The 117563-nt window shown below is 39.6% G+C and overlaps 1 protein-coding gene across 43 annotated transcripts; it reads left to right on the top strand.

The window, feature by feature from the left end:
- The first annotated feature begins 5146 nt into the window (after positions 1-5146).
- SLMAP (sarcolemma associated protein) lies at positions 5147-88625 on the top strand. 43 transcript variants are annotated; one of them, XM_061455916.1, is made up of 24 exons: positions 5147-5229; positions 5360-6764; positions 38874-39027; positions 44264-44336; positions 45642-45678; positions 46739-46801; positions 48251-48346; positions 48634-48705; positions 49588-49728; positions 51269-51406; positions 51824-51992; positions 52078-52128; positions 52685-52735; positions 56971-57033; positions 63259-63315; positions 66641-66721; positions 66988-67047; positions 72267-72389; positions 73143-73217; positions 76964-77284; positions 78620-78737; positions 80327-80498; positions 81962-82096; positions 86682-88625. In XM_061455916.1, the coding sequence occupies exons 2-24, from the start codon at positions 6567-6569 to the stop codon at positions 86769-86771; spliced, it is 2538 nt and encodes an 845-aa protein (XP_061311900.1). In that variant the 5' UTR covers positions 5147-5229; positions 5360-6566; the 3' UTR covers positions 86772-88625. The 43 variants fall into 43 exon arrangements, with proteins under 43 accessions (XP_061311900.1, XP_061311902.1, XP_061311926.1 ...); XM_061455918.1 differs by lacking the exon at positions 5147-5229 and adding an exon at positions 85559-85648 and having other exon boundaries at positions 5316-6764; XM_061455919.1 differs by lacking the exon at positions 5147-5229 and adding an exon at positions 85559-85648 and having other exon boundaries at positions 5317-6764; positions 38874-39021.
- The last annotated feature ends 28938 nt before the right edge of the window (positions 88626-117563 follow it).

Below are 117563 nucleotides of genomic sequence, written 5' to 3' on the forward strand. Positions count from 1 at the left end.
ACATGTTCTACTAAAATGATAAAGCAGTGAAAATACCAGATATACAAACTCACCTGATTTCCTTAGAAATGAAGAAACATTGCATGTAAAATTATTTATACATTGGCATAATACTGCATTAATAGTATGCAAGTTACATTATACTCATTTATATATACCGTATATTATCAACATATATACAATGTATATGATATATAGTGTATATATCTATAAATATTTTACATAATTGCATAAACATATGCATGTATTTAATATAATGCAAATTAAATAACATATTCAACATACACTTACTATGTATATTACATTAATATAATTGTTAGTAAGATACTCATTTGTATACTGTGTAGAAATATCTTTTAATAAGCAGGGAAGTATCTGAAGGAAAATGAGAAATGGAGAATTGACTGACAAGAGATGATTAAACCAGCAGAGTTGCTTATTCTTTAATGCTTGAAGATAATGCAATTGTTCTTTATATTGAGAGACTTAAAAGATCAGGAACAGAAAATAAGTCTGAAACTAAAGAACGATGATAGTGCTACAATTAAAGAAGTATAACCACCCTTCAATAAATCAGGGCTGATAATTAAAAGAAATTTTCTAATCACTGGAGAAATCAGGTTTTGAATTAAGTTTTCTGACAAGAGTAGCGAGGACTAAAGTCCTAAATTTTAAGGAGGGGCTTGGCGATCTTATAATCTATGATCACTGCCACTGGGAGTGGTCAGACACATACATACCGATGGCTGTACCTGTAGAGAATTTATGAAGTGGTTAACATGCACTGGTTCAAATGCTGTGTAACAAAGTTCATAGTTAAACCTGAAGTGGAAATCCGTTCTTAGATGTATTACAGTCTTCATGTTATCTGTCTTTATTAACCCAGGATAATTTGCTCTTTTCCAGTGCTATCATGAAACCAGCAAATAACCTAATACCAAATACCTGGTGCTGTTTTCCAGTAATGATCATCATTCTGAGGACACAATCTTGCTCCATTTACTTCTTGTAATACACCAACATGGACAGAAACATGCTGCTTGAGAAACCCATTTGTACTGTATGTGTGCTTATCCAGCAGCTCCTAAAACAAACGTATCCAAAAATTCAAATGGAATCGTTGCTGTCTTGACATACACTTTAATTGCATCATTTATTCCTGCGACTGCCCAGTGACACCCACTATCATGCATACACAGAATAGTATGAATTTTATCAAGAATTGCAAGCAGAGTATTTCAACAAATTGTAGAATCACCACAATGTCACAATAACCTTGCCACTCCTTGTTTAACTTACTTTGTAAGACCACTTTTCCTACTTAAGAAAAAGGTGATTCCATTTTCAGTCACTGCATTTCAAAACCAACTTTAGATCACCAAATGGTAATAATCAGTAAATGATGATGATCAACAAACTGGTCTGAGCTAGTCCGACATATGGGGCAGCCAGTCTTCTCCCCCACCTTTGAGTGGACACAAACACATTACCGTAAGCTGCATTTCCGTAATGTTAACATTCAAACTGACACACCTATAGGTGTAGGAAAATAAACCTATTGCTCTGAAACAGTTCCTTACTTTCTGACTGTTCAGCTTGATTCTGAGTGTCTCAGAAGGTACTTCCAAGACAAGTTTGCTTTGCAAAAGATACATTAGGATGTAACAGTTCAAACTTTGCTCTATATTTCCACATTGCTCTACATAGCAGTAATGCCTTTATAGACTCTCATATTTTAAACTTTGGCGTGGCTTAAATATGTGAAATTATACATACAATTTGTTGTATTATGGAAAACCAATGCAAAACTTATTTAGTAAATTACTGATGAACGAGTTTTAGGGATGAGAACTCAGTAGAAAACTGCAGCACCAACTTTCCCCTTACCTGCTTAGTCTTTTTTATCAGTTTGCATCTTAATTTTTATACTAGCAACTGAACTTCTGCTATACAACATGCCCATTCATTCCAAATGTAATAGCCTCGCTTGAGTCAAGATTTCCCACTCAGCAACTGGTTCACAACACCTCTCAATTGACAATCTTAATCTGATGCATATTAATATTCTGGTAGCCTTTCGGATCATCAGTGTACAATACTCAAAACTGGGCCTGAGTTGCCTGTAATGATGGTCAGTGTTTTTCCTCTCTAGTCAATTACAGTGAACTTAGAATCCATATCAGACTTCTGGGCTTCCTTCAGCAAAATACATATTTTTCATAAAGTCATTAAGACCAAAGAATCTGTCCCTCACTCTGACACACTCAACCCAAGACCCAGATATTTAGTACGTATTCACATAAACTATCTCTGCTGCATTTCACCACCCTGAAATAGGCACCAGCTCTTTAGGGGACGAATGTGACAGTCACCTCCCTTCCATTTCCCTTATCCAAGATGGCTATAGAGAGGGCTGTGTCTGCCCTCAGCTATGATGGTTATCAAAACACTTCCATGGACTTCCTGCCCGGAAAAAGGATGGCCACCGCGGTAGCAGCTTGCTGCCCTTACCTAACATGGATGCTAAAGCGCACTGCCTCCTGTGGTTGTGTGGCAAGTGTTTTGCAGAAATGAAGCATGATCTCACATCTCCTCCTTACTCCTGCTGAGCACCTTACAGCACGAAACATTGAACTCTACAGTTGCTCTCCACAGTTCTAAGATGGGCACTTTCTGGCAAGCATCAAATACCTCACAAAATACCCATACAAGAACTGTATCCTCATGTCAGAACGCAACCACTTTCTGTATTTTTAACTTAGTCTGCGAGTCCACCCCTGGTAACTTCTGAACTCATGCAATTTAAAACGGGAGTGACAAAGTCAGAGATAAATAAAACCCCTACAGCTTCTCGGAAAGGTGGCACTCATGCAGAAAAGGAAGGCTCAAATTAATGACCTCGCTGAAAAGTAGGTAGTGCTGTTGTTACATGAGCCACTTGGCAGCGCCAAATAGTATTAGAAAGGCAGCTGGCACATACCATCACTTCTCCCCCGAGACTGTCAAAGTGGGATTTCTCCAGGGGATGCAGAAGGGTTCAGGATACTGTAATACGGCAGTAGCTTACATTTTAAAGGACACAGATGCTTTAGAGTATTAGTTTGTTCTGCAGAAGGACTTGAGAAAGATACCGTGCAGACAATACATCATGAAATGTATCTGAATCTTGACATCTAAAAATTATAAATGCTCACGGAGAACATAAGAAAAAGGTATTACTACTCAATTTATCTGTTTTACTTCATTCTCTTAGGCTTTATAGATGGTAATGGTTTACTTAATTCTCTTAAGTTCCACAGATGGTAATGGTTCTTAATCTTTAATGTGTCTTTCAGACTCCTTTTTCCTTTGGACGTGCACAAAAATAATATAGAAAATACTCTCAAAAACCTTATTTTCATCTCAACACATACAGCATGCTTTTCTTCTTTGCAGTTCCAAAATAGTCTTATTTCTATTTTTGCAAGTCTTTCCCTCAAATCCAACTCCTGATAGACTTATTCATTTTCCACACCCTCTTTTTATAGACCTTTTCTTCCATCTTTTGACTACTTATGGCACCTTGCGTGCTCCAAGCAACATCCATTTGTTGAATTTCCATTTATTTTAAAAAATTAGTAAATTAGGAATATTATTTGTTACAATAGTATAATGTCATAAACAAGCTGATGAAAGCCATGAAGTGGTGTGACAGGTATTTGGTTTTTTTTTTAATCTCCTCCTGTCAGGGAAATTGAAAATTACACATTTACAGTCCTAAAGCTTCCACCTGTTAGTCTTTCTTTTCTTGTTTTAATCAGACTTGTCTCTCTGTTTGATTTCTTTTTTTTTTTTTTCCAAAATGGATGTTACAGCCTGGTTTTGCTGTCTTTCTCACTGGATCATTGGAAGAAAACAAGGAAAGTAGGCTGAAATACCACCCCACCACAATCACAATGCAGTCATAACAAGGAAAAAAAAATGAAGACAGCCCTGAGATTTTTACTGTGCTGTAACTACTAAGACAGCAATACATCGCACTGCCTTACCTCGATTGTTGTGCATTTCCCTTATCTTTTGCTGGCTAAACTGCCTGGCTCAGCTCCACTTCTCCCCTCCACAGCTGCCTGGCCTTTCTAGCATCAGAGAATCCTCCCATATCCCTAAATCCTGACACCTTGTCACAGGGTAATTATAGCACTGGCACAACTCCAGCATCTATCTAATATCAAACAATCGCCACTTGTTTGCTTTATAGCAAGTGACTGACGTAAAAATGAATTCAGACCGGAGGGACCTGTTTGGCACTAGCCTATCCTATGACCTTGAAAAAGTAACCACCTTTCCTTGGCTTCTAGAAGATAGGAATAAACGTGCCCTTGGATGATGCTCCTGCACCTACCTACTGAAAACCCTGCACCAGGGACACCACTTCGGTCCCATCACCCAGCTTTGTACCTGCAGCCACGACTCCAAGGGTACCCCTCGCTCCAGCTGCCAACCTGGCAACTAGACAGCAAAACACGTCCAGCATTCCTTTCTCCCTTCCCAGCACACATCGAATGACAGTGCAGCTTCCAAGGATTTCAACCTGGGGTCATAAAACGACGAGAAGAGCATAGGGAAAGCAGAAGAATGTTGAGAAACCTCGGCCCTCCTTCATGAGAGCTCTGCTGATAACGTGCCACCCCAGTTTCGCCATAAGTAACCTTAACAGCAAAGGAGCCCCGCTGGCTTCTTTTCTTCCTTTCATCCTCCATAGGGGAACAGGGGAGGGGAAAGAGATGCGCCGAGGCCTCACTCACCTCAGAGACCTGTCCCCGCTCCCACCTCCTAACACATTCTAGCTGTGGCCTCCCGCCGCAGCCCCTCTCCCAGCTCCACAGGAAACCACCACCGCCGCCGGCACCCCCGCCGGCACCCCCATCCCCATCCCCATCCCCTCAAACAGACCCCTCCCCGCTGCTCCCCCTCCCGGCCCGCGCACCCGGAAGAGAGCAATCACAATCACCACAACCCCACCCTGCTGCCGCGGCCACTGTCGCAGCTTCATCAGGCGCAGTGCGCAGGTGCAGTGTCCCTTTCCGCGCCTGCGCAGCCGCCAGCGCCTTCCCTTTGGTCAGGCCCCGCGGAGGGCAGCTCCTCCCTCTGCCGCCGCCTGCCCTCCCCCCGACCCCCGCCCCTCCCGGCAGCGCTGCCGCTGCTAAACCGGGTAGGTTTCCAGTCACTATGGCGGCCGTTGCGCTGGAGGTAAGGGAGGGAGCGGTGCTTCGCTGCGCCCCGTGCATCTCTTGGGGCCGGACAGCGCTAGGCCGGGGGGAGGCGTGGGGCCGCGCCGGGCGAGGGACGCGTCTGACCCGGCTTGTTTTCTGCTCTGCAGGTCGGAGGAAAGTTTTCGTGGTCGGCGGCTGCCTGAGAGGCAGAGCTCCCGAGCGGGGCGCGCCCGGGCCCGGCCGCCAGGCCTCTCCTGCTGCCGCCGGGCTAGCGGAGCCGCGCTCGGCGGGCGGAGAGCGCGGGGGGCCGAGGAGCGGGGCCTCCTCATGCGCAGCCACCTGCGGAGGAGTTGAGCGCTGCCGAGCGGACGTCGCCTCTTCCAGGCCGCCGCTCCCCGCGCCGGGGGCTTCTTGCGGAGACTTCCTGGAGCAGACCCCACTTGCCTGCCTCCGCCGCCGGCAGCAGAACTGCCGCCGAGGGACGCTTGCGTGCTGCTGCCAGCCAGAGCCACCGCGGGCACCTCCTGGGAGCAACCTGTCAGCGCACCTCGTAGGCTGTCCCCGAAGGACCCTTCCTACGCGTTAGCTTATCCCTGAAAGGAGAGTTTGAAGCTCTCTCCATGCCTTATCAAGTTCTTCATCTGAGTGGCTGCCTGAAGCTGTAGACCAGTTCAGCTTTATCTGGTTTAAGGGGGGCAAACAGTCTAGCTCTTACACCCCATGCTAAATCGAGGACCACCTGTTCTGCTTTGGTTTAATAGACGAAGATGATGAAATGCGGATTGCTGTGTGAAGCGACTAGATCTCTGTTGTGGAGTGAGGGCTTTGTATTCACCTTCCAACTCCTGATCTGTGCGCTTTGAGAGGGGACGTTAATCCTTCTCACTCATCCCCCTTCCCTAAACCTTTCCTTGCTTCCATGTTGCATTGGTAAGAATTGTAGTCAATGTTGTTTATGAAAGGGGGTGGAAAAGAAGGCAGTTGAGGTTACAAACAAAAGTACTTGTATGACTCATCTACTTGGATTTGAGATATTCTACCCTTCTTTCAAGGAGCCTTTGCTTCTCTTTGAAGGAATCAGATGCTTGTTCCTATTCTTCCAGAGGAGGATGGATTGAAAGTTGTACATTTTAGACTTTTTTTGAGCCACTGCTGAAAGTATTAAAGGACATAATGGGGCTTTTTCACTGGATTATTGCCAGGATTAGTTTACACACTGAAACAATGCGTTGTTAGGCCTCTGATATGATAATATTTGTCTTGCTTTAATATAAAGTTACTGTGGAGGTTTTGGTTAAAAATTGTGGAGGACAGTCTGCATCAGAAGAGGCTCTCTTCATCTCTGGTTGGTGTGGCAACCCCAATCTGTCCTCGATGCCTTCAGCCTTGGCCATCTTCACTTGCCGCCCGAACTCTCATCCGTTTCAGGAGCGTCATGTCTACCTGGACGAGCCCGTCAAGATCGGCCGCTCAGTGGCTCGCTGCCGGCCAGCGCAGAACAACGCAACTTTTGACTGCAAGGTGCTGTCCAGGAACCATGCTCTTGTCTGGTTTGATCACAAGACAGGCAAGGTAAGATGTTTTCTGTATTTAAGAGTAATGAATTGCATGTTTGTTTTAGCAAGTCACTGTGGATTGCAGGTCATGTTGTTTTCCCTGTAATAAATGTGGTTACATGTGGAAGGAGTGATATTTGTGTTATAGTTAAAACAATTAATTTTCAGGTAAGTTGGTAATTTCTGACTAATTAGAAAGTGTATTATTAAAAGCACATAAAACAGTTGAAAATGGTGTACGGATATGGTGGTATAATAGTATTTTTCAAATGCTGAGAAGTGTTACCTGAGTGTGTAAATCTCGTTGTGAGGAAGGTCAAAAAACAGATTAAAAAACTGGATTTGTTTGGCACTCTTCCTGCTTGCCCTTTTGAAATTTTATAAAGAGTATTTTATCTTTTGAGTCTGATAGAGGGTTTATTACTGGCAGTAGGCGTGTAACGAATGGCAGACAAGACATTTTCTTATTGATAGTGAAAATGGTTTTAAAATATATCCTGCATTGACTTAAGGTCTTAATTATTTCTCTCAAAAGGCTGGTGATGTTAAGTGAGATTTAGGGGTTCTGTAGTGCATGTTTTGTCCACTAGGGATTGAACTGGGACAACTAAAGTTGCTTTACTTAATGACTATCAACTTAATTTTAAATATCCATCAAGAAATGAACAAAGATTTCAGTTGCTCAGCACGGTATTTTATTTTTTTTCCAAATACATTTGTCTTGTGCCCTAGAACTAAATGCTGTAAATCAGCTGGTTTTCAGCTTCACAGTGTGCCCTTCTGTGAAATACAGTGTTGCTCCTGATTTTAACAGTAATATGGTCTGTAATTAACACAGTGTTTTTTAGTAGTATGACACGGCATGAGGAACAGTATAATGCAGTCAAAGCTCTTAAACCTTCCATTGTTAGCTCTCCTATGTTATGCAATGCTTGGGCATGATGGGACAAGACAAGCATCTGATTTCTTAAGGCTGGGTTATGGCATGGCTTTCAAGTTACCTGCACGTAATTGTGCAAACTGCTATCTGTATTAATGTTTCATGAAGCATGTTGCTTTGGCTCTGTTGTGTATGTGGTGTGTGTTCTTGAACACTTTAGAAAACTTAATGCTTGAAATATTTTAAGTTTTAGCTTAGTTTCTAATATTTCTTGTTTAACTCTACAAGGTAAAATGTCTCTATTGTGCTATTGTTAAATTAAAAAGCTTTATATGTATAGCTGTTTATCAACATTCCTTATGATCCATAAAGATTTTAAGACCCCCATGTGCTTTACTATTGTTACAAATAGTCTAGCCATATTAAAGATGGTTAATTTGACAAAGCACTGAGTGTTTAGCAAGTCTGTTAACTAATAGACAAGCTTAACAGACAGTCAGCTGTGGGGACTTTGGTTTGTTTTTAAGTATTAGTTAGCTTTGGCTTTTCAGTATAGGTCAAAAAAATTATATGCTTACTCATTTTACCTAGCTGATCCAAAATAGCAACTTGGTAAGAGGATACTGTCATGTGAAGATTTGGTGAGGGTCTTGCTGAAAATTGCCCAGGTGTGGGTATCTGGATGAGTAGCCATAGTGATCAACTACAGAGTGGGTTTAAGTGCATAGGAATACACTACTATGAAGTTTGCATGTTAGATGTTGTGGTACTGTAACAGGTATAAGGCCTCTAATTCTCCATACAGCAGTATAGAGGATTATGGATTTGTTTGTAGTATCTGAATTTACCATTCAGTTTGTTTGTACTGTCTAGTTTTTCATCTGGTTGAGTATCTGAATGGTAAATTAGGAGATGGTTGAAGGAGAGGGAAAAATGCATCCTTACAGATAATAGATATAAAATGCTGTTGTGAAAAGGGGGGTAGAAGATGTTGGTAAATACAGGCTTAACTGTAAATTGTGAAAGCTACTTTAAAGAGGCTTGTGGTGTTTTCAAAGTACAAACAAAAATGTAAAACTGTGCCAAGACATTTGCATGCAGGAACATTTATTATTATTGTTTACAGAACTTCTGATACATGCATCTCATTTAGGAGTATGTCATTATCCTATCAATGATCTATACTTAAACCTGCATAAATTCTTAATACCACAGTGTTTCTGAGCATTTCTTAGGAGCTCATATACAGGACTCATTAATTCTGGGTTTTATGAAAGATAACAGTCCTTGAAATGTTAATTTAGTAACAGAGAGAAACCTTGAAGTAATTCAAAATAGTTCTTGAATGATCTTGGACTGTGGTTTCATGAGTTGTGGACTTTGCTGGCAATTCCAGTTTCTGGCATTCCCAGTCACTCAGTCCAGTGCTCTGTGCTGCCTCTTGAGCTGCCTTCGGTTACACTCTTTTATTTTTCTTGAGGGTTTGGAGTTTTGTTTGTTTTAGAGAATCAGGTGAGTGATCCTGTTTACTACATAGTCTGTAAACATGTTTGTCAGCATAATCTGTAAAGAAGGGCAGACACTGAAGAGAGGGAGCATCAGTAAGCAGTGGCAAGGAAACTAGTATGCAGGGGTTTTTTTGAGGCAGAGGTAGGCTTAAGCTGAATTAATGTCACGTAAATAGACGAAGTGGAAGATGACATGTTGCTTACAGTTGAAAGATGTTAATGTTTACTTTACATAAAGGCACTTCAATTATGCATGGAAAAAGTTATATGCCCAAAGGAGATAATGTCTATGTAACACCAACATTATTAAGGATAAAAGTAGGTTGAGTCTTGAAGATCACCAGTAAATAGCAATTAAAAGCAGATATTTAAAATTGGATTTGCTTATTAAAACATTTTTAATATTATATGCAAGCCTAAAAATATGTAAGATAAAGGTGGAAGGAGATGGTGGGGGGAGGATCTGTACTCTACTTTTTTTTTTTGTGTGCTTAGTAATACTTTTATAACCAGTGCAGTGCCTCTCTTTGCTTCTGTTTGTAGAAACTGTAATATATCCTTGTGGATTTTTAATACAACAATAACATTAAAAGCATATGCTTAGAATTGATTTGATTTGAGTAATTAGAAGTTAATCAATCTTCTTAAGAGATGCCTGAAAAAGTGAGTCACTAAATATGTAGGAAGTGGATGTTGTGCTGAGCATGGAGTGTTCCAAGAAGTGCTAATCAAAGCAAAAGAAAAAGTGGGCTATAGTTCATAAAATCTAAATGTGTTTGTTAGCTTCTATCACTGCAGAAGCTCTGTAAAAGCTGCTTAATTGAAATCTTGAAGGTTTGCTTGTTTGGTTTGGTTTTGTTTTTAAAAATAAGCAAGTCAAAAACCCTTGAGAATTTGTATGTGACTTCCCAGGCTGAAATGCTTCTGGCAGATGTGAAAGCTTTTAGTAGAAACCTGAAGTTTCCGACAGATATCCAGGCTTTCAAAAATAGGAATTATTCAGTGCCTTAGGTTGTTGTGAGTGGCTAATTTTAAGTACCTTTTATAGAGGATGTGTTGCTATAGTTTACTGAAGCTGCTGAGAAACTGTGTGAGAAATAAAGTATTTTCGTAGACCAAAAGGAATCCAAATAACTGGTCATTTTTAGTATCTGGAAAAAGTGTAGGCACAAGTCTTTGTGTTAAGATGGTATCTAATACTATTGCTTTCATTTAATTCAAAGTGGGTATGAATTGAGTTGAGCACATTTGTAGTATCTTGGTTACAGAAATGCTGACTCGTAAACTGAAAGCCAAATAGTCCACATCATAGTAAATGAAGTTTATTAAGGCTGTGCTTTATGGCTTTTAGGCTTAAAATATGTGAGATAGAAATGTGACAGAATACTTTCTGCAGGGAGCACCACCCCTCTTTAAAGAAGACAATCCCTCTTTAAAGAAACCAACCAACCAACCAAAACCCAACACCTCAAAACAGCACCACCGAAGGTGTACGGCCAGGAAATTATGGACTGACTAGCTTTGTTTGAATCCCTAGGAAAATCATGGAACAAGTCTTGGAACATTTTTCTGAGCACATGAAGAAAATTATTTGGTAATGGCCAGTATGGATTTAGCAGGGATAAATCATGTCTGATGAGTCTGATTGCTTTGTATGATAAAATAAATAGATTTAAGGGCAAGGAAGAGCAGTACATGCTATTTACCCTGCCTTTAGCAGGGTTTTGACTGCTTTCCATGCTGGGCACTGCAGTCAGGATGTGCGGACAACTAGATGAGTAAAACAAAACTGGTTTGAGGATCACGCTCATTGGTAGAATTTCTTTACCTGGGTGCTGGCTTCAAGCAGAATACTACAAGAATCTGTATTATAACTTGCAACAGTAAACATTTTTATCAGTGACTTGAAGGACATGAAGTATGCTTTAGTCAAGTTTGAAGATGGGACTGTTGTCGTGGTGGGGAACAAGTTGATATGCTCAAGGGCAGGGCTGCCATCCCAGAGGGACCTGGCCTTGCTGAATGACCGGGGCAGGCAGGAACCTCAGGAGTCTGAACAAGGGCAGATGTGAAGTTCTGCACTTGGAAAGGAAGGACTTCTTGCAGCTTATTTGTTCGTGTCTGTGATACTGTATCCAATTTTGGACCATCAGTGCAAGAATTACATTGATAAACAGGAGTTGAAAGATCATGTGCTTTTTTTTCTTGCTTGTATTATACTAGGCATAAAAGTGTATTGACCATGAAAGGAAGAATGAAGAGAAAGAATTTGTGAATAGGGAATATGTTGTTCACTTACTATTACATGGAATGTTTTGTGCCGATCAAGAATTTGGCAAGATTAGAGAACTACAGGACATCTTCTCTGGACATCCTGTTTGTTCAGAGGTACTTAGTAAATCTATCTTGCAAAATTTAATGAGAAATGGTATTTGGAGTTTCAGGATTTTAATGGGAGATTTTTTCCTGCTGTTCCTTATAGAAATTCTTGCACTATTTGGCACTGATCTATGCAAAAGATATTTAATTTCTCATGCATCAGTAGCATTCTTTAGGTACATACTACATCTGTTATTTCTTTTTGTTATATCTTTTCACCTTTCTGTTTGGACTGTTGCCTTTGAGAGTTGAACAAATGTTTTACTTTTTAGTATTTCTGGTGTCATTGTACGCTTACAGTCTGCAGTTTAAGTGTAGAGGAAACACTTTATCTTCCAAATGTTGAATGTCTATTCCAAGTGCCCTGGGAGACTGACCTGGGATCTGTTATAATGCGGGAAGGTGAAATTTCAGGGCTTAGATGCTTTTGGTAAGAGAGTGATGTCAGCCAGCCCTTATATACATACAACTGTTAATATTTTTATGTAAGTGCTTTTCACCCTGGATGAACTATCCAACCTTATGCTGATACGATCATAAAAGTAGTATAGGGTAGGGAGCTCTTGCTTTCAGCAGACTTCATCGCCATGCTTTTAGGACCCAGTGCAGGAGTGCTGGTAGCCATTTATCGTAGAGGTAAGTTACTGCTGACAAGGATTTCCCCGCAGATACCAGCTAGAGCCACTGCTGCAGAGCTAATACTGTAATTCTTGGAGCTGACCCATTGCAATCATGATGCATCTGTCTTGAGCCAGGAACACCAACGCATTGATTGGGCTTTAAAAACAAGCAAAAATCCCTTTTGTATTTGCAATAAATTTTTACAAACCTCAGATGAATTGGGTTACTTAGCAGCAATGAAGCCAGTATATGTGTTTTCCTTACGTCTCTAAAGGGATGGTTTGGGTTTGCTCCTGGTCCTGTGCTTATAAATGTAAAACCTTGCTTTCCTGATGAACTTTCATTCCATAAGGTACTTTCTTACTTTATTTCATATGTTGGTTGTGGCTATCTGCTGATTTATTTTTTTTTTTTGTAGGTGGATTTATATTTCATTGGAGAAATACTTTTGATTTGGCTTTGCCCCCCTCTGCTATTTTAATTTGAACAGTTTTGGTTGTTGATTTATTTAATAAAAATAATCAAATTTATGCTGCAGTAGGCCATGTGGGTTAGTAATGTCCTAACTCTGTCAGTGTTCTCCTTGGTTGTGTCGATCTAAATCGGATCTAGCTAAAACTGCAAAATGTGTAGACAAAAGCGATTTGGTGCACTTTGGTTTTTTTTGTAATTTCTTTCAATAGCTCAGATAAAGTGAAAATTATTATTTTGTGGAACCTGGCAAGTGAAAGGGGAGGAAAAATGCCATCTCCTTCCCTAAAGCTAGCAATTTCACAGGCTATTGCTGTGAAATTATATGATTGTTTGTTGTCTCTGGATTTCCTTTTGAATCACATCAGTAATTGCTTCCTGTTAATGTTGCTCACTTGCTGAGAGTTTGGATTATCTAAGAGCTCTGAGTTTTGTTAAATCTTGCTGTGCCAATGCATTAATGTTCCCAGCTTGTCTTCCCTTCCAGAAACAGGAGTGGGAACTTAAGGCAGAGAGATGGATTGAACTGAATCATCTTATGCAAGAAGATGTATCTGTCTGCCAGAGGCCCAGAGCAGTTTCCTTTTTGAAAAGGAAAAGCGTTGTCCTGGAGCCAGACGCTTAGTTGGATACAATTTTTGTGTTATTTTGTACCAGAGACACATGTATGTAATTGAGCAATGTCTTAAAAGTTTATTTCAGTCTTGAAAGTATAAATAAATGATGAACCTCCAGAAGACTTACAATAGAAAGTCCAAAATTTTGTAGTAACACTGTGGTTGAGTAGAAAACCAAAGAAGATGCTAGTAGTTGTTTTTTTTACTTTTCTAAAAATGTAAAAAGTACTGGGATTAGCCAGAGGTTGTTAAGGGCATGAGGAATTTGTAGTATCTTTGCAAAACTATGGAGTATTTCAGTATTAATAGTTGAAATATACTGTATACTGGAGGGTAATACGTGCTGTTCTTAGACCTTTTTAGGTTATAAAATAACACTAACCAACCACTGAAGGCTGAAAAATTGATGATAAGATGGGCTCAGTCACAAATAGTCTAATAGGGTAAAACAGCGAGAATTTGTAACCAAATACGAAAATATTGATAGTGTTGTGCTGCTGTTAAGTAGGCTTGTCTCCGATGGAACATCTTGTTCAGTTTTGTTTTTTATACGGTAATTCAAATGTGTTGAAAATATTTATTGACAAAAATACTTCCATTTATTGACAGAAATACTTCAGTGTAGGGAACATGCAAAGTCTGAGATATGAGAAGAGGCAAGTGACCTTTTGTTCTCATATTAAGAGGCTATTGAAAAGAAGACTAAGAACAAGGTGTTAATGCTGTATATTCTCATAGTTACAGTTGTAATGGTTCTTCCATAAAAATAGACCTTAAGATACAAGAGTTGTGGATGTTTGTAACTGTGTATTGAGTAATAAACTTTTTAAAGGCAGGTATAAAAATTCTTAAGTTTCAAATCAAAGAACTAGCACACTGTTATGGGCCAAGTAAGTATGTGTATGGCAAGTTCTTTTGAAGACACTTGGTGCTAGCTGCTGCTATTTGCGTGTGCCATTAGTCTTATCTGATATGGCAGGTTTTGCTCTTAACTGGCACTTTTTCAGAGTTCCTTTTCTGGGTGTTGAGCAAGAGTAAGTTTAAACATAGAATTTTCTAGAACTTTGATGTCTCTGATGCAATATTATTAATGTTCTGTAAGAGTTTTTTTCCTTGTTTAACTTGCCCTTTCTCCCCCCACTCCACCAGCAGATTTTGATGATTCTGCCTTGCTTTCTATTTTTTAATTGTTTTTCTTGAAGCCAGGTCTCTTGGTTTTGCAGAGCTGGGCTTTTAGCTTCCACTTACTGTTCCCAGGTGTTTGAAGAATCTGAAAGCTTTTAGGAGGTATAGTGAATTATTTGTAATCCTTCATGTTTTAGTTTTATTATTAGAAAAAAAGCTTTGTATTTTATATCTGGTGGTGAAAGAATCCTTTCTGCAGCCAAAACTATTTTTTCAGATCTTTGATCTCTGTAGGTAATTGCAACTCCTTGTTTTCTTGCTATCATTACAGGGATTCCTCTTGGTGAATGTCAGAGGATTTTTAAGACTATGTGGAGTCAATATAATCATATATTATTACAGGTCAAAAAGAAAGTTTGATGAAGTTTCTTTTGTTTCTATGGATTCCAGAACTGTTAAGTTATTATGTAGAGTTAGGGTGGTATCTACTTCGAGGGATGTTGCAATACTATGAATGAGGACAGCCACATTCTATGACATGGGCGTACTGTCAGAGGATAAATTAGGTTACTTTGGACCTCTGCACATCATCCAGTTCAGTCGCCTGCACCACAGCAGGTCTGTTTATGTTGTCTATGGATTTGGAATAGAATTTTGGGTACAGAATTAATCTCTACCAACAGATAAGCTTCTGAGGACAGGATCAGGTGTATTAGCTAGGAAGGCTAGCTTGTGTCGCTATTTGTTTTAAGTTATGTTCTTAACTTCCAGTATGTGTGTGATGTGTGTATGATTTAGTTTTACAAAACACCTGGAGTACTTTTTATAGCATAACTTAAAATTACCACCAAAATGTGGCCTGTAGAAATGCTTTTAAAATTTACCTGGGGGACGAGAAGCAGCAGATGAAACACATAAGAATGTTCCTAGTTCCACCCCTAATTCCGTAGGAGTGGAAATAATACAGCGCTTTCACTTACAGCTCTCAACCACTACTTCCTTTTTAAGAACTGAAAGGGGAAATTATGTATTTTTTTCTATCTTCCTCTTTGAGGACTTTTCCTAGACTGCACATTCCAACAGCTGTACGAGAAAGCCGGGACTACAAATTGTCATAGAAGGGGAGTGTTTTTATTTGCAATTTGTGTAACTAGTTGAGATTAGGTAAAGCTACTGGTTGTGGTTTAAGCTGGGCTTTTGGTAGGTGTATAAATATTGCCTGTGACATTGAAGGCTAATGATTTGATTTATGAACAGTCCTTCCTGTGCAATTAAAGAACTGATAGGCTGCCATTATATTAATAATATGTTATCTATAACATAGGCATGTAAATATTTCAAAGCCTACTTCAATGCCCTTTACCCATGGTGTCATCCTGATTTTTAGTTAAACTTGCACATCTGTTAATTAGAAAGTTAAAACAATGTGTGCTGTGTTTGGATAATTTTTAACTTTCATGTAAACAGAAGGGAAAATGCTTTTGGTGTTTTTTGTACTTGAACAAACGCACTGCACTGACACACATGGACAGCTTTATCTCGGAACTCGTTTTTTGTTTTGGAATCTGTGTACATGTGCTGCCTTGCCTATTGAAATCAGTACGGATTATACATACATTCTGTTGCAGAATATTGCCTCCTGATAAATTTAATGCAGATCTACGCTTCAGCTGCATGTTAACTTGCTCTGATGCCCTTGTTCTGGAAGCGGGCTTGGGAAGGTCAAGTTTGGCAGAACACTGCACCAACACAGCTGTCCTGCTTTCTTTAAATTGCTCTGAGACATCCAAATGGCATTCCTGTAGGCTCTTTAGGTCATCCTGTTCTGGGATTTTGTCTACTTCACAGCCTGGGTAAATGTGCCTGTAGTTGAACGGTTTTGTGTGCAGATGTGCGTATAGGTGAGGTTTTGTTTTGTCTCCCCTGGTTGATCAAATGAAAACATGCTCAATTTTCTTCTTCCCTTTCCCACATAGCTTTGTGTTGAACCTACCTAGGGTAGGTGTTGCTGGATGAATTTTAGATGATGATGTAAGTTTTATAAACTAATATTAAAGGATCTGGATGACTAGTCTTTGTATTGAGATCTGTAACGTGTACTCTCTTTGATGTGTATGGCAAGTTTAAACTATAAAACACATCTTCTTTTATAATTGCTGTTTTGTATTTCCTGAGATTTACCAAAGTAATTGCACTGTAGTATCATTAAAACCTTTTCTGAAGATGTGGTTTTGAGTCTAATGCTAGGGTACCTGTAATCCTCTAACATTACGTCTGGCTGGATCTGCTTGCTAGTGTTGTGCTTCAAATTAAATCTGGAGAGTATGTTACATAGTTCTGCTTTAAATACTGCTTTAGACAGTCTTGATGCAGGTGAGCAAACCTGAGCGGAAACATTCTGTCCTGTCCAGCCCAAAAGTTTTCAGACAATAGAAGAATTTAAGAACTAGTGAATAAGTCAATGCTTGCTTATACTTGTGGACGTTTGGAAAAGGGATAATTTTATTTGGCTGCCGCGCTTATGCTCAAGGTGTCCCAAGTATTATTATTTTTTTCACGGGACTGTTGTATCTGTGGGCCAAGTCCCAGCTGTGCTACATAAAAGTGCCTTTTAATTGCTGCCAGTGCGCAAAGTTGATTGTTCATGTAATGTTTTAGTGATCTGAAATTGAGAAGTCCATTATCTGCATCCAAAAGGAAGCTCTTGCCTGGTGATGTTTAATGAGGTCATTGCTGCTAGTAATAAGAATACTTTGTTGATACCATCAGGGTTAAAGCTGTTTGCTGAGACATGATGCAACCATGACTTCTCATTGGTGCTAAAACTACAAGTTACTTTGCAAGTATGGAATAAATACCGGGTGATCTGAATCTCTTTTGCCTTAAACTAGAATAAAATCTGAGAAATTGTATCATGACCATCTGCTTGATGGCATATTAAGAAGAAGGAAAGGAACAGCTGACCTTCCAGAATTGAGGCATTTTCATCTTACCATATTTTTGACATTTCTGTTACTGGATTGTGCTAGAACTAAACATTCTTACAGCTGATAAAGGTTCAGTGGCTTAACAAGTGACCTGGTGCAACAGTAACTGCCTGAGTGTGAATGTCCCAATCTAAGGACTTTGGTTTAGTCTGTAGCTAAAAGCTAAGTCTACACATACATATAGCTATTATCTGAGTTCCAGGCTGTTCATTAGAATTAGTAATATGTCAGCACAACCTGTTTGGGGGCTGTATTAACAAATCTGTAAATGCTGTTTCAGTGAGAAACTGCATTGGGGTAAAGAGCTTTTACAGCAGGATCCATTTTAGAATGAGAATCTGTGTTTATATATGGACAGAAAATGGTTTTTATCTTGGGACTTAACTATTACATTTACAGGCACAGCTGACTAAAACTGGATATATTTAATGGAGGAGAGTGGAAGCATGAGTAAGAATCCACCCAGAAAGAGGTAATCTGCTTTCTATGAGTAGACTCTTCAATCTGAAGAGAAGTTGCAACTCCTGGAAAGTTCTAGTTGAAGTCTGAACTAACATGTTGAAATGAACACACAAGTGAAACAAATATTTGGAACCTAGGAAGGGGCCACCTTTTTGCAATCTGAATAATACCAGTGGCTGTGTAATTACTAGGAAAATAGAAAGTATTTCAGTGACTACTGAGTTGAGTATGAAAAATGGGCCAACTCAGTTTTTCCTCTTAAGGGTTTTGACCCTTTTAATTCATGCTCTGGGGTTTCCTTCCCAAAAGCTAGAGATGCTGCAGTGGATGTGTGGGGCCAACCTGCTACTGATATTTTGGTTTTTTTCCCTGTTGTTCCTTTAATGGTCTTCTTTTAAGTTCACTGTGCCTGTGAAATTCTAGGGTAGTTATTCACAGAACTTCTGATTGCACTAGAATTTCTCACTGATTGTATAATTCTTAATAAAATGTTCAATGCCAGTGGAAGAAAGAGCACCAGTAACACACTCTCGCAAATCAGACAGGTGTCAGACGCACTGCATTTGCTCATACAACTGGCCAGGAGTGCAGATTTTTTGGTTGTGTCCATGAGTAGCTCTGAGGACCTTTTTAACAACTTGGCAAGGGTTTTTTTTTCTTGGTTTATGTGTATGCTGTGTGAATTTAGGCTTGTGGAGATTAGTTCCCTGTTTTCCTGATGTGATGTATTGAATTTGTGAGCATTTGAAAGAGCTGTACTAGAGGTTACCTTTTTAGTGTAGCCTTTGAAGTATGAGCATTGTTTACTGGCGTCTTAGGGAGGAGAAAGTTTATCTGCTTTGATAAACAAGCCTTTAGAAAGAACTTTATGACCTTGCTTGAAGGATTATTGTGATGGGAGGACTATGTTGTATATTTGTTTTATATAATCAGAAGTAAATTCAGTTAAATGCAGCTTTTTAAAGTGTAAAACACTTAAATACCTGCCTACACTTGAGACATATTAAGGGTATTATCATTTAAATGTCTGAGTTATGATAATTAAAATGTTGTTTAACATGCTAATAGTGTCTTAAGCTAAACTTACACATTTTGAAAGCATTCTAATTTAAATACTTGAGTTGTTTTTCTCAAGTGTTACAACTTCAAGTTCTGGAAAATAGAGCATGGATGACTGTTCTTTATAAAATAAAGTGTTAACAGGTTTTTTCAGGCATGTTGAAAGTCATTGTTGTTCTGGTTTCCACCTTTGTCTTACTACTGCCCCTTCTGCAAAGTAAGAAAGACAAGATTCCCAGCCTTCTTTAGTAGCACCTGTGACTCCTGATCTTCTGTCCAAGTGGGTCATGTGGGCAAGTGTCATGGGGCAGCCACACATAAGTGATTTTAGGGGCTGGAGAGAAGAAAATTAGGGGAAAGAGGTGTAAGATGGAAGGCTGGAGTAAACTTTTCTGATTGTGTGTCTCATTCCTTCTCAGTACAGGCAATCAGTTCTTGAGCAACCTTTCTCCGATTTGAGCCTGCTGTCCATATTTAAAGGTTGTCTGCATGTGCTTAGGTACTATGTAGGGCTTGAAGCAGATCTGTATGATCAGGAGAACAGTGGAGCTGAGCTTCATATCAGCACTGAGGCATAAATTTTACAGTACTGGGGATAAAAAATCAAGTGAGAAGAGCACTGAGCAGTAAAGATACCATGGAGTGTGATTGCATTGGAAATTCTCTGAGGAAAGGATAGGAACAGGACAAGTGATGTCTCCGGTGGATGAACTGATGCAAAAGAGAATATTAAGAGATTATTAGAAACTTAGGAACAATTGAAGTCAGTTACACACTTTAGATTGCAAGTTGCTCTTTAAAAAAAAATAGAAGAACCAACAGGAAACATGTATTAACCACTTCTCCTTTTTAAGTTTATTTGTACCATTAAGCATAGGTGCTTGAAGAGCTGTTGAAAAAGTCATCGTAAAGGTTAAAATTATCATTTGAGGTAACAAAGCTTTGCCTTGAAAATTTTCTGTGTTGCCTGCTGTGTGAATGTTCCATTTTTTAAAATGCATGCTTCTCTCAGCTTAATTTGTTAAGTTCTGTCAAAATATCCTTGGTGTTAAAAAGAGCCATCGGTATGAGCAATGCAGAAATGGCAGTTGTAATGAGCTTCAATTATAGCAAAATAACTATTTCTTGATCAGACAGGCTTTTTTTTTTTTCATGGAACTGCTCATATAATTGGAAGACACGTCATCTTCAGTGAAACATTTTAGGGAAAATAGTTTTATGTCTTTGTAGAAGACTGTTGTAGTGAGGAGTATCCTGTCTCTCTGCCATATTTGAGACTGAATTGTTTACCACTTCACCTGTTTTGAAATAGGGTTCTTTTAAGGGTTATTTTGTGACTTGCTGATGAGAGCGTGGGATGTTAGTTTGCTGCTGTGGTTTTGGTTTACGATTTTAAATATCAGCATGGAACTACTTATGTTCATTTACATGATTCCATCACAGCTAAAATAGCTTACTGTGTACGTAATCTAGTTTTGAGTGTGGTGCTTCATGAGGAAATCTAAGAATTCAGTTTGCATTGTAGTTGATACCAAGTAGAGATGAATGTTTGTGTCCTTGAACTGACACAGTGATTACTCCTTATAGCTGTGGAATGTAAAAGTTCTACTAATTTTCTTTAAAAATCAATGGTAGTTCTTTTTATTTTCTTTATTAAATTATTTAGTTGAATCAAGTTGGTGTTTTTTTTCTTATGGTCTTTGTTATTTTTTTTGGGGGGGTTATTTTGTTTTTAAAGGTTGGTTGGTGTGGTTTTTTTCTTTGTTTTGAACCAATTGTTGCAATATGCATTGAATTTTCAGTTGAATTTGAACTGCACATAAAACTGAGAGAAGATAAGCAGGAATCTATTGCATGTTAAGTGGTATTGAGGTTCCAGCTGATTGATTGTGCGTATGCTTCATTCCGGGTTGCAGAGCAAAATGTTTGTAAGTCATGCACAGTTGGTAAACCTTTAGAAAAAGGGGAATGAAAGAACAGAAGGTGATAGTTGTTCCTGAGTAAAGTTTTAGAATTACTATTGTCTAACTGGCAAAGAAGTAGATGTATTGCATCCTATCATAAGAAACTATGCAAGAATACTTCTGTTGTAACTTATCATGGCATATTACTGTTGAGTGACTTGCTTTGTGTCAGTGATTGTTTTCTCTTAAAGTAATAAATGAACATTGAATTAATAATTTGCACATTTGCTATTGTTTATATGAGTGACTGATAAAATCCAGATGGACTTTCTGACATGGTAACAGTTTATATTTGTAAATTATTTTATGCAGTATAATTTAGATATCAGTAGTTAGTAATAAAGGGTTAAGTTCAATTGGTTTGAAATGCCTACTGTTTTTCTGTCAGAGTAATATTGGTGTTTGTTATCTTGGGATTTTTCTGCTGTACTTTGTTACTCAACTATTGATGTGGTTTACACATTTCTGTTTACTAATTTACTGTTTCTGCTATTTCAATTTTCAAGCTAAACCTTTCAAAGGGAAGTGAAGAAAACATCAGTGTTTGTGCTTGTGAAGAAACACTGAGGTTATAAAACTGTTGAGAAAAAGAGAAGGCGAACGTTGCTGGGTGGTGGTTGATGATAAAGTGTGTCATGCTTTGAATTAATTCTTGTTGACACTGGTTCAGTGGATGTATTGGAGGTCTAGAGACTCCAACTGCTGAGTCTGGAAGTTGTCAGCCCACCCTATTTGTGCAGTCAGTACATAAACTGCTCAAGTTGTCAACTTTGAATTAAGTATGAAAAGTGCAGTTTAACAAAGTAAGTGAGGGGCTGTGGTTAACAGAACATATTTATTTTATCTGACTTGAACCTCATTTTAAGAAACACAAAAACAAGCCATGGAATAAGCAAATATAATAAAAATACAGCTTTTGTCCCATGAGAATTTATTAACAAATTATGTATTTGTGTGTGTCTGGAAATGCAGCACCCCTTTGATTTTAAGGTACTCTTTCTTGAAACTAGACTACAGGATATTCTATGGTGTGCTTCTAGTCCTAGCCATTTATGATTTATGTGCTTTGCACATGTTGCAGTTGCGTGATGGAAGGGAACCGGTCTATACTCCATTCTTCCACGTGTACAGTTTTGTTTTTTTCTTTTCCAGAAGAAACCAGAGCATATAAACAGGGAAGAAACTCTTAAAGCAGATGTTTGAGAGAGTAGCACAGCTGCGTGCACTTCACAGTGCCTTTGCTGCAGTTGGGTGCACTGTGAAACACTATTGCTCCACAGCATAGACCTGATGCAAAAGAAGGAAATCATTAGGATGAAAAATAGTTGAAATGCTTGGAAAAGAAAGCGAGCAGACTCCTGATACTTCCCAAAACTTCGATGGGAGAAACTGAGTGCTATTAAGGAATATGCTATTCAGTAAAGCCAAGAGAGTGTAAAGACTGAGGTCGTGCATACTTACTTTCCGCTAACTGCTGCAGTCTGCCATTTAGAGAATATCTAACCCACAGCTGCTTCTTCAGCCCCTAGGAACTGCTGTCAGGTGTCAACCGGGGAAAGAGGTAATTTTAAGATCGAATAGTAGGAGGACTTGCTTCCTTCTTTTGAAGTCTGTGGTAGGCAGACTTAATTCCTACCTGCTAACAGGAGCAGTATGCAAAGGTGCTTTCATGTAAGAAGGTCTTACCCTTTTCTTGTTACCTGTATCTGCTAGGTTATGTATTTTCAGTGAATATTCACATGGATCTGTGTATAAGCCATCAGGAGAGCTGTTAACTGATATATGTTTCTGTTAGAATACAAAATTTATACATCCTAATTGTTTTAAGACTGACTGGGCAGACTTTGCAGGGTTTTTCCTGGTTTTGAGTGGAAAATACTGCTTTAAAATAATTTTAACCAAAGTGTCACAAATTTGGGTGTATGGGTTGTTTTTTTGTTTTTTTGTTTTTTTTTTTAGTTACAACAGGGTTGAAATAAGGCGCAAAGCTGTAATAATACAATGAAACATTCTGCTAACCTGCATCACCTGTAGGGTTTGATATGCCTGGTATTTGCATTGGACCCCAGTATACCTCTTTGCTGCAGAAGAAAACTATTTTCCAAAACGTTTAGAAGAAAAAAGGAATGGGACACATACTTCTCTTGAGTTTGTGTTTAACCATGTTGCTCTTAATGCTGCCAATTCCCGGTGGCCCAACCCATTTTCCTTTGAAACAAGCTATGGATAGCATCTAATCCTAATTCAAAGTTATTAAAACTTCGTACTCATACTAGACAATTACAGGTAGCTCAAAAGTCTTGCTGATTTTTCTTTAATCAAAGTATAGTCTTGTCTACAGGCATATTAAATTTAAGCTTGGATGACAAACCTCTTGGTATGTCAGAGCTTATTACTTACCAGCAAACATGTTTTTTTGTGGGAAGGCTGTGTTTGTACTGGGAGTGCAGTTTGAATTTTATGTGAGCTTAATTTGAGGGTTCATCCGTTTCGGTGATATGCAATACAGATTTTGTTTTTTTTTTTGTGGAGTAGAAGGGCCAGTGTAGATGGGAGTGATTGGATGTGCAGTACCAGTACATTGCCCTATTATTAAAAGTCATTATCATTTTTAATGACTGGAGAAACAAAGCTTGCTGAGCTTTCTTCCGTATTCTGTCAGGGCTGTAGATTTTAACATAATTCTTTAAATGTCTTTGCTTTAAGTTATAGGTCATATCCTTCTGCCAGTGGTTTTTGTCCTTTTTCTTTTAGCAAATTACTTATTCTTCTGGATTGCTTTAGTTTCTGGACTTTCTCTTCTTTTTAAAGCCAAGGTAATGAATTGTAACAGAACTTAATATGTTAAAAATCAAGAATACATTTCAAGAAAGTGTTACCTTTGTAAGGAAAAAAACAAACTGTTCTCAAAACACTGTTTTATTTGCAAAGCAGTATTTTTGAACTGCTGATTAGGCAAGGAAAAAGATTTGCATGTAATTCCAGTTCGTTTGCAGCATATGGCCCGTTTTTAGCTAGATGTTTTTTACCATTGATTAGGAAATTCAATTTCTAAATTTAATGTAAAAAGGCTTTGACAGCATTCTGATTTTTCCATGTACTTGTTCTGGGAGGAATTTCAGTAACCCGTGTAATTTCTGTAGCAGGAACACTCAAGCTGAGAAACCTTATTTTAAAATCTGAGAAGTAGAATTGCTAATGTGGATTTGTAGCTTAAAAGTAGCTTATGTTTGAGGATCTAGACTATAGATAGAATTAATAGTTTAGGCAACCCATGGCATACATGCTATAATTAATGGAAATTTCATTATAAAAATATCCCCATTCATGATACAAAGAGTCTTCAACTTTAGCTTCTGATGCGTACTTTTCATTGAATTGGTTTGCGTTACCAAATCTGGGCAGGAGTTTGTATAATTCCGTTGCCCTCTAGTGGTTGTAACTTAGGTTTAAATAGTAAAAAAGCAAAGGCATTTTCATGCTTAAGGAAGGATTTTGATGATTCTTGCTTGCAAATGGTTGGATATGTTGTGTTTTTTACAGTAGCAATGTCTTCACTGGTCTGTGGAGCAGCTACTCCCGTGAATACTGTGTAATGCTAGGACTGTATAGAGAAAACCCAATATGCTAATATGTAATTTGACAGCAGGGAATGCTGTTCATATTTATTATGACAGAATAAAAAAATCTTGATGGTTTTATCGTATAATTTAACTTTTTTCTAATCTTATGAGATGATCATTAGTGCCTTACTGGTGTGCTGGTTGCAGTCTTTGGGGATGTGCCTTTGGCTGCCTCATGGGAAGGGTAGAGTGGCACTTTAATCTTTTGAAGAGGCTTTGGAACCAACTTTCAGGTGAGTGGATATTTAAGAAAAAGTGTCCAAGTCTTTCAGGTCACATGAATTTGTTCTTTTGTGATTCTTGATAGGCAGAATGATTTTTTTTTTTGGTTCATATTTTCTCTGCAATTGCCCCTCTTTTGTTTAATACTAAGCATCACAACAGAGTTAATGAGAGAAATCACTTGATAGCCATTCATCTGTGGGCAAACAATAGACCAGTTTCTACATTGAGCAGGACAAGTTTCTTGCATGGAAAACCTTGCTAGTCAGAGGAACTAGTAATATTTCTGTAACTTTGCCTGTGCTTTTCAGGATTCAGACTGTACTTTTTCTGATGATGGTGCTGAACTACAAAGAATGGCTTAAGTGGTTCAGTGGAGATAGTATCAGCAGCTTAGTATCACTGCTTTTAGGAGGTGCGCTGTGAAAAATTTCTCTGTATGTTTCTAGTCATTAAAAATGTATATCATCTTGGTAAAAAAGATGTGATGTCGTGTTGTGTTTTGTCAGTTGGACACTGTGACCTGAAATCTGCATATAGGTGGTTGGAGGTGTTTTTGTATGTGTAAGGCTCTGCCATTTGGGAAGCGACCTGATGGCTGTTTCAAGAATGAAAACATAGATGAAAGATATTTCTGACTGACAATCTAGAGCCACTGTTGCTAGAAAGGAGTTCTGTTTGTACTTTGAGAGATGTTTTCCATGTTATAGAGGGGAATATGACACAGTCCAAAATAAAAAGTGCAAGGCTTGATAATGTATTTGTGAGGTGCAGATGAATACTCTAGAGCTTTGCAGCTGAAAGAGTGTAAGATTGCCAGCAGTACTTTGCAATTCCATTGCCCTGCTCCTCATGCTCACTGGGAAATTGGTCCTGGGCACTTAACGTGTGTTCTAAGTACTTTTTATTGACAAAGACTTTTAAAAGGCACTCAGGTTGGTTTTGTTTTTTTTTTTTAAGCTTGTCTGAAGAATGAAATTCATGGGCAGATGTTAACAATGTACTGTAGTGTCCTTGATGACTTTGTGAATATGATGGAAAATAGCTAGAAAAAGAAGATGTCAAAATGCTTCGTAGAAAGCTTCACTGAAATAATTACCTGGTTTGCTAACATGGCAACACTTGCCTGTTTACTCTGTAAATCCAAGGTACCATGTATGTGTTTTTTGCCCTTGTCCAAGACCAGTAGGAATCATGTGTTTGAAATTGCGATTACCATATCGTTGAACACCTTATCTGCACTCTGCCCATTCCTCTGCATCTGCTGGGGCTGTTCTGGTGTTGTGAACTGCTGAGAATGCTGCAGCACCTGCCCTTTGTTCCGAAGCCAGTAGCATGCAGATAGGGATATGGCTGACTAATATTCTGTAAGATCCCGTGTCAAAAAATGAGCTCATGCAATCTCCTGTGTTGCTGGCAGACCCCTCTCAGTATGTGGATGTGTGCTATGGGTATTTCTTAAGCTTAAAAAAAAAAAAAAGATTATTTTATTAGAATCTGAAACCTGAAAATACAATAAAATAATCGTGGTGTTTTTTTTTAATTGTAAAATTTTTGGTCTTAAAGGAACACCAGAATAATCTGCCTTTGTTCATGAATACCAGCACTCAGTTACTGCTTGCTTTCAAAGTCTTGACCCAGGAATCAGTTGCACATAGCTGCAGCCTCCTCCCAGCCTGTTCTCGCTCTCACTTTGTTGGAGGTATGGCTTGGCAGTGCCTTGAGTACAAATATTAAACTCTCAATTGTCAGATTTCTCCTCTGTGCTGGAAAATGAATTTTCCATCTTTGGATGGAGCCGCACCCTTCTCTGTCAGTGTTTGGTTTCCAGTTAACTGCATTTGCTCTGGGTATGGAATGCTGAAGTTCAAAACACGGAATGAAAATAAACTTTTATTTAAGAAAAAGGTTTCGTCCTTACTTGATGCAGACAAATCTTCAGAAGAACATAAAGGAGCCTATTGCTCTGGTGAGCCCTTGGTTTTGGTATGAGGAAGTGTGCCGTGAACTCTCACTATACTGTATTTTGATAGTATTTGTGGTTTGGATCTGTTACAATAACTTGAGTTTGACGTGATTCAAGTTAGTACAGTGTCATCTGTACTCAGGCAGTTCTCTGGAGTCAGGACTTTTACTTCTGCATCTTTATTGGCTGCACGGAATTTATATCACCATGACATTAGGCTTATCTTCAGTATGGTCATTTTAACTGTAGTTCAGAAATGTACTGAACATTATTTTTCCTGGTGACATCTGTCATGCGTTAATAAATAGTTCAGGAACAGATGATACAGAAAGCAAGACATCTTTGTGCAAAGTATTGATGAATTAACTAGGTCTGTTTAAAGAAACCAACTGTAGTTGCAATAGAAAAGTCAAGTGGATTATGTCCCTTATTAAAAGGGAGGGAGAAAACTTCTTAATACATTTTTTTTTCCCAGGGTATTTTTAGTTTTTACGAAGTGTTAATGTGACGGTACCAAACCACTACTGCATTTGAAGGGGTTTGTGAAATCTGATGTGTTTTTTTTTCTCTATCTGAATGTGTGATCCCTGGGAGTTTTCTCTGTCATAAAACAGCAGTATGGAATTAATGGTAGTAGGTAAACGCAGAACCCAGTGTGGAAGGAGGAGAAATGAGGAAAGGTTAGAATAGTTTCAACAACTTCTCCCTTCATTCTCTACACAGTTGAAAAGTGAACATGTGAGAAGAGATCCTTCTTTGCATGGAGTAGAGGAGCTTTGGTGTAATGATTAACTAATTGGAGAACTCAGCAGAGTGTAGCAGCTTTTGCAGTATTGCACCTGCCTCAAAATGTCTGGGGTTAGGGTTGAGAGTTTGAGTTTCTTGATAAACTAATGAGCTGCCTTATACTTTTCCTTTCTCATAAGTAGATCTTCTCTTCCGGCTCTTAGTCTGGTGGAGTATCTGGTAATCTTGGCTTCTCTTGTGGTTTTTCTTCTATTTGCTTGTGAGTGAAAAACGTAATTGTTCACTGATAGAAGTTTAATAATGCAAATTTCTTAAGGAAAATGTCAATTTCAGTTAATATTTTGCTAATCGCTTATTAATTCAAGATTTTAGGGGAAGGAGAAATAATGCATAGTGTTAGTATTGGATTGCTTGGTCTAAATATTTACTGTGCCAGATCCTGACAGTATTTTGAGATTTCCATTTTGAAAAAAACATTTGGGTTTCATTTGTCTTTAGCTTTTTCTGTCAATTCTGCCTATTCTCAGATGTTTTTCCATTAAAACATTTTACTGTTTATCTTAGTAGATGTTGTAGACATTTGATTTTAGTTTTTACTTATGCTAGATTTTAATAAGATCAGTCTCTTGAAATTTAAAGACCAGGAGAGATTTATGCCTTACCTCTGGTCTTAAATTAGGGCAAAGCTGTGTTGAAATATGACAAATATCCCTTTTTATGTCATACTTTTCATTGCAGTAGTTGGAGACAAGACCACAGTTCATTTTGATCCCGCACTTTATAAAGTTGGCCAAAGAATGTTACTATCAAGTTTAACCACTTCTTCATCATGAATTTAAAAATTTTAGTCTTCTTAATAGTCTTAGTGTTTTTTCCTACTGGAGAATATTAGTACAGGTGCTTTTGCCACTGGAAGGTAAGAGAAAATTGCAATGATAACTTGCAGACCTTTAGGAACATACATTTGAAAAATAAAAAATAAAAAGGTAATTAAAAAAAATCAGAGTTCTGTATGGAAATGTGCTCGTTGAAGAGCTTCTCATTCTGTGTCTGGATACATGTATCCTGCAAATAGAGTCTTTAGGACTTTGTACAAGATAATGTTTACTTTTGTTACTGCAGAGTTTGAGTATGCCATGTTGCCAAACACTCACTGGATTTATTACAGTAAACAACAGTGTTTAGCTTTTATTCTAGTTTTGGAGGAAGGTATTCATGTAAGGGCATCAGGATTGATGAGTATTTCAATACTATTTCGCTGAGGTTATCTGAAGTGGTTATCCTGAAGAAGCCTGAATTTCTGGGTAACGGCCTATTAAGGCATTTTTGTTTCTTTATTTGAAAGCCATATAATGTTGCAGTACATTTCTGTAATTGATTAATATTAAGAACATTAAGCTAAACCTCAGGAAGTCACCTTCTCCATATGTTTTCCCCAGGGTAAATGTTTGATGTGGTGATAGAAGTTGATGTAAATTATATCAAGTAATCACTGGTATTGCAGTGATACATGATCCATAGCTGTATAAATGTCTTGCATAACAAGAGACTGAGCTTCCTTAATAAAATAATGCAGAACAGCCTCTTTGCAACAGGTCCAGTATCCTTCTAGAAACCTGTTTGGGTTTTTTTATCTAGTATTTCCTGGTTTTATGAGTCCATTACACTAGTCAGGTTTTTAATATGAAGCAGGGAAGTTGTTTCAAAGCCTCTGTATGTTGTGTAGGATATTGTCATCTATGACAGCAGTAATACAAAGTAAGTCTCTTTGTTATATTGCTTATTCTAATAAGTCAACTTAAGCAGCTTGGGACCATGTGTGAGTAATAATTTCTTGGGAATCTTTCCCTTGATCGCACTTTATTGTAAATATAATTTAGTTTGGCAGTTAAAGCAGTAGTATACCTTAAAAATCTGTCAGCATCTTCACGATGAGAATTTCACACAGAATTAAAATTATACTTGAGCATTTTCATGTAGGCTGAAAATTCAAATAATTTTTTGTTTTCCTTGAGAAAATTGTATAGAACTAGTACTGAGTTGTGGAATATATTTGTAGGAAACTTTTCTGCTTTGTCTATATTCAGAATGGAGTTGCATTTCCTTTTTGGAGGCTGTTAATGTCCTTCATCTGTTTTGTGATTTACTTAGAAACGGGGGTTTTAAAGCATGACATATGTGAAGGGACAGACTGATTCAGCTGGGAAGAGCATAAATATAAAATTGTTCTACTTGTCCTGAAACCATCCAGCATTCTTAGCAGAAGGCTGATTTCCAGGAATTTGTGAGGACAAAAGTTAAGTAAAAGAGGTGTTCCAAAGAGTAGTAATTAGTAACTATGGTGACAGATGTCTCACTGTAGCAAGTCAGTCAGCTATATATAAAGTAAATTACTTGTAAATTAGACCTCTTCCTCTAGATTTCTTTTTAAAAATAGCCTTTTGCATCAAAAGTACTGACATTGATGTGGAGAGAGACCTATTCTTGTATGGTGGTGTCATGCTTTGTGGTAAAACATTTTATCTTGAGGTTTTTGGAAAGTGTCTTGTCATCTTTCTCGTTTTGACAGTAAATGCATTTCTGGATTATTTGAATAATCTACAGATAGATCGGTGCTCCTGAGTAACTTTTACCCTTTTGAACTACTTTATTTTATACCTTCTGTTTACCACAGAAAACTTTATTCGGTGAGGGGAATGAATATTGTGTACCATGCCTTCTATTACTTCAGGTCTCACCATTCAGAATGGATCTTCCATTCAAGTGTACTTATTCCAGAAGTTGGAGGAATGAGGTGGTACTGCGCAATCGAGGGTGGGTCAGGACTTGTTTTTCTGTGACTGGGTGTTTTACTGCATTTTGCAGTTATGGAATGTGATTATTGGGAGCAGTTAACTTCACAGCTGTCTGGTTAGGTTACAGATTGTTTTTTCTAGAAAAGAGAGTGTGAGGTTACTTGAATGACACCAGTTCAGCCCGAAGAGGGTGAGAGTAAAGGGGTTAGCAAGGGGAACAGTCCTTTCTAACAATGTTTCTATTAATGTTGGTTGAATTCCAGCTTTGTTACTGTTTGTATTTTTTTGGGAGAAGGAAGGGAAGGGGAGGGGGGAGGTGCAGATTTGGGCATCCAAGCTTTGGATGAGTGTGCAATCAGAGAGTAAAAGCACTGTATAAGCTATTACTTTGATATTGGCATCCTGCTATGATCATCTTATGAAAGAATTTTTTCCATGTAAGTTACCATCACCATAGTATTGCTGTATTTTATCCAGAAGTTTTGTTGTTGTAGGTGTTTGGAATGTTGATAGTTCCTTTTAGAACTAATGTAAATAAAAGAAATCTGAAAGTGGGTTGGGATGTCCATACAGTTCTGTATTGGCCATTGTTGGGAGGTTCCGGGAATTGTAATGCAGTTTGTTTACTTACATTTTATGAAAGCAAAGGTGATGCAGGTTGTCGTGGTGGGTTTTTGTTTTTAATTTAGACAGCTATCTCCTAATACAGAGAACTCCAAATTCTGGTTGTGAAATGTACTTTAAGGTCTTAAGATTCTGACGTGCAGCATTTGATTGAAATCAGATGGTTGACAGTGTAAGTACAGCTTGCTCTCTGCCATTCTCTTCTTGAATGATGATGCTGCAGTGGGAGGTGTGAGTATATGGCTTAGGAACCAGCTTCTAAAGTATGCTCATTTTTAGCTCAGGTCATTGTTATATACCACCCAAATTAAGCAAACTGAAGTCATAGGAATTCTGCAACCATGCTGAGGTGTTCATCTGTCCCTGCCTTCGAGCCAACTGGAGCAGATAACTAGGATGGTGGTGGGTTCAGCTGCCTTTATTTCTTTCATCCATTGCCATGTGTGAGTTGAAGATGTCAGTCTTGAATGGCACTGTGATTGTGAAAGATATGTGGGACTATGGTTTGAAGCTGAGGGCAGCAGTGAATAATTACAGCAAACTTTGGAGACATGCAGTAGAGATCTTCATCCTCATTCTTTTATATGTATATATAAGCTTTAAATTGTGAACTTCAGGTTTTGCTTCTGCTTAAAACTGAAGAACCTGGGTTGTGATGTAGTTTGATGTCCAAAACTTATAGCCATCTTCTGCCAATTTCTTTAATATTAGTTTGAAAAAAATTCAGCAACACTGTTCAAGAATTTTATTTGATGATAAATAGCCTGAACCATTTAAATAAAGTGGTTTTAACTCCATGTAGCTAGTTCTAAAACTTAATAATTAAAAAGTATTGCTTAGTCTTTTTAGTAGCCTTCCTGTTAATAATGATCACTTCCTAATACAAATCAATAAATCCTTTTAAAGTAAATGCCTGACATCCTGTTTCTGAATTTTCCTGGCGTGAAGCAAATTATGTGCATTGCTGAAAATACTGAAGAATATTATGGGGCTATTGACTAATAATAACCTTGAATCCTGAGCGTTTCACCTTCAGACTGATAAGATTAATTACAACTACTAGCAAATATGGGGTTTGAATAGTGGTTTAGAAAGTAATGGGCACAACAGGTAGGAGATGGTATTAGCTCTGCAAACATGTTTTCATGGTGTTTTTTTTTTTTGTGAATGCTTTTAATATGCCATAATTTAAAACTCTGATAGGTGTAACTGTATCTGTAGAACTCGCCAGTTAAAATAAGCAGTGCAGTGTTGTATGTCAAAAGAAAGATCTGTGTTGAAATGTTTGCAGGTACAACACACCTGGAAATGTTTGCTCTGTTTTGTTGAGGAAGGTGGCATTTTGCTACTGAGCAGCCCAGAGTTGAAGACAAACGTGTTTTGTGCAGAGCTTAAGCTCTTAGAGCCTCTTGGTGTTTGGCATTGCCCCTCTGTGTAAAAGCGATTTCTCGTCCCACAAATTCAACATGTTTTCACCTCCGTTTCATAGCTCCAGTGTCCTTTTCAGGTAAACCTTGCTGACTTTAGCTCAGAGGGAAGTTAAGCTGAATGACAGGGCCTGTAGTGAACTTCAGAGCACTTGAGCTATCGGGATATGGCAAGCAGCAGAGGGTTTAATACTTCCGAGCGGTTCAGATACATCCAGAAAAAGGCTGAACTCTGTTTGTACCCAGACTCAGTTATGCTGGCACAAAACTGCTTTTACTGCCACAGTTTATTTTGCTTGACGACAGGTATGAACAACCAGCAGGGTTGTCCTGGCAGTACAGTCAACAAAACTTCAAGGTGTAAGTGGACACAGAACAACTTGGTCAGCAGAAGAGCATATTCCCTGCTGTCCCCTTCCTCCTGCTCCTTGGAGATGCTGGCAAGTTGGGAAGGATAGTACTGAATTCCTATTGAAAACTGAGAATTTTAACCTTTTTCATTAGAATGGCTGGATTTATGTTAGGCTTACAGTTTCAGTTGAAAACTTAGGGTGAATATCTTTTGTCCGTTGCTATATCAAAGAAGGGTGGGGTTTTTTTTTCCCTCTTTTTACTGCATAGGAAGAATGGTTTATTATTTTGCAAAGAAGTTACTGAAAAACACTAGTAAGTTGTGCTTCTCTGGGGTCTTCAATACTTACAGCCCTAAATAACCATTGAATAGCTGCCACTCCTTCAGTCTGTTCAATCAGACTGGAAAATCCATGTCTCACAGCTGGGCAGTTTTAGTTTCATAGTGTGTGCCTGCTGCAGGTAGCTAAAATAATCTTAAAAAGGAGATTTGCTAAGAGCTCAGAAGTTAATGCACTGGTTTTGTTGGCAAGTTGAAGGAGCTGGAATTTAGTAAGCAAAGAGCTATTAGATCCATGTGTTGAAGAAATATAAAAGTAAATAGAAAAGCAATTTTGCTTGATGCACCCCACCCTGTGAATTATGCTTGCTCATGGAGACAAATACTTCTACTTCCTTGACAGGTGGGTGGAGTTAGGCAACTGAGAAGAAAGGAATTTAGGATGTGTCTAAGCAGACCAGAATGAGAAACTCAATCAATTGGATCTGGAGATAATTTAGCATTTAAACTTCTCTATCTTGCAGCCAAAGGACTGATGTGGAATTCAGTATGGTTTGCACAGTGTACTCTGCTAGCAGAAGTGCTGCTCCCAAAATGAGAAAGTACTCTGTGTTAATACTTCAAGGAAGATACGATCTTTTAATAGTATGGGAGAAGAAGCTTTACAGATATAGTGTGATAAATGTGGGCCACTTTGCTTGACCCCCTTACTTATTGTTTTAAATTCTTTGTGCACAATTCAGATTGTGCAGAGCCAGTGTACTTAGAATTCCTAGCAGAATACTTGGCATCAAACAAGTAGATGAACCTAGATCACTGTACAAGTCTGCAGTCCTATTTTGCACTGAAGTATTGCTTTAGGGCAGGTATTGCAGTTTCTAGATCTGTATTTACTTGCTGCATTTGACTGTTAGCTTTAGTACTTGGGCTGCATTTGTAATGCCAGCATTAGCTGTTCAATGACTGATCGTGTAGTTTGTAGCATGAGTAGGGGAAGAATTTGTCATCGTGACTGCTGCGTTTTATGGCTGAACTACTCTAGCTGACAGCCTTGCTCCCCCTTTGTGGCAGTAAACAAGGCAAAAATGCAGCTGGCATCCCCTTAGTGGCTGTAATTCAGAATTTGACAAATATAAATCTTTCTGGTTTAAACTAATGACTCAAAGGCTGTAAGACAGGGCTCTGAAGCACATGGCAGTTGTGTACACATTAATGATTGACTTTCTCTAAAAATCAGTGGTCTAGATTTTGGTGCTTATTTACTTCATTATGAATTCAGCTATGGAATAAGGCTGAAATATGTTTCATTATTGTATTATATATTTTGTTTTTAGAAGTAGACTTTTTCATGGAGTGAATGTCACATCTCTGCAGACAAACTCAGTTCTCCAGTAATTCTCCTCACTGTAATTTTCAGCATATTTGTCCTGAACTGCAGTTTCAAGCTGGGTTAGATGGAGTAGAAGAAATGTGCTCTTAAAATGGAACAGGATGGCTATAGATAGTGATAGCAAATGTTATGTGAGTCTGTCTTGATCACCATTCTTGATTTACTGCCTTCCTGCAGTACTGGTACAGCTCTGCTGTGGAAGGGACTTGATGTTCTTTTGTCCTTTTTGTTGTACTTGGGGTAGTTAGCTCATAAGAGTTTTTGAAAAAACACTGTTTTAGTGATCAAGCATAGAATATTTATTCTTTAAACACTGATTTTTCTGTTGCCCTGTGCGTGGAGCACTTATTCTCCATCTTTACCTTGTATCCTGTAATGAACAGTTACACAACAGAAAGATCTTTGGTATCTTTGGCTTTTGAGTGTGTGTGTATGACTGATTATTATGTACTGCAGTTATTTGGAGATAAACGCTTTGGCTTTCTCAGAACAAAATTACAAACCAAAATGTCAATCACGAGTGCATTTGTCTACACTTTAGGCTAATTCTAGAACTTCATGTTAAATCTCTAGTTTGGTCCTCAGTGAATAATGCAGCATATTGAGAGAAACACCATATATCATGAAATTGAAAAAGGTAGGGCTAAAAGCAAGTCTTGTAGTAAAGTATTAAAGTAAGAGCTTGTCAGTTGTTTGTTCTACCATTGTGTTGTACTGTCATTAAATCTCAGGTAAATCACTGAAAAAGTGTGTTACTTTCTTTTCAAGTTTTTCTGTGTATCTGTGAACTCATCCTTTGTTTTCTCCGAGATCCTTCAGAAGTGTCTTATGCTATATCAGGACTGCGTATGGCTTGAAAAGCAAAACACTGCATGTCTTGTCAGGCTAAGTAAGGAGTTCTCTTTAGTCTGCCTCGTGGAAGATGTGATGATAGTAATCATTAAGCAGAATGGTTTTTGTTGTCTTCAAGGAAATACAACAACATAACAATAACAATATAACAACAGTCTACCTACATTCCATAGGCCATCTGTCCTCTGGAGAACAGTAATTTTGCAGCTTCCTAATAGCAGGTGGGATTCATGTGTTGTATGTGCATATATCTAATGTACTATAGTCTAGAATGTCTGTGGAAGAATTTTTCTATTCACTAACCAGGAAATATTAGGAATTTGTTGCAGAGGGGAAAATTGTAGTGGTAGCTAACTGCATAAAAATAAATGTGATTTAGCAATTGGTTGGTGGTGCTCTGAATCATCGACCTAGAAAGCAATGGAACTTAAATGGAATGAGATTTTTTTTTTATACACCACAGGTCAGAGCAGAGCTTATTCAGCAAAACTGAATAGTAACTTGAAATAAGATAAATACTAAATTTGTAAAATTAATTCGTAATTTCTTGCAAATCGTGGAAATAAAAAATTGTAGGGTTTTTTTGCAACTTCTTTAATACTGTTTTAAAGAAGATGGACTGTACTGGAAGAGTTTGAGTGTACTGATGAACCACAGGTTTTACTTTAGCATAACATCTCCATAAATTTTATGGAAGCAGCATGGTAGGATGACTGCAGTTAACAGAGTTTATTAATGGTGAATAAGTGAGAGAGAACATAAATTACTAAGGAAGAAGTATGGGCTAGGATTTTTTGTCTTCTGTGTGTGAAGGTGGTGTGATACTGGAAAGGAAGCTTCTTAAATAGTTGTATGGTAATAGTTGTAATTTCAGAAAGAGGGGAAACTACCACTTGAACCATACATATAGTTACCTGAGTTAAGGATGTGATAACTCCTTAACAGTCCTCAAAAGCTGAGTTGCTTTGAATGTGCATGAGCTACCATTTCTGCTCAAACGGGACTAATTGTTAATACAAGGCACAAAAGGTTGGGAGTTGAGTTTGATCTGAAGAGGTGTGTGAATCAAGTATAATTAGGTCAGCATATGCTGCCTTTTTTTTCTGGCAGTACCGGCTTAAGCACCTCCTCGTATAACTTACATCTGCTTTCAAAACTGGTTTGCAGTGACTAAACAAATGCCTCAGCCAGTACAACTAAAGAGGTGGTGGTGCAACTCAGAAGTGAGCACTGGGGAAAGGAAGGATTTATAATTGCTCTTGAAGCCAGCACTGTGCTGGAGTTCATTGGTTTGCAGTGGAAGCAGAAAGGGCAAATGGTGCTGGGCTCACAGCAGGCACTGTATCACAGAGCTGCTGTGAAAAATTGAAATGGAACACCCACCAAGGATATGCATAATTAATAGTGTAATAAATACCAGTATACTACTATAAATGCTAGTTAACATATACATGTTTGTTTTGGGGCTGGTGCTTGATTTGATTTTGTTTTTGTTTCTAAAGGTAACTTTCAGTAATGATACAAAAGTGATGGAGGACTGACCTTTGAGAAAGATCATTTGAACCAGGAAAACTAGCATAGGAGTAACGTTTGAATTTGTTACATGAAAGGGATGAGCTCTGTCCCAGCTAGTTGTGACATTAAAGATAATTGAATCCTTTTTACTAAGTCTTGAAATCAGTGCATTTCTCCTTATACATCAGCTTGTTAACATGTTGTTGACATTACTTCTTTCTTTACTGGATACAGAAAGAGAGCGGTTTTATTCTGTTTGTAAAGACTTTAGGAGCATCTCTTCTAAAATTTACAGAATGAATCGTAGTTAAATGGACATTAGTTTGATAATATTAAACTTAATGTGCATTTTCTGTGACCATTTGTTTACTTTTTCCAGTTTGAATTTTGTGTCTGCTGTTTTGTTTGATGTTCTGATGAAGTTTTGTTGCTGATGCTCTGTTGCACCTCCTTTCCTGTCTTCACTCTCCTGTATTTTGTTGTGCCGTTTAATCTGTGCCCCATCTGCAGATTCTACAGAAGTGTTTTTGCAAGGGGCAGTGATTAATGAAAATGTTGGAGGGATAAAAGGCACCTATTATGTATAGGAAAGAAAAGGGTGGAGAAGAATAAGCACAAGTATGTTTCTCCTTGCTTGTGACTCACTTTTTCATAACAGAAGGATATTCAAATGGAGCAGAAAGCTAATCAAGAACAAACAGGAAGTAAAAACCTAATTATCTCTGCACTGAACCATGAGAAGGTTCAGTACTCTCAGATTAGTAAATTAACAAGCTAATTAATTAGATTGGCTTTCAAACCTGCAATTGTAATAAAAGCTATATTATATACTATTATGTATTAATATATAGTATTTCATAATAGAGTAATATTTAGAGTAGGGTGGGTCTGGTTGTTACTGCAGTGAATGCAGCCATAATTTGTGTTTACCTTCATCTGTATGAATATATGACTGAGAATTATTTTCTTTTTCTTCAATTTGAGATCAAAGACCAATCTGTTGGGGGGGGAATATCTTTCATGTGCTGCTTTTCATGCTGCTGTTACATACATCCTAGGGGAGCCTTCCCGTGCTGGCATTCCTGTTGCTGCATGTAAGATACTTATCATGTGCTTGGCGTCATTTTCCAGTATGAGGCCTTTAGACCCTACTGCTGGTCTCCTGCTCTGTTTTAACCCTTCCTTTTCCTTCCACTCTGATTTTGAGCTATTTATTACTTTTTGAGGAGTGTGATAATAGAGGCATGGGAAATCTTGCGTGGAATCCTGAGAAAAAATGGCATTTGCCTTTATAAGAAAAACATGGGAATACATTCATTTCTCTGAAGGCAACATCTCTCCCCCAGCCTTATGGTTGAAACTTGATGAGATTACTTACGAGTGCAGGAAGCTGGGGATTTCTACCATCCCATCAGGTTCCTGTAATAACTATTGTGAACTGCTGAAAGTGACTCATTTCAGTAGTTACCTGGCTGGTTAGTAACATTCCAGTCCCCTGTTTCATCTTGTCTGCTGATCAGGTCTTAGCCATTGAGTGTGGTCTTCTGCAAGGTGACTCACTCACAACCTCTTTTCAGACAGAGCAATTTTGACCAGAAGTCTTGTGTCATAAGCAGTTTCTGATCCAATAAGTCGCTATTAAAATTTAATTAACTCTACAAACGGTTATTTACAAAGCTACTTGACGCAGCAATTTTGAGATTAACTTAATGGTGTGAACTAGTACCTCTGGGAGGTAAAAGCATCCTATATTTTTTTTTCTCCCTTAGCTTCACCATGGTCTGACATTACAATTCCTGAACTCTGTTTTCTTGCAGAGTTTTGTCTGGTTCCCTCAGTGCTAGCCTTCCTTACTGTTATATTAAGTGTATAAGCAGGTAGAGGTTTTGTGTGTTGACCAACATAAATGTAAGCTTTTATTATACGTGTGGCAAAAGGTGGTGTTGCTACAATGTCTGATGCTTTCCATGCAGGCAGTAGGTTAAGTACAGTTGGTAGCAATTATTTGCATGGTGTATGTGCTAGAATTTCATCATACGTTTAAAATATAAAAATCAAATACAAATACTTCTTGATAATGTGAAGATGTTGCATCCTGAGGAAGGTGTTTGGAGTTTGATACATTTGTCCTCTTCTACCCTGCGAGCTCAAGCTTTATTTTATAGCAATTAAAATTTTATTGGAGCTTATGTTTCATCATACTTATTTTGTGTTTTTTTTTTTCCAGATGCTTTACTATCCTTTTTGTTTGTTTTTACAGTTCTACCTTCAAGACACTAAAAGTAGTAATGGTACCTTTATTAATAGTCAAAGACTGAGCAGAGGATCCGAGGAAAGCCCACCATGTGAAATTATGTCAGGTGACATCATCCAGTTTGGTGTAGATGTGACGGAGAACACGCGGAAAGGTAAGGGTATGGATCATCTTTTCTTTTTTATTTTCCAAGTGTATTGAGATCCTCTTACCACAACCTGATCTGTAACAGTAAATGGTATTCCTTGCTGTGAGAAAATAGGTTGGTGTTTTGGACTCTTTATTTTGTTGTCTCTTCCCTCCTTTCTGCTGGCAATGGGTCTTTGGGCCACGCAGTAAACTAGATCAAGAAAATGATCTGCTTGGACTCTATTCCCTCCTGCACCCCCAGCTAAATTTTAACTGGGTTGCTTCCATGACCCACCTTCTTCTGTATGGGTGCTAGTATGTGTAGTGGAAATGCAGATTCAGAAAAGGAGGCTCAACTGGGACTACATGTTTAGCTATTGCTTCACTGAAACTGGCTTACAGCAATTAAAGAAGCGCAGCATGGGCGTGTGTGTAGTGCTGTGTTGGGGTTTTTTAATTTTATTTTTGTAACTACCTTTCAAGCCTATGAATCCTGAAATTACAATTAATAATGTGGCAGAAGTATGAAACTGAATTTCTTGATAAAACAGTGTAAGTTTGAAGTGGGCTAATTTAATTTTTGCTAAAATAACCTGCTGGTTCTTTCTGTGACTGTTCCTGATTTTGGTTTCTGCAGGTACTTTAAAAAGACGATGGAAAAAAGTTGCTAGCTGAAAAATGAGGTGATGGGATTTTTGTTTAGTTTTGTTTTCTTGCTGTCCTCTTCTTAGCAAGCACACTCAGGAGATCTTGTATTGTGGTAATAGCTATGTATCTGTTAATCAATAAAAATGCAGCCTCAGTCTCTTATCTTTTGCATTTATGTACAGTGTTTTAGGAACCATTTCTTTCTCTTTCTGAAAACTGGTCTGCGTGTTCATTATTAGATTGTAATCAATATTTCCAAGACTTAAAAGTTGCCCAGTAGGTCTGTTATGTGCTGTAAGCATTGAAGTTCTGGTCATGTTCTGAAGAATCCTAATTCAGTAACGCACAGAACTGCCATCACTCCTCTTCCACTTTACTAATTTCTGAACATTAAATTTAAATGCTGATGGTAAAATTCTCTTAAACCCAGCAAACTCCCCAAACAAGCAACCCCCCTCGAGAAACCCCACAACACATCAGTCGTACAACAATAGAATTCTTAAAGGTCATTAAGTGAACAAAACAGAAAGATGAAGCCTGCTCCATCTGTTACTCATGAAGTCTACCTGTCTGTAGATGGGTAGGTCATAGTTCTCAACATCTGGAGTATCACAGGAAGGTTAATGAATACACCTTTAAAGAAAACATTGTTAAGCAATATTGGTGGTTAGTTATTTTGTCATGGAAAGCTTCTGGACCTTTAGTATTTTTGAGTGATTCATTGTAATAGAGGTCACATCACATTGTTTCACGTTGCTCAAAAATGATGTTGCAAAGATTTAACTCCTGGATGTCTAATTGGAATTGCCTGGGAGTTAATTAAAGTATTATTTCATGTGAAGTGATTGCAAATATTTATGAAAGCTAACAGTATACATTGAATAAATTAAACAATACATTGCATTTAATGAACCTGGGACTATTCATTTGACGAGATCCTGTCCTTTCTGAAAGAAGCTCAATTTCTTCATGTGTATTTAGACCTAAACAGGTTTTATTTTAAGGTTCAGTTGGAAGAAAAATTGGAGTTCACTTGATTTTATCAGCAATTATTTGCAATTAGTTGATGTGAAAGTTTGTGGAAAGTTCATCGTAAGCGAATTCTTGCCAGGAGTCCTTGGCAGTGGTAGCTCTTCCCAAGGGTTTTGTGTTAGTTACACAAAACACAATCCCAGAGACCTGACACTTGTGTAATGAGCGATCAGGTTTTGCAGCCTTCCTTTCCTCCTCTTTAGCTTTGAACATTAGGACTCATGTTACTCATGAATGTGTGGGGCTAGCTAATAAGGAAGAGCACCCAGGTTTGCTTTCCTCCCTCTCTGTGCTCCCCCAAGCAATGAATGAAGATCATATCATCATGTTGGGGCATGAAACAGCTGCGTCACAGTTGAAGTGTTTACCTACCCATGAATGCAATTGGAATGCATGTAAACAGGTTTTTTGCATCAGTCTTAGATGTTACTGTTAATAAAGTAATGAAATGGGCATGAAAGTTGTTTTTAAATTAGGGATTCCCTTTTAAACCATTTTGTATTCTGGTGTTTACATAATGCTATACTTGGACAAGCCGTTTCAGCGTTTCGCTGTGCGTGATTACAAGGCAATGAGGACAGGATAGGCAGCGTTTACTTGCTTATGTAGATTCTGAGTTCTGTAAATATTGCTAGAATACATTTATTTTAATTTCATTGTTCAGGCTGTATCTCAGTCATTTCCTTGCAAATGCGATCTTGATTTGGTTCATTAAAATAGTGGCACGTTCAGCCTGTGATTTTCCAGGGTATCTTACACAAGGGCCATGCCTCAGCTTCTGCTGCCGAGCTGAAGTCATGAACAGGCCCTGGAGAAATGTTCCCGGCCCTCCTGCTTCCTTATTTGTCCACTCTCACAGCACAGACAAGCACACAGGCCAGCACATTTCCCTCTCCTTAATCCAGGATCCATTAATCATCTCTCTGTGCTTTTCCCTGTGTTAGTGTGGGTCATATTCTATTAGCACCTCCTGAACTTCCCAGTGGGTGCTGGAGCATCCCAGGAGTTCATGGATGGTGACTCCTCAGTGAAGAGCACAGCGTCAGGCTTCGGAGCAGGGTCGGATGATACCGGACGGTTTAGTTCAAGTACAGTTTATGCACTTGTTCCTGGTCCAGGTTGGACTCTTCAATAAAGTCTGTTTCGTGGCGCACGGTGTTTGGAAAAGCCAGTGTAGGTGAAGGAGCTTGATGCGTGCTGCTGCCCAGCACACGGCGCTGTGAGGGGATCGCGAGGGGCAGTTGCTTGGCGTGGTTTGATCGTCGCAGCGCCGCTGAGATCAGTTTAACGATGACAGTATCGCTTGGGATCGGGCCGGTCCCCGCGGCCGCCGCCGCTCTGCAGCGCCGCCTGGCGCCGCGGTCGGCTGCGGGCCGAGGCTGTGCTCGGGAGGGCTGGGGCAGGGGAGAGCCGGGCCCGGCTGCGCGTCCTGAGCCGACCCCTCGGCAGCGCCGGAGGTGAGCGGGGCCCGTGGGTCACCTGGGGCGCGGGGCGGGCAGGGGCCGTGGCTGAGGCTGGTCAGAGATTGCTCCATCGCAACTGCAACCGCAGCTTGCTTTATTGCTCTTTCTAATTATTCTCCAAAAGCAATAATACAGAGTTAATTACTGTGCTGTCCACTCATCAGTTCAGTAGTATTTTATATTTTGCTGTACCTTCCACTTCCACTTTCCCATTATTTTTCTGATTATTATGAACTGATAGCTAAAGGACAGACCACAGGTTTGATTTTTTTTTCTTTTAATTTTTTTTATTTTATAAACCTATTTTTATTTTATAAACCCTTTTCGCATTCTCTGTCTGTATGAGACCCTCTTCTGTGTTTCTTAATCTTTTACACAAATAAAGCTCCTGCAGCTTAGAAGGGAGTTTTTTCATTCTGTGTGTTGATGTTGAAAAACTTTGACATTATATAATCTCAAGCAGACCGACCTGATACATGACCCAAAGGTAAAGCAGTCTGTTGGTCTTTAATTTCAGATACCCTAACACTTTCTTCTTGAAATCACTGATTTCCTCTTTATACATTAATGGAAAGATTCTTCATTACAAAAGCGGTGTATTACATGCTACAGCTAATATCAGTAATGTTTTGGATGTTTTCTTCAAAGGGTTTTTTTTTTTTCAAGAACAGATTTGGGAATTCTGGGGTCTAAGTCTAAAGCCAAAAAGTCAGAAGCTGTGGATTAATCTCTTTTGAGACTGAGATCCTGGCTGTTCTTCCCTGGCATGAAAATTTAATACTTTACCAGGTCAGCTTGAAAAAATAAGGTGCAGTAGCCAAGAAGATACTTCTCTAAAGCATCATTAGCTTTTAGCACTGAATAAAGGCTAAGAACAGTTCTCTTCGGTTGGAAAATTTCTCCTGTATTTTTAGATTTTATTGAGGTAGCTTCCTCAAAGACCTGTCTCGTTTCCCTGGAGTACTGATGATGTCCTAAAACACCCATGGCCCTGTTTTATCAAAGCCAGATTAACTGTTTTACTGATATTAATAACCATGAAAGTAGAGCAGCCACTTGTATGTTGGTGAGTACTTCAGGTATAGTGGCAGATGATAGACGACCATATACTTACATATATCTAGCTTGAGGCAGTATTTTAGGAACATGTAACTGGAAAGAATTCTTACTTTCCAGTTTATAGAACCATACAAGGGGAAAAAAAACCCACTAAGACAACAAAAAAGCAACCCCACAACAGACAAAAAAACCCTCCAAAACAAACAGACAAACAAGAAAACCTGTAATTTGACTTAAATGTCATTGAAGATGATGCCAGTAACATTTTTGGGAAACACTGTGAAGAGAGGCTGAACTCGATGGAAGAATCAAATACTGCATTGTCTCCTCTTATCCTTTAGGATCTTCTTGAGTTCATGGAATCTTGACTTTAGTCCTGCAGGAGCAAGCTTTCTCCTGGTAAAGCGAGAGGCCACTTATCTAGGGCTGTGCATTGGATGTGTACTATAAGCATACCAAAAGAGATACATTGCCTTTAACGCTGGTCATAGCATTCAAGAGGGTGCGCATGCACTTCTCTGTAGTTTCTACACTCTTTCTTTGTGTTCCTTTTTGATGCTTGTGTTTGTAAATAGCAACCACTTGACAAGTCCCAGATGCTAAAGTGAGTGTCTGGTGATACAAATTGGATGTGTTACCTTTTAAGGCCCTGGATATCCTCATAGGAATCTTGTCAAAATGGTAGCTCATTATTTTGTTCGTACTTGTGCATTCGTGTTACCGAGCACAGGGAATGCTTTCCTTTTTCTTCATTTTATGATCAAAACATACAGTTAACTTTTTTAACTTGCCGCAGTAAAGACAACTTGCAGGTACTGCTGCATGTGGAAGAACTGGAACTGGAAGTTCTTCACAGCCAAGTTGAAGTACACAGCATCAACTCATCAGTAAAGCTTCCAGGCTCTGGAGATCTGAGAAGGCAGATCCATGCACTGATGCTTGAAGGCACTCTGGTTGTTTCCTTCCCTCAAAGTTTCTTAGGACAGTTTGCTTGGCTACTATAACATTAACCATTGAACTTAAATAATAATGAATCATCATGACTTGGTATTTGTTTCTTTTCAGTTACTCATGGATGTATAGTCTCCACAATCAAACTGTTTCTTCCAGATGGAATGGAAGCTCGATTGCGATCAGAGTAAGAATGAGTATCTATTCATATGCAGCAAAATTAAACTACTGTGTAATGAAGACTTGATGAATATTATGTTTGAAATCAGCATAGGAACAGTTTCTTTTCCCATTTTCACAGAAAGGAAGTAGCTGAGAGCATGGGTCTTTTTCAGGCATTATAAAAAAGAAATCTCATTTGCTTGTTGCTTTTAGAAATTAAGACAGCAATGAAAGATAAAGAAGTTCTTATCAAGTTGTGCTTTTCTGACTGGCTGTGGTTTGGGGTACTGGAATGGGTATTATAAACGGAAGAATATAGGGAAAAACAAAGCAAATGAGCAAATTATCCTTCACTCTTTTATGTGGGATTATTATTTTGGCTCCTTTAAATACACATAGACTCTACTAAAGTGAAGTTAATAGTATTTCTTTGTGTGTACATGTAACACTGTTTATAGTCTTCAGATAAGTAATGCAGTAACTGGTGCAGTTATTTAGTGTCACAATGAAAGAAAGCTTTGCTTGGCATGAGGGAAATAATCATAAAATATGATGGAATAATGTTTGTAAACTCAGATGAATATTGAGAGCGCTTTCTGTATATGTGTGCATGTTATGGAGCAAAAAATGTTTTGTTTCCACTAATAGAGTGCACATTACAAATTACATAATATTAATCTTCTTAATCATCTTTCAATCTTACCAATTGTGTGGTTTTTGACTGCTTATTTAAGCATTCTTTTAGCATTAGTATGCAGAAATATTTGCATGAAGCTTTCGGGTCTTTGCTTCTCAGAAGATAAGTCAAAGTATTGCAGGAAGTTTTCATTGTAATTGTTTTAGTAAGAAGTGTGAAAACATATGGTATTAAATGTTTTAGTCTGATGAAAATGTGCAAATATAAACCTTGTTCTAGTAAAAGCATACAAAATTCTGTAAGTTACCAAATATTATTTTATGCAGTTTGTTGAATTTGCACGAGTAATATATCCATATATTCATAGCTGTTGTTTTGTGCATGTGAATTGGTTTAAATCTTAACGAATCAGTTCTAAAAGAATCAAGTACTATATAGCTATTGAAATAAAAGTATAGACCTTGGATTTATAATCTGAAAACAGTTCTGTAACTTTGAAAATGTTGGTCAACATAGTATGAACTGGTTTTGCATGTTTATGTATCAAGTCTTCATTTTTATGTGACGAATAAACTTCAAAATACGAAGCATCTTGATTAAATGTGTTAGGGATCTAAATTATTTTTTTTAACTGCAGTTCTGCGCTTTGTGTTCACTTTTTTTTAACTTTTTTGCTTTTTTTTTTTCTTTTAGTGTTATCCATGCTCCATTACCAAGTCCTGTTGACAAGGTAATTCAGTAGTCTGCTGTGTTCTGCCTTATTCAGCCACATGCTGTTTTCTGGCATATTATAAAGATGAAGAAATAGAGGAATTTAGTTACATCTATATATGTTTTGCGGTACCTAGTTTTTACTAGTTTAGTATTTTGAGTGACATTTAAAGTAGAGAAGGTAATGCCGTGTTGCAGTGTACGTTTTAAGGTAGCTGAACTTGATCAGGAATTGGTTGTCTCTCTAGTCTCTAAGAAGAAGAATTAAATAGTTTCAACTCAGACTTCTAAACAATTCAGACTTCTGAACACAGGTTCGACTCAGACTTCTAAACATAAAGGGTGAAGTTCTGTGAAGCTAAGGAAACTTGTGAAGTCAGCAGTACGAGGAGTTAATAAGACACTGCATTTTAGTTGAGGTTTCAGAACAGCACATATATCTTGAATCGGGGACAAGGGCACGAATTCTGAGGACTGCAGGTATAAGTGCGAAAATCAGCTTCAAAATTATGTCAATGTAGGAAGAGCCTACAAGAATTAGTAAATAAATTTGTAGAAGAACCACCCCAAAACAATTCTTCTGTTCTCCCCAAGTCCAGAACAATTTGAGTTATGATTAAAGATAATATAAATAGTCCCCAAATCTGACATAGATACTTACAAAGGCAAATTATGAAGATGATGGTCAACAGGAAACGTGTTTGAAATGTGTGTGTGATAATGGCATTAAATTGGAAGAGGAGAGGCTTTATTTCCAATTCTGGAAGCCCCTAATTTCTGTTTGTCCGTGGGTTGAATGGCTTCACCTTTGCGCGCCTTGTTTTTTTTGTCAGTTTAATCTGGTCTGAAACAAAAGCCTTAAACTCTTTACATTTAGACATTTACACAGTGGGTCCTCAGTCCAGTTTTGGAAAGTCCTATCACAAACCAAGGAATAAACAGTAGCAGAACAATGAATGAATGAAAGTGTCATTATTAGACAATCTTAAATGTACCTTCATAACTGGATACTGAATTTTGCATTGAGTTTAATGAAAAATCCAAACCTGTTTTCATTCTTAAGTTCTCTTATTTTTCAGGTTGCTGCTAACACTCCCAGTATGTATTCTCAGGAATTGTTTCAGCTTTCACAGTATCTACAGGTAGGTTTTCTGTTGACAGTATTTACTTTGATGGAATACTCAGGTTTTGTTCAAAATAGAAATACTAGGCTCTTCATGTCTTAGCTTGCATTTTGTAAACCTGAACATTATAAGCATTTAACTACCTTTTCTGTAGTGAAATAATGTAAACCATATTGTAATTGGACATAGTATGGCTCTAGGTAAACTATGTTTTGCATGAGCAGTATAAATTATGACTTTGTTAAAAGAAGCATGTAAACTCATTTTGTTTTATAGAAGGTTCCCTGGATGGTATCTTATTTACTTTTCCTGTCCTTTCTCCTCTCCTGCCTTGCTGTCCCTGATTTTCTTTTGCCCACAATATTTTTGTTATCATCCATTGCTATGAGATGTACTATGTATGTGTATAAAAGCTTTGATAGAATGAAAGAAAGGCAAAACAAGAGGTCATTCTGTGTGACAAAAATCAGTTTGCTTCTGTGAAGATAATTCCTTGGTGTGAATATTTTTGTCCCTGTATCTATAAGAAATTATAAAGGAGGGGACAGTGCTGGCAGCTCTTCTTCCTCATTGGCATCACCAACCCTTCTGTGCCTGCTCCTTTTTCAGTTTAAACAGGTGTGCTTTTTCCTAAGATTTCATGTCACAAAAGGGTTAGACAGCAGAAGGACACATATTAAAGTGTTTGCTAATATGTGTAAGTAAACTCTCTAGGCAAGATCATAAAATCAGCTTTCTGGAAAGTATATGAAAAAATCTTCCTGGTACATTCTATTTAGGTTTAATTTATGTATAGTTCTGCTGATTTATTTTAGCCATTCGTATTTGGTAATGGCAATTTTTATTAGTTCACATCAGTGATGAGACTTTTGAAACAGCTAGTAACTTCATACATACTTGCTGACTTAGCAGGAAGCAGCTCCAGCAGATGCTTTTTCTTGGGAGGCCGAATACATACTTGCTCATCAATCTGTTCATTTTTCGTATCCTGGAATTGTTATATGAAGATGCTCTTCAATCATACTGCCATAAAGCAAGCATCAAACAAAAACAGTTCTTGCTTGGCATTTTTCTATTGTGACCTTATTTGAGGATGCACAGCTCACTCACTGCGTGGGAGCTGCCAAGCTGGCTTTTGGTGTTTACAATTTTGTTACTCAAACTGATGAAAGTCAAAGTGTTTTTAAGTCCTGGAAAGAATAACTTGTTACAGTGTGTACTCAGCGTGTGCAGTTTATGCATGAAAAATGAAGGTTTTCAGGAACCTGAGGTTATATGATAACATTTTCTAATTAAAATATCCAAATAAATGTGTGTTGGTATGGGATTATTATAGTTTTAAGTATGTGACAATGTTTGCTACTCACACTTTCTTTTTTTTTTCTTTGTACTTTAGTATCTCTTCTGTTGCTTCTCTTTTCCTTAGTTTTTCCAATTGAACTCACTGGTACTCTGCTCTCTTCATAGGAAGCCTTACATCGGGAACAAATGTTGGAACAAAAGTTGGCAACACTTCAGCGACTACTTGCTGTCACACAAGAAGCTTCAGATACTAGTTGGCAGGTATCTGCAGGCATCTTTTTCCTCTGTGGACTGAAATATGCAGTGACATAAATTTCAACTATTAATTTACAAATGATGGAGGGGGGAGAGCAGCAGCAGAAGTAGAAAGTTTATGATGGTTCTCTTAAGCTGTGTAAAAGAGACTGTTTAATAAATTCGGTTCATGTGCCAGTTTGAAATAACTATTAATAGTGAGTACTCCAACAGAATTAAAGTCTTAAAGCAGAACTCTACTGGAAGTACCTAAAGCATATGTTAATACTAAGGTAATACTTCTTTTCTGCTAGGCTTTAATAGATGAAGACAGGCTGCTATCAAGATTAGAGGTTATGGGAAATCAGTTACAGGCATGTTCAAAGGTAAGTAGTTCACCTTAAGTTGAATGTTAGGAATGCTGAAAAATAGCTCTGTTGAAGTGTTTTGCAATTAGGTGGTTGTAGGAAAGCAGTCAGAAGATGAAATTTCTGAAATGAGCCAGTGTTTATTTGGATAATCTATATAGCATGAAAGCTGTAGATCTGTTCTATATTTCATGGAATCACTTTAAATCTAGATAAATGGCTATTTTTCAGCATTTTTTTAGCCCAGTTTGATTTCTTTCATATCTAGATATAAGAATGTATGTAATGAAAAACAGTAGAGGAATTTCTGTCATTGGTGAGAAGCAGCCATCCTGTCCTGTTTCCTTTCCTGTGGATGGCCCTTTCCAAACAGGGATTTGAAAAAAGGTATTATCAGTGTGCTGTCTGATATTCAGAGACAGAGTAACAATTGTGCCATACCGTGATTGTTGTTTAGGCCACCTATGCCTGCCCTGAATTTTTATTTTAATTGTATTTTACTTTTAATTCCTCTCAACTACCTACATCACGAGAATTTTTTTCTGCAGGTCCTGTTTGAGGTCTTTCAGATAAGACCTCTTAGGTTTCTGGTTTGTCAAACTGTAGGTCTCCGAGGCTTGATGCTGTCTTAGCAGTGTCCAGAAAACCTCCATAGTTTTCTTGTAATCGCAGGTGACCATTCAATGTGTGCTGCTGTATATGCACTTCAAAAAACAGCTGGTTTACGCCCAGCAATGTCAAGAATCTTTGATCACTGATTTGTCCATGACAGTTTTTCCATCTACCAGAAACTGCTAAACATTTTGGAACAGAACAGGTCTTACCACAATCTAATATATTTAATCAGCAAAATACTTATTTATGTCCTATCTTTATATCTGAATTGTTTTATACATACAGAATCAAACAGAAGACAGTATACGAAAAGAGCTTATAGCATTACAAGAAGACAAACACAACTATGAGACAACAGCCAAAGAGTCCCTGAGGCGGGTCCTTCAGGAGAAAATTGAAGTGGTCAGAAAACTGTCTGAAGTGGAGGTACTAAAGTTTCATGCCTTGTCTCCTGGAAGCGCTGAAATAGTTAGAACTGCTGCTGCTTAGATCCGTGTCTTGTTTCCTGTAATATTCCAGTATTTGTTGTGTTGTGGCATTTTCAGTATATTAAGTAGTAGTGTTTATTTCTCCTATCGAACAATGCTTGGATTGTTAAAGTTAATGAGAAACTATTCTTGGAACTCCTACTTTTTCTGCCAGATTTCAGAATTCATGAAGTTGCACTATGTGTGGGAAATAAGTGAGAGGAAATGATATCCACTCATATAAATTACACTTAAGAATGAGTTTTTGAGATTACAAAGTGTTGAACACTTTCTTCAAAGAAAATTTCTGCCCCTATAATGTTTTTCATCACTATCTTTTCTTTTCTCTTGCCGTTATAATTATTTGCTGTGTTCCCTTAGGTCAAGAAATATCTTACAATTAAGTGCACAAAGTCTCTACCCTTGTCATGTTTTTAGAGAATGCAGTGCATATACTGCTGTAGTGAATAACCTCATGAGATTTCAGTTAAATACACCGTTTCGTGTTGTAATAGTTCTCGGCAGGTTTGTTAATGGTTGGAGTCTTATGTTGACTACTTCTCCTTTTCAGTCCTATACTAGGAGAAGAATCTTATGACCTATTCTACTGTTTCCTCTTTCCTTTGAGTCTTGGAGGAGAAATATTAATTTAACTTTACTACGGGATTTGCTTGAGTGCTTCCTGCCACATAATATTCTCTCCATGCAGAAGAATCATTGGCTGCTGATTGAGAGTTGTCCTTTAATAGTTTTGAATGCGCTTTTGTGTAAAGGTGTTTTGGTCATAAATGAGAACCAAGTCAGAGCTTGTTACCAAAAGAAGAAAGAAAACCCAAACACAAATGAAAACACGTTGTATGACTGAAGAAAGAAATTTTGAGCTGTGAGGAGGAAACTCTATACCATTTAGTTGTGCTGTAGTCACCCACTGTTGCAAACTTCTGGAGCATTCCTTGCCTCCTGAAGACCCAGCTGTGCCTCTTCAGTAAGGAGATCTTAGCTTAGACTCTACATTACAGAGTACAGAAAAAGGTTTAGTCGCTTCCTTGGAGCCATTTGGCTTTTATGATGTGTTAAATCTTCTTTCGCTGGGTGACAGGTGCGATGAAATCTATTGGTTACATTGAATTACAAGATGTTATAAAATTCTCACAGATTAGCATAAAACAGAATGGGGGAGATCACACAGTTCCTTATACCTGTTGATCACAATTAATTATATACCATACTGTGGCAGTTTTGGTTGGTGTTTTTTTACACATGCCTGAAGCCAATATATTTTCACATAATGTGTTTTTAAAGTAGAACATTACAAAGGTTTGTGTAGATAGCATTTTCGCCGGGACTTGATGTGCTTGTTTAGCCCTACTGATTAGGAACCAAGCAGTTAAATGTGATTAGTTCAATACACTGTTTGGGGAAAAAAAGATCAATTTCAGTGTTTGGTAGATTATTAGTCTCTATTTTTTTATTTATTGCATAATAATTCTCTCTTACAGCGAAGTTTAAGTAATACAGAAGATGAATGTACTCACCTGAAAGAAATGAATGAGCGGACTCAGGAAGAATTAAGAGAATTAGCTAATAAATACAATGGAGCTGTAAATGAAATTAAAGATCTTTCTGACAAGCTAAAGGTAATGACAGAACTTTGTGACTTAATGATGCTGTAGTGCGTGGAGCAAATAAATGCAATTTAATTTCTAATGTACCTATCAAAGATTAAAAAACTTTAAACAACAGGTTAATGGAAGAAAGATGCATATTGTCTTTTACATAATCTTTGGGTTTACATTTCATGTACTTGAAACTATCATCAGTTAAGTAATTTGTTAAAAAGATTTCCCTTTTTGTTCACTTTGAAAGTTGCCATGTCTTTGGGGCTGCAATGTATTTTAATACAAAGTTATATATGGTGTAAAATTAAATTTAGCTGCTTTTATACAGACAAATAATTTTCAACCTAAAAATCTTAGAGTTAATGAGAATGAAATCAATTCCTTTACATGTTAATTTTGATTTGTTTGGGGATTTTTAAAATGTGTTTTGAGCAGGTAGCAGAAGGAAGACAAGAAGAAATCCAACAGAAAGGACTGGCTGAGAAAAAAGAGTTGCAGCATAAAATAGATGAAATGGAAGAGAGAGAGCAAGAGCTTCAAGCAAAAATAGAAGCTTTGCAGGCTGACAATGACTTCACCAATGAGCGGCTAACTGCTTTACAAGGTTAGTGATTAGTGGGGAAGAAACTTTGATTATTTGTTTTTCTTTTAATCTGTGAAATATCTTTTTCTTGGACTTCTGTTTACAGTACGGTTAGAGCATCTTCAAGAGAAAACACTTAAAGAACACAACAGCTTAGGTAGGTGTGATCAGTTTCTTGTTTCAAGCTGGTTTCCAGATTTTCTGTTCAATTACTATCATTATTATGATCTTGTAGTCTAGGTGTCTGGGGAAAGATTAACGTTTTAGTGTTCCCCCAGTAGTGCGGCGTTCCTGGTATCGGTTGAAAACGTTTGGAAGACGTGTGGCCGCAGCAGAATGCCAGTAGAGGGCACTGCTGCTGTGGGTGTCCACAATTGTGGTTCATTGCTCAGTTTAGAGCTGTTTGAGCCTTCTCAGCTCCAACCTTTTGAAAGCTTTATATACATATATATATAAAAGGATTTTTTAAATATATATGTAATAGACAGTAATTCCTTGTATGATAGTAACCTCTTGCGTGTTTGAACAAACAGGAACATATCCTGTAGTGCAAAGGAAAACAAATTCTGCCTGTTTCGTTTGATTAGGTTAGATACCTAGAAGGAAAAGGTAGTATGAAAAGCCAGATGCTTTTCACAATTGTGTATTTATAAAGAAGCGAAACCCAAAACATTTTGCTTGGTTCCAGAAATAATACCCTTTCTTAATCCTAGGCATACAAGTTGATGACTTCATACCTAAAATTAATGGGAGCACAGAGAAAGGTAGTGTATCTTAAGGCTACCTTTTGTCTTATGGGTAATGTTTGAAGTTGAACAAATTCAAAATGTTCTCTGAAGTTTTACTTTCAATTATATTCTCTTGAAAAATGGAATTGAATTTGTCCACTCCTCTGACCAGCAGTTTTTGCTTAGACTTTCAGTCTGGGTGTTTTCAGAAAATTCTGTACAATGTAACAAACCAACTTGGAAGTCCTCTTTAGTTACCTGTTTTTGATGGGCGTTAACTGGATTCAGTAGAAGTCTGCTGAATGATGTCAGGCTTGTGACATGAGAAAGTGGAAAACTCATTGACTTTTATCCCTTTAATTTTACTTTTCCTTGCCACACAGACACACACCATTTTTCTAGTAAATTGGGTATGGTAAGTAAAGTTAACAAAACATATTTTTTCCTAACCATAACTTGCCAAAAAATGCAAGTATATGAAATACAGAAATAGCAGAAGCTAACTTTTTAAAAGAAAGCACTATCTTTTATGTTAAACAGGAATGAAAACAGATTGAACTGATTATTTTTTTTTTTTTAAAAAAAGCTTTTTTTAGTTAAAGCGAAGTATTTTAACTAATGTGTCTTAGCATACACTTGAAGTTTTCTTTAATAGAATTGTCTGTTAAGAATATGCCCAGTATCACGTATAGCAAAGGTTATTCCAGTTATGGTTCTAAATTCACTAAATTGTTCTATTGGTTAAGATATTTTTGTCCTTTTATGTCAGTTTATATTTTTCCCTTGATGTAACTTTCATGAGCATTCGCTGTGTCTTGCTGGCTAGTGAAAGCTCTGGGGAATGGTGCTAGTATTAGAAGGTTGGGGCACCTAAATAGAGAACTTGTAATTTCAACCAGTACAGTGTTTAAGGATTACTGTATACCTTTTTTAAACAAAATTTTACAACTGTCTATGCTCTAGCTCTTAGCTTTTGGTTTTTCTTTTAATTACAAATTAAGAGCTTCTTAACTAGGGAGACCAGTAGCAAAATAAAAAGTTAATCATGGCATAACTTTGCATCTAGTTCTTATTTGGAGCAGGAGGAGAGATTGTTAAACATTGAGAGGAACTGTACAAAAACTTCCACTTAATCTGAGTACCAGTTACTCCTTTATGTCCTAACATTTTAGACACTTAGTTATGATGTACGCTGATACTGGAAGCCAGGACGCTTAATATCTGTTTCCAGTTCTCTAGACTGCCATACTTAGGCTTTAGTTAGATTGATCCATCTTGCTGATAAATAATTTTTGGTTGGTAATAGTGTTAATGCTTGATAGAATGGTTAAGAAATAATTATTTATTTTTTTTTAATGTATTTTAAGTCTTCCACCCCACAAAAGAGTTAGCTTCTTTACAAAGCAAAACTGGGGTAATATATAGGGATATATTCTTCATTCTAATCATGTAAACCATAAAAAGATTTTGAAAGCTGGATTGTTAGAGGCTATTAGAAAAAAACATGCAATACTGGGAACAAAAGTAGTCTAGAGCTAAACTGAAACTTCAGGAAAAGCTTTCAAGCTCCAAGTGCAAATACATATAGTTTTATAGCAAAATAATTGATAACATCACACTAAATATGTTTTTTTTTAACAAACACTTTTTTAATGTGTTTTAAAGTTATTGGTAGGGATGTCCTGTTAGGTTTTTAAATACTGCTATCTCTTATCAGTCTGAGTTTGAAAACTGTCTGAAATACTATTTCAAAATTGAAATCATTATTTTGTGGTTGTAAAAAAAAAAATCATTGTATCACTGATACTTTTTGTCAAAGTTGAAGAAGCAATCTCTCTTTGACTTATTTTGGATTGCATAGACTAAGTGTCATCTGGGTGGATGCATGAAAATACAGGTTCCTCCATCCTATGAGTAACAGTAGAACTTATGAGTAACAGTAGAACTTATGAGTAACAGTAGAACTTGTGCTTAAACCTCGGAGTTTCAGGAAGCTGTCTGCCAATTTCTTCTTCTTTGTGAATATAGACAACATGTAACTGCTCATTCAAGTTGGCGTTCTGTGTGTTTATACAGTCTATCACCTTCTTCTGTCGCACACCTAACTTACTATTTTATTATTTTATATTTTAGTTTTCCATTATTATGCCTGTTGTACCACTTTCTTCTGCATCTCTGCTATACCTGGTCCATCCACATTTCCTTGGCAGTTTACAGCTTTTGGCCTCTGTTCTCTTCATGGTAGTCTATGCTTTTCTGTATCTTCTGTCCTTTAATCATATAATGACAGATGACATTCTCTGCCAGATTTTGTATTTGTCCTCTTGAAAGCAGCAGGAAGCAGTTACTGAGGGTTTTTTGCTGGGTAGTCTTGCATTATTTTAGATGAACTAAGACTTCACGGTGTATAACATGTTAAAGGCAGAAGCAGAAGTCAGAAAGTCAATTTGGTTTGTGCTGTGTAGCCTGTAGGGGAATAAAAGAAGGTTTCCTCTATTTGTATACAGAGGTATACATGCCTTCCTCCTCCCCCTGTCAGGGGAAAATGGTAAAATCACGTAAAATACTTTTTAAGGTTCCCTTTGTGTCTCTATTTCAAAACTTCAGGTCAGGTGCTCAAGGTATGTTTGTAGGCACACTACCTAGCTGCTGCAAGAGTAAGGATTTTACATTAGTTTTTTGCTGTGGCTGGCCATAACATTAAAAGAGCTGTACTCAGAGTAGAGGAACTAAGAACTCATGTTACAGTCTCTCTAGAGGCTTTTTATAATAAAGTGTTATTAAGATGGTGAGGGTCAGGCATTCATTTTCTCTCTTTGCACATATGAAAGTTCTGGTGCAGAAGAGAGTGACTTGCTTATACATCAGCCACTGATAAAGGTAGCGTACAACCGAGTTATTTCAGTAAGTGGTATGTTTCTCAGTGAGTTGCACCACACCTGGCTTTCATATTTAAGTTTTGTGAGCCATATATTGTGTAAAGAAAGATAGGAGAAATTTCTATACTGTCACTTAGAGGATCATATAAAAAGGCTTAAAAGAAAAAGTTTAAATATGGAAAATAAGTATTATAGCCATGGTGCTGTCTTTTAAAAGCCCTGCCCCTTGGGGTAGAAAAAAAGGTTGCTTTTTAGAGTGGCTTTGAAATATAGTAAAACATTACATAATGGATCTTAACAGCTAAGCTTGTGATAGCAAAAGGGAGTGGTTGAACAGTTTTGTTAGGATGTAACACGTTTTGACAGTTTGTATACTGAAAAGCAACATTTTCAGTTTGCTAGGCTCTTGAGGTCAAGGGATTTTTTAGAAGGGAAGCATTAGCACCTTTTTATGTGAAGAGATGCTAGATTCTGTTGGGAGTTGGGAGCTGAACAAGGTTATATATAGCAGGGCTTGGATAAAACTGGAAATTGAGCCCAGTTTTAGGATGTCTACTGAAGAACTGTCCTTTCAAATAATGTTATTTCTGTGCAGTGAAACTTTGTTTAAAAAACAAAGGGAGATACTCAGCAACACTGAAGATAAATGTTTTTAGTTTCAAGAGGGTATTAGGGAAGAGTAAGTATGAAGACTAAAGAGAAACTTCAGTGCCCTTTCAAAGCTAATAAAAGCTGCTGAAGAATATAGGTTAAGTAATGTTTTCTTAGTTCTTCAGTGCGTGGATTTGTTACTTATGTATGTCCAATTAGGAATTAAAACATAGGAGGAGGCTGGAGGCATCAGTGCTATAGAGTTGCATGTTTCAGAAGTGTAGCATCTTCTGTATGCTAAATTTGTTGTGATTTAAATATCACTTGTGTGTATTAATCTTTTTGCCAAAAATATGAAATTATCCATGGAATTTTAGTGGATGTTATTTGTTATCACCCAGTCTGAAAAAGCAATATACCAAATGCAGAACATTTGCACTTTTAATAATTGGTTCTTACTAACTTCTGTTGAATGAAGTTGGGGTTTTTAACATAGATTCTATTGAGATAAGGGGCTTCTTTTATGCTTAAGAACTGTGATTAGATTTTAGCATTTAAAAGTACCCCTTGAAAATGCAGTTGAAGTACTTCTGATCAGTTCAAAATAGTGATCTATTTCTTAGTATCACTCAGGCATCATTTCAGTTACATGTCTTGTCTGCTTGCATATTGACTTGGATTTCAAAAGTTCACTGTAAATAAGCAATTACAAATATTGTTAACATACCTTTCAAATTTTTTGTTGCATCAATTTGAAAAATGATAAGAAGATGTAAACTTAAGTGTTTCTTTCTTTACTAGAGCACTTTCTTTCAAAGAGTGGAGGGGTCTGCACTTTTATTCATCAGTTCATAGAATGTCAGAGTGAGTACAAGAGTGTTCATCACATTTGCTTTAAAAACAACAGAAAACCCAGAAAGGTTGGATAGAAATCACAATTTGTCACTACTATTTCAATATTTCTGTGGTAGCAGAAATTTTCTATGCATAGAATTGTGGCATTGGGATATTAAGCACATGCCTGTAGTAGTAGTAAGAGCTTATCTTTGCTCATGTGAAGCAATGATCACATTGTGTATTCTTGGCAGTTAATCAATTATTGTCCTCTGATCAATAAAGGGGTGGTAATGTTGCCACATGGTGATTAAAACTGAGTGTAATTTTTTATCCTGTTACAAATTAAGAAGTGAAAATTGTAATGCTGTCAGTTTAAGCAAACATCACAGGCAGCAGCAGGACAGAGATAAGGTAGTGATTCCTTTTCTTCATTCCGCATGCCTACAATTTATCTGATATTGCTTTACACAGTCTTCAAATTAATTGTTACAAAGAGCAAAAAGGAAAGCAAGACCTTAAATTTTATGTGGAAATCTAAGGTTCTTTTAAAAAAACAGAAAGCTAATATGCAATGCCAGTCTTTAGAAAGATGTGTTATTCTGGAATGAGAAATGTTTTTCAAAGAAAATAACTTTTGATAATGTGTAATGAATCTGCACAGTCGTAATGTCTGTAATTAAAGAAAAACTGAAGATGTTAATACTTTTTGTCCACTGAGAGAAAAATACCATTAGGATGAAGAGCAAAAAGTGCTATTTAACTTCAAAGGAAACTCCTTTGTAGCATAAGAATTGTGTTTTGACTTTACAGTTTACAGACTTTATGTACCTAGAGTTGAGCAGAGTGAAGTATTGATGAGCAGCAGTAAGACAGTATCTTTTTTTGACATGCTTATTGGACTCTTCCCTTTTAAGTTTCAATAAGGAAGTGTAACAGACTTAGCTGACTTTACTCCTTCTGATATGGGTTTCAGTGCTGCAAACTGAATGGCAGTTACTGCTAAAGGTTGTCTTCTGTTAGGCTGAAGTTTAAAATAATCTTAAATTTTGCAGTGATCTTGCATGAATGCTCTTTATTTGGTATCTAAAATGAACTGAAATTAAATGTTTGAGTAGAATTATTTTTTGTCTAGACTGACAATGAAGAGCACGCTGAGTGATGTTCAAATACAAATTGGTTGCCTAATTTCATTGTTTGGATTTTAGCTTAACCTATTTTAGCAAAACTTGTATTACTATCACCTCTGCAAACTAAATGTGAGCAGTCTTGTCAGTACTGAGAAGCAAAAGTTACCATTGGGATCTAGTAAAAGATTCTAACACGCAATTGAAGTACTAATAAGAGATTAAAGTAAAGATCAATTTACGTATGCCTTCCCTTTCTTGAGGGAGTGAAAGCTTGAGTAAAGACGCTGTAAGGCCTCAATTGAATCAGTTTTTGAAGAATGAATGCAACTTCAAAGGGTTCAGTATTCAGCATATTTTTGCAACAGAATAACTAGTTTACTATCTGATCAAGAACAAAAAGAGGTTCCAAGTCAGCAGATCATGTTTGTATTCCTGGACTGAAAGTTTACCTTTCCCAAATTCAAATACGTTTACTCAGGCCCCACAAAACCATGAGGTTAAACTGCAAACTGCAAGGCCTATTATTTTCATGTTATATATAAGAGCTACCCTTCAGCTGTACTCCTGCTCTTTGCTCTCTGCAGCAGTGAGGGTTGGAAACTAGTGGGGAGAAAAAGTATAGTTGCAGAGATCGCCAGGAAGTGGAGTTTTAAGACATGCTGCAAATAGTTACATGTAGAACGATATCATACAGATTGGCAGTATATGTAATTCATCACTTGATACTAAGCTTTTTTTGGCCCCAAGGTTTATGTACTGGGAGAGGAGCAGGTTTATTATTTAAAAAAATAATAATTCAATAAAACTCCCAGAAACAAAGAGTCACTCATTGAAGTAGTTTTATGTAGGGTGTACTGTTTTGTAATAGAAGTAGAGGAGTTAAAGCTGTAGGATCTACAAACCACAAGGGAAATCTAAAACAGAAGGAGAATTGAGACAACTATGTGGTTTGTTTAGAAGAGAAAGTTCTAACTTGTGCTGGTGCGGTGGGGAAAGTGCATGTCTCCATGGTTCTGGAGAAGCAGCTCTTAAATCGGGTAAGCACAAGCAGAGAAATGAGGAAAACCAGCTTGAATCAAGGAAGCGGGGTGTACGCAAGGTAACACAAGAAGTAAATTTAGATGATTAAACAGTATTCTGTATGAATAGTTGCTACAGAGATACAAGTCAATTGAAAGTGGTTATCAGGTAAGAGCAGTTAAAAGACCTTTCAAAGTAGTAGCGCTAGAATTTTTTTTTGGGGGGGAGAAACAACTAAGCACAGTCTTAGCTGCAGTGCAGCGCAAATGCTAAACTTTGGTAGTGTTGTTTGTAAAATCTGGCTTCTGTAGGTTTTTAAAGATATTTTTTATTTATTCCTATTTTTTAAGCAGAATATGGCTAACGATACCCGGTAATCTGTCCTTACCTACAACATCTGTAGAATGGTGTGAAAGTTTGCTCTCAATGATCTGGGAAGTCTGTTACTTTCTGATCATTACATGCAGTTCACGTGTTGCTCATTTCATCACTTTTTTTAGTAACCACTGATGAAAACCACTGACATCAACAGCAAAAGTCATGGTACTTCTTTTTGATTAGTACATGAATTACTACCAAAATGGTGATGGTGCATAGACGAGAAAGAGAGCTGGCTCCAGCAGGAGTCGTCTTTTATTTGCTTCCTTATTCTTCATTTTGTGATTGTTGCATTTATGATTTTAAATAAAAGTAAAATTTTTTTTTGCCTTTTTTTCTAAGTTTTTTTTTTAATTTAATTTCTTTATCTGAATTGCAATAGGTTTTGGATGGATTGAATGGCTATTATCAACTTTTTAATGAATTTATGACTTGCAGGTGGCAAGTAAAATTAAAGCTTCTTAGCATCACTTTGGTTCAGATGGTTTGAAATTTGTGTGTTGAAGGCCACGTTTCTTTTCACTGGTCTTAAAAACTGTCCTCTTTCAAAGACTGATTTGGTACAAAACCATAAATGTATTGTTACATTACACTTAGTCATAGGCAGCCTAAATCAAAAGGGAGTTCTTAAATTGAAAAGATAGGAAATGCCTAAAAACTTAAAGGAAAGCTGCCTTTGAACTGCATTCATCAGCAAAAAGAACCACAGACTATCTTAAAGATGAGCCAAAAGCTTAACGTCAAAGCAGATTGTTTTGGTAAAAATTACTATTTATGATACGTCAGTAACTCTTTGCTTTCTGTTAAGGAATGACTGGATAGCATGAAAGATTGAAATTGTTTGTTCCAGAAATTAAAGCTAAGATCCTCACCCCAATTTATATTTTGGTAGCTAAAAATGCACGTCTTAATTTGGGGAAAATGTAGATAGAGTAAGAAAAAAAACATGTTTATGAAGTTTTCTGAAATAGTAACATGAAAAGATGCAGAGTTCTGAAAAAGGGGAGTTTAAAAGATAGAATCATAGAATCATAGAATTGTTAAGGTAGGAAAGGACCTTAAGATCATCTAGTTCCAACCCCCCTGCCGTGGGCAGGGACATCTCACGCTAAATCATATCACCCAAGGCCTCGTCCAACCTGGTGTTGAACACTGCCAGGGATGGAGCATTCACAACCTCCCTGGGCAACCTATTCCAGTGCCATAAATGTACATCTGCTTTTACTTTTTCTCTGGATTCTGCCAATTTTAGTGACTTAGGGTGCAGTGCTGAATAAGATTGTATGTAGTTCAATGACATCAGTCATCCAGGTGTCTGTTTATTACAGAAATATCCATGGGAATGGTGAAATTAACAAATTTATTAGCTTTGAAATACACTCATGGTAATATGTTAAAATACAGGGAATGGTTATTTGTTTGGTACATTAGGAGAGATGTTGGCCACCAACTGAAAAATACTGGCTCTGCCAGCTTTGGGTCACACTGGACAAGGGGACTTGTGTGTTACTGCTGAAGTTCTTTGCTGAAGAAATAGTGTCAAGAAGAAAACTTTTGTACAATTGTTGAAATTCATAACGGCCATTAGAAACCAGTAAAGCCACCAAAATTTGTCTGCAGATTTTTTTTAGTCATACAATTGACAACCCTTAAAATGTAAAGAGATGATTTGGAAACCCATCCTTAAAATGTAAAGAGGTGGTTTGGAAAACCATCTGGGTCAAGAAGCCTATAGTTTCTTTGTCTTGTACTAGAATTATTCTGATTTTAACAGTTACTGAATTATGAAAACCCCAAGATCCGTCAATTCTAATAATCACTCTTCTTCTGTGAAGTGATTCTAGAAGCTCATTTTAAGCTAACAGTGTAGCATAGATGAAGTGTTACCCTTCAGATCAAGCAGCTGATAGCTACACTGAGTGTAGGGTTTTTGCATTCACCTCATTTTTTCAGACATAAGGGCAGAATTCCTTAGCTGCTTTGTTGTTTCCATTCTCCCCACCCCCCTTCCAGCCTCAGCTGAGTCCTGGAATAATCACATATGCGGAGTTTTGTTTGGATATTTTTATTTTTTAAGTGGAAGAGGGCTCATGGTATCACTCAGTAACTCCTCACTTGTGGCTGCAGTAACTTGATTCTCTCTGCGATGCCTTCCTCAATCTAGGCACAGTGACTTTCACCACCTCTGATGAACTTGAGGCTGTTCTGAACTTAGATGATGAGTGATCTCCGGCAGTTGCTTGAGATCTGAAGCCAGTCCTGAAAATCCAGTTTGCTGTTCAGTGCATTTCTGAAACAGTTATTTGTAAAAAGTTATAGGAATGCAGTACAGTATTTGTAGATGTATAAAGTAGATGAAGAAAATAATAGCTCTTTTAGGCTGGTTTGTCTGGCTGTGGGGTAAGGAAGGGGACAGAACAAGCTTTTGGCCATTCAAACCCTTCTTCAGACTTCGGGAGGGTTTTGTCTGAAAACGTTTCTGCTGTCTGGAGCTGAAAAAGATACCTCCCTGCAATTCCTGTCCTGCCTCTGTCCTTAGATTGTAATGGTTACAGCACCATGCTATTGGAGGAGTGCAGAGACTTCTTAATCATCAGAGAAACTTGCAGCTGCAATCATTTTTTTGATTCAAAATTTGAAAAGGTTTTACTGTCATCCAGCTTCCTTAATCTGAACTCTTTGTGCTGCTCTTGCAGTCTCCTCGGCGTCTGTTACCTGTTAATAGCACGGGGAGTAGCCAGTAAACTCAGTTCCCTGCCTGATGATTGAGAATCTGGCAGAGAGGGCACAGCGGGAGGCAGAAGCAACTTTAAACTGGGTGCTTCAGTGGGTGTTAACAGCTTTCAACATTGTCTGAATTGCAGGGTCTACTTCGTAGAAACTGATGATGTGATCTGGAAGATATGTGACCCTTGATAATTTTGCATGTTGGCATTGCTGGCTCATTCTTAAGGAATTTGAAATAATGACATCTCTGAAAAAGAAATTAACTACTGTTTTAATAGTTCTTTTAGAGTCTTTGATTAGTCTAAATCAGTTCTTCCCTTGGTCTTACTGTCTGTCTTCATGTCCTTCCTGGAGATAGGATGACATTAGCAGTCTAGTCTCAAAATCTGTGGTTTAGGTTTTTATACACCTGGCATACATGAATAGGCTTCCCTGTCAATGTTACCTGTAAGCTCAATTTTGTCAACCTGAATGTGGAATTGTGTGCAGCTCTCTGAAAGTTTTAAGCTTAGAAGGGCTGTTCCTGTGTATCTTTCATAGGCAGTTGTGATGTGAAGTGAGCCTCAGTTGCTGTATTACTGTGGCATATTTCTAGATTTCTGCTGTGTCAGGTAGATATCTATTTCAGGCAACCAGCTCTTGGAATTCCTTTATTGATAACTTGAGAAATGTATTAATTATTTAGTGCTCCCAGTTAGAGTTAAAAAAAAAAAAACTCATAAAAATGAATTTTCCTAACTTCTCATTAGTGAGCTGAAGCATTAGTAATGTAAGTTAATAAATTGCAGAAGAAATAATTATGCACTGTATAACAAAGTTCCAGTAGCCTTGTGTGCTCTGTTTCATTATTCCATGCCAGAATAAAGTTTTTGTTCAAGCCCGAGTAGGAAGTAATATTATCAGGTTTTAATTTGGTCATGGAATGTAGTCTACATAGATGCGTGCAGAGCTTTTGCTTGCTTAATTTGAGCTTGGAAGTAACACTTATTTTGTTTGGCAGACAAGATCATAGACGAAGGACATCTAACCAAAGTGGAAGAAACAAAGCTTTTGAAAGGTTAGACTTCTGGATTCTCTGACTGTTTCTTGAAGCATGTTTTTTTTGTGTCACTTCAGTGCATGTTCTGTGTTAAACTAGCAGTTGGAGTTTTGTTGAATAATCACATGAGAAAAAACAAAAATCGATAAAGGGGAGGTTTCTTCTTTACTGAACTTAGCTTCATATACTACCTGTAGGGTAAAAGGATTTAAAGGAAGTGATTTTTGAACACTGAGTGCATGAAATGAAAGTCTCGGTTTTAACTGAGTTCTTACCTGAACGTGCATTAAGAAAAATAATAATGATTTTCATAAATGGATTTAAATCTTTAGTGTCTGTATAAATGTCAAATGGGTTTTTGGTTTTATTTCGGACTAAATAGAAATAATGCTTGGTCTCACTTTAAGCTTTAAGTTAAAGTGTGTTTTCATTTGACTTTTTTCTAACTTACACCTTCATAACTTTAAAATAACCATTATCTCAAAAATGTGCCTTTTCCAAGTGAAATATATCTGTGCATCTCTTAACTCTTTTCTGTAAAAGAAACCCTAAGTGAAATACAAGGAGCTAATTAAAAAAGATTTATCTTGTCAAGGAACAGTCATCCTTATCTCGCAGTGCCAAAATCAGGAATGCTGCCGTGTGCAGATCAGTATTTCCCATGTGCCTAATATTGTAGGTTGTTTGCACTTGTAGGCTGACTCCATTTCTGTAGCATTTATTAATGTCTAGACACACTAACTCATTTCTTTACCCTCTGTCCTTCTGCAAAGTGTTCCTGTATTGAGTAAATCCTGCCTTGTTAAAAGTTCTATTTTGGAGACGCTTCAGTTTATCTTCTGTCGCCTTAATGTGTGATATTGCACCTTTAATTTGTTTCTATATGTAAGCTATAGACAACGTGCCATATTTGGCAGAAGAATGCATGCTATAACTGTAACGTAACACTTGCATGCCAATTATCTTGCAAGGCGGTGAGCTATTTTTAGTGTTTGTTAATATATTCTAACTCATCAAGTAAGTATGATGTCAACATGTTTTAATATACTTCGGCATTTTGGCTATATTTATTCAACCTAGTTTTATTATGGGAAATATGGACATCTGCTGTGAAATAATATAGTACAGGAAAGAGTTTTGTGCTTATGACTCTGGTTCCAGAATAGGAAGCAAGTTTATAAATCACTTCTCTTTTTGACTTCTGCTGTTTCAAATACAGACACTGATGCATCTTTGCTCTGGTGCCTGATCTTGTTCCTTGTTTCAGGGATAGGAGGATAGGAGGGAGGGAGAAGCTGGTGTAACCAAGGGTGGGTGGGAGGGGAGTACGAGAGGGAGGTGGAGGGGGGAGAGAGAATTAAATCAGCAGTTGGAACTTGCTCTGTTCCTCCCATTTTGCACAGAGCAGGAAAGCTCGTTTCCATGTATGACCAGATATGGTAAAGTTAGTTGGATACACACAGTGCTCAGCTTGGCACTTCTGGATCGGCCACTAACATAAGCGACATGGGTGAGGCTTTTAGGATGAAATTTTCTTAATATTTTTAAAAGAATTTATTTCTTGGATTAGCGATTATTATGGTTGTAATGGCAGTCTTGTGAGCTTGATTCTTTGGTGTATGTATAATGTTTTGTGTTGTAGCATCTTCAGATATTAGTTAAAACCCTTATTCCTTAAAATAGGGAAGTGCTTTCTTTGTTTTAGCAAAGAGCCACCCTAAACATCAGGTTTTTAACTAGTCCTGTCGTTATGAGCTTTGAAGGCTGCTGAAGTCATAAGAGAGATGTTTGGAATAGCTGCCAGGTCTGAACCTCTATTATGCATTAAATGTATGGATGCTTTACCCTACTTCTTCTCCAGCGATTTCGGTTCCATTAGGGTAGAAAGTTTGGCTCTCAGTGAGGTGCTTGGTTTGTATTTGCCACCATCTGCTTCATGTACAAGTGGATGTTACTCTGGCACAGAGAAATAGAAAAAATTTCCTGTTAGGTGAAAGATTTATCTTCTTACTAACCTCTGTGATTTGTCGTCTTGCTCATTTCCCTGTGCAGGTGCACAGGTCATCTTCAGTTTCCACTTTTCTCATTTTGGGGATGTTCAGTTTGTTCTCTTGTTACTTGAAAAAATAATTAACACAAGCTTTCTCATTACTCCTGTTTTTACATCTTTCCATGTACTAATTCTGCTGGTATAACACACTTGATTTATTTATTGCTGTGTATCTTTCTTCCTGTGTCCTAGTACTTTTTTGTTGCATCTACAGTATCTGTCTGCATGTGAAGAAATTATTCGTGTTCATTGTGCTTTTCTGAATGTATGGTAAAAGTCTGTAAACTGGGAAAGTTGTAATGATGCCTTTTTATGTCTATATCTGTGTATCTCTGCCTGGAATTTGAGACTCTCTTAATCCTTGGGTGGGCAGTGATGCTGTCAAACTAAGGCTCTGAGGTGTCAGCGAAGAAAGACTTCATTCTGTGTAACCTCAGCTGCACGTTGGTGACATGGTTCCTTGCTGACAGACTTACTGGGTTTGCCCACACGAGCGATGGTGTGCCTTCTCTGAGTCAGGGATAATTTTGTATGGGAAAGGATGCACTGGTATAATTAAATCCCCTCTCCTTTTGAAAATGTCTGGTCTCAGTTAAAAATCTAGAACTGGTTAAGTGAACACAAACCAAAACCAACTGTGTGGCTTCACTAAACTGCATGTAATAATGTGGTGAATTGTGTATTAACAACTATTTCATGGAGGTAGTTTTTGGTGGAAAGGACAAAGAATGCGTTCTCTTAATAAAATTAAAACTGAAAATTCTGTCTAGAAATTAGTGTATTTAGACTTCTGTGATTCCCTACTGGTTCATGCTACAATTTCTTTTAACAGTACGGTATATACAAGAGTTTTTGCTATTATTTTATTTATCAAAAATACTGAAGCACAGCTTTGTTCTTAACGCCAGTTTCTTTCTGACCTCTTACAGTATCTGCATTGTTCTAGGAGTTTTTTTCTTATTTGTTCCCTGAGTGAATCAGCTTTTGCACAGAGTTCCAGCTGGCAAGAATACAGCCTTGACAAAATTTTCAAGCTGTGCATGAGGCAGTTGCATGCCCTGTTAGATGCTAGGCTAGATTAAGGACTTCAGTGATGCTGAATCCATTTTAGCCCAGACTTACAAAGAAATAAGCAACCACCAGGTTTTTAAGTGTTTCTTCAACAAAGTTGGTTTTTTTTTTTTGTCATTTAACAGTGCTTAGATAGATATAGAGAAGAAATTACAATAATTACAATTAAGAGACTGAACAAAGGTTTTACTGATTGCAGTTGATTTTTCTTGTCTCTTGCAGAGAATCAAGCAAGAGTAAAAGAATCTGATTTGTCAGACACTCTTAGTCCAAGCAAGGAAAAAAGCAGTGACGACACTACAGGTAAGTATTTAACTGAGGTTCTTGTAATGTCTAACTTGTTTTAAGGAAATAACTTATTCACAAGCATTTTCTAAAAGAGCAGAGAAGGTATATTATGCAGAGCCAGATACAAGCTTAGAGCAGCATTATCTATTTTGCAAGTTCCTAATCAACTGTTGTAAAGTGAGAAGAATATAGAAGCTTCTCTTTGCTTGAAGAATGCGTATATGAAAACCATCTGCAGTCTACCTGCTCTCTGAAAGGTGTGGGGTTTGGTTTATTTTTAGATGCCCAAATGGATGACCAAGATCTAAATGAACCTATTGCCAAAGTAGCTCTTCTGAAAGGTAAACAAATCTGTATTTGTAACTCTAGATGCAGAATCTATGTGTGTGTATATAGATATATATTTGTCTACCTGGCTTTTATCAAATATGTATTGAAGTAGAGCGCTGAGATTCAAATGTTTTAATCATCGCAGTATGGAAGAGTTGCATTTAATATCAATAATGATTCCTTTGGGTGTTGTGATATAAAAGCATACTTCTGAATGTTAGTATAGAAATAACTTACACATAAATCTGGTTTCTGCACTCAGCAACACTGTTTTAGGAACATACATGAATAACCTAAGGGAGAGTTGAGAAATAGTTTCAGCATGCACTTATGTTAGGGCACCTAGCTGTGTGGAGGAGTGATTCTCCCATCACTGACATGTTTTAAGCATTACCAAATTTTATAACATTTACGTTTTCTTCCATCACTGTCACAAATGTTTCTGTTGTTTTGCACCTGATGGGTTACAAAGAAAATCTAAAATCTTTTTCTGGTTAACACAATCAAGATTTGAATTTCCTGTTGTAACTGTATTTAGAATGATGATTGAATCTTAGCTTTGAGCTTCATAGCTATAAAATTAAATCTATTACTGCTCTTTGCACTGAAGGCATATACTGCAAACTGGATGAGCAACCTAATATTTACATATGGATTAGCTGAAAAAAATTGTGAGATATTAATTAGTTGTTGCGTTTAGCATACTGAAAATTAGTTTTATGCTTTTTGTACAATTAGACATCTGAAAAGATCTGTAAAACAATTCTTACATTTGTATCACAAGTAAGAAGAATTTCACAGTTCTTCATGGTTCAGAAAGACATTAAACCACAATGAAACTTGAGACCTGTAAAAGATTGGTTTTTCAGTAATTGTTTAAATTTTGTCTAATTTTACGACAGAAAGACTTCCAAAAATTGCATCTATTATATATGTTTCTAAACAGCAAACTAAAAATGAGTTTGCTATTTTCCAGTGGATATCAGTTCAGTAGTTTAGTAAAGCAGGTTAAAAAAGGAGTGTTTGAGATACTGAGCGTGTTCCATTTGGGTTTTGCTCCCATCTGCAATTAATAAGAAGTATATACAGTGACTTCCGATGCTGGAAGGTAAAATCTGGTAATATTGTTTGTAGTGATTATGAAAAATTTCAGTTGAAAAGCATGTAAGTATCAAAATAGGATACACATTAAGGAGTTTGTTTCCTGTGAGCACTGTTACGTGCGCTGAATTGACAGCCAGAACATCCCTTTGTACATGAACAGTACCACAGAGAAACTGAATTCAGCTCGTGTCAAAATTCAATTCTGATTTTTATAGTTTTAATACAGGCTCCTAATTTGCTGGATTTCTGTTAACTTCTACGGTTGCATTAAAAGTTAGCCCAAGGACCCCTCAGGCTGAAACCCACTAATTCCTGAATTCTCCTTATATGCAATGAAGTCTTCTTAACTTAGGTCAGAAGGGTTTGTTTAACAGCCCAACACCAAGATAAGGCTGCTGTGAGCATGCTGCTTCCTGTGTTAGAACAGTCTCATGTCATGGCAAGGAGCAGGCACAACTATACTTTTTCTGTTCAGGGTATATTAAGATGACAGGGAGGGTTAACTGAACTTAGAAGGACTAAAATCATGGAAGCAGTCTTTTGCTAATGTGGATATTTTCATTGCTTCATCTGTCTTTATTTACTCAGTTAAAGATTTAAACCATAACCATTACTGAACTTTTAAGTGAATTAGTAGAAAAATACCTATTTACAGAGACCCCTCTGCTATTGAACTGCATATTGCAATTAACTAAAATAATTAGAATAACTCTTTTTCTCTTGAGGCTATTTGTGGGCATCCCTATTTTGTTCTCAAGAAACCATGAAAACATATCTGTATAATGAATCATTTGCCCTCGTAATTTTTATGAAGGGGCCTATAAACCTGTAGTTCTGTTTGAGGTTTTGTCAGAAGGCTACTTCACATGCCTGACTTTGCCCTAAAAAGGATTGTGTTTGCCAAAGAGAGACTTTCAAGTGGATAACAAATCAACTGCAGTCTAATAATTAAGGAAGAGTGAGAACATTTCTGATCTGGCAGGCGTCTGGAATGCGGAAATGGCTGCTGGAAAAGGCAGCATTCCTTTTTGTTTTGCAAATTCCAACAGTTAAACAAATTAAAGGAATAAGAAAACGATGAGAGTTTCAATTGCTGTAGTTTGCTCCAAGTATATCAATAAACTTTGAGTGCATTCAAACTTTCTACAAGTCACAATCTGGCAAAGAGAAGGGGAAAAGCTGTCACAGATTAGTACATCTGCCTTTCTGTTTTTTTTCCTTCCCATGAGATAAATGACTATTAGCCATTAAGAACAGTTCCCTGGACACTTCTATTTAGACAGGCTGTGACTGCTTATTATTGCAAAGTTACAAACAGGTAAATGTTAAACAGATGGAAAGCAGTAAATGTCATTGGAAGGTTCATCATCTTGTTTTTATCAACTGCCTTATATTTTCATAGTAACTACAAGACTGATTCATGGAGTGTACTGTTTTCAGTTGAGCGTTTGCTGAATAATGGTAGTTTACATGAGAAACTTTGGAAATCAGCAATGGGCTACTGATTCAGAATGTTAGGGAACCATTATTTTATGTTGCAGTAGCCAGGTACTTTATTTGAAATATATGATGCAGTTTAGTTTATGTGCATCGGACAACACTGAAGAAAACTCAGGGTTTTAATTGTTTAGCTGAATTCACCTGAGTCAGTTTTTTACCCTGTTGTAATTAATGGTAGAATTCCTTAGACTTTTCTGAGAACAGTCTAGTGCTGAGTAGTTCTGGAAATTGTTCAAGTACTGTTTCTTTTTAATTGCAGCTTTTACATTGGTTCTCCAACAAGGTTTTTGTGATGTGAATTTGCTTGTAGACAGAGCTAATTCTAAGCCTGGTGATATTTAATAGTTTTATTATTTATAAATAGAGCTATCCTACTCATTAAGGAATTTTTCTCAAAACTAGAGTTAGCACAAAAATGATGTTTGCTTTCAATTAAAAGACATTAAATTTTCAGTTTGGGTAAGACTGAAAGGCTGATACTTTCTCATTCTCATATTTCTTGGCTTTGGATTTAGAACCGTGTCAGGCATGTGGAAATTCCCCTATTGCATTTGAGTAGAAAAGAATTTTTACCTTGATTGTGCCTTTGCTAAACTGATCATTTTGTCCCGTAAGTTGGTTTCCTCATGTCCTCTGAAGCAGTATTATCTTTTATGATGGTTGCTTTCATCGAGTGGAAAAGACTGTCTACCAGAAAGTTCATTTAGGGTGCCCATTGTTGGATTTGGGACACTGCTTCTTTATAAGACATGATTTGAGCATAATTTGTCAACTTCCTCATCCATTTCTTCTGAACAGTCTCATTAAGGAGGGTTGAAAGTCTGATTGTCCAAAGTCTTTATCCATGAGAAACTAAGAACAAAACACGTTCAGAAAAGAGAACTTTGGATTTGGAACTCTAATAAACCTTAAAAGAAAGTACATGAATGTAATATGTAGTTCTCATTGTTCTTTCTGCTTTCATAATTTTGTTCTGAAAACATCTAAAAGTGCCTGTGTGCCCTCACCCCTGCTCAATCCCAGCAATTCATTAGTGTGAGAACAGGAAAAACAAAACCTCTTTTCTTACCAGGGTACAGTACGTATAATGTAGCATGATTGGATAAACATTTTAATGAATAAAACAGCAAAAAGAAAAGTTATAGTTACTTTAATGGTGGTGCATATAGTCAATATGGATGTCAAAAACATGTTGATGACCCAAACTATAGCTTGTATTTAATTAATTTTTCTTATTAGTGAAAGGTGCAGACAACTGATATAGTTTATCTTTTGGGGGGTTATTCTGAGCAACGTGCCTCTATCTCAAATCCGTGGGGTCTATAGTGGTAGATGTTTATTAACCAGTAGCTGTGTAACACATCTACCTTTTTGTTCTCACTCTGCCTATGGCTATTGATTGAGAAAGTTTGGGAACCATTATTTTATGTTATGTCCAGCACAGCTGGACTTTTGTCCCTGATTTTCCCCCTTTACCCTTCCCACCTAATAGGCTTTATACAAAGCTTTCACTCTCTGCCTCTGTAGTTTATTAGTGCTGTCTGTGCCTACTGGAAGATCTGTTTCCGCACAGACACTGCTTAAGGAAAATTTAGTGAATGAGAATTTCCTGGCTCCAGTTCCTGGCATTGCAGATGCCTGCAGGGTAGAGCATTGTCTTCCTCTTTGTTATTGTAGCTAGTTTCTCGTGTGTGCCTGTTAGAGGACACTTCTTTTTAGTTACAAATACTTATTTTTCCTCTCTTCAATGCCCACAAGTCTTCAGCATTTAAAGTATTTGTCTGCAACTTCGAGTCATAAGCCCAAGGGGTATTTAATATGTATTTTAGCTAATACAGAACTAGCCAGGAAGAGCAAATGTTTTTGAGTTTAAATAACATGCATAGATATCTGATGTTAAAAATATACCTAATATTTTAAGATGTAGTGAAAACAATTTTAAGGGCAGAATTTAGTTTAGTATTCACTAGGCTGAATGAAATAGGGTGAGCTTTTCTTCATTTACTTAATTTTGGTTTAGAAAATTTCCCTAAATTTCTCTTTTCCTTGTACTTACGGTTCACAGAGGGAGAGGGGGAAGCTGAGCAGGATTGAAAGGGGTGGGCAGGAGCAAACCAGTAGCGCTAACCAGCCCTAGCACAAGGCTGGGTCTGAGTGTTCCAGTACACTGCCTTCCAGGGCTGGTACATGCTGCTAGGAGCAGGAGGATGGAGGGTGGGCTGGGGAGGCAGTATCATTGCTGATGAGTGTGTGCTGGAAGAAGTTAGAGTGGCTTCCTTTTATAAGTTATAAACCCAGTCAAGTCTTGTCTTATGCTTGATGTTCCTTCATTTTTGTCGGTACAGGAATCCTTGTTAATCTGTACAGTGTTTTTAAAAATGCTCTTGTTTGGGGTTTTTGTTTGTTTTATACTGCATGTTATATACGATAAATGTTTCAAAGTTTGCATATGTTTTCCTCCTTGTAAAAGTATATTAATATTTTTGCTAATATTTACCTAATCCAGTTTTGTGCTTACTTTAACTAACTTTGGTTGATTTGAGTAGAATGTCGGCAGTCACCACATGACCATGCAAATTAAACTGTTGTGCAAATTTATGCTTTAAAGAAAATGTTCTTTTATCAGATGAATTGCAGGGTGCACAGTCAGAGACTGAGGCTAAGCAAGAAATTCAGCAACTGCACAAGGAGCTGATTGAAGCCCAAGAACTAGCTAGGACAAGTAAACAAAAATGCTTTGAACTTCAAGGTGAGACCCAGATCAACTTGGTTGTGTAGGGTATCCGTTGAAATTGTATTTATCAGGTAGTATTAAAAGGAGTCCAGTTTTGCTAACTGTAAAAAAATTGTTTCTTAGCGTTCATATCTCCTGCACAGAATGTCAGAAACTTCAGCTTTTTTTTCTAAACTCTATATACAGGCTGAGCTCTGACTTCTTGGTTCAAGATAAACCAACATATGCATACTTGAGCTCTGTATATTTCATCCTTATTAAATATATTAATCTACGGATACTGATAAATCTGTGTTTCAGTCAGGTAATGCACATAATTGAACGTATTCGGTGGTAGTTCTTGGTTTAGCTCATCCTGTCAGATATATAACTGTATCCTTATCCTCAGCAAATCTGTGGGTTGTTTTTGACAGGAAATAGTATAGTCCAGTTTAATTGCATATTGTTCAGTGTTCCTTATGGGTTGTATTTACAGGTTTTTTTCCTTTTCCCACACCAGTTTGCATTTGGCACACGTGGAGTTTTTGGATCAGGCAACAGATTATATTAATTTCAAATTAATTATAATACTACCACAATAATGGAATGATGTCTTAATATTAACTTTTTATTAAACTACTTACCACAGTTACTAGCTTTGATAACTTACTGAAATAATATGGTTGGTTTAATCTTTGCAGTTAAGGGGAAGTTGTGACTAAAATTAATTACACAGCTGAAATACTTCTTACTAAAACTTTTGGGCACGTTTTTCACTTTCATTTACAGCACTATTGGAAGAAGAGAGAAAAGCCTATCGAGTGCAAGTTGAAGAATCTAACAAGCAAATAAATGTTCTGCAAGGTAGGAATGTGTTTGTTTCGCCTTAGTCCTTAGGGAAAATGTATAGCTTTGTCTGTTTCCATGGCATCATAAGCACTAATAAAGGAAAATATTAATTGAGTGTATGTTGTATATCTGATTTCTTTCATCGTATCTTTGAATTTTATCGTGCAGTGTTGCCTGTCAATTCCTGTGGTTCTAATCATAACTTAGAAAAGGGAAAATGTAATCTGTAACATATAATTCTTCTCCTTCCTCTCTCTTCAGTCTTTCTCAGCTTTGAATGATCCAGGGATTCTTACTGTGACTATTTTATCTTCAGAGCACTCAGAAGGTTTAGTATTTTTTGTGCTTCACTTCATTGGTAGGATTCTCTTAAAGACATTTTTAATCCAGGTCTACATCCAACCTCAGAACAAGCAGTAAAATTTCTGTGGGACACTGTCAGTGCTTTTAGAAAACCCAGTATGACCAATCATGCTTCTTTCAGCCTGTGCATGTGAGTGATGAGCACATTTGTTAAGAGGCTGTCTAGCCTTAAAATCATCATGGGCTTTGCTATGACTTCCTCAGAGCAAGCGTTAACTTTGCCCATCTACTCAGTCATTGATTGTTATGAGACTTGGAGGTTCATACCTCGAGATCTTTGTCAGCGTATCATTTGGTTTGGACCCAAAAGTGGTTGAAATCAAAATATCTTTAGCAAATTATTTTACAGGGTGGGCAGTAATTTGGTCTGGAATGTGGTACTTGTCGTACATCAGTTACACTGAGAAGTTTATATAATAGCAGTGTTTTAGATGAAAGTAAGCAAACAGTATTTACAGTCTGCCATTGCTGCTGTAAGAAAAGGAAGCTTGAATGATACTCATCTTCAAAACAAGAGAAGCAATTTAAATTTGAATCTTACTCTGCTAATACTGAAAACTCTCCAAGTTAAAAATGCTGTAGCAAAACTTAGAAATTAGAATTGGATAGTTATTTCTATGCAGGAAAAAATCTTTTTTCTCACTAAAAAAAAAAAAAAGACAATCAGTGTAGAAGATTGGCAGCACCAAACTTAACTGCAAGATGCTTCTTGTCAGTTCAGTACTGTTCTATTTCCTGAACCCTTCTAAAGTGAAGTCTTGCTAATGTTTCCTCTGCTTCTCTCCATTGTAATTCAGTGTTCTGATGTTCATTGTTCTGGGAAGCTTGCTGCTTCCCAAATTCTCAGGGTGTGACACATTTCACAGCTTTTCCCAAGTTGTCAGGATGTCAGGATTCTCCCTTGGCAGCCCCTGCAAACTGTAGTGGGGGGAAAAAAACCCTGGCAGCTTCTTGCAGTAACATTTTGTAAAGTATTTTCATGGACTCAGTAAAGCCAGTGCTGCGTGGCTTTCAGTCTTTGTCATAGAGAAGGTGCCACAGAAACAACTGAGATCCTGTCTCTGCATGTGAAGTTCTTTAGATGAACAGATAAGTAAAGAAAGGAAATTCAAGTAACTTGTCATTCCTTTTTTTAAAAAAGAAGGCAGTGAAGCATTCAGTTGAGCTGAGGTAATGGCTTACATAAATAAGAGACGTAATAGAAGTTTTCTTACAAATTATATCCAGTGCTTCAGAAACCATTCCAGTATTTTTGGTACTAATTTTCCTGTGTAAGTTATTTCTACAATTCCACCAAACTTTAGAATTGCTTGTATTTGTTTGGCTTTTCAGTCATACCATGCTTGTTTTAATGCCTGAACATTTAAAGGGGGAGTTGTCCATCAACAATGCAGACAGAAGGGAGGGGGAAATACTGTTTGAAATACTGCATTGCTGAGAGGGAGGAATTTAGCTTGTCTTGATAAAGAAAAGAATAATCAGGAAGATGTGGTTTGAAAAAATCTGTTGCTCATTAATGAGCACCTGCTGTGTTAACAAGTCATAATTCTTGGTGTTTTAGAAACATGGTTTCCTAACATGTTGGTGTGGTAGGTTGAAGGCTTCTAATGTAAGGATACATGGAAAGGCAGTTATTAATATGTACTATGTTGTCAGGTTGTTCTCATCTACTACTTTGTTTGCTGTTCTGTTACTATAAGCCTTTAGAAACTATTTCCAAACAAATGAAGTGGTAGTAAACATCATTAGAAGATCTTTCAGGTTCCTTCCACCCCAAACCATTCTGTGATGTTGTATTTAGAAATCAACCCTGCTGCAGATGTCTTTGTTAGAGAACAGACTATTTAACCTTAAACAGAATTGCTGTGAAATCTAACTTAACTGTTGTCTATAATACCTCTTAAGTATTACAATACATAATAACTGTATTTTTTCCCATACTGTCTTTTTCCTTAAGAGAGTGGAACTGCGTAGTTCATAGGCTCTTTATCTAATAAGCTAAATGTCTTCCTGAAACCTGTTTAGAGGAGGGGAGGGGGAAGTTGTATTTTTCTTCTTCACTACCTCAGCTAACAGCAGAGTTTCTAGATTGTACCCGTATGTGAATTCTGCCTGCATTACCGTAAATGTAGCTACTGAGCTATAATTGTGATGAAAGTGCAAGTCTCTCTTGAGCAGCTTTTATGCTATATCAGTTTACAACAAGAGTCGCTGACATTCTCTGTGTCATCTTCTGTAATGGATTGAGAGAACAAAAATAAATACGAGTAATCCGTGAAGGTTACTCATGGTTATCTTCCCCACGCTTTCCACTGTCCTCATTTTGCCCTTTGCTTCTGAAACATTGAACTTTAAATGTGGAATTCTGACCCACTGCAGTATCTTAAATTAGGTTTTTGAGTGATGTTAAGAACTTTGCACTTCTCTTCTCACAGCAATTCTTCATTAACTTAGTAATTGCTTTTTCCTGTGTTAAAAATCAGTTAAATGTAATTGAACTCTGATATGTGCTCTTTAAAGAGCAAACCAAAGCCACTGAGCAAGTAAGCACTTTGCTTCCATCAGGCAGGGTTTTAACAGTAATGTTCTTTCTTTCATCCTCCCTTTCTTCTGCATTGTACTCTTTTTTTTTTTCCAACTGTTTGCAGGCATATTTATGAAAAATAGTTGCTCTCAGAGATGTGTTTAGTAATGAAGCAGGTTTGAATGGGACTCATAAGCTTTGCTTCATGCAGAAATTTAAAGCAACCTCATGTGTACATGACTGCTGCATATTTACAGGAAGCCATAGATGCTGAAGGACTTCTTCGTTCAGTATGTTTGGTGCATCTGTCTCTTTCAATTAAAAATTCCTCTTGTCCTTTGAAATATGCTTTTTGCAAGGAATTATTTTTATTTCCTTCATTGCATCTTGAGACTGGAGTAGAAATTAGACTCTGTACCTCAAAATATTTATGGACATCACAGGCTGATTGCTGAGCAGGCAAACATTTCCAGTGTAGCTTTGCAGACGTTTGGCTTGACACACAAACTGCCTTGCTTTTCTTCTTGTCCTTGAACCATGCAGCATCCTTGTTCTATAATACTTGTTTTGCTTACAGTGAAGTTGGATCTGAATCTTGGCTTCATATTTTAGAAAGTTGCTGTAGTATCACACACATAGCACAACCGTGCCTGAGAAAGCCTTGTCCAACTGTAATTCTTGTTTCTTTTGACTCCTAATGCATGACTCCACTTACATATCTCTTTTAAGGGTATTCGACAAGATTAATATACTCTTCAACTGCTCTTGGATTCTTTAGTCTTATTAAACATCAGCAAGTTGAGAAAGGGAATAACATGTTTGAGATTTTCTGTGAGTAGTTTTTAAAATACTAACATGAATGTATGTTTTCCAGCTCAGTTGCGAAGGTTACAAGAAGAAATTGAGAATCTTCGTGAGGAAAAGGAGAACGAAGTTTCAAGCACGCGAAATGAACTTGTCAGTGCTCAAAATGAGATTCTGTCACTTCAACAAGTAGCAAAAAAGACAGCATCAGAAAGAGATACAGATATTTCTGCACTGCAAGATGAGCTGCAGACAGTGCGAGCGGAACTTGAACGGTGGCGGAAAGATGCCTCAGATTATGAAAAGGAAATTGTCAGTCTGCAAGCCAGTTTTCAGCTCAGATGCCAGCAGTGTGAGGATCAGCAGAAGGAAGAGGCTACGCGCTTAAAAGGTACTTGTATAAAAGGGTGTCACAGACCAGTGCTAACCATAGCAGCCTTCTCAATCTGATTTCAGTTATTCAAATCACTCTGTCTCTCTATGTATAGTCATTTACTTTATCTATATACACCCACATGTGTATTTATATATATTTATCAAGGCTTGTAGTGTAACAAAAGCTGTTTTGTGTACTTCATTAAATACTAATTGTTGATTATGCTTAAATTAACCTAGGTGCCCTTTGATATAAAGAATAGACCAAGTATAATTCCACTCAGGAGAATGGAAAACGTGTACCGTTTGAGTCTGCCACTGATGCTGCCACAGATTTCCAAAAGGACTTGTAACTTGTGTATAATTTAAGCCCTGGGTAGCTTCTAACCTTTTAATTTTTCTAGCAAAGCTTCATTCAAGACAAATAAATCTATTTTATGGCTTGTTTAGACTGTTGATACCATCTCATTTTTAACATAAAAATGTTAAATTTAAAGCTTTATTCTGAATGCATCATGTGGAGATACACAAATATGTTGTGTTGAGCCAGCATAGGGCTTCTTTTAGGCTTACTCATTTGTGTTCACTTCACATGTAATGCACCCACATCTCATGAGGACTGGTTGCGAGCCACTACTCCAGGCCTACAGCTTTGGGTCTTGGAGAACATGGGGGGTTCACAGGGGTTCATAGGGGTCAAAAGCTCATGCTGAAACTTTGTACATGCCACAGAGAAACTAGTATTTGTAAATTATGCTTTAAATTCTGAACTGGTTAATGTTTGTGAAGTTGTCAGAGAAGCCTTTTTCCAGTTCAGACTGCAGTCCCATTCATTGCATTACTAAGACATATGTAACATTGATTTTTATCTATTTTGCCAGGGATTGACTTGTTTCCAAGGTCTCGTTTTGACCCTTTAATTATTGCTTTAAGCATTCTGTTCCTTGTGGCAGAGGCATGGTACCGAGTGCTTCTAGTTCCTTGCTGTTTTCAAGACTGGTAGATTATTTTCTTCAAATACGCTTTTCTGTCACTGTTCCTAAACATATAACAACTGTTTCTACTAGAGCAGACCCATAAATAGACTGGTTTCTATTCCTTTGTGCTTCAGAAAAAGTTTGCATTAAAAAAAAGCAGTGCTAACTTGCTTAATTGCTCTCAAACCTCTTAACAGTAGAAGGTATTGTAATGTTTTATAGGTGCTTGTGAGAGAATTCATGTGCCATGACTATAATCACATATATTTGAGATTGACGACTGATACCAGCTGTTCCTCCATTTATTAGCTGGTGGTACTTGAAGCAGTCATAAAATAATTTTACTCAATGCAGTTGAATTCTGTTCATTGCAGGTGAACTTGAAAAGTTGAAGGCACAGTGGAGTGCTCTGGAAGCCGAATGCGTTACACTAAGGAAGGAAAATACTTTGCTTTCATCTGAACTTCAGCGGCAGGAGAAGGAGCTTTCTAGGTAAGGGCACGCAAAGGATTTGTCCAGGAGGGTATCATAGTAGCTGAAGAGGGGTTTGGTTGTTTATTCTTCCCAAAAATGGTACTAGATTTCTGATGGTGTTTTCAATAAATGCATTGAAATTTTATTTATATCGTAGTATTGGGCTGAACACATTTTCATGCCATGTTATACCCACCTATTTGTTCTGTTTTGCAAATGATTCTGTATTACTTATCAGTCATGTTGTATTGTCGTAAGGCAGCCTGACTTATTTTGCAGCTTTTAATAAGGACTCGAAAGCATGTTTTGTGAAATTACCTAGATTTAAAATTTGTCCTCCTACTTGAAAGATAACAAACCACATAGATTTCATAACCTAGAGTTTCCTCAGCATTCACAGTTGGAAAATGATTCTCAGATGGTAGGGTGTCTCATGGAAGCCTGTCACATTATAAATAGTAATGGTGGGCAGAACCAGTGTTCTGTATCATGTTTTGGTTAACAGAGAAGTACAAACCTTCTTATCACAAGCGCCATAATATCTTTCAGGAGGGATTTTAGGGTGCAGGAGTATTTGTGTTTTACTGTATTTCTTTTTCTATTTGTGCACATGACATTGCTAAAGGCTGTCTAAATCTTCTGCCTCAAAATAACTTCTCTTATCCCTTCATCAGCCATTATTACATTGTTTTCCAGTTTCAGATAATGGAATTCAGTTCACAAAGTAAATATGGGACAGCAACTTTGTTTTATTGTAAATCTGAATTTTACAATCACGCTGTTTGATTTGGGGTTTATTTTTTCCTTCTGACTTCCTCACTGTTGTAAGATCTCATTGAAAAATGGAAATTTCCCACAGTAAAATATTTCTATTAGTGTGTTATTTTACAGGTATCAAACCTTTTTTTTTTTGTTCCATCATGCCACGATTTCCACTTGTTGCTTTTTGTTTGTTGTTTGTTTTTTGGTGGGGTTTTTATTCGTTGTGTTTTGGGTTTTTTATTTCTATCTTTTCATATGGAAGGTTACATGAGCAAATACAGGCTTTTCACAATGGAGATACGGAAGTTGTGTCCCTTATTTTTCTTTGTCTTGCACAGGCATAAATTAACACTATTTGGTTATTACACTGAAGTTTGTAATGGCTTATGCCTATTACACAATTGTACTAAACACTTCAGAAGATACTAGCTATTAGCTTATGCAACTGGAGTAAGCAGAAGCATGTATGCAAATAAGTGAAATACCTCTGACAACCTTGGGCTGATATGCTTCAAAAATACTTTGGAGTATATCATAAGTATGTGATAAATAATAAAAATAAAGCAAGAAACTAAAATTATGCATGATAAATTATTTAAATTATATGATTAATTATACACACTAAGATGTGCGCATACATTTAAAAGCACGACTATGGTCAGCCTTTTGTCAATACTTTGTATAGGGAAGCAATGGGATCATCTGCTCTTAGGATTGCTCTAAGCTATTTCCGTATTAAATAAAAATAATGTGTGAAGCTTTGGAGGATGAAAAGTGCTTTAAAAAAATCTCTTCTTTGTTTGCATTTAAAACACATGAGGAATCAATTGGATTTTGTTTTTCAGCTCTCAGAAGCAGAGTTTAGCGCTAACCAGCGATATAAGTGTTCTTGAAATGTCTCGAAAGGAACTTGAAAATCAGATGGGATCTTTGAGAGAAAAACATCAACGGGATGCAGCTAGTCTAAAAAGCCAACTCAGTGAAGCTGAGAGTCAAGCAAAAGATGTTCAAAAAGAGGTAACGTGGAACATTATGTCTGTGTTGAGAGAATAAAATGCCCAGTGACTTGATTTTTAAGCTAAAAGAAAAGAAATGCCATTTCCAGTAATTGAATTTTTTCATACTTTTATTGAAAGTACTTTTATGGTGGCTGACAGTATAGAAATAGAAACTGGAGGTTAAATCTGAACAGGAAATTTTCAGGTAAAATGACTTGTATGTGTTTGGAGAACTTCCTGAAGTTTACCTCCATGCATTATATTTGTGAATTTACTTTTAAGCTGTTCAGACAGGTAAACCCTTATTCAGAGACTTCCTGAATATCATGGAATACAGTTTCATTACCTCTTATGAGTCAAAATTCAATCTTTTTAGTCAGTATGATCTTCCTAGTTAGATTTAAGCTCTTTTATTTGTCAGTGGGACTACACATTTTTACAAAGGTCTCCTTTCGTCTTCCTGGATCGCTTCAGGCTGCTGAGGATCATTAGCAAGTACATAAGAAAAAAGGTAGCTTTTTCAGCATGTGTTTCATCTGCCTGGCCTCTAAAGATTGTCTGGCTGAAGGCCGTAGTCTCCAGCAGTTACTTGCTTTTTCTTAAGAGCATTTTGAGGGAAGTTTTCTCCAGTCACTGGTTTTAGTTTCTTTTGCAGTCCTTTGCTTTGTTTTGTCATTAATTCATCCATGTCACATTCCTTACTGTTTTCAGAATTTGAAAAACCCACTGTTGTTAGTTTGTGGGCCTCTAACCAGATGTATTTGTAAGATGCCTAATCTTTTAAATCTGTGGTAAATGCTACTACTGAAAGTCATTGATCCTAATCCCTGTCATGAGGACTACTAGAAAGCTTGTCATCTATAGAAAAAGTTGAATGTGAGTTTGAAAAAGGAGAAGCTGCCCATGCTATAGGAACATGGGACACATTCACCCACTATTGTTTGTACTTGACCCATGCTGAGGATTATGGTATGATAGTGATAAGGCATAATTTTTTTTTAAATGCCTTATACTATGTGTGAGGAGGGTTTGATTTTCTTCATATAGAATGTTGATTTTTGCACCCACTTGATTGGTATAGATATTTAAGCTACAGCTTAGATTTAAGACCGCTATTTAAGACCACTATTTAAACATAAAGGACTCCTTGTTCCCCTATTTCTTGTTTCAGTTACTACACCTCTTTTCAATCTGATAATGAGTAGTTGTTTGGTATGGGAGATGAATTAAGGACTTGCATTTTCTTAATATTTCTTTGTTTTCAGTTATCCCAGCCCTTCAGTATTAGGGACAAAAATCTTCATTTGAAAAAAAATGGAAATCTAAACTAGGATTTTTCTACCCTACTTTTATGAAAAGAGAGTATGCTGATACAAGGGAAGTTACTCTAGGCAGATGACAGGAAAGGAAGTGTGCGCAAAGCAAATGTAAGCATGTGCTGAGTGTCCAGGGGTCTGCAGACTCTTTTCTCTTTGTCTTTAGTATGAAAGAACACAGACTGTGCTCTCAGAGCTAAAGGCGAAGTATGAGATGGCTGAGCAAGAAAACCAGTCACTCTCAGAGGAGCTCAGACAATGTAAAGAAAACTTGAAGCTGCTACAAGAAAAAGGAAACAACGTAAGTCTGTACAAAATAACGTCGGGAAGTTGGGTTATGACACTGGCACTTCTGTTGATTGAGGGAATATACGGGTGTCAAATAGAAAAAGACGGGGGAAAAAAGGCTGTGAACCATATATGCAAAATTCCATTCTGGAACTATCTGTGCAAATTTGCAGCTCATTATGCTGTTACAACTAAATATGCAAGTTAAATGTACAGTTGTGTGACAGTTTTAAACATGGCCTTAGATATCTGCTCTCTTGGAAAGATCTGGCTTAAATACTAGTGACCCAGAACTAAGTAAAACTTGTATCCATATAAATTATGAAATCTTTTTCAACTTTGTTTTATTGGTGTTTATTACAGTGGGTGTTCCCTTCTTACTCTGGCTCATGCTTCTTAACAGTGGTTATCCCCGACTGGCTCATGCTGTAAACAGTGCAGTTAAACTGTCCTTTCTATTCATTACTGAAAATATTCTTTTCTGTTGCAATTACTTCGAGACGTTGCATCATTAGAATTGAGTTTACAACTAGGAACAATGGTTTATTTATTTTTTATACTGAGATTTCTTCAGTCCTCCAAATGTTAAGGGTGTGGCAGAGACATTACAAGGTCATAACCTTATTTTAGATACCTTATTACCCTGGGATGGCTGGTTTATTGTCTTCCTGTATGGCATCTATGATAAGTGCAGCATGAGTAACTCCTGCAGTGAATAATACAAAACAGGGGGATAATGGGTGTTCTTTAGTAGCCTTTTAGAAAAGTGTTTCTCTGTCTGCAGAGAAAGTTTTAAAGGGGCTATTCTCTAAAATCAGCTGGCTGCTAGATGCCCAAAGTTTGTATGAATACTCTTGCCATAGCCAAATACCAAGTGTAAACCTCTATCATAATAGAGCTGTCAAAGATTTAAAGAATTCAAAGCTCTTCTCACATCTTCAGCCATCTCTTTAGGTACACAATGTTGGAATTCTCTTGGAAACTGCTTCCTGCTTAGAATTCTTCTGCAGTGCTCAGATAACATTGGGTCACTAAAGCAGGCAGAAGTCAGAAACAACCAAAAACCACCCATTTTAATAGGAGGGGTCACACTGAATAAACAATTGTGAATGTGAGATTTTCTGTTGTATTGAAAGCATTAATCTCAGTATTAAAATGGTCAATGGACAAAGGGGGATAGTAAAGGAAAGAAATACTGTGAAGGGAATTGGAGCACATGGTGAAAGTAGAAGACCTTAAAAAGTACGGGAAATTTTAAGAGGAATTTGGGGTGAGTATTTAGATGAAATCAGGAACCACAGCAGTTGCCAAATATGTTTCCAGAGAAGGACTTAGTTAGAACATTTGAAACCTGGAGGTCAGGGTATGATGAAGAGCATCCAGCCATTTAAGGACGCACAGGAGAAGCTTGCTCTTCAAGAAAGCATTACTCACAATCAGTAATGTAAAACATCTCTGTCTTGTGGATTATTTGAAGCATCGCTGATACTTGACTGAGTTCCAAGGTCAAATTTTTCAAGTACCATTGTCCCCTTATCCTGGAATCATTATCTGCTACTGCATGTCTGAGGACAGTGACTCACAAAGGGACTTCCCACTGTGGGATTTGTTCCTTTTTACAGCCCATCTGTATTTGAGTTTGCATATCTTCATATTCAAAGACAAGATGCATATTTTCAGTGAAGCACCTCATTAAGTTCTCCTCAACAAGAAGGTGATTTGTTAAATATTGATAAGTTCATGAGGGGAAAAATTTAATCATTTGGAGGCAATTTCATTTAATGTGGTGGATATTGATCATCTGCTTCATTTGCCAAGATGTCACAGCCATGAATGTGTATAATTAAAAAAAACCCAATAATAATAGAAAAATCCATAGAATTGTTCAGTGAACTAACAAATGTTAGAAAAGACAAGGCCTCTGTGCTCCATTTGGGATGTCATTTAAATAGTAAAGTTTTATACTTAAGTTTGACTTTGAAAAAAAGAATTGCAGTGTTGTGTTCTAAAAGGCTTAGCAGTGTGGTGTACTACTTGTGCTTGCATGCTTGTAGTCGCTGATTATTTCCTGTTGTGCTTTATGTGACAGATTTATTGATGTGAATGGTTTGAGAACATTAGCTGCTCTGGTTGACTTAAATTTCTGGCGCTTTTTTGAACACTGCTCTGATTATTTCTTCCAACATGCTTTCTGTGGGAAGGTGGCACTCTGATTTGTGGCACCAATGACACAAAAATGATCCTGCATGAAAATTACTTCAATAGTTACACATAATATTGCTATTAAATATTTACCTTGATCAAAACAAATCTGAATGGAATGGTAGATAATAGGATACCTTGTAAGATTTGTGTGGTTTGAACCATATTAGAGGTTCAGTGATTAAGTGACTTGTACAAATTCATGACAGAATGCAATTTTATGAATCATAGATTTTTAGAAAGTCTTCAAACATTAATTTATTATTTAGTTATTTGAACAAAATCAAGGTGGCTTCAGCACGAGCAAGTTCTTAATATTTGGCATGGTTTGCACTTAACCTCTGTCTGTCTTTGTGTGTGTGCACAAATACATAGGCTAGGATACAGAGAAAGCAGATGTCTTCAAGGGCAGCTTAAAAAGAAGTTAGGTGAATTTTTGCTTTTACTTTCTCCTATTAAGGATTGAGTCTGTCCATTCAGAATGTGAAGTAGTTCACAGTTAATTGAATGTAGCTGAGAGAATGTGTAGATGTTTCTCATGAGGCCATAAGCTAAGTGAGCCCTGCAGTCTTGCCAGCTGGTAGCTTGGCCCAGGTCCAACATTTGATCAGTTTTCAGAACTGTGTTTGGTCGCAAGGCTGCTGACCTGCCAGAGATGCTGATCTTGGTGGTACCTCTAATCAAGATGTGCTTCCCTGCTTTATAGTAACCTAGTGATGATTATACAGTCATGTTACAGTCTCACAGTGATGTCTGAGCTACTGGGTTTGTCTGTGTACATAGTTGTGATTAATTCACTACTGGAGGAAAAAGATTGTTTTTCCTGGAGGCTGGTGATGGAAAATGGGAAAGGCGAAGTAGCAAGGAATGAAGAAGTAGCTGAAAAATTCAGTGTCTGGTGTAAGTTTTTTGCCTTAAGAAATCCAGATGGGATTTCCTATCACTTAGGAAAACTAAAACCACCTAGAAATAAGATACAGGCAAATCAGTTTAAGATTTGTGTTGCTTTTAAGAGCTAAATTCCAAGTTGTGACAAGAGGTTTCTTAGAACATTTTCTGCTTACTTCCCTTTATTTTTAAACTTCCCTGTTCATTTGAGTAGAACGGTGTACTAACTGTGTATACCAGATTAGATAATGCTGTATTATGTTAGATGTCTTTAATACATTTCAATTAAAACAAAACTCACTGACTTATTTTCCCCTCTCTAAATCATCTTTACCTGATTGATTTATAGCACAAAGTGATTTTTAATATCCCTTCCCTTCTTTAGCCTTCCATATTACAACCCGTCCCAGCCGTATTCATCGGCCTAATCCTGGCTTTCCTGTATTGGTGTTACGGCCCATTGTGGTAGCGAAAGGTACAAGCACTACTGTTCAGTCAATGTATGTTTGTCCCTCTCACCTGTTTGTGCCATTTCTGTATAAAATAGTGCATGGTGAAATACACAGGTATTTCTTTACCTGAAGCAAACCCTTCATTTAATATGCCATTCTGTTGATACTGATGAGCGGAGCAATCAACTAATCATTTAACATCTGTGTGATTCCTTTAATTCTAACAATGAATTTCATTCTAACTGGTTCTCAATGTGCTGCTTCTAACTTGGTTTGTCTTTAGCAAACGGGCTACCTTTTGCACAATGCTGCTATATGCTAGGGCCTGTAAGAAAACTTAATTGCTTAATTAACTATGAAAAATGAAGAGTTTGCCTCTAATAATAAAAGTGAACAGCTTTGGTTCCTATTTATGGACTAAGAAATTCCTCTCTGGCTTTAAACACTTTATTTTTTTCTCACTATTGCTGTGAAGAAGATGGGGAAAAAAGACAAGATGATAAATAGGTGGTTGGTTTGTATCCTGACCTCTCGGCTTGCATCCTCTCTAATGTCTCTCAGTGTGTCCTTCCTAAAATGCTGTTGTTGTCATGAAATGTTGTGACAGTCTGTTAGAAATGATGTTGTTAGGATTTGCTGCAAATGAACTTTATACATCTGGATTTAAACATTCAAAAGCTAAGTTAAAAGATGTCAGTACTGCATAAACCTGTGTCTAGCAATTACTTGGCACAAGCAATGTTTTAAACATCTTAAACATTCACACATTTAATAGCAGATCTCTTTGGGGTGTGTATGGTAATGAAGTTGGAAATACGGTACTGCCAAAAGTTCTCCTGATGATCCTCAGTCATGAAGAGTTGTGGAGTTCCCTTTGCTGGAGAAACACTGTTTACTGTGATGCTCTGAGTCAGGATGAGCCTGCAGCAGGGTTCATGAGTAACATTTTAGTGGTGCCTATCAACAGGAGCTCAGGACTTTCAGGAACCACGGGGTAAACTGATTAGTGTGAATTAGAACAAATATGATATTGATTTTTTTTTTCTCTCCACACAGAGACAATGGCCTTGGATGCCTGTGATGGCAGCTTTGGTTGCTGTAACAGCCGTGGTGCTGTACCCAGGCCTAACCAGAGCTTCTCCATGAGAACTGTTGTTGAATCCATACACCGTCCTCCCTTTAGAAGCTGGCAACATTCATATACTGAGGGAAAACAGATTAATTCTCTTCCTTTTTACCTCTTAATACAGCACAGCTCCGCGTGAGAACAGCAGTAGGGTCATTTGCTTTAAACTGTATAAAATGTATCTGTCTATAAAGAGGGAATAAAATTGTGATTCATCATACTGTGAGCAATATTTTTGCTTACAATTTCATGCAAGTTTTAAAATAGTATGTTGGGATTCTGAATACTATAATGGTGGCCTAAAGTAGGCTTCTCGGTACCAAATTATTTATAATGGCTAGGGTTGTGGACACTTACTTTAGAATCTGATTGCCAGATTTAACAGGAAAAATACATTTCTGATTTGGACACCCAAGCCAAGTAACCTTGCAGATACTTGGTAAACAGATGCAGTGTGCTCAGTGCCTTTCAGTATGATTTTTTTGATTCTGTTTTTTTTTAATACAAACTAGTATACCATTTTACTTGCTGTTAAGTCACTGAGCTGTTGGGAACAAGACTTAAGAAAACGTATCACACCTTTTCAAGGAAGCGTCTTTTCTTTATTAAGGATTGCTTTATTAATAATTTTTGGGAATAAACACAATTCATGTCCAGCCTTAAAAAGATAGAGATATTGATGGTGAAGACCAGCCTAAAGTATTTAGTGTGCGCGTGTGCGAGTGTAAGCATGTGTGTGTTTTTGAGTGAACTGAGATATTCCTGGGAGCAAGTACTTGGTCATTTGATGGACATAGTGCAGTGGTTCAACTTACGTTAACTTTAGTTTGAATGTAATTTATTAAATTTCATATATTTAAAGAGATACGTTCTTTAAAAGTATGAATACTTTCTCTCATATCACATGTATCAGTTTATTTTTTCAGTCATTTGATACTTTCTGACTTGAGCTGGAGATGCTCTTTAGATAAGCTTTTGTTGACGTAACTTTATTAAGAGAACTGCTACAGTACGTCTGTGATTAGCTGAAAAAAATCAAAGAAACATAAAATACTACAAAATTGGAATCATTTGCCTGACGGGGTATTGTCAGGTGAAGATGATTTTAATTTGGTAGTAAAATTTTGTGCATCCTCATCACATGGCTGTAAGTATGATGCAGTGGTCCCCATTACAAAGTTTATTTTCCTTATCTAAGTACTATAACTATTGCTACTTGCTGACTTTTGGTGGGAATCACTGTAGTTAGTGCTGAATTAAATGTAGACTGTAGTTGTCTTGTTCAGCTCAACAGTTCTGTCAAAAAAAGTTTCTTAAAGACTTAAATAATATGCTAAAGAATGGTAAAGTAAAATGGCTCTGCTAAAGGAGACTTCAAAACAGGGAGGTAATCTCAACAATTCAATTGGCTTTTAAGAATGTTATGGCAATCGACAGATAGTTTAAATATTTAAATAGAAATTTAGCATATAATTTGTGAGGTTTTAAGGGTCATTGTCCTTTAATTAAAGGTTCTGTCTTAAGTGGAATTTACTAATGGGAGGATTATTAGTTGGAAAAAAGTCCGCAAGTGACTTGTAGAAAAATATATATTGTCATTTAGTTCATTCATTTCATCCTTTTCAGTTGCAGGAAGCCACCCAACCACAGAACACTCGTATGCCAGTGGTACTTAGTACCTCTTGTATATAGGTTATTGCAAATATTGTTCTGAAATGCTTAACTTCAGAATTACATTTTTTAAAGTAAATAATTGTTTTAAATCTATTTTGTAAAGATATAAAAATACAATAGAATTTCTGGAGTACAGATTAAACTATTTGCACTAACACACGTGATGTGCATGATTTAATAAAATAACTTTACTCTCCCTATGCATGTTTGAGTTGAATGTCATTTGAAAACAAAAGATTCATGCTAAGTTTCTTTTGCACTAGGTATTGCCACAGTTACTAGGCACAATGTCTGCAGCATGTCCAGTAATAATAGCAAAAGACTTTTTTTACCACTGCACTGGTTTAAGATTTTGTCTAGCTCATCTCTCTCCTGTCTGTGGTTTTCAGAAAGAAAGAGGGGAGGAGAGAGCCGTTGAAGGCAATATGGAAGCGTATTGCCATGGGGGGAAAAAAAGGTATTCACAGCTGAAAGGTGGATAGCACCTGTGGCAGGGGTTGTGAGATTGGAGGAGCAGGATTGGCAGGAGGAGATTGGATTGGCTGCAGATAGTGGGGTGATAGTGGAAAGTCCTTTGAGGGGAAGGGAGCCTGATGCTGCCTCCTCTCTCTTCTAACATCTTGATCTTCCCGTTTGTCCCTCTTTCAGCTACTGTGTCTTTTCCAATGGATCCTATTCCCTTCTCCCTGCCAGTAGAATGTAGCCATGGTGTGAGGAGGTGGAGTGGAGCCTGGTGGAGCAGTGGTCCCTCCTGGCTGGTGGCAGGGAAGGAGGTTCCCTGGGACCATCCTTGGTGCCAGCCTGCACTGCAGTTGGTGCCCCATACTGAGCCACGCTGCCTGTGGCGTAAGTGTGTTCTTGTATTAAAGACAAGTACTGTGTTGTCAGAAATCTGTAGAGCATCAGAAAGCTGAAATTTGAGACCCAACACGGTTGTATTAAAGGAGAAAGATTTCTAATTTAATTATGTGCATGTGTGCATATTTATATTATATACACAGGTGCATAGTACGCATTGCATGGGGGTTTGTGCTTACAAGTATACCTGTGGTACCCTAATAGTGCCTTTCCCAGGAGTTCTTGATACTTGCATGTTCAAAATGATCAGGAATGAGCTAAAATGCACAGTTCACTTTTTTGTTGTTGTTGTGAGAATCCCTGGAGAAGAATTGGATAACTGGGAAGCTGCTGTTCCTCAGTGCTTTGATACTAAAGCAGCAAGTGGAGTTATTTTGCAAGCACTCTATGCACAAACCTTCCTGGTGTTTCATTGTGTTTGTTAATGGTAAATGTGTGTGCTCTTCTACACTCTTATTTAGGTTCTTTCTTTTTTAGTTCAGAGGCTTGATTAGCTAAGCCCTGGAGTTACTGTAGTAAGAGCAGCTTTTCACAAATGTGTAAGATGCTCTACTTGTAAAACAAGTGTTCTGAGCTTGCACTGAAGTTTGAGGTTTTAAAAAGGTTCCTCTTACTAATAAAAATAGTCTGAGAAGTGTTTTATCAGTTGCTAGTTTGGTTTGGAAGATTTAATATAATAAAATATCTGAACACTTCAGTTTTGTCCTAATGTCCTGACTAAGGCACTTCCTTTTAAACTCGAAAAGAATATATATGGGGACTACAACAGCAGGCCTCTTATTTAAAAAATAGACATATATATAAAAAATACAGCCTAATTTTCCTGTTCCTTGTAGCTGAATTAAATACGTTCTTCCAGAGTCTCAGCTTGATCCTGCTTGCAGAATCTCTGGATTTTTTTTGGTGCTAAATGGACCCTGCACAATTATTGCACAATGTTGTGATCCTGCACAATACATTGCAGAATTTTCTCATAAGAGACTCTTAGTTGGACTTAGTACCAAATGCCTGATGGCTGAAGCAAAGGTAATCATCTGTGCGTGTATTTGTGGGGTATAATCCCAAATTACTTTTCTTTCTAATCAAGTCTTCTGAAGGATGTTACCTACTCAGAGTTTCAGTGCTTTACATAAGATTTTGAATGTCTCATGCCTTAATCTGTAGGGTTCTACTGCTTGCAAGAGTCATTTCTTCAGCTTGAATCTTCTCCATGACAAATCCACTGCTGAATTCATCCCACCAGCAGCATCCAAGCACTTTAAACGACCAGATCACCACAACAGCTTTTGGGAAGCCATCGTAGTTTGGACTAGCTCTGCAGCTGTGCCTGGCCAGTTTCCATGAGGGGCCTTTTTTCTCTCTGGCTTTTCATGCACCATTAGTATTTCATTAGCAACTGTCTCAGGTTTTTGAATCTCTATTAATATAGCAATTGATCATACGGAAGAATTGAAAGCCATATTCTCTCCTGCACTTATATCTCTGAAGGGTGATTGCTTCCAGCCTACAGCTGCATTGAATTCCCCAGATCCAGCTGGTTTACTCATCCCAGTCCCTCTTTGCATATGCTTCTGGAGACAAAATTCCTTTTGTTTCCCTCTGGTGGGCAAGTGGTCTCCAGCATGGGGCTCCCAGTTCTTCCTGCCTTCCTGGGTTTTTAGTTTGTGCCAAACTGTTCAACTTGGCGAGCAAAGGTTTGTCCACATAGACAAGTTCTGCTTGAGAAAGGGATGCACCCACTACTGCTTCGAAAACTGGTTGTCACCAGTATGTGACTAAAGGCTCCCAGAAATAGAAGGCAAATGAGTAACTGAAACAAAGGTTTTGGTGGTAAGGGCCATTGAAGGCTCAAGTTTCCATTTGTTGGTAGAGGGAACTTGTATCTGGTTGCTTTTCTGGGTATCACAGTCATAAAACTTCACCGGCTGCTTCAACATCAGACCATAATGTCAAGAAGTTAAGCATGTATTTTAGAGAAAGAATTCTTGCATTAAGAACTTCAGAAAAAGAATCGGTCACCTCTGTAGGTAAGTGTCCTTGTGTGTTACTTGAGCAACTACTGTATTCTTAAACCCACAAACCAAAACCCAACCCTGTATTCCGGTTTGTCTTGCCTTGGCTCCCAGCCACTGGATTCAATGTATCTCTCTTGGAGGATGTTCTACTACTGCAAATGTGATCCAGGGATTTGACATACCATGGTCAAAATAGCTTCCAATCTTACTTTGTATGTATAGATTGACTTTAATTTTTTTCTTCATCCCGCTACATTTTTGTCAGCTTTTCCTAAATGTTCTTTTTTGAAGAGTAGATGCTAGATCAGAACATGTCCTTAAGTAATTTCTTTACATCTTATAAATAGATAATAAGCTTTATATCCTCCTTTGGTATTCCTGTTTGGCTGCCTACAAAACCCTTTTGGGGAATCACTGACTTCCATCACCTGGATTTTAATCTTTTGAATCAAATCTGTGCATTCCTTGCATCACCCCAGCCCCACGGTATCTGACTTTGCAATACTGTTCAGAAACAACCACTGTAGGCAAGCAGTCCAAGGCAACAACGCATTGCTGTTCAGAACTTCATCCATGGGGTTTTTTCCCCTTTGGGTTTTAACAGGGATGACTACTGAAGCTTTTCTAGATTATTGATCATACACTGTTCAACAATAGTGAGCCAAAACCAGATCCCTGCAGTACAGCAGGAAAAATATTCATAGAATAATTCCTTCTCTTAGTTTTTGCATCTGGTTTTTAATCGGGATTATTACAGTGCTGGCAGTGATCACTTTTCAATATAAGTCAAAAGGTTGACAGAACTCTTGGTTTAATAACACCAATAAACAATTTTTTTAAAAACTTCTAAATGTGGGGTTTTATTTTCTACGTGCTTGGACAGGCATAAATCATTCTGCAATCTTGAATTTTGTCCCAGTTGCTTCCCATAGTTACTCTGCTGTTTGCTTAGACCTTCCTGTGAAGCAAAACCAGCACTTTTCCCAGGATCATGCGTTCTGCTCTCTTCCCTCAGCCCCATCGTGCTGTTGCCCATTACTGCCACTTCTCTCTGTAAGGCGTTTCTAACCCTAAATTATTCATGTGACTGCTCGGCTCAGCGTTATCCCCAGAGCTGGAAACGTAACAGTTCTAACACACCAGAGTGTGTGTGCATGCGTATGCGTTGCTGTACTGAGATTGCACTTGCATGTGGTGAAATAGATCATGACTTGCGTTTAGCCATGAGACTGGGGATGTAATTGAGACTCTCGGTTCCCAACTGTGGGAATGGAGATGTTCGTGTGGAGATGTAATTGTTTATCACGTCAGGTGACATACTGAAAATGTGGATGTGCTTCCAGGAACGTCATCTCTTCATTGTACCTGATGAAGATGAACAACTCCAAACCTTAGGTTAAACTGAAAGTAACTTTTTCTTACCTGATCGTATTAATCAGTAACTTGAGAGAAAAGGGTTAAGTGATCAGTTTGTTCTGTTCTATTGGAATAGAGTTTATCCAGAAGCAAGCCTGTATTTGTTTCAGTACCCTCTGTTAGGAAATTGATTTTTGTTTGTTTATTTTAAACACCACACACGTATTATGAGTGGTAAAGTGCTGCCTTCGGTATGGAATGGATTTACTATTCTAATCTCTTTGTGCTAGATCGTCTATGAAGTTTGTAGTCTATTTATATTTCTTGTAAGGAGTTCTTGCTCTGGAAAGTACTTTGGGTATGTCATCAGTTTTGATGTGACAAAACTACTTGTCTTGAATAATTCAGTGGCTCTTCTTTCAAAATGTTCCAAATATGCAATATGTCTTTTGGGATGAATAAATGGTAAAAAATGAGAATAAACCTACAACACAACAGAAAGCTGATTTGTATTGTACATAGTCTTTCATTCAGCCTAACTCCAAATTCCAGCGCTTCACTTTGGAATAGCCCGCTGCACTCTGCTTACTGCAATAGGTGACAAGTTACTAGTTAATGAAAGCCATTAAAACTTACCTTAAAATTGGAATCTCTTTACCTGTTTACTTTGTACAAATGGGTTTCAGAGCTACGTGACCTCCCCTCCTCTGTAAGGGGGTAAAGCAGTGCTCCAACAGGTCTGCATGCAAACCCAGGGAGAGGGGGGGCACAGAGGATGAGTTCATGCAAGGGTTACAGGTTGTTTAGTGACCGGACACCCTCGGGCTATGATTCACAGATCATCCTTCAAGAAAACCAACAATCCTACAATCAGATGCAATTCCAGAGCCGTGCTTCAGTGCTGACTCAGGAGAAGGACGTTCACTGAGTCACTTACATAGTTTTCAGCAAGATTTCGGCAAGTTTAAGGCAGGGAAGTCTCCTCCCTGTGTGCGGTGTGGTTTGGATCCACCCCTGGGTGTAGTTGAGGTGTGGTTCTACTCCAGGCTGTGGCAAGTCCTGCTGTAAGAGCCCGGGGAACTTGCTTTTATTTCTCTGCTTAAAAAGTTAACATCGGGGGTGACATTAAAAACTTCTGCCAGATGCATTAGGCTTTGGGGGGGGGTTGGAAGGGAAAAATAAAAAGCCTTTAAAAAATGTGAAATACGTCCATTTAGCTGCTTTTCATGGGCTATAATGGTAGCACCTAACATCTACCAGTAACTTCGGCTTGAATTCCTGTCTCTCAACCACCACTGCAGCATGCTCTTCCTTTGACTAAGAAGAGAAACACTGAATTAGTTTATTTCTGAGCAATACTATATGTGAAAAGCAGTGATAAGGTTTGCTCATTCTTAAAGGTTATTAATATTCCAGGCGCATTGGGTGTGATTCTAAAGGCATTTGGGTTTAATGTTGTCTGTAGCAGTCACAGTGGATTGGCAGTGTTTCTGTTGCAGAAGCTGTCTGTAATCAGCCATAGCTGGGCATTGTGATAGACATTTATTGCTCAGGTTTTTCCACTTCATAGTTCTTGTAATGGCCCATAAGTGAAAACGTGGCCTGCAGCAACTTCACAGTGTTTTTTTTAATTGCACTTATAGCCTGGTGATGGTGTCTCTGTACTACACGAAGCAGCAGTAATAATACATCCTTCCTCTGCAGACTTCCATGAATTGTAACCCTTCCTTAGCTTCCAGTGCTTTCAGATTTGAAGGGCTCTCATCCTCTGTTTACACAGTAAATTTGAAGTTGCTGCTATGGTGCACCTGCAGGGTAGTATCATGTTATAACGTTCCTTAACCATCTCCTAGCCAATAGCAAATTATGGTCAGTCTCCCTTATCATTACTTTACATGGAAGACTGCTTTGGCAGTGAGTGAGGGTATTCCTTAGCACATGTGCCCCTGTTCAGGAGGAGACTTGGTAGACAAATAGTAAACCAAAGAAATCTCTAGTGTCTGACATGGTGCTTCTCATTTCAAATCTAGAAAGAGTGGTAAAAAATCATTTGTCCTGAGCTGATGCTTCCCCATGTGATTAAGAAACAAATACTGGAATAATTCCAGCAGAATGAGTGCTTCTGGGATATTTCTTTGGTGAGAATGGAAGTGCTTTGTCAGATGTGTAGGATGTTGCATCTTCTTGGAATGTGGGTCTCCTGGGTGTCTGCTACCGACTGCCCTTAGATGGGCAAGGAGACTTACTAGTGAAGTGTTGATGTAACGTGTGTCAAGATGGAAGATGGGACTGCTGTGCTGGCAGAGATCTTTCTCAACTGAGGCACCTCAGTTCTACTCACATGCACATGGAGTCATGAAACAGTGGCTTTCATTTCATTCATGTAGTGTAAATGGTTTCCAGTTCCCATGAAATACATTTCACTGGAGATTACTAAATCATGGTAAGTTTTTTATTCCAAGGTAAAGAACAGTATCTGGGTATTGAATCATACTTCACAGCTGTATGGGTTACATGTTTTCATTTCTTGGACTGTAAGTAGGGCTTCACCTAGGTCCTGCTGGCCCAGGGACTTCATCAGAAAACCGCTGTATTATTCTGTGGATTCTGAGTGCACACTGGAGGTCTTCAGTCCTTTTGGTTATGAAGATACTGTGAAAGTCTAAAGTTACAACTGTTTAACGGGAAGGTTATTTCCTGCAGCCTCTGAAGAGCAAGCTTGGAAGAGCAGTCTGTTTGTTTTGAGTATTACCGTAAGTGTCCGGTGATCCAGGTGTGAGCAGCCATCTCCACGTGAAGAGAAAGGGGATGATGACTCAGAGCAGAGTCACATCCTGTTAATGCTGGTTAGAGACAGCTCCACTTCACCCTTCCTGGTTTTGACTAATGGAGGTGGAAAGTGGACCCTTGTAATACGAAAAAGGGAAAGCCAATCCTTCAGAGACCTGTGGCTATGTCAATCTTCTGTGCAGGTAGTTTACCTGTTCAAAAGCAGCTCAAGCTCAGTGCTGCGTCTGTGGAGGTTTTTGAGTCAAGTGGACCGCTCTGCTCTGGTTGTAGCTGTTGTTGCCCCATCACTGAGTGACAGCTGTCTACAGGCTCAGGCATATAGTGCCCTTGCTTGCATCCAGCTTGTAACTCTGTGGTTTTCTCTGCAATCACACAGACTGAGATGACTGGCTGTGATGTGGGTTCTGATGGGTTGCAAAAGGGGATTTCATTAAACATGATTGCACTTGCTCCGGCGTGTGCAAGTGTCCAGGGTGGGAACTGAAGCCCAGTAGTCAGCAGTACCCACGTGATAATGCTTTGAACACTTGCCCATCAGTGGAAAGCACTGTCTTGCTCTTACATCTCACTATACCACGGTCTGCCTCAGGGTTTGGCTTTCGGCTGGAGTCCAGCATTGATATTGAGTGTATTTATGGAACTCCTATTTTACCAATAACACACTCAGTGATAAGCTGTGTTTTTGCACGGCTTCTTGATTCAAGTAGCAGGAACAGGTCTGTAGCAGAGCATTGCATAGAACTACTTACTTGTATAGTCTTAGTAGGATAAACCTTGTGCTTCTCAATACAGATTCAGGTAAAACTATTTCAAGCTTCTAAATTTCAACATGTTGGAAGGGTGAGGTTGGAGTTGATACACATGGTGTTTGCTGTGTGCACATGTCTCCGCTGAGGCATCTCTCAGTTAGCAAGTGGGTGTTTAAAAACCTTCCCCAAATACACTGGCTGCCTCCCAGTAACTTTAAAGTGATGCTGAAGCTGGAAAGGACTTTTTCTTCTTTTGTGACTATGCTGCACAGCTCAGTGCTTGCAAAACTGACTCTTTTGAGCAAGGAGCCTCTCCTGACCGCTTGAGATGTCAAAACACAAATTTCCAGCACACACTTCATTATGGAAAGTCCTTCTCCTGTAGCCTTCTGGACGGAGTCCTTGTTGGTAGTTGCTGCTTCTGTTTTCCCTCAAATATGTCAGGCTATTTTTGCTGAAATAAGGTACTTGTCATCTTCAATATGTGAAAGCCCTCATACGTGGTGTTGTTTCCGAGTGCGCACCCAGCAGCCCTGTGCTCTGTGCGTGATTGTTTTGTTTCATGGACAATAAGCTGCTGCCCTGAGAAGTGTGACCTGGCCTGTGTCACCGAGAGGGGTGGCAGCAGGAAGTTCCAGGTATCCTGAGAGGAAGGAAATTAGGGGAAAACGCTGTGTTTTGGGGAAAGTTCCCATGCAATGCAAAGGAGAGGCATGGGGTGGGGGGTAATCAGGAAGGGGAGGGCAAAGTGAGCAGATGCGGGAAGGATGGGGGCATTCCTGGGTTGTACCTCAGAGGGAAAAAGTACCTTTTAGGCCTTGAGAGAGCATCCCTATCTTTTCTGTTCCTCTCTGCTGCCTTCTTCCCTCAGCCAGCATGGTGGTGGGTAGCCTCTAGCCCCCAGCTGCCTGGGGCGGGGAGGAGTGTGCCCCTTGTGACTGTGGATGCAGCGAGGTGGAAGGTGCTTTTGATGCAGTGTGCTGCAAGAGAGGAGCCTTAGAGACAGTGTCTCCTTTCCTGCCCTGGGCCTGAACCTCATGGGAAGCCTGCTCCATTCTTTTTCCCTTCCTGGCATTGACCTGTGGGTCTGCTGTGACCCGCAGCTTCCTGTTGCCCATGCAAAGCCAGCACCTTCCACCACTGTGTGAGAGCTGGGTCCATGGGCTTCCCTCTGTCCGAGTGCATAAGACTCCTGCTTTTTGCAACAACACAGGTTTTTGCAACCTTTGCTTACAGCATAGACCAGGTGAACAGTAAAGAAAGTAGGTGCCGGTTATGTCCAGGGGGGTTTATTAAACCTTTCTAGTTGCTGAGGTCTCTAGGAAGCAGACTTCAGGAAACCTTGTGGGGTGAGATTTGGTGGAGATCATCTTGCAGAGTAGAGCGTATGCTGCTGTGGTGTGAGCACTGCTGGTGTGAGCACTGCTGGTGTGAGCACTGCCCTTGCTGACAGTAGCTCCACTGCTCAAAGTGGCAGAACTTGCGTAGAGCACAGTCAAGGGTGGACCTGTGCCTGACCACGTCAGGAGAAGGTAAGATCTCTGGACCAATTCTGCTGTAGGAAGAATGGTGTTGGTGTCAGTACATCCTCTGCGTGGTCTTAGTACTGCTTTGGCTAAATCGTGTATTACGAGTGAGATGCCTTTGATGCGTCTGTCACCTCATTTGTTGCCTCATCTGTGGAGCTTTGCTTTAGCCATCCCTATGGCGAAGATAGACAAAGATTCATTTGAAACTTCAAAGAATCTTTGTTCTAGTTTTGTTTCGTCTTAATTCTCTCTTGTATATAATAATGTACATAATATATATGGAAAAAATTATCTTCACTTAAATGTTTTGTCCTCTGTACACATGCGAGTGGAAAATGCATCATAGATACTTCCTACAGGCCTGCAGAGTCAGACAATGCGGTTCACAGCGCTGTTTTAATCTATGTTTAATGTGAAAGAAAATGAGAGAGTTTATTTTACCAGAAGCAGATGTCGAGTATAGCAGACTGAGAGCAAAAAAACCCACAAACCAACAAAGCCCCCCAAAACAAAAGAAGAAAACCCTTTAGGCAGCCCTCAGTGTGTGGCCTAAATACATCAGTCCTTTTGCCTCTGCAGCCCCAGCTGTGCTGCTAATTGGGCCCCGCTTCTCACCCTCCTTAGCCCGTGGGATTGGTACACTGCTCAGAAGGAGCCCCTATTGCAAGCACTAGAATACTGAGTTGTTACAGCAGTGTATCTCTGTGGGAAGAAAAACATCAGTTCACACCCTGTAAGTCCAAACTATAAGGTAAAAATAATCCCTTTCTATTCTCTCCTAAACAGAACTGCTCCTGGAAAGCAGAAACAAACCCTAGTAATTGCTCTATGTCCCTGGAGTCCTTAACAGAGCATCTGCAGACATGACAGGAACAAGACCTGCTACGGGATCCCTGCAGTTTTCCGCAATGGCAGAGATCAGTTCATGCGTTACTGTGTGTGTGTGTGCTCAGTGCTGTGGCATTACAAAGAAGATGACTTTATTTTCCTGCTGCAAGGAGGTTGAAATCTTAACATCCTGAACATATGGAAGGAGAGTTTTCTCTGACTGTCCAAAATCTCATGAAATGTAAGCTGGGGGGGAGAGGGGAGGCCTCGTGCATGCTCGGTGTTCAAGAAAAAGCTATTTGTGCTTAGTATAATGGCAATACTTTTCGGTTGCAGCTCTCCTGTGCGGAAGTTTAATCTCCCTAATATGGCCAGAGTGAGAGCCTTGAGTACTACATCGCTTTTAACTTAGCCAGTTTTCTAAGAACAAAGGAAATATGTGTCAAGTACATGTTTGGGTCACTTCTGCACCTTTCTCATCTTTCTGTGTTTCTATTTATACCCTGGCCAGTCTCTGACCTGGTACGAAAGTTACTGGGGTTACTAAACTTCAAGAGGGAAGAGGCTGGTTTCCTAGGTTTGAACTGAGCACCATTATGTTTATTAACATAAATAATGACGTCATCTTTTATTGCAGAGCAGGAACCTTAAACGGTTATGGGAGAGCGAATTTTAGGAACAGTGTCCTTATGAGACATACGTGATTCATCTTCAAGTGTGTATATTTAAGACAGACGCCGTGTCCCGCGCCAGATCAGCTCCGTGAGGCGGGCTTTACTCCTTTCCAAACTGTAATTTATTAGCAAAAATCATTCACTTTTCTCCTTCTTTTCGACTCTGTTGCTTGCAGCCTGCTGGGGAGTGCTGGCAGCTCTTTCGTCCTCTTCCAGCTTCTTCCAGAAATCTGCTTTTGCACTCCTCCAAAAGCCTTTTGTAAATGATGCCTGAACCATAAAGTAACAGTAACCGCTGTCTCATTTCTGGGATTCAATGTGTTAGTCATTGAGTGGTGGTGTTCGGGGCACTGATGAGCTGCCAGTAAAGTGCTTGGTTTCCTACCGGAGGAGTTTGCTGATGTCTGTTAGCAAATACCACCCCATTCAGGTTCAGTCTCTTCTACATAACACAGCGTGGAGGAAATGTGCATCCTTTTTGGCCAGAGCTGAAAAGCAAAACGATACATCACAGCATGGCTGTCGTTGCTGCCAAGGGTGAACATCTGCTCTACAGCTTGTCATTCAGCTTTTAAAGATGTCCTGTGAACAGCCAAGAGCACTGGCCTGGCTGGGTTCTTGCATCTGTTTTGTACCTGAATGGGAGATAACTTGCTCTGAAGGGGAAAGCCGCAGACCAGCAGGCTCCATCTCTGTGTGAGCTGCACATTGGCAGCAACACGCTGCTGTGTGCTGCTGGCTGGAGAGAGAAAACCCTGCTTCCTCCTCAACTGGATTTTCTGTGCCAGATTTACTGGAAAGAATTGGTCCTATAGTGAATTGCCACGAGGAAAAGAGCCATACGCTTCCCGTTTCCTAGCACCTGCCTTTGTGCAGGGATGCGGGCTCCATGTGCCTCTCTTGAAGTAAGGAGCTGCATCTGTGCTAGTCATGCAAGGACATGGAAGTTCTTTGGGTTTGTTTGTGTGTTTGTTTTATAAAAGGAAAAGTGTTTAGCAAACATCAGTGATTGTTTTCAGTGAGTTTGTTTTCAAACCTGGCCATGTGAGGGGCCAGTGTTCCAGCATAGAGCCAGGAGAGCCTGGAGTGAGGCTCATTCAGCCTTAACTCACTGCCTTTATCTTCCTCCTTTCTGGAGCTTAGCCCAAAGCTCTTCTGCCACCCCTCAACCCCAGCCGAGGGCTCTTTCCTTCTCAACCCCAGCCTTTGCCGGATGCTGCTGCTGAGTAGCAGGAGCCCTGTCAGCCGGATGAGCTGTGCAGTGTAACTGCTGGCACACAGAGCGGCAGTGCCGTGGTCCACAGGTCCCCCAGCCATGTCCTAAGCCTGTGTGTACCTGTTGTACTCTCCAAATTGTTTCCTCTGTAAGTGAAGACAAACACTGCATTGTTGTAGGGGCAGAACAGCGTTTTCCAAGCCTTTCTCATGCAGTGGCTGTTGCCACTTCTCCCTGCCCTTAAGCCAGGGCTGGCTCAGCAAACTTTTGGGTCAGATTCCTGATTTCTCTCATGTCGCTGTTGCCTTTTCCTGTTGCTGCTGGTAGGGCTGCCAGGCTAGCAGCTGGGGTGGGGAGTGCTCATGGACTGACCCTTCCGCCTGATGCCTGGCCCTGTGAAGGCTGCTGGTGCTGCCAGGGTGGTTTGGAGGAGGCTGCCGACTTGCTTCTTACGGCTTCTGCCATGTTTAACTTGCTCTGATGTCAAGTCCCACACTAACACCTGGGTAAAACCACATCTGAAGATGTTCTGTCTTTTCAGCTCCCTTGTGAGAGAGGTAGCTCCCTGATGGCACTTCATGCCTTATTTTGAGCTTATCAAGTGTCTTCACCCTCATCCCAAACCAGCAGCTTTTACTGGTTATCCCAGCTGGCACGGGGGCAGAAGTGAGATGGTTTGGGGCATCTCACAAACATACTCCTGCTCCTTACTGGGTCCAGGATTGTCTGTCTTACAGCAGTGCCCCAGACAAATCCTCCCCAAAGGGCTCAGCATGGGTCTGCCCATGGCTAGAGGCTGGTGTCCTCCAGGCACAAAGGGCAAGAAGCAGATTTCACTCTTGCTTCCAGGAAGGTGAGGAGATTTTGTCCAGTATTGGAGAGGCTGAACCTTGTCTGGAGAAGGTTTTGGGTGCCACCTTCATGTGACAATTGTCAGGAGCGCCCTTGAGATATCATTTATCCAAGAGATTCGCTGTGCCTGGTAGCTTTAGGGATGTGTGTCTCTTCCCTGGTCTTACTAAGATCCTGGTTAGCCATCTGGAAATCTCATCCTGTGATTACTCCAGAATCTGGAAGACCTTTTGTAGCTACTAATCCTAGAAACAGATTTTCCCTTCATCCTGTCTGTCAGCACAGCCTCTAACTTATTTTTATGGGCTTCAGCACATGTTTGAAGCATCACTGCCTCAGGGTACGGTCTGTGTTTTCCAGACTATTTCAGTGGTCCTTATATCTACATACAGCACTTTCTAAAGAAGAGCTATTTAGTGGGTATTTAGTAGGATCTTCTGTGTCCTTCAAAACTCAACACATCTCCATTTGCACATTTAGAACAGGGATCAGTGTGAAATCCTAGGAAACGGTACTGTTTTGCTTCAACAGAAGTGTATTATGTTTTCATTAATAAGGTGTGATAAAGATTGTGTAGAGAAGTACTGATCCAATTGCAGCAAGAGGCGTAAAGCAAAAAGAATGTTCTGAGCTGCTGGTGCCATACTAGACTCTAAATGTTTTGCACTTCTTTTTGTCTTGTCCACTATTGTTATGTCGTTTGCATAACTTGTGTATGGAGTTTGCTGTGTGAGTCTTAACTGCTTAATGGAGGCAGCAGGATATGGCAGGTGGGAGTCGATCTTCTGTGCAGTGAAAGCATCTGATAAAGTGCCATCTGCACTGGGGTAGTTGAGGAGGGTCTTGCGATTGTGCCTTGAATTGTGGCGCCGTGTTCCTGCAAGAACATGAGGCCCCAGGCAGAGGGTCACAGAAACTCACTGCAGGATGAGATCTGCAGGACATCTTTCCCGTGCTGGAGCGTGCCTACGTGGTGGAAAGGGCAGAAGGATGCCCCTGTGTGTACACAGACCACAGCAAAGGGCTTACCTCAAGTCTGCATTGCTTCCAGGTTTGTTGCCATGTGCTACTTTGTAGGAGTGGGCCCTGGACTATTTGTGCTTCTTGAGCCCATCGTTGTGCATCTGCAGAGCACCATGAAAAACCACCATTACAAGTCAGGAGCAGAACAGGCAGAGCTCCCTCCCTCGCTCTTGTTAAGGAAGAGTTCCCAAGAAACGTTTCTGTGTTTCTTGAGAACAACAGAAAAGCTTGACCTTATTGCTGCTCTAAATATAGGCCTATGGCCCCTGACAGGCCCAGCAGGCTATAAAGCCACCAGTTCCAGTTCTCATTTCTGCCAGAACTTCAAAGCATTTCCTTTTATGCAGTAATCTTAAAACTAGTCCAAGAAAACACTCACGCAATTACTTAGATATTCCAGTTATGCCACCAATATGGAAACTTAAATGATATTTTCCACAGGCAAAACTTCCATCGTTAGTTAAACATGATGGTTGTCTGCTTGCTTGTAGGGAAGATACAACCTCCTTTCCATGGTCTGAGAAATGGCTGCTCGTAAGCTGAGCCAAGAGCGATGACTGATGGACTAATAAAATAGGACTATAACACAGTCACCAAAGCCCTGCTTAGGCCTTGAATGGTTTTTAAATCATAGTCATAGCCTCCACTGGAGGAGAAGCTTTGTATGGACTAACCAATACTTATTTAATAAAGCCTTTGCTATTGCAATTCCCATCTTCAGCAGTTGTGCATCATGGCCAGGCTTTAAGGAGAGATAAGAGCTCATTCCCCTCCATTGATTAAAAGCAAAATTAGACAGGCAGGACCTGTTCCTATTCCCCAGGTCTCAGTCTGCTCTTGAAAACGTTTTACACTGTAGTTTAAAACCTACCTCTGCCACTGTGGCCACACGTAACCTGGCAATGTGGTTATTTTGCTCACGAGGCCATTGTGTAGCTTTATTAGTGTGTACTCAATGAGCCATGGCTGGTCTGCTCCAGGGGTTATAACTATACAATACACATACACTGTAAAACATGGGGTTATTTTGCTCAGGTTGTTCTGGGGCTCTCTCAGTGCAGTTGTGGGCAGGGCCTGAGATTTTTATATTCCCTGCTGGAATAACCTCACAGTAGCACTTGACCTTACAGTGAAGCCAGGACAGGTTTGTCCTGTGTCTGCTGGGCCCAGAAGAGCTGCAGCAGATGCTCCGGGTCCTGGTCAGGAGGAATTCCTGAAACACGGAACAGCGGCCATGAGGGTCAGCAGAGACCTGTTGTACTTGAAGTGGTTTCGAGGACGACAGGAAGTGTGGTCAGAAATGAAGAGATCATTCAAGAATCATTTAGATGTAAAGAATTGCTCCTGGTTAAGCAAATATCCTGCTGAGTTTCTCCTGGAAAAGAATTCGATGTGTAAGGCTGTCTCTTTTCCAGATTATGAGGGATGGGATGCAAGAGAGAGAAACTTCTCTTTACACAGACTTAGAAAGCATGTGGGCCTCAGACTGTTTTCCCAGTTGGAAAGTTTGCTGTTACGAAAAGGAAATAGATTTTTATAAGCAATATTTAATTCAAGCATTTGGCTAGTTCTCCCGCTGCAAAGGTTTTAGGTCAAAGTCTGATTCATTGATGTAAAACTGGAATGAAAGGGATTAGGAAAGGAAGTGAACTCTGAAGTTAGGAAAACTCTCTGGTTTCTTGTCCACTAACCATTTTTTCCTACGCATCAAATGTATATTTGACCTATGTTTCTAATTTAAGCACTGTAGGGAAACTTATTCCTACACGCCTTCCTTTGCTCTTTTTCTGCCCATTGTCATCAGTTCTGCCATGGGTGTGTTCAGTTTTGCTCTTTCAGGAAGGGATCCCGATCCTTCCATATTTGGGGAGGTTTCTGGACACAACGTCGTTGTACAGATGCTGCGAATTTATACATTTATTCCATTGGGTTAGAGAATGGAAAATGGGTGGTTTATTATTCTTATTACTCATTAAAAATGTTTGTTAAAATAGCGCCCTGTCCACAATGGGATGTTCTGCAGTAACACAGGCGTTGGGGAAGCCGCAGCTGATACCTTCCTCTTGTTGCTATGTGTCTGTGTATTTGCACAGGTGTGTTTTGTCCAGGATTCCTACAGGGATCTCTTTGGGGATCCACCTGAAAGCTTTCCTTCTGGCAGTAAGGTCTGTTTCCCTCTGTCTGTCCTTGCAATCTCCCCACTGTATGTGTGACCCCCAACTCGTGGCAGCTCCTTCTGTCCACCGCCCTGCTCTCTCCCAGCCTCCAAAACCTTCCCTTTTCCCCTTGTTGGTGTTCTCGTTGCTAGGACTTGGAGACTTTGCAGTCATCAACCTAATGTCACTTAGAATATCCCATAATATCACGAATGGTGGTTATGAGTGCTTTTCCTAGTTGTGTTCAGAAAGCAGATACAAGAAGAGGCTATCAGAGGAGGTAGGTCCTCATCCTGCCCGGCTCTGTTACTGTGGAGCCTGATGGATTTACTGCTTTCATAAACGCAGCAAACAGCTCTGCCAAACCCAGTGGTTTATCTGGGGCCACCCATGTGCTCTGTGTAAAAGATAGCTCATCCTCAGAGAAAAGAATGATGTGGGGTTTTTCCATGAGTTTGCAGTGATTACTTTGGGAATACTTATGTTGCTAAGAAGAAAGGGAGCTGCTTTTTGTTGTGTGAACAAACAGAGATAAGAACGAGGGGAGGTTAAATGCGACAAGTCCCCAGGCTGGCTGCAGGGCAGCAGTGGGGCCTCAGCCCTGCCTGTACTCTGGAAAGGGGGGAGTGCATTGGTGATGGGCCAGGAATTGGATGGGAATTCCCCAGTAGACTGAGGGTGTCCTGGGGGGTCACTGAATAGGGAGAAAACAGGGGCTTGGCAGTGCAGAGGACATCATTGTTTTTCTCCCAGTTTTTACCATGTAATTCATGCTTTGCTCTGTAAAGCATTGTGATATAGTTTGTACACATGATGTAAAATAAGTTGTATTCTATTATATTGAAGAAATACAAATATAAAATAAAGTCAAAGGATGGAGTAAAGTAGCTGTGTGGTAACTGGACCCCCAGTCCCTGGTTGCACTGGTTGTCCCACTCCCTGGTGCTGCAAAGCCTCTGGGGCAAAGGCTGCGGTTGCAGGGCTCTGCTCTCCATGGAATGACTGGGGAGTTTTCCACATGAAGATGTTAAATACAGTCTGTCCTGGGTGAAAAGGGAAGCACAGATCACATTGGCACACACTGTCTCCAAGATCCCGGGTTTTCCTGCTGTTTGTGGTGCTGTGCAGCTCGTGTGTCTCAGGAATTTGAGGAAAATTAAGTGTGCTTCAGATTTTTGAGGCTGAAAAAGCTCCGTTATTGCCCCAGGCACAACAGATACGTGGGCCCTGTCGGGGTAGTACATGTTGGTAATGGGACAGCATGTGGCAATTTGTAATGTAGGGAAAGCAAAACCCCAGATCTCCAGGGTTTGCATGGGGGAGGCTGGGAGGGCAGTGAGTGAGGATGGCATCGAGCTCTTCAGAGAGGCTACTGCAGAAGATGAATCTTTTCTGGGAATAAAGACATCGCCATGAGCTGCCTGACACCAGGGCGAGCCCCTGCTTCTGAGCTTCATCCCCCAGACACGAAGGCAGCCCGAAGCCCCATCACCCGGCATGCGTTGTAGGAGACCCAGCCTCCGAGGGCAGTGGAGCTGGGAGGAAGAGCCGCAAGTCCCAGCGGCCCCCAAGCGCTGCTGCCGGGTCGGAGGAGTCGGACGTTTGTCTCTGCGAGGGCTGCCAAGGAGGTCGGTGCAGGGGAGCTGCCGGCGCAGATCCCTGTGCTCTGTGGGAATTTCCCCCTTGAGCAACCGCTGTGCTTTTAAACCAGAAGATTAATGGAAGGGGCCGTGGAAAGGGCCGGAGTGCCGGGTATGAGTTCATTAGTCTCCAAGCAAGCATGCAGCCGGTGAGTCACCAGCGCTGCTTCCTGCGCGCTGATGCTGTGCTTGGAGCTCTCCCAGCGCCGGGTGAGCCGGCCCAGCCCTGCAAAGGCTGGGAACTCGCAAGACCAGATCACCACATGCTGTGACTGAGGGCTGCTAATGCTATAAAATAAAAACTAATCTAGATTAATTACACTGCACATGTTGTTCATCTATAATCCTGCTCCCTGGCCTCTTTCCCTCCCAGCACAGCTCTCCATTGGTTTCTGTTCCTCTCTTAAGGTATCCTTGATTCCCTTTGAGTTTCTCCGTTTCTTCAAGGGGTGGGAAGAAGGTGCCTGCTGCTAATAGCATTGTGCCTCCTCTGCCCGTTCTGCTGGGGCAAACCCCTCTCTGTGTACGTGCAGGCGCAAATAGCTGGTCAGAGCTGTCAGTTGGTGATGAGGGGTTACCAGCCACAGCTCGTGATGCCAGTGAGATGCACAACCCAGCAGGGCAGGTGGCTGGAAGCGCGCCCGGTGTCTGACACCAGAAGTGATGGTCCTGCGAGGGGATGCGCACGGGATGTGTCTGCTCCCGGGGTTTTACAGAAATTCATTGCTGCATCCTGCAGAAACCTGCTGAAAATTGAATTGAATGTGGAGGCAGCCGGCCTGTAGCTGCCACCGCTTCTTACTTGGAAACAGCGTTGTGTCAGACCGCTCCTCTTCCTTGCATAGAAGTGGTGCTGTGGATCCTAGAACCATAGAATCACAGAACTGTTTGGGTTGAAGGGACCTTAAAGCTCATACAGTTCCAACCCCCTTCCACTAGAGCAGCTTGCTCCAAGCCCCTGTGTCCAGCCTGGCCTTGAACACTGCCAGGGATGGGGCAGCCACAGCTTCTCTGGGCATCCTGTGCCAGCGCCTCAGCACCCTCACAGTACATTCACATGCTGTCACAAGCCTAGTCAGTCCTAGCCACAGCACTTTGGTATGAGCCATCCCTTCCCTGCACTGCAGGGGCCAGGAGGAGCAAAATGCCAGCATTTCTCATTCCTACAACACACATCGTGCCTGTGGTGCTGCCCCATGGCCAGGGAAGAGAAACCCCAACCACAGAGCGAGAGCTGAAGGGCTGGGGCATCTCAGATGGCCCCTTCGGCTCAGCCTCCACCACTGGGGCTCCCAGCACAGGGTTTGATTTGCAGTGACTGTGGGGTTTGGACCCACAGCAATCAAGACCAAGCACCCATCACCTGCCTGTGCTGCAGCAGAAAGCTGCTGCCTGTCCCACTCTACTTGTAGCAATGCCCAGCTCTGGAATATTTGTTGTTATGACAGGCCCTGGGAAATGAAAAGGTGTCAGCTGGACAGATAAGGGTGTAGGATAAGGTCTGGCTGCCGTCTGGAGCCTGTGGCAACATTCCTGATGACTCGAGTGGGAGAAGCACCAAGATCCCAGTCTCCTGAGATGATGAAGAGCCAAGGCTTGCTAAATCTGGATAAAATAAGCCGTACTTTTGTTTAGCTGTGAGTTGTTTCAGGCAAGAACAGACTTTGAAAGGATCTTTGTGCCTCACTGAGGATTGCTGCACTTTCATGTGATGCCAGTGGGATGAGCGGATGCTCCGGTGGGGTCCTGGGGTGAAGTGTCCCAAGGTCTCCAGCCCCATCAGGAGCAGTGGTGGGTTATGGGCATCATCCATGTATTTTCCAAGATGCTCTGAACTGTTTTCTGCTGCGGTCACTTCCCACAGGTGTTCCTAAATGTGGTGACCATTCGCTCCTTCTCCAGCCCTTGTTTTTCTCTTCACCTGTTTGAATGCTGTTGTCACAGGGGACTGGACCAGCAGGGCCAGACCACTGGGCTGGAATCCTTTTTTCTTCTATTTTTCTAATTTATTTTTTTAACCAACTGCATTTCTAAATGACACTTTTATAAGTGTGGACCTTATTTTCAAAACAAAGCACACTACTAACCTCATAAACAGCTGTTACAAACGAGAGCCCAAACTGGAGACCTTTTACATCCATAACTCTGATGTTGTCCCTGCAACAGCAGTGGTCAGCGGAGAGGACTTTGTTCTCAGGGTATGTACAGGAGAGGCCCATGACCACTGCAGGGCCATGAACAGCAGTGTTTGGACCCCTTGTTTTAGCCTGGTGTCCCCAAGGAAGCTGGGCCATCACTTGAGCAGTCGAAAGAATTGATGAAAATGCCGAACCCCTGGGCAGGGAAGGACCTCCTCAAGAGAAGCCTCCAGGACCCCATAGGCAGGGAAGGGGATCCATGGGAGAGGAGGTGGCAGTGCAGTGCCGGTGGTAGTTGGGCTCACAAGGGCTAACCTAGGGCCGCCACATGGTGCTGGGTATCTTGGCATAACCAAGTGCTGGGGATGTTCCCTGGTACCAGTCACAGAAGAGGTCTCTGCTCCTGGTCCCCGCATGGGGTCCAGCTCTTCCACCAACGCAGTCACCCCCAGCACCACTCTTCCTCAAGAGAACATGCAATTTCTTACGTGGTGTAAGCACTGTAATGTGGGGAGTCTGCACGTTGTCGTGGGGAAAGAGACCCTGCCGGCACCCTTCACCCTGCCCAAACGTGTGTGCCGGGAGGTTGTGCATGCGCCTGGTGTTTGCCACCAAACATAACAACACGTTCGCAGGTACGTTTGCAGTGGCCCTTTGTGCGTCTGCTTTAAATTACTTCATATTATAGCAGGGGGTCAGCCCCGTTTAAATGGGCTCAGAGGTGAGACCGAAGAAATGAGGCTTAAAATTCAGAGCAGCCCAACCTGCCCCGCCATGGTGTAACTGTCTGAGTAAGTCACTGGCATCGAGCCATCCCCATGACTCCTGGGAGAGATGCTTTAAAAGCTCCTCACATGGGCAGTTCAAATGATGTGCACATGGGGGGAAAGAAAATAGCGTTTAATTGCAGTGCTGCCCATGTATGTATGTTTTTAGGGTAAACAAAACAGATCGGGCAAATATTTATTTCTGCCCTCTTGCTACAAAGCAAACTTTCCCACAGCTTTTGACAGAGATAATCTGGTTTTTAGCCACCGTGGTGAATTTGTAATGACAAGTTTTCATTTTGAATGTTTCAGGATTTCCTGATCGGTTCTCATGCAATTATTTCGATTAACAATGAGGTTTTCAGGCCAACTTGAAAGGCTGTCGGAGGCTCTGGAAGAACCTGGCTCTCTGTTACTCCTTTCTCACTGGGATTATTTTCCATAGCTTTCTAGCGCCAAATCAAATTCTTTGGAAATCAAAGAAAACTGCACCTTAGAAATGTTTCGTATCTGCGCCCCTTCTGAGAAGGGTTTCTTTAAGATTAGGAAAATGCTTGTTCCCATTTATAAAAAGAGAAAAACATACGGCTGTAATAAGAATAAAACCCCAGGGTGTCTATCTTTGCAAAGGTGTGCATTAGCAAAAGGATGAATGCTTGAGATGGTCATTTCTGTGAGAAGGCAACATCTGAAAACAGACTGAGAAGTATTCAGGGTGTTTCTCATTAACAAGGAAATGGGATCTCAAGCTAGGAACCTCTGATGTTTCTCTTTCATTTATAAACATAGGAGGTGGTTTAAGAGGTTACGAAAAACCCCATTAGTGTTGTTTGCTCAGATTTCTTTTTCCTGCTCTCATAATTCGAAATTTTTACTCCTTTTTTAAGATTATGTGGAAACCTCAGGCTAGCTTTAGCGTGTGCATGCCAGCACATCCTCATCGCACTGCCTGTCTCTGTACCCCAGCTGATGGCACCTTTTGCTCATGGGAACAGCCCTCTGGAGTTCCCGTTCCCTGAAGAAAATGCCATCAAGGGCAGGTAACTGTAAGCAAAAGCAATGTATAATGTATAATGTGCTTGGACCTAGCGTACTCCAGGCAGGGTTGGAATCAGCTGCACCTCCTTGAACTGAATGCCCACAGCCCACCTCCTCGTGGTGGAGTGAAACAGAGGAGAGCCCTCTTCTGCTCACAGGAGATGCATGTGGAGATAACCCAACCTCTCCATTTTCAGCTGAGAAGTCACTGGCAGTGTTCAAGACCAGGTTGGACGAGGCCTTGGGTGATACGGTTTAGCGTGAGGTGTCCCTGCCCATGGCAGGGGGGTTGGAACTGGATGATCTTAAGGTCCTTTCCAACCCTAACTATTCTATGATTCTATGATCTAATGCAACTTCTCCCTTGACATCAGCAGGTACTGAGGCCAGGGTGGTCTGGGCACTGGTGCTGCCAGGCAGAGGGCAGGGTCCTGCAGGATGTCTGATGTGGCTCCAGGCTGCCCACCCCAGCACCTGGCCACTGGCACCTCCATCCCTCACCAAACCACAGGGGGAGATGGAAGGTTGATGTCAACCAGGTGAACCTAAACACATTCTATGTAATGCTGCGAGACAGCCGCTGGCACAGGTCCTGTGTTCACTATTCATTTCCTAGACTAATTTGTCACCTCATAATAACTTAAATATAGCAGCAGATTTAAGCGTCAAGAGTGGCAGAACCCAGTAAGGACTGAGGAGGGTGGGTTTGATGCAAGCCGAGAAACCTTTAAATGAAAGAAAACCCTGGTTTTAGCTTTCTGTGAAAATGAAGTTTTCTGAGCTCTAGCAATTACACACCCAAACTATCCGAGTTCAGCAAACTTATTAGCTAAAGGTAAGTGCATTTAGCAGTGTATTTTCTTTCACACCGTGGAAAGTGGAAACATAAACCGTGTGTCTGATGTCATCTCTGTACAGACGGGTTTGAAACGCTGGCTCCGTTCTGAAACGTCGTTACTTTTACAGCGGGCTGTTAAAAAGTGTCTTATTGCTGCTAATATGATGTGTATGTGTTTTAGAAGTAATTTCCCTGGACTCCAATAAAGCGTTCTGACAGAGGTTTGTTCTCTAAACAATTTTAACCCGTGTTTCGCCTTCTGGCCCCCAGGCAACGCAGAAGAAAACTTGCTGGCTAAGTAACACCAGATGCAGGAGGGACTGCTGGCCGCTAGAGAGCTCCCAGATGAGGCGGCCTTTCGGGCTGAAATATAAATAAGTTTTGTAATGAAAGCAGAAATCCTCTTTCATTTCAGCACACGGGGACCAGCCATGAAACGCAGACAGGTTTCTTGCTTGCGCTGCAGCAAGAGGTGTCATTACCTGCAATTCCATTTTTCATACTTGAAATCAAAAGCCCCAGAGCTGCCCTCCCTCCAGAGCGAGGCTTGAAGAATTATCTTCAATACTGCTCTTTAAGTTAAGTCACAGAGGGGGGCTGATCTCGGGGATGAATGAAAAGCTGCTGCAGCCCTTAAGGGCTTAAGACACCTTAAGATAAGGGAGTCTGCACAGGGATTATGTGTTGGCCCTCATCTCATGTGCCATTGATGGTGAAGCCCTGGGGATGCTGTGTTTCACCTGGAATTGTGGTGCTGCACTCAGAGCCTCCTGCACTGGTGAAAAGGGCAGGGGGTGCCTCTGTCCTCCCTCTGCCTTGCTCAGGCTCCTCTTTCATCAAGGTTCCTATTACTGGGACAACAGTCACTTTTTGTGTAACTCAGGGTGCATGGGTGCTGCAGGGGGCTGGCCATGGCGTGCAGCAATGGTCTCATGGAATCACCTGGGCAGGAAAAGGTGCCGATGGGCACATCCACCCCAGAGGGGCTGGCTGAGATTTGTGTTAATTATGTGGGGGTAAAAGGTACTGGATTCACTCAAGGGTCTAGGCAAAGCCCTGGGGAGCTCACAAGTGAAGGCCAGATGCAGGGTGCAGTGCCAGAGTTGAAGGAGCCTCTGTCATTTGCTCTGAGCACTTCATTGCCAGCAATGAGGACCCATATGGATTCCTGTGGATGCACGGGCTGAGGCACTGTCAAGGATGCAGAGATTAAGCAGGGGTGGGCAGCAGCTGGGCTCAGCACAGTGAGTGCTGGTGTGCCCAGGCCAGCCTGCATTGTGGCCATGGGCACTGCAACACCCTGGGTCTGTGACAGAACCTCCACCACAGCTGCTGCCTTCCTGCCATGTGAAATGATAAAATGCCTGGTGAGATGCTTCTGTCCCTGCATCCTGCTCACCGGGCACATCCTCCTGTGCAGGAGACTGGTGTTTGTGCTGTCCCTTTCCTCTTGCTGCCACCAGAGCTGGGAGAGAGGGCAGCCCATGTGTAACACCAGCTCTGAGAGCAAGGTTTCATGTGGAGCCATGATTTCATGCCTAACAAGTGGTGTTTGACAAAGCCTTCACCATGACCAGACTGTTAGGTTCCCTGGGGGCAGGAGCCTAAAAATTCCCATCTGCCAAATCTGAGCAGTGTACATGGGGCACATGTGGTGGTCAAAGGTAAAAACACGCCTACAGCAGGGATGGGAAACAGAAAGCAGTGCCTCAAAACGCAGAAAGCGTTTCCATCCCTCAACAGTTGTACAGCAGGGAAGTACACGGAGGTCAGGGCTGACATCATCACGTAACCATTTTATGCATCTTGCTGGAAACAGCAGTAGTTTTTGTTCCTGGTGGCTGGACCTACCCCATCCTATGCATTACGGTAGTGCCAAGTTCAGGAGCTGGTGCTGGAGCACAGGAAGCTGGAAACTCAGTGGGCTGCAAGGGCCAAGCAGAGGCATCTTCTTCCCTCTGCTCTTGCATGAGCAAACATCCTTTCATCTTGAGCTGGACCACCAATCCCTATCCCTGTCCCCAGGAACCTCGCTCTGATCAAAGCAAGGAGGCCAGGGTAGGTCTGGCTGGGGGTTCCTGGCAGCAAGTCTGGGGCTGGGATGTTTTAGGGCCACGTCCCAGCATGCCCTTGCAGATCTGGGTTTCTCCTCTGCCAGAAGCGATTTCCAACCCCTGCAATTTCCCAGGGGCTTGATGAGAAAGGGATAAAAGTGCTGTCAAAGGTTTTCCCCTTCCCTTCCCAAGTGTAAACCTCCGGGGTCTCCAGCAGGGATTTGGTAGCCACAGGAATGCATGGGAATATGGGAGGCTTCAGGACAGGGCTCAAGGGGTGTAAGTTGTTAAGAGGAAGAGCTCATTGTGGGCTTCTCTGCAGCAAACTCACCCCCAAGTCGCAGAGCAAGCCCCCCTATGTCACCCCCCCCATGTCCTGGTTTACACTCAGGTGAGTGGGCTTGCTTTGGCAGCCTGGTGCAAGGGTGTGCTCAGCGTCCCCAGGAAGGGACGAGTGCGGCGGCACAGGCAGCGCGGTCGGTATTTCTCCTTCCAGGGAGTGAAGGAGTTAAACTGTTCGGGTGGAAAGCGAACTGAAGATCAAACCAGCAGCCTGGTGACCTCCCGCGGCAGTCTCCTCCATCCATCGGCGTGGCGGGGCCGCGGGGAGAAGCAGCCGGTAGGTGCGAGGGGTGGCGCGGTTGGGCATCCTGCGGGGACCTGCTCTCGGCTCCGGCGGGACCCCCGGGCTGGGGATGGAGGCAACGGCAGGGTGCGATGGGATGGAGGGGGCGCCGGGAGGGTTGTCCCTGATCCGCTTTCAGAAAAGGGATTGCTTAAAGCCAGTTTGTCCTAACAGCGCCTGGGAAGAGCAGTTTCTTGCCTTTTGGGATGCCCAGTCAGTGTCCTGAGGCTTTGGGAACAATATGGTTTTGTAATAGAACTCCTTGCATGTGGCAAGGGAGGCTGTTGGGTTGCTGTGGGTTTATTTCTTCCTGACAAGGAAGGAATAATGTCCATATTCTATAGTCCTGTTCTCTGATGATGGGCAGCTACTTACCAATAAATGCAGAAAGCATGGGGTGTTGGTTGACGCTTTCTCAACACTGAAAGATCTTCTCAGTATAAACAGAAATAGGGGTGTATTTTTGCCTTGAGCTGAAATCATTGTGGTCTGATTCTAAGTAATATTAGGCATAGCCTGTTGTGTTAAGTCTGTGTTGTCTCCCTGCTCTTCAGTTTATTAAATGATAGCAAACACTTGCTGGTTCAAAGATGCTGTGTCCGTAACTTGGATGTTTATTTTGCAGTTATAAAGTGGTATATTCTTACCTAAGGACATCCTGTCATTTACATTGTAAAATGCTACCATTTTACATTCTAGTAATAATTCCTCTTATTCAGAAACCAAGGCTGAATCAAAAGTCATGATCATTTCTGGTGAAGAAACAAGAATTGCACTTAGTGCACTTAGTTTTCTAAGTCTGCACATAGCAAACCACGTAGAACCACATCCCTACAAAATGAAAACTAAAGGAGTATATCATTCCTGTCACCCCAAGATACCCTCAACCTTGTTACATGGTTTTCCTTAAAAAGAAACCAGAAAATGTATTTCCCTGAAATCTGAGGCTGTTTTCTTTTTAATTGAAATGATCAATTAAAAATCTGGTGTCTGAAGGAGGTTGCTGGGCAGATGTCTGCTGAGAGGTAGTTTCTGACCAGGGAAATGGAATTGCAATCACTGTGTTTCAGAGTCAGAAAAGCTCAAATTGCTCTTCACTGGCCTCCTAGTCACTACAACCTAACTCCCAGAAAGTACTTTCTGGCCAGAGATGAGGCTCTTGATTACAGAAATGCAGATCCCCTGGTAACTGCGCTTGATTTATTCTTCCATATCACAGAGAGCAAGTCAGTGTTACTCTTTGGAAGCATGAACTCCTCCAAATACTAACGTGTGAGGAGAAAGAAAACAGCAAGTTTTATTATCTTCTTCACAACAGCCTGCAGCAGTGTGCTCTGCAGCACATGCGAGTCCTCCTGTCTCGGCCCCAGCACCTTTCCTGGGGCTGCTGGCACTGCCAGGACCCCTCTGCCACCGGCCAAGTAAGGGAAGCAATAGTCTGAGTTGGGGAAAAGCAGGTGGTGGGATACAGGAAGAGAGGAGTTCCGAAAAGTCATTCGTAGAAATGCCTTGAGGAGCCCTACAGCGGCTCAGCGAGTCTGATGGGGACTTGGGGGCATCTCCTGGTGCCAGGCAGCATCTGATGTAGGTGACATCAAGATGGGTCCCTGGTGATTTGTCCCTTAGGACAGCCAGGAAGGGATGCTGGATGCTACAGCTTTTACTATGTGGCTTATTATCTTGATGTCTTCCCACAGCAGTGGGCTTTGCCCTGCAGACATCTCCATCTGCTCTTCCTTGTCTGGAGTTGCAGGGGAAAATGCCTGTAGGCAGATGGTAACATGTCCAAGGGGAGCAGAACCTGCCTGGGCTGCTGTGGTTTATTCAGCAGGGACTTGCTGCTCCCATCCAAGTGGACTGTAAAACTCCCATTGATGTTTTTCATTTGCTTATGAATTTCTATAGACTCCTGATTACTACTGTAGCCGTGCCCGGAGTGTGTGAGGGTGCGGGGGGGGTGCCGCACTGCAGAGGAGTCTGCTGTATCCTGTTTTTGTAAAGGACTTTTCCTCTTGGTAGTTGTAGTGAAAACAAACATGTGGGAGAACAATGGGATTCTTTTTTTCTGTTTTCCTCCACATTTTAAAATACAATAAAAAAGCCTGTTAAGGTGAAATAAAGCATGTTAACAAAAAAAGCAATACCTATATGGTAATGAGGAGAATAAACGTAGCTATGTGGACACGCAACCAGAAGCACAAAGGTCATTTGCCTTCCTGATCTCAGCCTGTACTTTTGCAGTTGAAAGCCCATTCATTAAATACCTTGTGAAAACAGGGCACTGGTAAAGCTGAACAATGCCTGTGCCACAGAGCTGTTATCTGTATTGAAGGAGGGTCAGCTTCACACCCCAGAGAAACACCCTTGCGTGCTGCAGCGGGACTTTGCCGTCTTCTGAGTTGTCATCTCAGCAGGGAGCAAGGGGAATCTGCAGAAGGATTTCATTTCTTTGGGAAAAAAACTGAAGGTATTTTATTTGTTGTGTCTAAAATATTTTGTAATAAGCAAATAGGAATAATTCTACTTGCTGTGAAAATTGAAGTAAGATATTAGTTCTTTCTAGGAGTAAAACATGGGATGACTATTCATAGGACAAATTCCCCCCCATGAAATCAGTGCTGAGGTACAATACAAGGGCTGGAACAACCACCTTAAATTGTTCCTACTGAAATTATGTGTGTTTTAGAGAAACATCTGACATTAATTTTTCTATATGAGAGGAAAAGAATCTACCATAATATGTGGATAAGAGCACGGTTACTTGTTGACATGGTCAAGTTGCTCCTGTTTGGAAATATATATCCCTTGTGCATGGCTGCAGCTTTCTGCCACGGAGTCCTTTTGCCTCTGGAGAGGGAGGATCCCTCTCTGACATTGCTCATCCCCGTGCAGGTGCTGCAGCCTGTGACCACGTCTGACCTGAACCTCCAGCAGCAGATCAGGCTCACGAAGCCCTTCACTACAAGGTGGGTTTCCCGTGCCGTAGCCACCCTCCTCCCCGCTCTTCCTTTTCTCGTTGTCTTTTCTGAGCAGCAAATACCACACCAGGTTGCAGCGTTCCAGCATGTTTGTATGGGATAAGAGTATTCATATCGCTAACAAAGTCCAGTATTCTCCTGACAGAAAAACTTGCACTGGACCCATTAAAATAAGAGATGAGTTTTGCTTTTCAAAGAGACCACATCCAGGCCCTCTGGACGGTACAGACCTAGGTTTGCTTTGTGTTTGGGAGTCACCAGTTTATTAAATAATGGTTGCTTGTCACTGCTCCCTCGAGTCCCTGCCCATTGCAGGGGGGGTGGACGAGATGACCTTTAGAGGTCCCTTCCAGCCCACACTCTCCCGTGATTCTGTGAGCGTGGCTGTGTGTGGACACCAAGGTGGGGACAGCTTCCTGGCCCCATCCATCCACAGGCAGCTGAGAAAGCCTGAGGCCCTATCGGTGAGGTCAGATTCTACCCCAGTATGTTTCATTTCTGCTGAGATTCAAGTGCTGTGTGAAATTAGTATGAATTTGAAGGGATTGTTTTAAGGGTGAGAGAAAGGAGCAAGGTGCAATAACGTTGAAGTACTGGTATTTGGGGCGTAACATTTCAGATTTATTTTTAAATACTGTATCCTGTCAAGAATTGGTTTGTTTTCATTCTGTTCCAACACATAACACAAAGTCTAAGGGAATGATTGTGCCTGAAGTGCCTGAAACTGAGAGGAGCAGCTTTTTACCATCCTCCTCCTGAGAACCGCACACATCAGGGGTTTGGCTCTGCCTCATAGCGATGCTGATTTTAAAAACCCTTTCAAAACAGGGCTCAACCTCTCTCACAGCTCTCTTCATAAAGAGCTGAATGTTGAAGTGATAATGTTCAGAAAAAAAGAACACTTAGTATAAACATTTAGTTTGTACCAAATAAATTACGTTTGGTCTTACAGTCACGTTGTTGGTGACAGCTCATACAGCCTGCACCCTTCCCCTGTAACACATCACAACTAAG

This window comes from Pezoporus flaviventris, unplaced genomic scaffold (assembly GCF_033815535.1).
Source record: "Pezoporus flaviventris isolate CSIRO_AGI_PZ_B2104156 unplaced genomic scaffold, CSIRO_AGI_Pfla_v1 ptg000021l, whole genome shotgun sequence".
Classification (NCBI taxonomy): domain Eukaryota; kingdom Metazoa; phylum Chordata; class Aves; order Psittaciformes; family Psittacidae; genus Pezoporus; species Pezoporus flaviventris.

What these genes read in the sequence shown, in the direction of transcription:
- SLMAP (XM_061455916.1), top strand. Translation starts at nt 6,567, where the DNA reads ATGCCTTCAGCCTTGGCCATCTTCACTTGCCGCCCGAACTCTCATCCG. An exon ending in TACCAAGTCCTGTTGACAAG is followed by an intron (nt 45,679 to 46,738) that starts GTAATTCAGTAG and finishes CTTATTTTTCAG; the next exon opens with GTTGCTGCTAACACTCCCAG. An exon ending in AGCTTTCACAGTATCTACAG is followed by an intron (nt 46,802 to 48,250) that starts GTAGGTTTTCTG and finishes CTCTCTTCATAG; the next exon opens with GAAGCCTTACATCGGGAACA.